Below are 141,645 nucleotides of genomic sequence, written 5' to 3'. Positions count from 1 at the left end.
GCACTGTGCCAAGGGCTTTGCAAACGTTATCCCATTAAATCCTCCCCACTTCCTGATATGATCGCTTCCAGTCACCCATTTAATCACTCAGCAACTACTTGTTGAGCACCTACTATGTGCCAGGTTCTACACTCAGTGGCAGAGATCCGACGGTGAGAAGAAGACAGACGTGAGGGTGCAGAACAGCTTGGTCTTCCACACGGCTGGTGGGGATGGAAAATGGTGTGGCCACTCTGGAAAACGGTCTGGAAGTTTCCATATAAAGTTAAACACACACTTACCGTGTGACCCAGCAATCCCACTCCTGGGCATTTAACTGAAGGAAATGAAAATCTCTGTTCATGCGAAAATCTGTACATGAAAGTTTAGAGCAGCTCAGTCATAATCACCCCAAACTGGAAGCAGCCCAGAGGTCCCTCACTGGGGAGTGAAAAAACAAACTGTGGTACATCCACCCAGTGGACTGAAACTGCAACAGAAAGGAGTAAACTATGGGTAGATGCAACAACAGGGATGAATCTCAAAAACAGTATGCTGAACAAAAGAAGCCAGTCTTAAAAGCCTCTCCACTCTATGACCCATTTCTATGACATTCTATAGAAGACAACACTTCCTGGGCACAGAGCAGATTGGTGGTTGTCAATGAGCCTCTGCAGTTTCCTTGGTCTTTTCCTCATGGTCACAAAATGATTGCTGCAGCTCCAGACCTTCTGACTACATTCAAAGATAGGATAGATAGAAATTTCTCCTGTCCTTATCCTATCACACAGGAAAATTTCTCCCAGAACCACCCAGGAGAAAGTCACTTATATCTTATTGGCCAGAACCAGGGCATATGCCCACCTATAAACAAATTGCTGGCAAAAGAGAATGACTCACACTATCACAATTGACCCCTTGGGGCCAGGGGTGGAGCATCCCTCCAGGGAGCACCTTGCCATTTGTTCTGCTGGAACAAGTGCTCACAGCCAGGAGGAAGGAAGGGCCGCTGTCAGGCAGACACACAGTCTGTCCACCACAGGCCGCAGCATGGGCTTTTACGCGTTATCTTCAGATGAGGTTATGCCCAAGTCACAGAGAAGTGCCACCAGCACTGGAGGCAGAAGAGATAGTAGAAAATCACTAAACTTGGGTCCCACTATCAGCCCATGGGCATTACTGTCTTTATATTTTGTGTGTGTATGTGTGCACACTAGAGGCATGTGTTTAAAAAAAAAATCTAACCTTGTCAGAGTGACTTCAATTTTGGTACCTTTTGGAGGGATTTTTTTCCCTTTTCTCTCTTTTTTCTTTCTGGTTTTTCACTATAGAAAGAACTAGTTCAGGCTTTTTTTTTTTTTTAATCTCTGGGAGTCCCTGGTTAATCCTAGCAGCAGCCCTGCACAGTGGGTTTTTATCCCTTTGGACAGATGGGGGTAGTGATCTGGGGTCGGTGGAGCGCTCCTCACCACCACCATCACCTGTGGGGGATGGAATCACCCTGCTTTCCACTAGGGAAACGCTCAGAAAAACGAGCCTGGTATTTCACTTAAAAAGTTGGTCGATTGGACCATGATGGACCCAAGATTTGTCCTTGTCATTCATAGAGGGCCCCGATCTTTTCCCCCTCTACTCCTGTACCCTCAAAAGTACAGCCTCAGAGGGCTGCTGCCTCGGAAAAAAACTTTATTAGATGCTTGGTGCGCCCTCGCGCGTCTCTATGGTGTAATAACACCTTGCGAGTTTCAAAACAATAAAGATAGTAACAATGATGAAAATAGAGACTGTTAACACTTATTGAGCGCTGATGTGTCAAGCAATGCATTAAGGAATCTAAACTTATCCAAGGTTTTCTTTGGAAAAAATTACATATGACTACGGTAAAAAGAAAAAGTGCACACGGCACACAAAGGACGACCTTGAGAAGTTACCTACCTCTCACCGACCTTCATGTGAAAGGTGCCTCCCAGGGCTGGGCAGAGCACAACCTGGCCAGCCCTGCGCTGCGGTCCTCATACCGGTCTGTGTGCAAATGGACCTGCATGACAGGTGCCTAGACGTACGTAGAACTGCATGTGTACACAACCCTTTCCAGGGGGCATCACTGCCACGTTCAGTCCTAGCACTGGCACCGTGGTAGCCATGGCAAACGTTTTCTCCACTATTTCTTTTACTCAATAAACTATGATTGAACACCTGCTAGACGCAAGGCATCGAGTCCCATGAGAGACTGCAGGATGACCGGGGTCCCTGAGCCACGTGGGTACGATTTGAAGGTTCTCTAGGAGGCAGAGAGGCTGCTGCCCACCCCTGTCCTGACAGACTTTGTCGCCCCCTGGGACTGGCACCCTTTGCCTGTGCCCTGCCACCCCAGGAGCTCGTCCCCGGAATGAGATCCGACAAGCAGCCAGGCACTGGCTGGTAAGGGCAGCTCAGAACAGCGGGTGCAGCCAATGGGAAACAAGCGCTTTGGAGTCAGACTTGGGGCACAGCTTTGACATCCAGTGTGTGTGACACCGGGCAGGTTTCGTGTCCTTGCAGACACCTGAATTTCCTTACTTATGAAGTCTACACAGTGACAGTTATTGCACAGGTGTCACAGAAACCAGAGTGCTTCAGAAATATTTACTGAATGAATGAATTGATGAAATTCTTGATGGGAGTTGTGCAAAGGAGACATGTAAGACCAGGCAGGTCTCAGATTTAATGCTTAATCATTTTTCCTCCTGAGCTACAATTCCTCCTCTTTCTGTGCCAGCCAGGTCTCTGGACTGCAAGTGAAAGAAAAAAAAACTGCACTGGCTTAAAAGAACAAAAGAAATGTATCGGTGTCTAAAATGTTCATGGATGGGTCTGACTTTGGACATGAGATGCTCAAACGCTGCCATGAGGAATCTATTTCTCTCCTTGTCTTCATTCTGCCTGCGGTCTCAGCCTCATCCTCAACCAGGCTCTCCTTACTCACATCCTAGTCCCTCGGCAATCAGTAAAAAACAAAACAAAACAAACAAACAACAACAACAAAAACCCAGCCTCTCTTAGGAGAGTTAAAAATAATTCCCAGGATCGGAAGCACTCTTGGCTCTGATTGGCTTAGCTTTGGTCACGCCCCCATTCTTGAACCAATCGCTGTAGCCAGGAAGGTAGGGTAGGAAATGCCCTCATCGGCCGGCCAAGAGATGGGGTAGGTCACCAAGGAGAGTCTCTTCAAGAACTATCATCACCCTGAGGGTGAAGTTCTAGATTATGGCCGCTCAGCCTTTGCGAGATGATGGATTACCCCCAGCAGCAACAGGAAGTGGCTCTAGAGTGGGTTAAGGGTGTGAATTTTCCGGGAACTGGTTCTGAATCCCACAGAAGCAGCTGGCCTGGGATCGCCTGAAATGCCCAGTAGGAGGACAAGGTGGAAATGTGAGGGTCTCTGGAGATGCTAAGGGTCTCTGGGCAAAACTGAAAGTGGCCAGGCAGAGGAGACCCATCGTCTGAGCCTGCTTGCGGAAGTTCATTCAGAGGTTCCCAGCGGGGGAATTGCCAAGAAACGGCCCCCCAAACGCATCCTAACAAGAGAAAAAAATAGGCTGCGAACACCCACTGAGTCTAGAAAACACGATGCCGATGCCACATCCTAATAGCACCATCCAAGTAAAGTCTGCATGCCCCTTACCTCTTTGGAGTTAGGGTGTTGGGGGTGGGGGAGGAGAAGAAGTATAGGGGGGAGGAGAAAGGTGTAACATGAATGAAGTTTGGAATTACGACTTCACATTGTAACTACTGAACATAGACTGTTGTTACACTTGGAGGTGACTGGAAGGCATTTGGTTGTTCTCACCATCAAACTGTCCTTCACCATTATCTAAGAGTGATCAGAAAAGCTGTGGGAATTTTCCAATAGCTCACGTGGAGCCAGATAAAGAACTATCCCACAGGTGTGTCTGCCTGCCTGGGCGGTTGGAGGGAAAAGAGAGTTGAGGCCTGCCCCTCTGACTTCCAGCCTCTCAGTGTCCGGCCCACACGCAAACTCAAAAACACAGCGACGGCAGGTGGGTGGTCATTCTCGGTTTCCCACGTCAAGGCATCAGATCGGGTGGTAGGAAGGGTGAGCCTGGGACTCCGGAAATATCAGGTGCTAACACAAGGGTCACATTGGGACCATCTCAAAAAAGTCACCCCACGGTGGAGGCAGAGAAGCCAGTGTGGCCACTGGTGTGAACAGAGAGAGCTTTCACTGATATTCAGTCTGAAGTTGGTGGTCAAAAGCAATGAAGAGCTTATCTGGAGCTAAAATCTTAGCATTCCCGCCAAGACCTACCTGATCTGGTTGCCTAACAGTTGGAAGACTGTCAAGGAGACTGTGGAAAGTTATTTTGTGCCCAGCACGGTGCAGATAAACCTCAGGGAGAAGGCAGCAACCCCTGGCATCAGATGCAGTGTGGCTGCCGACTCCCATCTCCTGACTCGACCTCTAATTGACAGACGGCCTCAGAGAGCGCCTTTTGGATTACATCTCAGTAACCACCGGCCCGCCTGTCAAACCCAGAGATGTAGGGTGGCATTGGAGCCCAGATCTGGAAGAACTTAGCGACTTCGCAGTTGCCAAACGAAGGGGTGTGGGCATGGGAAATATGCACACAGAGAAACCAGAAAAGCATAGAGTGACGGAGAGAAAGAAAGAAAATGAAAACACTCGGTTTCCACTGGTGGAGTCAGTCTTTGCCAGGAAAACGAATGTTGACTTGGTAAGCACATAATTCAATTTACTACACACTCAGAAGTGAAGAAAAGCCAGACACTGGGAGAAATTGCTGATATGGTTCTTAACATTGGCAAAGATGATGCGTATATGAACTTAGCTTCATGTAAAATGCTTGATAATATAAAATGGTGGAGGTCTCCACCTTTTACATACTATGGTCTCGATGATGTGAATACATCAGTCTCTCCAAATACCTCTCTTCATTTCTAACTAGCCTGATTTATATTCATAGATAAAAGACTAGATGAATATATACCAAATTGTTTTTTGGTAACTAGTAGGGCATGAGGCGTTTTTATTTTTGATCTTCACGTTTTTCAGTGCTTAAAAATTTTTCTAAAGGAAAAGGTGTATTCTTAAATAATTTTTTCACCTAGCTGGTCCTTTCGTTATTGGAACAAGGCATATGTACCTGAACTCACATGAACACACACACAGAGCAAAAGGTTCTGAATGGGGAATTACTCTCCTCTTTGTTCTTTGCAACACTTCCAGACCCCACTGCCTTGACGTACCTACTGTTAGAATTATTTGTATCTATTTTTTTAGGTTGTTACCATTAAATATTTACACCAAGAATGAAAAGTTTAGCAACAAACCAGGGGGTTCAAGCCACATGTAACAGGATGAGCCTCTGCTCTGCGCCACCTGGTGTCTGGATTTGAGAATTGCAGGCCCAACTCGAGGGCAGGAGGCGGGGGGCGGGGGGGCGTCTTTTTCAAGAGAAGGCAGAAATATCCCAAATTTCAAAAGTTAGCAACTAATGAATGATTGTCTAACCACTCTGCTGTGTACATAATGATATTGAAAGTAATCTGTAACTGGAAAATGTTGCAACTAACTAAAAAAATCTTATAAGTAATATCTGGACCAAATAGAACACACCTGAGGAACAGTTTCCATAGCTTTGGGGCCTCTGCCTTAAGAACGAATCATAGAGTGTTTGTTCTTAAGTGGCCAACCTTAAACAATGCATGGTGACGAGAGATGAGGAATTTTGTTCACATACGTTCCCTCCACTGCCTCTTCTTCCTTTCGCCTCCTCGCTTTTATTAGTTATCTCCCTGGTGGGTCTCCCAGTGGCCTTTGTGACTTTATATATTTACGCTCCATTTAAAATTGTTTATCAACTTTCAACAGCATCTATAGTGTAAGAGGAAGAGAGCATCCTTTAAAAAACCTCTTTAGGGCTCAGGATTACCCTTTATTCTGTCTCTGCAACATTCTGGCCACGTTACGTGCACTCACTCAATTCAACAGATATTTGTTGGGTGTCTAATTACGTGCCAGGTGCGGTTCTAAGTGTGGGAAAATACAGTGGCAACCAAAACAGGCTACAGACTCTGCCGTTGTGGAACTTACATTGTAGCAGGGGCCGTGGATAATGAGTTACCGGTCAGTGAGACAGAGAGTGGGTTAGAGAGTGGCCAGGCCAAGATGGGGCAAGGAAGCAGTGTGTGAGCACATGTACATGTGCCGTGCACTTATGTGTGTGTATGTGTGCATGTGTACCTGTGTGCATGCACGTGTGAGCATGAACGTTTCGCTATGGTGCCAGGGAAGGTCTCCCTGAATAACAGGAAGATGAAAAGGAGTGGGCCATATGAGTATCTGCCGAGTGCACAGCCCCACCCCCGGGTGCAGAAAGAGCTGAGGGAGGGCGGCGAAGTGTGTTGGAGGTGCTGGGAGGGAGAAGGGATGAGGCCAGAGAGGTGAGCAGGGAGGGCCTGAGAAGTGGCGACCGAGGCTCCCCGAGTAAGGCGGGAACCTCGGGGAGCTCAGTGCAGAAGAGTGACATGGGCTGAGTTAGGTTTTTAAAGGGCCCCCTGGCTGCTGTGTGGAGAACAGGCGAGGGGCAAGGAGAGAAGTAAGGAGACCGTTACATAATCTAATGTTGCCATAATCTAATCTGGGTGAGAGATGGTGGTCCTGGCAGTGATGGTGAGGGACGAGGTGATGAGAAAGGTCAAGTCCAGCTGAGCCTGGAGAATCTGCTGACAGACTGGATGTGGGCGAGGGAGAACAAGGAGTCGGGCATGGCTCCAAGGCTTTGATCCAGCTTGTGTCATCTGTCATCGGAGATAAGAGGTTGGTAGACATTCATCAAGCGGTTGTTGGTGATTACGTTTCAGTGATAAGGTTTGGGTGGTTTTTATTTTCACCTGTCTCTAACTGTTAACTATTTTAAAAGCAAAAACGGTATTATTGTTGTTGTTATTTTAGGGTTTTCAGGCATGGCAAGGGTGTACTGGGTAGGCAGTAAAAACACTTTCTACTTGATTAAATTTTATATTAGTCAGAACTGGCCCCATCACAAGCAAACCCATCATCTTTTTTGTTAACCCCATAATCTTTTTTTAAATTTTTTAAAATTTATTTATCTTTAGAGATGAAGGGAAGGAGAGAAGGAGAGAAACATCAATGCATGGTTGCCTCCCATGAGTCCCCTGCTGGGAACTGGCCTGCAACCCAGACATGTGCCCTGACTGGGAATTGAACCTCAATCCTTTGGTTCGAAGGCCCGTGCTCAATCCACTGAGCTACACCAGCCAGGGCTTAACCCCATAATCTTCAATTAGCATCTTTCTCACATTTAGGTGTGTGAGCTACCCAGTACAGCTGTGCACCTGGCTGAGGTCAGGTTCAGGTGTGGAACAAGTTTGCCATTCTAGAGTCCTGGTTAGAAGGGCCAAGGCCTGCCCTTACGGTAGATGTTGGACGTTCCCCAAGGAGTGAGAGGAAACACCGAACGCCTCTTAATCTCTAGGCTGGGAACCGGCACCTTGTTGCTTCAGCCCATGTCCTATTGGCCAAAGCAAGTCGTGTGGACAAGCACAGCCCCAGTGGGGCCACAGAGAACTCTCTGCCGAGAGTGGGGAGGGAGGAAATAGTTACTGAACAATCATCTAATGTACCACAGCTTCACTTTGATCTTTATTGCTTGCAACAATTTTACTCAGGTTTTTAAAACTTTTGTTACACATTTTGTGTTTATTGTTGAAATGTTTGACAATCCAGAGAAACATCAATGACCAAAATAAAATTCCTTCTTATTCTACTACTTAGGGATAAACGCTGGCAATATTTGGTTGAGTAACCATTCAGGGTAGAAAATCCACGGACATCCCAGATGGGCGTGGGCCACATCATTGAAACGACCACGGCCATTTAGCACCAGGTTTAGCGTTGGCTTCTGGAAAGTCAGAGACAGTCACGCAGCTGTGTGTCCCCAAAGGTTCTGTCATCAGAGCGGTTTCTAGCCCTCTAGTCAATGAAACACACACGGTGCGTCATTCACCTTCTACATCTCACTTGGAGGTTTAGAAAAATCTCTTTCTTGCTTTAGATATTGAAACTGTATTGAGCAGCTTGACAGAAATGCAATATTTATTATTGCAAGAATAACATGCTACAGAGAGAGTTTTCGGGGTGGCAGCTCAGGAAGCAGCAACCCAGACTGTCCCATTGGAAGAAGTGGGGTTGCCCCAGACCCCGAATCTGGAAGGCGTTAGCAACGCTGTAGTGCCACACCCAGTGGGGACACACACCCAGGCTGTGAAAGCCACCGGCCGTGTGTGCAAGAACACTCACTAGAGTCTCAAATATTGTCCCAGAGAAGAAAGAATTCAAATGAACGGTAAGAGAGGCTGTATGAAGTAGATACATGCTTTAGGGAGACCTGACTCCGAGTCAACAAATGTTTTAATACAATCTTAATACAAAGCAGAGCTAAAGAGACTATAAAATAAAAATCCTGAAAATTGTGTCATATTTTGGTGGGCTGCCATTCACCTCTTTAAATAAAATGGTTTTTTTAAGAACGAAATTCGATTTCGTTATTCCATTTCATTTTGAATACGAAGCTTTCAACATAACCACCTACTTGGGAACTTTTTGCATCTTGTGAGGATCAATTAAAAGCAGAATGTCAGCTTTTCCACTTCAGATTTCACAAGGAGAAACTCCAAACCCATGTACCAAACCACCATGAAAAGTCTTGTCTACCCTGGACAGGACCCAGCGTGTGGGGGTCTGGAAACACTTTCAGAGCAGGGCGCTGGGAAAATTTTGTGCCTCCTGTCAAAATGCCGCCCTCCTCCTATGCCACAGATGAAAAAATATTTGCTCTGGAAAGCAAAAGGAGCAAAAATGGAAACTGAGTCTGGCCCTGAGTCAGAACAGGGTCTGGGGCAGCCCTTGGGCAAAGGAGCCCTGCCCACGTCTGGGGGGAAGTTTCAGGGGATCCCCCTCTCTGTGGGTGCATTACCTTTTACAGCTTGAAAAGTGATTTCCCATCTGGTACCTCGATCAGTTGTTCTCAAACTTTTGAGGTAGGGCCTACTAGTACCCCCATTTTGCAGATGAGGAAACTGAGGCTCAGAGAGGTGAAACTAGCAAGTAGCCAAGGCAGAGCTCAAACCTGATGTCCTGGCTGCTTATGTACACTTCTGAGCCCTCCCTTTGGGCCGAGTCACCTCCTTTCTATGTAGCCCATTGCCCCCTGTGGCCTCAGATCATCTTTGTGCCAGGGAACCCCACAATCCTCAACCACATTGGAACCAAGATGTAAGTAAACCCTACGGTGAACACCAGGGCGGATCACCCACCTGCACGACAGGTTGGAAGGCAAATCACTTTAAGGAAAAGTTTTCAGTAAGTAATCTGTGTCCTGCACTGTGGCAAACAACAGGCAGGTGCCGAGTGCTGGGCATGTTTGAAAGGGCTAAGCAGGGCCAGGAACTAAAGTGATTCTGGGTTATCGGGGAGAAGAATTTCCCAGCATCCACCCCGCAGATCAGTGAACAGACCACATCTCTTTCCTGGTCATCCCTAAAGACCTCTGGGTACGTAGTAGGTACCCCAAAGTAAAGATAACTTTTGGTGCCCCCCTTTCTGAACTGCCACCTGGCCCTTGCCCTCATTATCCTCACCATCATTTTGAGTACCTACTATGAGCTCTGCCTTGGACTAGCTGTGGACACAGAGCATCTCTAAACAGTAAGTATAACGGGGAGAATCCGCCCAAAGGCTACAAAAGCATGTCTCCTAAACTGACGGGAAAGGAGAATTGAGAGAGTTAGGGAGCCCCTGGGGAGGGAATTGGATTCGAAGGGGCCCCAGGACAGATTTTAGAGGTGATGTGCTGGTGTTGAACACCAGGGGAAAAAGTGTGTGTGTGTGTGTGTGTGTAAATTTTCCTGGGATGAAGAATGTGTTTGTTGCACAAACCCGACAAATTTACAAATAATAAAAACACTTTACTGAAAATACTCTTTATTATAAATTCCGTACCACCAATTAATTCTCATAGAATGTTTATTCATTTATTTTTTTTGCCAAACTCCTGTCCGCACGAACAGCTGTGACTGCCAGGGAGCCTTGAGCCAACAAAAGTAGACTAAGGGTAACAGCCGATAACAAGCCGACCTCCCGACTCAGCAGGAAGTCGCTCCCAGCTGTGGTTCCCACGCGGACGCTGGTGCAGTTTCTGCTCACGCCAGCGAGTCAGACGAGAGGGAAACAGTGAAGGTGGAAGCTGGAGCTCCTTCATCTCTGACGTGAGCAATGTGCTGGCTGGACTGGGTAACAGCCCACGTCCTAGAGCTGAGTTTCCTTAATTTTTGGTGCCACTCCCAAGGTACTGGCATTAGACACAGGGACACAGTTGTAATGGGTACTGGTAACATTGTAGCCATCATGTTCTTAGGACTGTAAAACCAACACAATAAACCAAGCCTGGATTTGCAATGTTCCCCGATCTCCATGGTGCGAATGCCAAACTCCCCATGGCCAGTTTCAAGGGACCTATGGGATGTCATTGAAGGTGGGACCAGGAAGGAAAGCTCTGTCTTTCCCCTATGTCCCTCCGACGATACAAAAGATACAAATAACCTTGAGAGCACAGGTAACAGTAAAATGTGGTAAAAGAAGGAAGGAAGTGATAAGTTTTTTAGTAGTTATCTCCTTTGTTTTTAATACAATTTACTTAATTATAACTTTAAGAAACTTGATTTCTTTCAATGGCTATGTTTAACAACTAGCTTGCAAAGATCCTGGAAATTTAACAGTCAGCTCTCACAGGCCAGGACAAGCCGGCTCCGGCACAGCACTTCATCTAAGGGAACTACAGGCGCCCCGACTTAAAATGGTCCAACTTGGGATTTTCTGACCTCACGATGGTGTGAAAGCAATACGCAGCTGTGCTTTGAATCCCGACCTGTTCCCAGGCCAGAGATCTGCAGTATGATACCCTGGCATGATGCTGGACCCCCGCAGTGAGCCTCAGTCCCCAGTCCGCCACTCCATCGTGCAGGTAAACAGCCGATACTCCACGGTGTATTCGTTTTGTGAGATGACTGTGTCCAACGGGAGGCTAATTAATGTAAGTGTTCCCAGCACAGTTAAGGCAGGCTGGGCTACACTATGGTGTTTAGTCAGTAAGGTGCATTAAATGCACTTTTGGCGTGACGATGGGTTCACGGGGACGTAACCATGTCCTAAGTCAAGGAGCATCTTGTTTCCAGAGCCAGAAAGGAGAGGAGAGGGACTCAGGGGCCAGAGTGCTGGGGGGGCTGCGTCAGCACCTGGCGGGCAGGCACGGTGATGAGGCCTCGTCCAATGCCAGCACCCAGCCTACTCCAGCTCCTCATTCTCAGCATCCAGGAACTCCGTGCCAGGCCCTTCCTTTGCCAGTGACCTCTGGCCTGAGCTACCTGTTCAATCTCTATCTGACTCACCTGTTGGGGAACAACCCTTTATAATGTCCCAAAGGCAGGGGCCTGGGTACTGAGGTGAACAGATGCCCCCGCCCCCCACTCCCTGACTAGCTAAATGGGACCAGCTGAAGACCTTCGCATAGGAAGACAGGGTGACATACACCCCTGGGAGCACAGTCACCCCCAGACTGAAGAGGCAGACACTGGAGCTCAGGGGAGCGGTCACTCACCCAAGGTCCACAGCGGCCAAGAGGCGCAGACAGCGCTGACAATCAGGTTTGTCGGCCTCCAAAGCAGCTTTCTGCACGAAGAGGCAACCAGCATTATCCTGGCCTCGGCTCCGGCAGCTCGTTCCGTGCTCTCAGATTTTAGCGCACACGGCTCTGGACTGCCACTGGCCTCTCCACTGATAAAACGTCCCTCCCCCAGAGAGGTGATGCATGACCTGAGACCATGGCCTGTGTTGAGTATTTGTTGCATTACCAGCATTCAGAATCGCAACTCATGGGTGTTAGAAAAGATCTTAAGAACAACCTGGTCCAGGGGACCCACTGTACATATGGGGGAAACTGAGGCCCACGGTCACACAGCAACGTCACCAGCAGAATCGGGACTAGAACTCAAGCCTCCGGTCAACCAGTCTGGGCTGCTGGTGAATGGCAAATATTCTGGGTGAGAGAATAAGAGGGGTGAACAAAGCTGACCTCTGAAAGCCAAGCAAAGGGGCTTCCACCTCACCAAAGAGTCCCAGCCAGATGAGAAAAGGGAGCAGAAAATATGGTATCCTCAGCTGGATTTAGGGGCGATACCAGGAGAGACCTCCTGCCAAGACTGATACCCCAGAGATTCTCTGAGAAGGCCCAGGGAACAGCAGAGACTCCATGGGATGTTCTCATTATAAGTCCCGCAGAGATGGGCAAAGTCAGTGGGGAAGCTGAGGCAAGGAGGCAGCTAGCTCCTCAGAAACCCTCAGAGCCCGAGACTGAACATGAAGACCTCTGGGTTCTCAGACTTTCGTCCTTTCCACTCTCGCACAAAAGACCTCCTCCGGAGCAGGGGTCAGTAACAAAGGACCACCTAGAGCTTGTTCTCTGGGGCCCAGGCAAGCAGGGAGCTGGAGACAGGCTGCTAAAACCATGGTCCTGGCATTCTCCAAGCAGATGGACTCACTCCTCAGGAGGCCACAGAGACCCTCATGCGCCTGTACTGGACACCAAATGTGCTCTGCCTGTGGCCAAAGCTCGGGGCAAACCTGTCAAGCAGAGGTGAGTAGTCAGGGGGTGGCAGGGCCTGGGAGACTTCCTGGAGGAGGCAGCAATGGACCATCCCCTGGGACCCCTCATCCCATCCCTGCCATGCTCCTACCTGTCCCCTCCTACTTCCTGCCTCAATATGCATGTCCACCTTCTGAATTTCCCAACTATGCCTCTGGGTCTCCCTGTGCCTGTCCTTGCTTATTTTGTTGGCTTGCCTATTTTCTGTCCCTCTCCCACTAGAATGGAAGCTTTGTGAGGACAAGGGCCTTCTCCATCCTATTCTCAGCCATGTAGCCTATGGCTCAGGACACTGCCTGGCACATAGTAGGGGATTAATAAATAACCACTTGCCCTGGCTGGTGTGGCTCAGTGGATTGTGTGCCAGCCTGTGAATCAAAGGGTGGCTGGTTTGATTCCCAGTCTAGGGCACATGCCTGGGTTCCGCGCCAGGTTCCCAGCAGGGGACATGTGAGAGGCAACCACACATTAATGTTTCTCCCCCTTTCTTTCTCCCTCCCTTCCCCTCTCTAAAAAAATAATAAAATCTTTTTAAATAAATAAATAAATGCCCACTGAATAAGTGGATTAAGCCCACAGTTCTTTGCAGGAGGTTTTAAAAGGCCACAATCATAATGTTTGGTTTCGCCAAGCTTCCACGACTCGAAGATTCTCCGGTTTCAGAGATTCTACTCTCCCAACGTCCGGGGACTCCACAATTGCACGATCTAAAGGTTTAAGCTGGGCTTATAGTCAAAGAAAACTCTGCTGTAGGAAGACACAAAGGCAACTCAAGGACACATAAAGACGGGAAAAACGCACAGTGTCTGGGCAGTACGACAGGCAAGTGGAAGAGAGACAGCTCTCTTGCAGAAGCCAGCTGAAGTCCTGCAGCGGAGGGCTCGGGTTCTATGGGACTCTCCCCCCCAACCCCCCCACCCCCGAGCCTGCCCTGTCCCCCTTACCGTCGCCTCTGGAATTGCTGGTCTATCTCTGCCAACGACTGGCCTTTTGTTTCAGGGACAAATAAGTAGATGAAGCCCAGACCAAGGACAGCGGTCAGCCCATACAGCAGGAAGGTCCAGGACAAGCCAATAGTGCCTGGGAACAGTGGGGAGGGAGTGTAGGCATTGAGGGGCCGACTGGCTGGTTCCAGGTCGTGCAGGGAAAATCGGTTCACCTACAGAGGGTTCTCCAGACAGTGGATTTACAGAAAGACCAACAACTGTCAGATAAGGACCTTCAAGCAGGAGTAGACTGGTTGTCCCAGAGGTGGGCAAAGGGTCACGGCTCTGACCACAAACCCTGACAAGGGCATTTTGCCTTTTCTGGGGAAGCCCGCTCACCCACACTGAAAACTCTACCAATGGGGTGCACTCGGGATCTGAAAACATGAATGGAGGGAAAATAACACTCCTCTCAGCAGCAAACCAGCTGCAGGACGCAGTCTTGGCAAAGCCCAGCTGCAAAAAGAATCCTCTCCCTTTATCTGACATCAGTTTTCCTTTGGGGAATGACTCTAGCCAGCTTCGGGCCCACTGGTCCATGAGGCAGTCTCCATCGCCCTCCCCCCAACCCCAGGGTGGGTTATGACCCAGGCCTGGAGCTTAGGGTACGGAGACAGCCCTTCAGCCACAGTGATTGGTTCAGGGGTGGGCATGTGACCTTGCTAAGCCAATGAGAAGCAGCTCCAGGCCTTGGGGAGGAGCCACTGGCAAAGAAATAAAGAAATGCTCTCTTTCCAAGGGGCTGCCATCCGAGATCTGCTGGCGGTCATCTTTGCCACCCGGAAGTGTCTGCCTGAGAGTGGAGCCCATGGTTCAGGACGCAAGCAGAATGGAGAGAGATGAAAGATGGCCACAGTTGTACTGGAGCTGCTGGATCAGCCACGCTTGAAGCTGACGGCCCTCCTCACAAAAATATTCCCTTTGGTTCCTAAACTGGCTTGCATCAGGTTTTCTGTCATTTGTGCCCGGACCTACAAGGAAGCCCTGGCTCTGTCGTGGTGGGGGGACATTCTTCCTGCATCTAGAAGGAACTGGACCAAGGAATTAGGTCAGGAGGACTCACCGATGAGGTCCAGGAAGGAGAGGCTGATGAAGAGGTTGGCGGCCCAGTTGAAGCTGTTACAGAAGGCGAAGGCCCTCCCTCGGATCTCCGCGGGGTAGATCTCGCTGAGGACAAGCCAGGTCACTAGGGCAGGAGGGCAGGGAGGGCTCCTAGGCTGGGGCCGGGGTGGGCTGAGGCCTGCACCCACGGTCCAGCTGGCAGCCTCCCACCGGCGTGATTCACATGGAGTCAGGCTCCTGACACCACATTCTCCCCGCTGCTTCCCAACCTGGCTGTAAGAATCCCTTTAGTATGACCAACAGTCGTGGTTTTTCCAGGACGGACGAGGGTCCCTGGGACACAGGAGTTTCAGTGTCTTGGGCAAACCGGGATGGCTGGTCACCCTATGTATTACATTCCCTTCAAGTAAAATTTTTTGAGTGAGCTAGCTACCCAGAAGCTAATTCAGGTGTTATGAAGCCTGAAGCTTAAACGATTTGGGGGCTTTTTTTTTTAAGTAAAAAATATAAAATCAGGCCCCTGCCCTCAGAAGGAGTGTCTGCAAATAAGCGAGGGGCCCTGAAGCTAAAGCTTCAGTGGCTTTACAGTCGAGGCCCCTGGAGTGTCCTTCTGAGACCCGGAGGGATACCGTCCCCAAGCTGCCCCCTGGGAAGGGTGGAAGGCTGAGTGACCGGCACGAAACTCCCGCCTACCTGGTCCAAATCCAAAGGAGAAGGCGCTCACAAAGAGCATCATGCAGACCAGGGCGGTCCAGTGCAGCAGAGCTGGCCCTGGGGCAGGAGAAGGCGGGGCCTGGGAGGCGGTGCTTAGGGCCGGCCCAGGACGGGTTGTGGGGTCCCCAGCTCTGGGGTGGCGCCTGGTTTTCTCAGAGGTTGATGAGACTGGCTCCCCTTGGTTCTTGCTGGTTGTTGGCGGTGGATGTGAAGACACTCCCATTGGCTGGTCCAAGTTTCCAGGGAGGTTTGCTAGCCTGGTGGCATTGGGCATGGCCAGGCAGCTTGGGCCTGAGTCCATGGGCACAGCAAAGCTGACGAGGCCTATGCCACTGACTGACAGGGCCATAAGGGCACAGCCAGCTAGTAATAGGGCCCTGCGGCCCGCTCGGTCCACCAGCCCCATGGCAGTCAGGGTAGCTGCCACCTTTACAGCGCCAAGGCCCACTGAGGCCAGCACAGCAGAGGATCCCCCATGGAAGCCAACCGAGTGAAAGATGGTGGAGGCGTAGCACAGCACATTGGGCTGCCCTGTTAGCTGCTGGAAAAGCACCAGCCCCAGCCCCACAGTGGTCCGGCCTCGCATGTTGTCCCGTTCCCTGAAGAGGTCCAGAAAGGAGTATGTTGGCCTCGCCAGGCACAGCCTGGTGGCCTTACCTCCCTGGAGAGGGATGAGGTCCCTGTGAGCTGCGGCCTCATCTGTATCACCAGGGAGAATGAGGAGGCTGAGGGACTGCAGGACAGCAGGTGCAGCAGCCCAGCCGAACATATGCCTCCATCCCCCGGGGACACTGGCCAGTGCGTAGTTGAGTGCATAGGACAGCAGGATGCCTACAGTAATGCCTGCCTCGTAGAGGGACACCAGCACTCCCCGCTGCCGTGGTCCCACCAGCTCTGACACGTAGATACAGCAGGCCATGGAGGAGAGGGAGATGGCAAAGCCAGCCACTGAGCGGCCCAGGACCAGCCAGGCCAGGGAGCCAGCCAGGCCCAGGCTCAGGCTGCCTGCCAACAGCACTAAGTTGCTCCCGAGGATGGCACGCTTCCTGCCGTAGCGATCGATGAGGAAGCCCCCTACCAGGGAGGCGAGGAGAGCCCCCAGGAGCAGGCTGCCCACCAGGAACTCCTGCTCCAAGCAGCTTAGCCCGAAGTCAAGTTGCAGCGGCAGCAGCGCACCCGATATGACTGCCAGTTCGTAACCAAAGGTCAAGCCACCCAGCAAAGACACAGAGGCACACAGGGGCAGGAGGGGTGGTGAGTGGCCTGGAAAACAAAAGTGACAGGGACCGGAGTCGGAACGGTTCCTTGCCCAGAGCCTCTACCCATCCAACTCCTCTCCATCTATCAATTCCTCCCTCTATTCATCCAGCTACTCCATCCATCATCCATCAAGCCATCTACTCCTTCAACCGTCCATCCACTCCTTCCTTTTTCCACCCACCTCTTCATCAATCTACTCCACCCATTCATTTCTCTACCCACTCGCTGATCCATCTCTCCACCCATCCATCCTTCATCTGCCCATTCATTCCTTCCTTCATCCCTTCACACATCTGTTTACGGATCAATCTACCCATCCCTTGTCACACACTCCTCCATTTATCTATCTACTCCGCCCATCACAGGTTCATCCACTGACTTGTGCATTCACATGGCCCTTCATTCACCCAAACATCGACCCATTTATTGATCCATCTCTCTGCAAATACGTCCACCCATCCCTCCATCTTTGTATTCTATCCCTTATGTACCCATACATGCAAGCACCCACCCATCCATCCAACCATTCATTTGAAAACTTATTTATCTGGTATCTGCAATATACCGGACCATATTCTCGGGGCTGGCAATACATGGTGTTATTAAGGATCTGATGTTCTCATAGAAAAAGGCAGATGATGAGCAAATATATATGTATATATATATGCTATAACTTACACACCAGGGAAAGGGGACTGAGAGGGGTGGAGGGTTCTATTTTAAATAGGGTAGTCAGCTAAGGCCTGTCTGAAGAGGGAAAACTCAAGCAGAGGGCAATTAATGAAGTGAGGGTAAAAGTCCTACAAAATAGGGAAGAAAAAAACATTCTAGACAGAGGGAGCCGCGAGAACCGAGGCCCTGAAGCAGGACGGCTTTTGGTATGTTTGAATAATAACTATTAATATGAATAGCTAGTGCTTAGATGGCACTCACTAAGTACCAGACCCTGTTTTAGGAGCTTCGCATGTACGTACCCACTCAATTCCTCATTTACAACAACCCTCTTCCACGTGATTATTGGTGTTATCCTCCAAGACACGGAGAAGTTAAGACAGTCCCTCAGGGTCACACAGCAAGGATGTGGTGGCGCTGATGTAGCTAGAGAGTGCAGGCTTTTAACCACCCTGCTGTTCAGCAGGGAGGCCAGAGTGGCTGCGACACGGCGAGGGAGAGTGAGAGGAGATGGGGAGGCAGGAGAGGTAAGCAGGGGCCAGAGGAGGTGGAGCGGTGAAGGGCATGAGGACCACAATGAGTTTGAGTTTCGCTGCTGGGGGTGGAAGCGTTTGAAGGCTTGAGCTGGGGAGAGAGGTGATCTACAATAGTCCCGGGCACCTGTGGATACTGAGCGCTTAAAATGCGGCGAATGTGATTAGGGAGTGGAATTTTCATTGTATTTCATTTTAATTAATTTAAATGTAAAAACAGCCACCGGTGGCTAGAGGCTACCATATCAGCAGTTCAGTTATACAGTTTACTTTGATTTTTTTAAAAAGATGGATTTATTTGTTTATTTTTTAGAGAGAGGGGAAGGGAGGGAGAAGGAGAGGGAGAGAAACATCAATGTGAGAGAGAAACGTCAATCAGTTGCCTCTTGTACAGGCCCCCACCGGGGACGGGCCACCACCCAGGCGTGGGCCCTGACCAGAAATGGAACTGGCGACCTTTTGCCTTGCGGGACACCGCCCAACCAGCTGAGCCACACAGGTCTCCGCTACTTTGAATTTTTAATTCACATATTTAAACTTAAATATTTCTGGAAGTATCTAGAATAATCTGGCAGTTTCCATCTCACCCCGTGCCCTTCAGGAGCCGGCCCAGCCGAGCCACCCAGACCTGACTGCAGCATCCGTAACACCAAACCAGACCTACTGAGTGTCTTCTCCAGCCCAAACGAGGTGCTGCACTCAATGCGCTGCTCTGAGAGCTTTAGGAGCAATAACTCATTTGCTTTTCCCCACAACTTTTTGACCTGAGGTCTGTATTATCTATGAATGAATAAACAATCCGAGAGGTGAAGTGACTTGCCCAAGGTCAAAAGTAGTGAGTAGCTGTGCCTACATTCAAAGGCAGGACAACTGGCTCCACGGCCCGTTTTCGTGACCACTCCATTAGAAAACCTTGGTGTGATATGGTTTCAGTCTGTTGTCTCTCGTGTCTGCCTCTCCTCATCTCTGTTAGGCAATATTTGCACAGTGGGGAGGAGTTTTAGGTGGAAAAATGCCCCCCTTTCTGCTCAGCCTTCTCCCCATCACTTCTGCCCCCGAGGCAAATAACCTCCTGCGTTCACTGGCTGGCCTCGTCCCTCTCAGGACCATCAGCAAACACCGTGGGGAGATTATGCTGCCCAGGCGCTGGCCCCAAGTCACCTCCTTTGGCTCCACCTTTTACAGCCAGAAAGGAAGGTCCTTCCAGTCCACATGAGGCAATCAAGGGAAAGCACAGAATCTGTTTGCCATAACCTGGGTTCCTCTTGAGGTGAAAGGGAACCAAGCCAACGGGTTCAGAGGCAAAGTTGACTGTCTCCAGGTTTTGCTGGAAAATGCACTGGAGCAAACTCTAGTCACAGTGGTAAGAGCGCAGCAAACATACACATGAAATGGAACAGTCGTCATAAATCGTCACTTACTGAGCATCCCCTCTATGCAACTTTAGGCGCCTTCTTCAATTCATCTCCGTAACAACGCTAGGTGGTGCAGCTCCAGCCAACCCCACTTTGCAGATGAGGGACCTGAGGGTCAGAGTGCTCCACAGCCGAGAAGCAACAGGATCGGGGCTGAAACACGGACCCATCTGACTCCCAGACCTACATACTTAAGAGCTTTGCTAAACTGACTTAAAGCAAGAAGGGCTAATCAGGGGTGGGTGGGATGTGGGAGAGAGCAGGGACACAGCAGGTTGAAGGGGAAGGGAGGTGAAGCTCTCAGGAAAACGCCATGTCACAAAACACAGGGAAATGATACTGTCCCAGGGGCCACGAAGGGCGGTCTCAGAGGAGTCAGGGCCATTAGACACCATTCCCACAAGTCTTCCTCAACTTTCCAAGCCGCATTTTTCACTTCCAACCAACTCTGCATTCTCCATTTGCGTACACCATAGTGCGGGTTCATTGATGTGTCCTCCTTATTACATTGGACAGGACAGGACACAGACACTGTCTCTGTGTCTCCAGGGGCTGGGGAAGGGGGAGCCCAGCTTCGTCCTGACACCCAAGAGGGGCTCAATGGGGTTTTTTCCTGAAAGAACCGATGACTGAGTTGGGGACCAGGGTGGGACCACCACGTGGCATTGCAAGGGCTGTGTCAGGGACATAGGAACCTATTCTAATGCTACTCAGCAACCACAGGGATCCTGTGACAGCCTAAGTCAGATGGTGTCATTCTGCTCAGAGCCCTCCAAGGCTCCCCTTCTCTCTGAAAATAGTCAACGTCCTTACAGTGACCTTCAAGGTCCCGCAGCATCTGCTTCCTCTCCCTCTGCTCCTCTGGCCACACCAGGCCCCTTGCTGTTCCTCCTCACTCCAAGCACATGTCCACTCGAGGCTTTTTTCCAGCTCCCACCTCTGATGGGGAGGCCTTCCCCTCCATGCCAAGAGCTCCTTCCTTCTGCTCTCGATCAAACATCACCTTCTCCTGAGCCCTCCCCTGGTCCTCTACTTACGATTGCAACCTCCCCATAGCACCCAGCACTTTGTATCCCCTTTTCCTGCATGTTTTTCCTCCATGATACTCATCACCACTTGAAATAACTATATATTTTACATATTTGTTGTTCTCCTCTACCAGAATGTCAGCCCCAAACAAACAGGAATTGTTTGTTCAGCTGCCTCCCTGATGCTGAGAACAGTACATGGCATATAGTAGGTGCTCAATAAATACTCGTTGAATAAAGGGATGACTGAATGAATGACCTCTGAGGATGCAGGGAGTCCAGAGAGAAAGGATCTTGGTTCTTCAGCATCTGGCAAGGTCCAGGGCCTGGAAGGAGCCATGGGCAGGGGTAGAGCAAATCCTGGCTCCCAAATTAGGGCTCTGAAACTAGAATTGGTGGACAGCTATGCGGTTACCCTGGGCACGAGAGGCTGGGTGGTACAGCGGTCAAGAATGCAGACAGGAGCCAGAGTGCTGGGGTTCTATCCCAGCTTCTCTTCTTTGTAACCATGACCCTGTGCAGCTCACCTAACCTCTCTGAGCCTTCCCATCTATACAGGAGGAAGCTAGTACAACCTGCCTTATATGCCTGCCTCGCTTATAGCCAGTGTGACCTAGTATGATTCTCCACAGAACAACACAGTTTTTAAAACACAATTCAGGTCATGTCCCACTCAAGGTTAAAACCCATCTCTCCCTTCTTATGTCATTTGGAATAAAAGCCACGCTTCTCACTATAAACTACAAAGTCCTGCATAATCCAGCCCTTGCCCATCTCCCTGACTCTCCCTTTGCCCACTGTGCTCCAGCCACACTGCCCTGGACCACACAAGCTTACTCCTACCTCAGGGCCCTTGCACTTGCTGTTCCTTTAATCTGGAAGCCCTTCTCTCAGATTTTAGCAAGCCCTCTTCTTTTGAGTCTCAGGTTTGTGCTGTCTGTCACCACCCAGCCAAAAAGCAGACACAGGGACTGGATTATAATCACGCTTGTATTAGTCTCAGAGCCCAGCACTCTGAGAAGGTGGCAGGTAAAAACCCAAACACCCACTTTACCTTGAGCTTTCTGAGGCAAGTTTATACAGGGGAAACGTGGGAATTTGGGAGGGGGAAACTCCAAGGAGAAGCAGGGACGTGCTGTTTCTCTGGAGATTAAGGGGAGGGGAGCTGAAAGGGGAACCTGCAGCTTCTTCCGGGGCTGGCTCCTTTGGTCCCGTGTTATCTCTCCTTTAGCGTCAGCCTTTCCCTCTTCCCGGACACCTGTGGTTTATGGCCAGGGAGGTTACACATTATCTAGTTAGGGAGGAAAGGTTTAAACCATTTGCCCTCAAGTGTCCTTGGTTAGGGGAGGCCAGCTGGCTGTAAATTGCTCAAACTGATGGGCCTCGTTTCATTTTCTTGCCTCAGTTCCCCCATTCCATTTCCCCAGGAATTTTCCTGGCGTCTTCCTATCTGTCTCGATACCTCAGTTCCAAAACCTCCTGGTCCCCGAGGCCCTCCCTTCCTGCTCCCCTCACCGCTGTCACGCCACCTCATTCCAAGTGTTCCTCTGAGTCCCCAGTGTCTGCCGCAGGGTAGGTGAATGAATGACAGAGTGACCTCTTGAGGCTCTGAATCCAGAGAAAGATGTAAAAACCTTGGTCCCTGTAGCAACAAGGAAATTCCCGGAACCCGCACACAGTGCTGCATTCTGATCCCCTCTGTCTCCCTTCCGTTGGATTATTTCCAGAGCAGGGGTTTTGTCTGTTCTGTTCACCGCAGCATCCTCAGCCCCGGTGAGCGGAGGTGTTCGGGGGAATCGATTAATGGACTTTGCTCCTTGTGGAGCCTCTGTTTCTTCATCTGCAGAATAGAACGCTCTCACTCGCCTGGGTTTGCTGTAAGGTTGGAAGCGGGTAAGAGAGGGCCCGGCCCAAGTGAGCGCTCAGTACTGAGGAAGGAGCTCTCTCAAGTCACTTTCGTCTGGGCAGAAAGGAGTTTGGAAGGAAGTTCGTCCAGGTCCCTTCCCAGGCCCCAGGCAAGGCCTGGTGTGCGGGGGCCCGCCCGCCGCCCGAGTGGGCGGTATCTGGTCAGGGGGTGCAGCAAGGGGAGGAGGGGCGCGCACTGATAGGGTCTCGGGGACTCCCTGGCGGGAAGCGCCCGGTTGTGACTTACCCATAGCGAGCAGGACACCCAGGCGTGCTGCGGGCGCTGAGGGGCCAAGAGCGCATCCCCGAACCGGAGTCCCCACAGTGGCCGCCGACAAACTTTCTGGCCGGCCCGCCTCCGTCCCTCCCTTTCTGCCTGCCCGCCCCCAGCGCCGCTGCCACGTAGGCCGGGCCTGGCCCCCTGTGTCTGGAGGCGTGAGAGAGGGGCGCCCGAGCTGGGCTGGGGCCCCCACTCGCTGTTCTCCCGGGGAGGGATGCCTCCCACCATCTTCCCCCAGGCTGCTGCCCACTGTCACCCCTGTTGGGGGCGCACACAGGCGTTCCCTCTCCAACCACCCACCTCCCTCCTCAGGAAAGAGACTTCCCAATTACCTCAGTTCACATGGGTCTGGTCTCCAACGTGTACAGAGACACACTCATGTCTCTATGGTAATGGGGGCACACACATATTCACTTCAGCTGCTCACTCTTCCAGGGATTCATCCTTGATCCATTGGACACAGGTTTGGACACCTCCCAAATGACCACAGGCACCATGCCATCCCCTTGGGGATGGGCTAGGAAAACAACAGATTTGTTTGTTCTTGTGCAATTTGCTTTCTAGTGGGGGAAGAAGAGAGTTAAATAACAAGCCAGGGAAGTACCAGCTAAGGTAAAGGCTGGGCAGGCACAGACGGCTGCTTCAGCCTAGGGGTCTGGGAAGGCTGCTCTGAGGGGAACTGAGTTCTCAGGTTCCGGGAAGAAGGAAGAGCAAAGGAACAGCCCTGCAGTGGAAGGAGCTTGTGGAGTATTAAAAAAAAAAAAAAAACAAGAACAACAGAAATAAAGCTAGAGTGTCTGGGGCACAGCAGGTGACAGGGGGAGTCTAATCAAGCATTTCAGTAGCATCTTCAAAAATGGCTTCCCTTGAGGGTGTGCAGGACCTAGTGACTCATTTCTAACAAATAGAATACAGCAAAAGTGACTGTGTCATTTTGAAGATTAGGTTGTAAAAGACTTCATCTCGCTCATCCTCTCCTGACCTCTCACTCGTTCATGCTGATGAAGCCTCCTGCCATGCCATGAGCTGCCCAATGGAGAGGCCCACGTGGCAAGAAGTGAGAGGGACTTCCAGGCAATAGCCAGCAAGGAACCAAGGCCCATGGCCCATGAAAGTATAAATCCTGTCACCAATCAAATACCGACACCAACAAACAGAAAACACAGTCTGTGACAATGCAAAAGAGAAGAGGCTCAAAGGGACACCAAGCTTATTAAAGTTGGGTTTTCTCTCTTCTGAGAAGCCAGGAGGGCTTCCCTGAGGAAGTGATATTTGAGCTGAGAAGGATAGGCTGTCTAGATGGGCCTAGGAAACAAACGGAGGGAAGAGCAGTGGGATCTAGCAGGTGCAAAGGCTCTGTGGCAAGAGGGAGCCCTGCGAGAATGAGAGAAGGCAATTGTGTTGGAAGATTCAAGGGCAAAGGGGGTTTGGTGGGAGATCAGTCTGGCAAACAGGACACGGTGGTTCCGTGCAGGACCCCACGGGTCTTTAAGTACAGTGGGGAGCGTTGAAAAGTTTTAAACTAGGTTACCTGCCATAGAAGCCAGAACCAGTCTGACCATAGCAAGCCTGAGACCTGTAAATATGTTTGCACAGTGCATTTTCCAAAGGCGGGGTGCAGGCAGATTTGGTAACTATAGAACTAGAAGGCTGTGTGGACACTAACAATGAGTGATAATGCAGCCACACACTTGGGAGGCTGGGCGTTACAAATCAAGTTGGTTTGGGATGAACTTGGAGAAGTCCGGGCTGATGGAAGTTTTAGGAAACCACAGTATGCCACCACGGAGGGTCTGAAGTTTGAATAAGTGACCTGCGCTGTGATGAATGGAGCTGCAGAGCTGAGAGTTGGCGTCACGGCTACTCTAGGACCAACGGGCCTTTTTTCTCAGGTATTTCAAACAGAGTCCCAATGATAGACAGGCGAAGGAAAATGACTACAGGAGGAGTGTACGCAATCCAACAGACACCCTCACGGGCAACATCTTCATTTTAATACGCAATGATCAAAGTAAAACTTATTATCTTCATGGTGAAAATGATGACATTGAAACTCGAAGAAATGATGTTTCTTGCTGCCTTACACAGTGTGCCAGACACTGTGGTTATCTCCTTAATAGCAACGCCCGGCCCAAGGAAAGAACTGAGATTCTAGAAACAGTTTTTCGTGACCGGTGCGTCGTTATCCGGAGAAAGCCGAAGAGCTGGGAGGTGGGGCCACAAAAGTCTTCTCGAGGAGCTTCGGCAAGAGCCGGAAGGTTGGGAGGTGGAACCACTCGCGCAGGGCGGAAGTGCCGGCGTCCGATTGGCCGGAGAGAGACGAGGGTTTCCGGAGAGAGACGAGGGTTTCCGGAGCGAGCCGAAGCTTCTCCGACAGCCGACGAGAAGAGCCGAGGGGCGCGGAGGCACAGTCATGGCGGCGGCCGGTGCTGCAGCTGGTGAGACGGGCGAGGAACCGGCGGCGGAGGCCATGGCGTTGGCCGCGGCGCGGGAGCGGAACAGCCGCTTCTTGAGCAGACTGGAGCTGGTGAAGCAGGGCGCCGAGGCGCGCGTGTTTCGTGGCCGCTTCCAGGGCCGCGCGGCCGTGGTGAAGCATCGCTTCCCCAAGGGCTACCGGCACCCGGTGCTGGAGGCGCGGCTCAGCCGGCGGCGGACCGTGCAGGAGGCCCGGGCGCTGCTCCGCTGCCGCCGCGCAGGTGAGACGGCCTGGCTCGGGGGCGGGGCGGAGGCCCGAGGCTCCGGGGCCCGGGCGACTCGGGGGCGGGACTCCCCTGCGCCGCGTACTTTCTGCGTGGCCTTGGTGTTTAAAAAATGCCATCCTTTCCTACCTCTCTTGTTTCGTTAATTCTTAAGGAGCCTCTTGGCCTTGCAGCGACGAACCTTTGTCCTGGAGCCATTGAGCCTGGTTCGGTTCCCGGCTCTGCCACTGTTGCTCGACGTTGAGCACATTATTTAACCGCCCTCAGTCTCGGTTTCCTCTTTTGTGCAGTCTCCGTGTTTGATCATTGTCTCTTCATTTCTCTTACAAACCAGGTGTAAGTACAAGTACTTAGCCTGGAGCCAAGCCCTCTGGGTGCAAGTGTCCACACTACTGTCCTTTCAACACGTTATTTAACCTCTCATCCTGTTCCCTCACCTGTAGAGGGAACTCACAGTTGCAGTAATAATCTCCTAGGGATATTGGGACCATTAGATGGGTGTGTATGCCACCTGTTACACTTGGCTGTATGACTGGCACATAGCGCTGGATAAAGTTAGCTGTCATTAAATAGCTTTTTTTTTGTTTTCATTACAACACCATGTGCACCGTCACCACTGAGTCTCAGAGAGGGGAAGTAACTTGCCCAAAGTTAGTGACTCAGCTAGTTCGTGACCCAGCCAGGTACTCAGCTCACATCTCTGACTCGGAAAAAAACGGACTTTTCACTTTTACACTCCCTATCCTTCTTACATTGGTATTTTTTAGACACGTGTGTACACCTCGACACTGTTAGGTGCTGGGAGATCGGGAGAAAATTCAGTAGTGAACTAGCAGGCATCTCTTCCTTGGATTTAATGAAGTTATTTGTGTGTTCGTACTTTCTTTTTGCATCCTCTCTAGGATGTAAGTTTCATTAAGCAGGGATTGTGGTGGTGGTATTTTCTGCTGTATTTTCCCCCGCCCCCCATATATTCCCATGCATGATTGACATTCAATAAAAATTCATTAAATCTTTGGAAGTCTTGTTCTCATGTTACAGAAATGGAGGTGTAGAGAAATTGATGTGACGTTAAGGTTCTACAAATGTTCGACAAAGTGTAAATGAAGTTTTATTCAAGGGTCTTAGAATTTGCAAATCAGAAACACTACCCAGTACCACCCAGAGTGTTCTGAAGGAAAGAGACAAGTTGAGAGTTCTAGTAACAAATTCATTCTTGAGAAGAATCAGACCTGTATCTTAGCCTCTGTGTTGGTCTGAGATGGTAACCCTCCAGGTGAGTGGCAGCCTGTGTAATGGTGTCAGGTGGTCTGGATCCATGAATATTATTTCCGAAGTTCTTCAGGGGCTTGTCTGTGGTATTGATGTATCTTCCCAGGTATGGATACACAACTGAACAGTTTAAGTTCTCAGGCTAATTCAAGTGAAGTAAAATCTCATGCTTCTGCCCACATGGTCTGCATCACTTTGGTCAGCTTGGCTGTGCAGACTCCATTGTGAGTCGGCTTAGCTGGCTGATTGTGTCTTGTTTGCTTCGCTCCTTCGTCACAACTAATAAGGAAGGGAGATGGGATTGGATTCGTCCTTTCTGACTTTGGACTTAAATCTCTAAGCCAGTACATGGCTTGGCCTCCTGCTTGTGTCCTCGTCAGATAGATAGTTCTTTACTTGGGCTGCTCTTACCCTTCTGGTTTGCTTGTTTTTTGAAAAAAGCAGGAACAAGTCCAATCACACAGAGTGGAAAGCGGGAGGGAGCTCTGGCACCGCTGAACTTTGCTGTGGGGCGGTATGGGGCACAGTCGTGCCGACCGTGAGCAGGGGCAGCTTTCAGATTGGTTAAGTTAGACGGTTCTAGAGCGTTCCGTTGTTTTCCTGAGATTAGCAGTTATACACTGTAAAAAACTGGATCAGTCTTGGAAATTTAAGCTTACCACTAGGGAAAAAAAGTATCTAATTCGGTAACTGGCTATGTCTTGATTGCAGGGATATCTGCCCCCGTCGTCTTTTTTGTGGATTATGCTTCCAACTGCTTGTTCATGGAAGAAATCGAAGGCTCGGTGACTGTTCGAGATTACATTCAGTCCATCATGGAGACTGACAAAACTCCCGAAAGCCTCCTTGGCTTAGCCCAGACCATCGGGCAGGTTTTGGCTCGCATGCACGACGAGGACCTCGTTCACGGCGACCTCACCACCTCGAACATGCTCCTGAGGCCGCCCCCGGAGCAGCTGCACATCGTGCTCATAGACTTTGGGCTGAGTTTCATCTCTGCGCTTCCAGAAGATAAGGGGGTTGACCTGTACGTGCTGGAGAAGGCCTTCCTCAGCACCCACCCCAACACCGAGAGTGTGTTCGAGGCCTGTCTGAAGAGCTACTCCGCCTCCTCCAAAAAGGCCAAGCCCGTGCTCAAAAAACTCGATGAAGTGCGCCTGAGAGGAAGGAAGAGGTCCATGGTCGGGTAGGAGCCTGCGTGTGACAGCCACAGACAGTGAGGCCGTTTGCTTCGAGTGCATTTGAAGGAACGCCACGAGCATGGATTAGGCCTGAAAAAGTCGGGCCATTTCTGTGTGCTGCCTGTGGTCAGGTTTCTTATGCCATTATTCCCTGTGGTCGGCCGTTCCTCCTGTGTCCATCCATCCCGTGTTCTGGGTGGGACTGAGTGCCCAGTGAACCTGGGACGGGCGTCTGCCGTGGGTACATGGGCACGACATTCAAGCACATTGAACCACGTGATGAGATGATTCTCTTGATTCCTGGTGAGATCAGAACAGTCTCCGTGACAGTGTGTCTTTGCCAGCCCTTGAACCCCACGTTGGTTTCTCTGCCGTGTTCATGACACTCTTCTCGAAAGCACTGTAGAGGGATGCACCCGTGTTTTTAAAACGACATAGGGTCAGAGACTAGGAGGTGCTACACGTGCCTTACGTGTGGTGTGGTGGACACTGTTTTGTGAGACTTTGTATGTATGTAAATACAGACACGGGTGTGTACTGGCTTTAAAGGAAAATGTAGTTTTGAGGGTCATGGTGGGAAAAGAGGATGAAAATACTTGACTAATTTCTCTTAAAAATCTTTTATATGACATTTTCTAATATTTGCAGATTTGTAATTTTATGGTTAACTTCTGATTAAGACAAGTGACTGCACACAGCTCCTTTTAGTTTATATAGGTAAAAGAATGAATCGATTTGTATCACCGGCAGTAAGCAGATAGAGCAAAATTGGTGAAGTGGTTGGGAATGACCCAGTTTGACGAAGCCTGCTTTAGGGGAAGGTAGAGGAAAACTGAATCAAGGTGCCAAGTGTCACTAATCAGCTCACACTTAACCTAACCTTGCCCGGCCTTGGTTGCTTGCCCCAGAGGAGGTGTGCGTGGAAGGTGTAGTGAAACCCCTTTCCTCCTCGTCCGCTCCACTTCACAAGTGAGTGTTCCGAGAGCCGCTGTGTGCCTGGCGCTGGGGTGGGCACTTGGTGCAGTGGGAGCAAGGTGGACATGGCGCCTGCCCGCGTGGAGGGAACGTTCGGGTGGACCGAGTCCAACCTGTGTCTGTTTCCTTCAGCACGGCTGGCACCCTTCCTGGGCAGTGGTGACCCATAGAGAGAACTAGCGCCATCACCTGGTCACTACGAGCCAGGCATTTTCATCCCAGATCTGAAACAGCTCTGCACTAGGTGTCCCCCCATTTCATAGATGGAGAAACGAGCTCAAACTGCCATCAGCTTGTCCATGACGGCATGGGGAGCAAGGGGTACTTTTACCTGCCTTCAAAGCCCATGCTCTTTCCACTGACCTTTTAAGAAGCGACATGCTGGATACGACAGGCCTGTCTTAGGGAATGCATTGCTGTGCAGAACATTTCCCAAGATCTCCAAGGGTTACAGGGGCTGGCAGTTCTTTTTCAATGAGTGTTCTCCACATGGCAGAGGGCTTATTCCATGGGCTCCTCATATGTACTGTGCGGTGGATTGAGGCTAACGGGGACCTGGCTGGGGAATGACTGGTTGACCCACGTGTGCGGGAGGTAAGCAGCAGATCCCTGGCACTCACTGCATGCCGGGTACTGGAGAAGCACAGGGAACACAAAGGCTGACCTTACTCTCCAGGGAAGTGTAATCTAAGCACCCACGACACAGGTGCTGTAGAGGATGCTGAGATCCTGGGTGAGCTCAGGGGCAGGGGGAAGGGGTGGTCAGGGAAACCCTCTGGTGAAGTGCCCAGGGGGCTAGGACGTGCAGGAGAATCGGGAGACAGGATGTGTGTCCAGGCAGAAGGGCGTCATGTGCGGAGTTGGTGAGGGAGGAACGTCGTCACGGACGGGGCCAGTGTGGCTGCTTTGCAATGAGCCGAGAGTGGGAACAGGAATGAGATCAGAGCGGTGGCCAAGGGCCTTGTCACAAGCTTGGGTTTTATTCTTCATGGGCCATGGGGGGTTTTAAACAGGGAGACCTGTTTTGAAAGGATTCCACTGGTACAGAAAGGACTAAAGGAGGCCAGAGTGGAAGCAGGAAGGTGGTGAGAAGGTTACGCAGCCGACTGGGCCAGTGATGATGGTCGCCTGGGGGGTGGAGGTGTGGGCGACCATGCTGTGAACTGACACCCCCTGGTGTGAGTGATGCGGCTGCCAGCAGCCGTGGGGAAGCGGAACTGATCCCTGCAGGCACTGAGGGAGAGGGTGCTGCTGACTGGAGAAACTTCACAAGTGATCCCAGGAGTGCTGTTTGTACTTGGCCCATGGCCCCAACCGGCCGAAGCAAGCAGCGGACCCCTTCGGCAGAGACGCCCTCGGTGTGAATTCCCACCTGAAACCCCCCAGGCAGCAGTGGCAGTCCCCACGTAATGGATGAGGAAACACTGAGCGATGCAGAATGCCATGTCCTAATGTCACAGTACGTGGCGGAAGTGGGATGCAAGCTCACGTTTTTAACAGTTCGCTGAGAAGTTGGAAGGAAGTACTTTATGTGCATTAACCCATTTCACAGAGGAGGCGACTGAGGCAGAAATTAAATCTTGCCCAAGGTCACCCAACTAGTGGGCAACATAGGCAGGGACATGTGATACGACGCTGAGATGTGCCCAACACTGAGAAGGACATGGCCCACATCTCCTAGAATATTTAAAAGAGCCTCGTGGGCAGTCCATGGGCCCCAGGGCAGACTCAGCGAAGCCTGGCATAGTGAGTGCCCATGGAGACGTGTTCCAGTTACATTAGATGTGCCGCGCACAGTAGCATCGCGTGCTGCCTGAGAGGCTCTGGGAACCACCTACAGTAATGAAGCTTATGAGGTACAATCTGCTGTAACTAAGAAAGTCAGCCCTAATCCTGGTCCTGTTCCAATGACATTTTAATTACAAAAACAGGCAGCTGGCTTGTGGGCCACCACTTGCCAATTTGATTTTTTAAAATACTACATTAAAACATTCATCTCGATTCCCGAGTGTTTAGGTGCCCCCTTAAGTTGTGCCCTAATAAGAGCCTCACTCGCCTGGTCCCAGTCAGCTGGCTGTCGTCGACCGCGACCATGTGCTTTCAAGGGACTGTCCTAAACCTCTTTTTGGGGACCTGGGGGTCTCCTCTCTGGTCCAGAATTCAGGGCACTGCAACTCCAAAGCCCCGAGTTCCCCTTTCCCAAGCCCAGAGGAGTGGCGCTCTCTTGCCACCAGAGGTCGCAAGTTACCGTCATTCCGGTGCAAAGCTATAAACCAGAATCTTCCCTCCCATTCCTCCTCCACCACTTCCTTCTCTTCCTCCATCCCTCCTCTTTCTTCCTTTCTCCTCCCTCCCTCTTTTCTTCCCATTTCCCTCTCTTGAACTTGTTCATTTATTCCCTCCGCACTTTAGCTGAGCATCCACGTGTGGCGAGCGAGCACCATGCTAATCACTCAGGATGCAGGGAGCAAGCCGGATGTGGGGATGCCTGCTCCCATCCCGTCTTACTTTGCTCACCACTCACTCCTTTACTCATTCACTCACTAGACGCAGTTTTCCACGTAGCCAGGCACCTCCCTCGGTGGATCAAAAGGTCTGGGGCTGGGCTGAGAATGCATTTCTAACAAGCTCCCAGGTGATGCTGAGGCTGCCTTTCTGAGAACCACTGCCCTAAGGAAACTCAGGGTGGCTCAGGAGACGAACTACACCCATGTTACGGAAGAGGAAGCTGGGGCTCAGAGATGCTGAGAAACTTGTCCAGAGTCATCGTGCCAGACGTCATTGCCTATCAAAAGCTCCACCCTCCCCACCATTCCTTTTGGACAGGACCTCACTTGTTCAGGTATTTTTTAGTGGAAAACAACTTTATCTCAGGGAATCTCAGATTGGTCGCTGATACACAGGGGTGGTCACGTGACTTTTATCTGACCAATAAGACACAAGAGGGAATCTGCACAGTTGTTTTGGGGAAGATACTGCTTCTTGTAGAAGACGAAAGGGGTGTGAGAATTTTCTCCATGCCCAGACTCCCACACCTGCCCCTCAACGTTTCCTGCCTTTAAATGCAGTGGTGATAATTGGGGATTCAGCAGCCATCTTGAGACCATGAGGCCACTCCTGCAGGTAAAGGGTCAATGAGAAGAGGATCATGGAGTAGAGAAATGGACAGAGTATGACTCCATCCCTAGTGACATCAGACCTCCAACCTCTTCTTGACTTACTGCATGCATAAGCAAACGTCTTTAAAGCAGCTGCTGCTGCTGCTTTAATCGGGTTTGCTATCGTTTGAAGCCAAGAGTTCATAATCAAAAGAGATACAGATTCCAGTCCTCGAAGCCCTGTTTGTTCCATGACATCTGTGCCTTCCTGGGCCAGGTCGGGCCAGGTTGGGCAGCAAGGGCGTCTGGATCAGAGGGAACCAGCAGTGGCAGGAGGACGCCAGAACCTGCTCCCCAGGAGCCCTGAAGCGAGAACACGGGACGAAGTTCAGGCTACTCAAGGCCTGGCCCGTCTCTGCCACCTACTTCCTCTTTGGGAAAAACTCCAGACTTCCTGGGCCTCAGTTCCCCCACCTGTAAGATAAAGGGCTTGATCTAGATCAGACAAGTGGCCATACCCTCAGCCATGCAGCCGTTCCCAGCCAGCCCTCTGGCCGAGGCCACACGATCAGGATTCTCTGAAGATCATGCCATCCCTCTCTTCCAAACACTCCAGTGTTTCTACCTCAGTCAAGGTCAGTAGGCCCTCCTGCCCTGCCCCAGCCCTTTCTGACCCCTGCTGGTCATTCTGAGTCAGCCACAGTTCTTCCAAGTCTTGCTCCCGTCCTAGGGCTTTTGTGTTTGCTGTTCCCATTGCCTGCAGCACTGTTCCCGCAGGTCTTTGTGTGGCTGCCTCCCTCACTTCCTGCTGCTCCAGCAAACACCACTTTGTCTTCCCGGAGCACGCTGTGTGAAAGGTGACACCCCGCCCCCAGCCCTCCCGATCTGCCTCCCCAGCTTTAGCTCCGTACCCACTCACAAGCACCTGCTGTCCTCTGTGTTTCTGTGCCTAGTTGCTTCCATCTGCTCCAGGGGCAGGGGGCCTCGCTGGTGCCACTGCCCCTGCCCTAATTTCCGTAGTTAGGTGCCTGGAAAGAAGTGGGTAGTGGTAGGTATTAGTGGGTGCTCTGTAAACATGTACGGGATTGCAGTGAATTCTCTTATATAAACCCAACCTGGTTGTTGGGAAGAAAACCAAGGAGCCACGTGAGCCTTCCCCCGGCTACCACAAACACGTGTGTGTGCGCGCACACACACACACATACACACCTCCACCTACCCTCCGTCTTCCCTGCTGGAGTTCAAAGCTGAGTTGGTCCTGACCTGCAGCTTGGAACAAAAAAACAGTCAGAACCCTGGGAGTCTGGCTCTGATCAAAGGCCTCCTCATGTTTGTAAACCTTCACTCTGTGCCTGGAACAGAGGGGGTGAGAGGATGGCCGGGAACCCAGAGTGAGTCACAGTACCAGGCCAGGGGAGTCCAGGGCCTGCCTGCCTCTCCGCCAGAGCGAGGGAAGACCCTGCAGGGTCACACTGCTGCGTGACCACCCCCAAGGCATTGCAAGGGGGGACTTACCCCGAATGCTGCCTGAGGTCCACCAGTGGGGACTCGCTTCAGTGGCAATATTGCTCTTGGAACTGCAGAGGCCTTCACCAACTGTCACATGGAAGGACGCTGGCCGAGGTACAGGGCTTGGTGAGTACAGTGTGTGTGTGTGTGTGTGTATGTGTGTGTGGTGGGGGATGCAGGCACTGAGAACCCCTCCTGGGAAGGGAAAGGAAAAAACTGGTGCCAGCTCTCCCCTCGTGCTCCCTCCCCCTGCTTCATTTTTCTTCATAGCACCAACCGCCGTGTGGAACGCTAGAGGCTTCACTAAAAGGAAGTGTCTGTAGGAGCAGAGGCTTTTGCCTTATTGGATCGCTGCGGTAGGCCAGCATTCCAGATGGTGCCTGATACACAGTAGCTGCTCAATTAATTTGTGTTGAATGAGTGATACCCAGAATCCTAATGGATGTTCCTGATAACAAAATACGATGATTTAAAGCAGGTTTAATTACTCAATATTTCTTGAACCTCTACTGTGTCCCAGGCTCTGTTCCAGGCACTGGGGATGTGGCCAGAAACAATTTGGACTCTGTTCTCATAGGGTTTAATCCAGCAGGGCATAATTGGAAACGATAAACCATGTTGCAGAGGAAATAGGTCAGGAGGATTTTGTACAGAGCAAGTGAGGGAGGCCGTGTTTCATCAGATTAGGTGATCGTGGAGGCCCCTCTGAGGAGGTGACGCTTGAGCTGAGACCTGAGTGAGTAGGAATCAGCCAGATAGGAAGGTGGGAGAAAGTGAGACCCAGGCAGAGGGAGCAGCTGATGCAAAGAACTTGGCATATTCAGCCCTGGCTGGTGTGGCCCAGTAGTTGAGCGCCAGCCTGAGAAGCAGGTGGCCAGTCTCTGGTTCAACTCCCAGTCATAACATGTGCCTGGGTTGCGTGCCAGTGGGGGTCACTCCAGAGGCAACCACACAGTGATGTTTCTCTCCCTCTCTTTTCCCTCCCTTCTCCTCTAAAAATAAATAAATAATAAATAAAATCTTTTTTTTTTAAGCCCTGGCTGGTATAGCTCAGTGAATTGAGCATGGGCCTGTCAAGCAAAGGGTCGCCGGTTCAATTCTGTTAGGGCATATACCTGGGTTGCAGGACAGGTCCCCAGTGGGGGACACATGAGAGGCAACCACACACTGATGTTTCTCTCCCACTCTTTCTCCTTCCCTTCCCCTCTCTCTAAAAATAAATAAATAAAATGTGTTTTTTTTAAAAAAGAACTTGGCATATTCAAAGAGCAGAGAAAAGGTCACAGAGAGGGTAGTGCACAGTCATTGAGAGGGTGGCAGGCAGCACCTGGTCACTTATGTAAGTGCCCAGCACAGTGCTGGTCACATAGTGAGCCCTCAGGAACTGGGCCGATGACTGCAATCGATACATAATGCATAGTGTACATAGATTGTTATTCACTTATTAAAAATGGACTGTGGTGGAGTAGCAGTGTTTATCGCTGGAATTTCAGCTCTACCATGCACTAGCTGTGTGACCTTGGACAGTTGTCTCAATCTCTCTGAGCCTAAATTGCCCCATCTGTCCAATGGGCATACCTACTAGGGAAAGAAAATAAATGGTAATCAAATCGTCCACTGACTGTGGAAGTTCTTTAAGAATTCCCTCCCAATTCTACTTCCTCTTCAGTGGAAAGGGCGGAGAGACGAAGGAAGTTAGAGGGCCCAGTTTGGGCCCCCTTCCCTCCCGCAGTGCTCTAGGCCATCCCGCTGGCGGGCTCCTGTCTTGCGGACTCTCCTTCCTCTAAGAAGCTCTTCTCCAGGTGAGAACAGTAGTTAACTATTGCTGTGTAACAAATTGCTCTGGATTTAGTGGCACAAAACAACTACTTTTTATGCTCACAGATCATGTGGATCAGAAATCTGGGTGGGCGGTACAGGGTTGTCTTATCTCTGATTGGATAGGGCATCAGCTGAAGAACTCAAAGGTGGGTGTGGCCTGGGGTGGGGACTGGAGTCATCTGAAGGCTGAATCACTCCTCCAGTTCACCATCACTAGCTGCTTGTCAGGACCCTTGGTTTCTCTTTGGTTGGTCTTTCTTCCTGGTTTAGTTTGAATGCCAAATATGGTGGCTGGTTCAAGGGCAAAGGACTCAAGGCTGAGGGAACTGGGCAGAAGCTGCGCCCTCTGTAGCTCAGCCTTGGCAATCTCTAGCATCCATCTACCAGGTTCTGTTCATTGGCTCATCGTAAGCCCCCACCCACTGTCGAGAGGTGAGACAGACCCCACCCCCACCCTGAGTGGTCCAGAACCCCCAGAGTGGGCAGAGTGTGAGTCCGAGGAGCACACCATGCACATCCAGGGTGGAACACTCACTGGTGTCTCCTTGGAAAGTGCCATCTGTAGCCAGCAGAACACTAACTATTGTCACTCATTGAGCACCGACTGTGGGCAGGTACTGTGCTACATGCTTGCCTGTGAATTCTCCAAACATCTCTGTTACTTCCATTCTATTCTCATTCCCATTTCAGAAATGGAAACTGAGGCCCATTGGCATCAAACTTCTTGCCTTGGGCTGTGCAACAAGCAAGTGGTGCAGCCAGAACTTCAGTGTAGCTTCATCTCATGCAGGTGGCTGTTGGAAGGGTTAAAAGAGATTATCCATGGGAAGCACTAGAAACCATGCCTGGCATGTGGTCCATGCAGTGTATGTTCTTGTTATTGCTAACAATATTATTATTACTTTTGAGCCACCGGATCGAAACCTGTGCTCTAATACCAAGTATTATACTCTTAATCTCTTAACTGGTTCCAGAACAAGGAGCCAGGCCAGAGGTGTCCACTCAGGGAATGGACCAGAGTTTCTGTGATGCTAACTGGTCCAAACCCCCCGGGAATAGTTTTTCCAGTTTGGGGTACCCCATCCTCCCACTCCCAGGCTTCGAATGTCCAAAGTACTCTCCCCAGGGCCTTTTCCTCCATCCACTGTTGTCTGATGTGAACCTGGCTGAAACCTTTGATGAAGCTGGCTATTGGGCTAGTTCACAGTCAGGTCCCTAGTCTGAAAGGACATGGGAGAAAGTTTTGGCACAGCCTACAGGGTCCATTGGAAATAACTTACCCAGGGTTCCAGGAATCATGGAAACATGACCCAGCTAGGAAGTGCGCACCCCATCCCTTTCTGGGGCTTTCTCTCACCACCTCTTATCTTCCCGAGTTTCAGACCTTCGCATCCAGGTTTTGGGATTTTGCTATGACATGCACTCTGCCTCAGGGGTTACTTGATATTTTCCTTGGAGGGGCTTCACATTGTAAACTTCAGTGGGTTTAATTTAAAATAAAGATGTTAAAAAATAAATCATGGGCTTTAATAAACAACAAAATTCACTTGCTCTAAGTCAAAAGTAATGATAAGAATAAATAAAATAAAAATCAATCATTACTGTCCGATGTTGTCCAAAGCCTCTGGCTCTCGAGCCTTCTCGGGCTGTTACCAGAGCTGCCCCAGTGCTGAGGTGTTAAAGGGATACAAACACCCAACCGAGACCCTCTTCATGGTGTAATAAAGTTACAGGGAACTGACACAGGGAAAACTTTTCACTCTGTGGGATGAAATGTCATTATTTCAACGCTGTGTGGCACAACAGGAAACAGTCTGTGTTTCTTCACTGGTATGCTTCTCACTGTGAGAAAGATTCCACTATCTCTCTACATCATAGCCCCGGCTTCTCTCTCTCCTGGCCTCATCAGACTGTCAGCAAGGCCTTCCTGCCCTCCTGCCAAAATACATCAAGAATTGGATCATTTCTTACCAAATCTGCCACTGCTACTCCAGTTTCAACCAATTATCATCTCAGCCCAAAGGATGTTTAAATAAAAAGCGTATCCACTAGGAAACTCATCCTAAGGAGCATGTACCAAACACAGCTGATGCTATGGTTAGGGGCAGAAGACCGAATGCTTTCTTCATGAGATTGTGAACCACACAAGTGTCTGTTCTCACACTCTTATTCAGCCATAATGCTTGAGGTGCTAGAAAGTGCAATAAGGCAAGAAAAGTAAATAAAGGGCATACAGATCAAAAAGGAAGAAATAAAACTGTCCTTATTGTAGATGACATGGTTGTCTGGGTAGAATGTCCCAAGAATTTGACCAAAAAAAACCCAAAACAAAAAACTCTCCTAGAAGTAATAAATAAATTGATACAAGATAAACACACAAAATTCAGTTCTGTTTTTGTATACTAGCAGTGAACATGAATGCACTGAAAAATGTAACACATGTAACTCCAACAAAATATGTAGGAATTTTAGCCTAAAAATGCAAAAATGCTGATCAAAGAAATTAAAGAATTCTAAATAAATTGAGAGGCATACCATGCTCATGGATTAGAAGAGTCAACAGAAAAGCTGTAAATTCTCTCCAAATTGATACACAAATTTAATGTAATTCTACCAAGATCCCAACAAGAATTTTTTGTAGATATAGATAGACAGGATTATTCTAAAGATTTACATGAAAGTTCAAAGGAAATACAATAGCTAAAATAATTATATTTAAAGAATAAAACAGGAGGAATCAGTCTCCCCAATTTAAAGACGTCATATACACTGACAGAAATCAAGACTGCGTGGTCTTGCCGGCCTGCGAACCAGAGGATTGCGGTTCGATTCCCAGTCAGGGCACATGCCTGGGTTGCATGCCGGTTCCCTGCAGGCCAACTCCCAGCAGGGGATGAACAAAAGGCAACCATACATTGATGTTTCTCTCTCTCTCCTTCCCCTCTAAAGATAAATAAATAAATAAAATCTTAAAAAAAAAAAAGACTGCGTAGTCTATTGGAGGAGGGAAAGACAATTAGATCAATGGAACAGAATAAAGAATCCATAAATAGATCTATCACACATGTCTGATTGACTTTTGACAAAAGTGCAAAAGCAATTCAATGGGAGAAAAAACCAAAAAACCTTTTTGAACAAATATGCTGCAGCCACTGGTCAATAACAGGAAAAAAGAGAAATAAGGAAAAAAAACCCTCACTCTAAGTCTCTCACCTTATGTAAAAATTAACATATGAACTTAAATATAAAACAAAATGATAAATTGTCAAATTTCTTTTTTAAAAAAAGGTGAGAAAATCTTCAGGATCCAGGGCTATGCAAAGAGTATTATACCAAAAGCATGATTCAAAAAAAAAAAAAAAGAGAGAGAAAGAAAAGAGAAAAAGAAAAAATGGATAAACTTCATTTCACTGAAATTACAAATGTTTGCTTTGCGAAAGGCTGTTAAGAGGAGGAAAAGACTGGGAGAAAATATTTGCAAACGACACATCTGCCAGAGGACCACTACCCAGAATGTATGAAATACAAAGTACCACTGAAAAGGCAACAGCCGAAGACGAATGGCCCAGTTAGAAAATGGCCAAGGACAGGAAGAAATAATTCACCCAGGGGGATATGCAGATGGCCAAGAGGGGCACCGAAAGACCTTAAACATCATTTGCCCGTAGGAAAATACAGATTAAAGCCACAATGCAGCCTGTACACCCCTCTCAAAATGCCTAAAATAAAACCGGCGACAACACCAAACGCTGGCAAGGATGTGGAGAAACTGCATCACTGATAGAAACACACAGCGGGGCGCACTTTGGAAACTCCCGTACAACCCAGCAGTTGGAGTCCCCGCGTTTATCCGAGAGGAAGGGAAGGACTCCTTCAAGTTCGCACCTGCAGGTGCCTCACCCACCCTGGGAGGAAATAAAATTATGATAATGATATTGATACTCGGTCTTTATTATCATTATTATCTTTATTATCATTATTATCAATAATTATATTGATACACGATCTTTCCCACCGAGGGCTTGTTCAGTGCCCAGCACTGTGCTACGGCACTTAAGCACATTATCTCGGTTACACTGTCCCACAGACCTGTCCTCAGTCGGGGACCGACATGATCGTCACTCTCACTCTGGGGGGGGGGGTAAACTGAGGCTCCGAGACCCGTTGCTCAAGCCCACGCAGCTACCCCGTGGCAGACTGAGCCAGGATTTGAATCCTGTTAATATTCTTGAGTGCCTTGGTCCTCAGGCCATCACTATCACACATTTCACGAGCTAATAAACAGCGACGAGGAAAGATTAAGCCAGTTGCCCCAGGTCACAGAACTGGAAAATCGTCGAGGCTTCCACCCGAGGCCAAAGTGCCTTCAGGGCTGGAGTCCGGTGCCTAGTTATGGTGCCTAACTCTTAACTTTTCTGGCCTCTTTCACCCAGTCGCGGGACTGGGCGTGCGGAGGGCGAGCGCCACCCTTTTTCTCCGAGGGTAGTAGGGAGAGATGGCTGGTCCCCAAGCGCAGTCCCCTCCCCGGCCCGCCCCCCGGCTTTATTAAAGGGGCCCGTGGTACGGGATCCTGCAGTACAGGCCGGCCTGCTCCCCCGCAACTGCACAGATGGCGGCGCTGGCGGCGGTGGCCAAGAAGCTGTGGAGCCGGCGGCGGCTGCTGGTGCTGCTGGTCACGCCGTTGGCGCTGCTGCCGGTGGTCTTCACCCTCCCGGTCAAGGTAACGCCTCCTCCGCCGGTGAGCCCCAGTCCCGCCTCCGGGGCAGCGCCGCCGGTGGGACCCTCTCTTCCCAAGCCTCCGCGAGCTGAGAGTGGAGACCAATGAGGTCCTAGTCCAGGCAGGTTTCACCAGTTCCCCCTCTACCCTCTCCTACCTGATGCTCTGAACGCCCCCACCGCTCCTACCCTCTCCAGGCTGCTCCTTGGAGCCGGAATCCCACCCAGCTTTCTGGATGTTCTCGCCTTTCCGGGGAGGATTTCTCTTTTGGAGCTCAACTATAGGCTTGGCTGCTGTTTGTGGCCCATTTCCTCGGTGATCACAATGAACACTTAGTGAAGGCCAAGCTGTGTGACCTGGGGCAAGTCACTTAACCTCTCTGGGGGAAATGATAGTGCCAACCCTTAAGGTTGTAGTGAGTATTAAATGAGGCTATGGTCATGTGCCAGGAAAGCATAACGAGGTGCTATTTTTATTGTTGACATTATCACATATGTCCTCATTTTCCCCCTTTGCCCACCTCTGCCCAGCCCCTGACCCGCCTTCCTTCTTTCTGTGTCTGTGGGTCATGCATACTGGTCCTTTGGCTAATCCCTTCATCATCTTTCATCCAGTGCCCCCTCCCTGCTCCCTTCTGACAGCTGTCAATCCGCTCCATGCTGAGTGAAACAAGCCAGTCAGAAAAAGACAAATACCATATGATCTCACTTAGGTGTGGAATCTAATGGGCAAAATAAACTGAGCAACTACACAGAAGCATAACGATGTTTCAGTGGTGTATACAATGGTGGTCCCCTGAGATTACGATGGAGCTGAAAATTCCTGTTGCCCAAGTGACATGTGGCCACCCTGGTGCAATGACACCCGGGCCAAGTTCAATACACATTTACTAGGAGCAAGGTCAGACGAGCACCAGATTTATTGGGGTGATTACTTCATAAGTCTAATCACCGGCTGGTACACCTGAAACAAATATAATATTGAATGTCAACTGTAATGGGAAAATAAAGACATTTTAAGAAAAGGAAGGATGGAATGAGATGAAGCGTGTAAGGCAAAGCTTAGCCCTGCGCCTCGCTCCTACTAAGTGTTTGCTGAACTTGGCTGCCCCCATCAGGCAAGGCACCTGGATTACGACCCACCATTATTAGGCACTTACTGTATGCCAGGCCATGTAGCGCTGAGCTTTGCCTTACAGGCTTCATCTCATTTAACCTTTTCATTAAAATGTTTTTATTTTTCAGTTACAGTTGACAGGCAATGTTATGTGAGTTTCAGGTGTACAACCCGGTGGGCGATAAGACATTGATGTAACTTATGAAGTGATCACCCCGATGAACCTGGTGCCCATCCTCACGCGTTTGTGGAGATGCGGGGGTAAACAAGCCCGCCGCACTGCCTGTCCCATGAAAGCACAGAACGTGCAGTTACGTGCAGTGTGCGATGCTCGACAGTGCATGACTAGGGTGCTGGCTGACGCTTTGCTGTTGTCAACGTACGAAACGTCCAAACCCGGGGAGAATTTCTGTGGGTTCGTTCGGGCCGAACTGATGACAACGGCAGGGAAGCAAGATCTCAGTGGACTGAGAAAAGGCTGGAGGGTGGCAGTTTCCCAGTTTGTTTTATAGATTAGGATCAAAGGAGGGGGCAAGGCAGGGGCCAGGGGGTGACTGGTGGTGGATTAAGGCGGTGGGAGGGAGCAAAGCAGGGGCGTCTCTGAGATCGGATAAGGATGGGAGACTGCACCTCTACCGGGTGGGTCAGGACAGTGAACCACGCACGTTTCCAGCACGTAGCGATGGTGTGTGAGGAACAGGATATCAGGAGGGGTCCTGGGGTCCCCTGCTCTGGCGGGATATTGTGCCCTGAGGAGTCTGGGTAAAAAGGGACCACTCCAACATCCCAATGGCCTGTTATTGTAGATGCAAAAAAGACAACAGTCAAGGACCCCGGGCCCAGGACAAGTCCACCTGCCCTGACTCACATCTGGTTAGGAAGTTTTACGTTCAGACCATCCCATGAGATTACTTTCGGTCTCTGAGTTTGTCAGGCCCACTATGCAGGCCTCCCCTGAGCTCGTCAGGTGCGGGATGTGGCCCCCTTTCCCTCCACACTCTACTGTACTTTTCATTGTTATTTTTATTGTTATTTCTACTTACAAAAGCAAAGTTTGCTGTAAGCGGTAAGCCCTGTTATCCCGGCAGCAGCTTCCCACATCACATGCGTACAATCTTTTGATTGTATAACATCCTCACGTGCTTCATTTAATCTCCCCCAGCTTGGTACACTACCCTGCTCCACAGGTTTGTAGCCCAGGAGCAGTAGGTTAGACCATGCAGCCTGGGTGTGTTTTGTGGACAATATTTCCACGGATTGGGGTGGTAGGGGTTGGTTTCAGGTGATTCAAGAGCATTCCATTCAAGCTCACTTTCTGTTGTGCGGCCAAGTTCCTGACATGCATGGACCGATACTGGTCTGCGGCTGAAGTTGGGACGCTTGGGCTAGACCATCTCGGTTTGTGTAAATGCACTTGGTGGTGTCCGCGGGGTGATGAGATTGCCTGAAGATGTATTTTCTCCCATGGTTAGGTGGCACATGACTGTATATGTAAATCTCTTAGCACTGAGCCTGGTATGCAGTAACTGCCTAATAAGGCACTGGTGGGTCTTAATCCAGGTGCCTTGTGCAATGGGGGCAGCCAAATTTAACAAACACTTACTAGGAGCCAGGCACAGGGCTAAGCTTTACCTTATGTGTTTCATCTCATTCCATCCTTTCTTTTATTAAAAGACGTTTTTATTTTTCGATTACAGTTGACATAGAATATTATACTAGTTTCAGGTGTACAACCCGGTGTTAGACATTCATATAACTTATGGAGTGATCATCCTGTTGAATCTAATACCCATCAGACACCATACAAGGTACATATTTATTACAATATTACTGACTATATTCCCTGTGCCCCATCCCCATGACTATTCTGTAACGTCCAGTTCGTACTTCTTAATCCCTTCACTTTTTAGTCCCTTTACTTTTCCAGTGCCCCTTCCAGCGAGAGGATTATTTACCTCATTTTTCAGAGAAGAAGAGCGAGGCTCAGAGAGGTGCAGTGACTTGCCCAGAATCGCACAGCCAGCAGAGTGGAAGGTTTGGTCCCTAGCTTGTCAGAATGCAGAGCCTGACACACTGAGCTATTTCCAGACTCTCAAAAGAAAAGTCTTGAAGATCAAAGGCTGCAGGATGATGCTGAGAGTGTCGAACGAAAATCACTACCTACGGGGGCCGGAAGGAGATGCTACAGCAGGTCTCTGTGGCAGGCCCCTCACTTGTGCCCATTCCCTCTGAGGCACCCTGGGAAGACCCTGGGCTCATAAGACAAGGCTTCTACTTCCAGGAAGTTGCTTCCCCATCCCCCAGTGAGATATTAAATGTTCATAAAAGTAAAAGTAATGAGAGGGTGTCATTTAGTGCACTACCCAGCACCTGCCAGCACAGGGACAGGTGTTCAGAGAGAAGTGCCTGGAGGAAGGGACCCTCCTGGGGCTTCGGGAGTGAGGAGGTGATACCAGGTGGTGCCCAGGAGACTCAGAGCTGCTACACAGCGAGTCCTTTAGTGCGGAATTGTCCAACTAGACTTTGCAACTAGACTTTCTGGACCGGGAACAGAAGAACAATGAATGCGAATAGAATTAGGTCACTTTTTCAAAAAGCACTCCGTCCTAGCCACTCGCTGGTCTCAGGATCTTGGACCGACCTCCTTTCTTTTAAGGCTCTCACTCTCCTTGCCTGTAAAGTGGGGCGATCCCCGTCCCTGGTGCGAGGATGGATGGGTCTGCAGAGCTCCAGGGAAGAAATGATAAAACACGCACAAGGTCTCTCTCTGCAGCAAAGGGTTCTGGAAACTTTTTTCTCTGCTTTGCCCTCTAGCAAGATCTTTGAACTCGGGAGCAGATCCAGGAGTTACAGGGCCTGAAGTCCAAAGTATTCGAGGGGCTCTGTTTAAGAACAGGCACGCAGATTTACAAATGCACGGTTGAGTGTGGAGTTTGGGAAAGGAGTGTGAAGCTCCGTTAGCTGCGCAGTGGATCCGCGTCCCTGTGAACCCCCGGCGTGCAGGGGTAGCAGGAGTGCCTGTAACCCCCTGCGATGGCGGTAGCTTGATGAGCAAGGTGTTTCATGGAATGCTTCACTCTTACTGCTTCCAGGCACTATGCTAAGAGCTTCACAGGCGTTGTGCTATGTAACGTCCACATAGCCAGAAGGGCAGCTGCCATTAGCTTTCCTATTGAAAATGGAAGCTCAGCAAGGTTGGGTGACTTGCCCAAGGTCACACAGCCTGTACGAGGCCAGATGCAGGGTCTGTGCTTCTAATCATTGCACTTTCTACTCTTCCCTTCGTCATAAATGAATGGGAACCTCTCCTGGTCCCCTGGTGGGGACCTTCTGGTGGCCCTAGATGTCACTGCCTCTTTACATGGCTGGCTGACAAACAGATAAGGAGGGAAGTCAGGCTTCTTGGGAGATCTTGGCCCCTGTCCATCAGCATCTTTGAAGCCCCTCCTCCATATATATATATTTTAGATATTAACAACTGACCTGTTTCTCAACCTAATGCACGCTGTGAATAAAAACATCCCGAGAGAGCATTGAACAGAGAACACAGCTGTTTTTATTGATCCGTGACATACATTTGAAACAAACAGAGTGGGTTGTTTAGGCAAACACAGCTTCAGAACAATCTGTGTGATCTTACTCACTTTCAACCCTGCGATAACTCTTCCAAAGCCTATTGGTTTGACAATATGCTGACTGTGCAAATGGAGCTTCAAGGCCAGGGTCCTCAGTGCCCACCCCCACCCCCAACATCAGATCGCCACTTCTAAGCCTCGCACACCTAGAGATTCTGGAAGCACCAATGCAAGTCATATTGCACATATGGGTTCCCCAAAACTTATGCAAAATTGGGGGAACTGCAGATATCAGGTCAGGAAAGAGGTTTGAGATGTTTGGGCGTTTGCCCTTGACCCCTGTTTGGGTCCTGGTTTTCCACGCCACTGTGGCTCTGGGGTCCTAGGAGTCTGATCAGTTGAATGGGTTGGTTCTCATGTACCTGGCCCATGGCAACAGGTGAGCTGGTCTCTGGGAAGGCTGGGGTTAATCTGAAGGGCAGATGGGTGGGGGGAGGAACAATCTCACATTTGTCCTCCTGGCTGGAAACGCTGTCAGCGGGGATGAGAAGGAGTGGGGTGCGCTTCTGGAATGCAGCGGTTGCAATTTCCAGCGCCACTGGGGATCGGGCTTTTGCTATGAAGAATGCTGGAGACTTGGGAAGTCGGGATGTTGCTGGGGGGACTGGCCTTGGGCAGCTAGTGGGGACAGACGAGACTACCAAAGCAGGCTGGCGAATAAGTGCCAGCCCCGTGTGTTTGCAGAGAAGGCTTGCCACCTTGGCCGCCTTCCACCCACCGAAAGCAGATTTAGCCGGACTGACCCTCTGGCGAGTTCTGACCGTGGGTGCCCCCCGGTCATTCTTTCTAAGGATGTTCTGAGGAGGAGGAGTTTGGGGGTGCTCCAGGCAGGCCTGCTACAGAGTGTTGTGCAGCCTGTGTGTGGCACAGGGGCCTGGAGGAGGCAAAATGAATAACTCCACCTCAAGCCAAACCTCCACAAGCAAAACCACGCATCCCAGTGCCAGGCTGGATCCACCCGAGGGAGAGCCCCCTTTCCCAGTTGGTACAAAGGCAGCAGCAGACTTGTTCTAGGGGGGTCTTTTTAGGGAGTGGTAGTGCACCTGTAAGATCAGAGACCCGCTTCTTTGCATTTGCCTGATTCTTGGGTGGGGGCATTTGGGAAGGGTGACCAGGAGAATGGTCATTTCGTTCTCAGTTTTGAGTGTTTGGGATCAGAGCCCGAATTCTCATTCCACATACTTGTTCTGTGACCTTGGGCAAGTCGTTTTACTTCTCTGGGCCTCAGTTTCTTCATCTATAACATGGTCATAATATTAGCTTCCTCCTTGCTTATTATTTGGGCCCAGCGAAGTCGTACATTATGCCTGCACCGTAACTTTTTGCATTTTTATTCAATGCTCAATGTAAGTTCTGACTCTCCCATTCTGCAGATGAGGAAACTGAGACTCCGAGAAGTTAGTGTGGATTTGATTTGGAAAGACTCGGGTTTGAGTTGTGGCTCTGAAACTACGAGGCAAGGGAGCCTGACTTGGCGACCTCACACTTGTGAGCCTCGGCTTCCTCATTTGTGAAATGGGGAGGGTTTACACCCCCCAAAGAACTACTCAGAGAAGCTACAGAAATTGTCCGGTGCAGTGCCAAACATTAGTGGGAGTTTTTAGTAATAATAACCCCTCATTTCTCCCATTTATCTTATGTTATTTTAGATGCCTTTCACATTTTAGGTCATTTACCTTTCACCTACGCCATAAGAAGCAGGAATAATAATTACCCTCATTTTTCCAGATGACAAAAGTGAAGCACAGAGAAGTTAGGTAGTGTTCCTGAGGTCACACAGCTACTAAATATTAGTTTGATATCTTCTCTTCTCTTGGTCCTGGGTTTTAGCAGACAGGCTGGCTAGGGTTCTGAGAGCCCTGTGAGTCTTCCCCTAATATGGGTGTCCTCCCATCCCCCCAAAATGATAAGCCCAGCCTTGTGAATCAAACATCTTCTCTGCCCAGACACTGCCTAGTGCTTTTAACCTGTGTCATTTCCTTGAACCCCAGAGAACTGGGACAGGGGTGTTGTCCACATGCACCCCCCAAATAGCGTGGACTCTGATTTTGTTTTCATCATCCAAATACCACCCACAACATTCTGGCCAGATCCTCTTACTACTTAATTACATGCACCTTCCTATGGTTTACTCATGTTTTATGTTAATTCCTTACTGCCCCTGCTTCTTAAAAATACATAAATACGATGACTTGGAAAAAAGTTTATGTCCATACCGTGTAAGGAAGACCAGGATCACGAACAACTAATAGAAGAAAACTAGCAATACGGAAATAAATATCCTGTGCTGGTTAATTCTGGCTACATACGGCTACCTACAGCCTGCTTGGGGCTGGGGGCCAGAGACCTGCCCCTTTTTTTGTTACAAAGGGAAGGATGTGATCAAGAGAGGTGTTAAAGATAAGCCAGTACCAAACTGAGACCGTGTTTTGGAGGGAAATTGAAGAAGGAAGCAGAAAGGGAGTAACGTCCACGGTCTTGACTATCCTTGACTGTCCAAGCCTCCCACAGCTGGCCCCCCTTCACTGCAAGAAATACTGGACTCGTGGCCCGCCTCTGTCCAGCAGGGTCCAGCAGAAGGAAGGCCTGCTGAGTGTAGTTGGTAGGGCAATAATATGGGTGTAATAAGTCATAGTTTTAATTTGCACATTTCACCTAAAACGTCACAGGGTGTGCTTGTGCTATTGTAATAAAAAGGGGGCACTATTTGTGCTGCATCCTGTATCTCTGTATCCTGTTTGGAGATGTGTGGGGTTGGCCCTCTGCCTCGTTTCTTGATTTCCTTGTCTGTGAAACAAGAGGGACACCTAGGTGACCTACTTTCCACCATGCCCCTTGGTGTCTGACAAGTGAAGGCAATCTCTTGGCCTGGGATTGTCCAAACAGCGGCCCACCAAAGATGCCCGTGTCCTACGGGATGGGTGGATGTCACCTGACATGGAAAAAGGGACCTTGTACATGTGATCGAGGGAAGGAACCTCAGACGCAGAGATGATTCTGACCATCTGGGTGGACCAACATAATCACATGGTCTGTACAAATGTGAGGCATGAAGGTCAAAGTCAGAAGGGAATGTGAGGTGGGCCCACAGCCAAGGAATGCAGGCGGCTTCTAGAAGCTGCAAGGCAAGGAAAGATTCTCTCCCAGAGCCTCCAGAAGGAGCCAACCCTGAGGACACCCTGACTTTCACCTGGAGAGAATGATTTCAGACTTCTCTGGCCTGTAAAACTGTAAGAGAATAACGTTGAGTTCTTTTGGTTCTTCTGACGTGCGGAGCTGGTTCCTGCCTCGGGCCTTTGCACTTGCTCTCTGCCTGAGTGTTACCTCTGATCTTCTGCGGCTGGACCCTCTGGTCATCCCTAAGAACACTTGCTCTCCCCGTCCCACAAAACGCTCTTTAAAACAGCCTCCTGTTTTTATTTCCTTTGTGGCATTCACCCCAAACTGAAATGATCACTATTTGTCCATCATCTGCCTCCCCCCATAGGGCTGGGGGCGCCTTAAGGGCAGGGCCCATGTCTGTCGTGTTCCCTACACCTAGTACCTAGGTGCAGCCCTGGTACCTAGGTGCAGCCCTGGTACCTAGGTGCAGCCCTAGTACCTAGGACAGCGTGTGACACAGAGAAGGTATTCAGTAAGTAGGTGAATGAACGAATTTGAACTTGAACCCAGGTAGCTCTGATTTCAGATGACATGTACTTTCTAGAAGCCCAGACTGTGGCCAATTCATGAAAGATTTGAGCTGGGACCGGTGTTGCCGGCCCTCTTATCTCTCAGCTGGGAAGACGGAGGCCCAGGGCGGATGCAGAGGGACTTCCGCAGCCTCCTGCAGCCAGGTGGTCCCAGAACCCTCCCCGGTGCCCCCACCATGCTCTCTCTCCCCACCGGGTTTGACCTGTTGCCCCGTTGGTTTCGGAATGGCTCCTCTGAGGCCCCGCCAACTTTCCGCTGTCTCAGAGCTCCTGCCAGGTGTGTAAACAGGCCAGCGTGCGTGATTCCCGTGATGCAGCAGGAACCAGGATTGTGTGTCCTAACCCGACACAACAGGACAGTGCCCTCTGGACTGATGAGTAGCATTTTTTGACACCCCCCCAGACACTGAAGACACAAAGTCAGCACCCTAGACAGGCTCGACCTGGCCGGGGCCTGGAACGAGTCACACACGTGTGCCCGAATGGCTCGCTCCAGCTGAGACCCATCAGGGAAGAGACACACAAGGCCACGCAACCTCCTGGCAAGTCACTGCCCTCCCCAAGCTTTGATTTCCTCATCTGCAAAGTGGACCTAATGAAACCTACCAGCTGGGAAGACTTGAAAGTGCCTGGTGCAAAGTAGGTGCGCAATAAAAACCCTGCAGCGGTGCTTTCATCTGCAAAATAGGGGTACCAGGCTCCTGGCTCTATTTGTCCCTGAAATTCACAGGGGGAAGGGCAGCCAGTTCACCTGTGCCAGAGGGGTTGGGGGTACTGATGCTCAGAACAGTGGTCCCAGCTGGTTAAGGACATTGGAAAAGGGCTGGGGAAGCCAGCATGCCCCTGCCAGCCAGCCCACCGCTCCCCCTGCCCAGTCCCTTTTCCTCAGTTCTCCCAACAGTTATCATTGGCATTAGCCCATCCTCATCAGCAGTCTGGGCTAAAAAAGGAATTTGATTTCAACAGTATTAAGCTCTCCTGCAGGAATGCATTGGTCCCTGGGAGGCTGCAGGAAGTGAATTCAAGTTCATTGATGTCCCGGGCCGCGTGCCTTATCCATGCCCTCTCCTCTGTCCCCCAAGAGGCCTCCTCAGAGCCAGTCGACGCCTCTCTAGCACTTAGTGAGTGTCAGGCATGGTTCAACACACCTGAGATTGGCTTGCTAGGTGTGCGCCCCACACATTCACAGATGAGGAGCCTCAGGCTCAGACTGGTTTAGTGAGGTGCCCAAGCTCCCAACCCTAAAAGTGGCAGGGCTGGGATTCAAAGGCTGGCATTCTAGCTCCAGAGTTTGCGCCGTCTACCATTCTGAGCAACGCAAGGGGGATAGACCCATTTTTGCAGGTGAGGAGGCTGAGACTCAAAGAGGTGAAGCCGCCTGCCTTGCCCCTCACAGCCGTTGAATGGGTAGTGGGGCTGCCGTTCAAGCCCACGTCTGCCTCCACAGTCCACGGTTCAGTGGAGGCTGGATGGGGTGGGGACAGCCAGGAACGCTTCTCAGGGGAGAGACATGTTGTTCTGACACTGTTTGGAAGTCTCAGAGCTCACTGAAGATAGGATCTAACGTGGGTGGTTAAGCATGGTGGAGGGGAGCTTGGGTTTGGCTGCTTCGGTGATTCAAATCCTGGCTTTCTAATATGCTGTGTGACCTTGGGCCAATCTCTTAACCTCCCTGTGCATCAGTTTCCTCATCTGTAAATGGGTATGATATAATTGATGATGCTTGTAAAGGGCTGAACCAATGTGGGCTGCCTTCCTCCACGGACAAATCACCTACTGTGGGAAATGCTGGAAATCAGTGGTTCTGAAGCATTTTGCTCCTTGGGGGGCGTCTGCCAAAGTCTGGAGACATTTTTGCTTGTCACAATTGGCAGGGGGAGGTTCTACTGGTGTCTGGTGGGCAGAGGCCAAGTGTGATGCTAAACACCCTACAACACACAGGGTGGCCCCACAGAGAATCCTCAGGCCCCGATGTCAGTGCGACCGAATGTGAGAAGCCCTGTCCTGAGTGCGTTCGTTCTGTTGGTCCCCCAATGAGGCTCTGGGCCAGGCCTCTTCTGTCAAGGAGACTGAGGCCCAGGGAGGGGTGAGCTTCCTGTGGGCACACAGCCTGGCAGAAGGCCCCACAGAGCGGACACAAGTTGGAAATGGAGGGAGCTCCAGGCAAGACAAGCCACCACCCCTGGCCTCCTAGCTTGACTCAGAGGCCGACTTCGGGCTCCACTGGCCAGAGCTGACCGTCCTCTCTGCCCTCTGGACTCACAGTGGGAGGGAACAGTGCCTGTCCCTTGCTTGGGTGAAGAAACAAGAGAAGCCCTTGTTCACTGCCACCCACAGCCCCGATTGTCCCCTCGCTTTCATGAGCTTGCTAACACCTTTCTCTCATGACAAGCTGGCTCTGGAGGTCTGGGGGTGAGGGAGAGGGGGCAGGAACATTCTTCCTGCTCCTCGTAACCACTTCCCGCCCCTTTCGTTGCCCCCTGGGAGTTCTCTGGAACGGGCTGGGAAAGGGACCAAGTTTACAGCAGGCTTCCCGAAAATGAAGTGCAGGCAGTTTACTGAGAAGTAAGTGTTGGGAGTGTGGTCTGCTCAGAGCAGGGGGTGTCCGGGCCTGAGGGAGCCTGGCAGGGGGCTGACGCTGTGCCCTGCCCGTAGCCCAGTTCCCACCTCTTGTTTGGGTGGCGGGGAGAATTAAGGAAGTCCGAGACCTGTTCTGAGAGGACCGTCTCATCCCCGCTAAACTGGTGGGTGCTAAGATCTGGCTTCGTTTTCTGCTTCTGACCTTGTTCTGTGGGAGTCCAGGAAGGGGGGGTCTGCCCCAAACAACCTGAGGAGGGGCAGCAGCATTATGAGTGGGTGAGCTCTAGGACCAGGCTTCCTGGACTCCAGTCTTGCTCTTCCACCTCCTGGCTGTGTGACCTTGGGCAAGTTACTTAACCCCTCTGTGCCTCAGTTTCCTCCTCTATAATATGAGAACATTGACAGGACCCACCTCATAGGAGTGGGGTGAAGAACTCCAAGGGTCAGGCCTCAGCAGCAGGGGCCCACTCCCTGTCACTCACCAGCCTTGTCAGCTCCCAGGGCCCGCTGGGACAGGGTTGGGGAGTGAGGAACAATGGTAAACAGCAGAGAATTGAAAATGCTGGGCAGGGCAGACCCCCAGTGCCTGAGAGAAGTGAGATGGAGCGGCGGGCACTCAGGATGTGGCCTCAGCTGGCCCAGGACGGATCCTGGCTTGGCCAAGCACTTGCCCTGTGAGGGGGAGCAAGGCACTTCCTCGCCAGCCTCGGTTTCCTCATCTGTCTCACCGGCCTGCCCACCTCGTCCTCGTGGGTCTGTGGCGAGGGGCCAGGGAAGCCGAGCGCTCTGTGGACAGCCAAGTGCCCTTCAAGCAGGAAAGACATAGGAACCTTGCCCGTCGTGTTCATCACTGAACTCCCAGCACCCGGCCCCAAGCACATGCCTAAGAAATATTCCCAGAATGAACACAGAATCGAAACAGATATTTCTTCGGTGTTCACGCTGGGCACTGACCACAAGTGGTTAATACAGTCAGTCCAAAAGTATTCATTGAGCACCTATGACACTCCATGTACTGTGATTCTTGGGAGACGTGGCCGTGAACCCAGTAGTCACAAGTCCTTGTACTTATGGAGCTGACCTTCCAGGGGGAGACATTAAAAACAAGTGCACAGATGAATGAGACCTGGTGGTGTGTCCGATGGCGGTGAGTGCCATGGAGAGTAAAACCAGAGAAGGGGGAGGCGAGTCAGGGATGGGGTGGTGCCATTGCAGAGTCAGGAAGGTTTCATGGGAAGGGGACCTTTGAACGAATAGTTCAAATAGATGACATTTCACCTGCACAGCTCACAGAGGGAGCCCTGAGCATGCGCAAAGGAAGAGCACTTTACAAGTGCAAAGGCCCTGAGGTAGGAGTGGGCAGGTGTTCAAGAAACGTCCAACTTATTCCTGAGCTCTCATCAGAGCCCCTCCGGGAGCTTGGGGCTCGCCTCTGGCCCTCTGATCACAGGGCAGAGAAGTTCGAGAGCCTAGATGGGATTCAAAGGCGGACCCCACCCTGATGCCTTGAGGCTGGATTCCGCTTCCACCAGAGAAAGGCCCCCACGGGTGTGGGAGAGGCTCTCAGGAGCAGGGGAGGTGGAAAAGCCCTGAGCGGGGCTGTAAACACACTGCTGGGAACCGAGGCCCAGAGATGGGAAGGAGCACCCCAAGGTTGCACAGCAAGGGGCCTCTTTTTCAGAACAACGTGTTCTATCTGCCTGGGGCTGAGCCAGGCTGCTGGGGGCTCCCACCCCCTGCCACCCACTGACCTGGCTCAGGAATGATTAGGGAGGCCTGGGCAGCTGCAGCATGTGATCCACCCCAGGAACACTTTTAATGAATGGCTCCGAGAACCTGAAGTTGCACTTGAACTTGTACATCCTCTGCTGATGAGTCCAGGGGACTAACACACTCTAGTCCAGAGGTGGGGGGTGGGGTGGGGGGAGGACAGGGGAGCTGGCCTCAGAGGTCTCCTGGGGCAAGTCGCCCTCTTTACTTTCTCCTCTTTACCCCCTTGAGTCTCGGGCCCAAAGGCAGACAGGTGGCCTCTAACTGCTTTCTCAGAGAGTTTCAAGGGTAGCGGGAGCCCTGGCTGGAATTCAGACCAGATTTCTGGGTGGCCTCAGTTATTTTCCTCTGGGTCACCCTGTGCTCGTTTCTGGCTTACCCCTCCAACCCCCAGTCTCCTCCTCCGGAGCGGGCACCGTAAAGTTGGCTCTGCTGATCTTCAGGACCCAGAGGGGATGTGGAAGGGCCTGTGAAGTGCTTTTCTGTGGAGTGTCTGTCCTTTCATTGTCTTTGATAGAACCTACCAGGGAGTGCGAGGAGCAAGAGTCACACTGTGTGTCGAGGGCTGAGCCCGGCGCCTGCGCACAGGAAGTGCTCAGTAAATGCTGGCTGTTCCCATCACTGGTATCCTCATCCCTGAGCTGCGCACTAGGGCCCACGACTGGGACTAGGGCCCTGGGCTTAGACCACATGGTGGGAACCACAGCTTCATCTCCGGCTAGAAGCGCATGCGGATAAAAGAGCTGCCGAACCTCGCCGTGCCTCAGTTCCTCCTTTCTAAACAGGGTCATATGAGGAGTAGGTGAGCTGGTGCATGTCGAAGGCGCGGCTGGGCGCCCGGCCAGTGTACGCCCTCAATAAATGGTAGCTTCTTTATTCTCAGCTACCATTCGTATCGGAGCTGCCTCGCGGGGCTGCGGGTGGGGTTTTAACAAGGGAATCCACAGGAGCCATGCCTGGTGCATAGTGAGCATTCAATGCCTGCAGCCGTCTCCACTGGTGGCGCTGCTCTGGGGCAAGGAGGGAGCCTGGCCTCAGAGAGTGGGGTGGGGGGGACAGTGCTCCCAGAATCACAGGGTTCTCAAAGAAGGGCCATGCTCCCTGTGATTACCCTCCCAGTTCCCTCGGGTGGCGCAGTGTGCATCCTAATTTAGGGATGAGGGCACCTGTCAGTCCAAAGCTCGCAGCTTGTGTGTGAGTGGTCGACAGGATTGTGCCCTTTCTCAGGCTCCCAGTGGCCTGAGCCTCAGCCGGCCTCATTGAACTCCCTTTGTTCAGGTGGAGGCCTTGGGCCGAGTTGCCAGGTGGCCTCTGCAGAGACGGGGGTTCTCTGCAGTTGTCTCCTCTCACCAGGCCGGGTCCTTCCCCTGGGTCTTCAGTGTGTGTGCCCCGGACTCTTGTTACTTTGGGGTCCGTGTTTGTGTGCCACTGCACTCATTGCCGTCATCCCACGTGGCCGGCCTGAATGCCCTACGGATCGTGGGGGTGAAAGTTCTCATTCAGAGGGGGCAAGATGTGCTCCGAGTGCCAGAGCCCGGCGGCTGTACGTGACGGTTATCTCATCCCCGTGCTCACAGATAATCGGGGATGTGATGGTTAAAGTGTACACCGCTTACGCCACTGTGCACCGCTCCCAGCACTTCACCTGCACTGACTTATTTCATCCTCGCAACAGCTCTATGGGGTTGGAATTCTTAGCATCACCCCATTTTTCAGATGAAGAAACTGAGGCGCAGAATGAAGTCACTTGCTCTGGGAAGCGAGGGAGGCAGGGTTCGAACGCAGGCACTCTGGTGCTGCCTGCCAGGCGCACTGACTCATAGGCACCTCTGCTTCGTGGTATCGGGTCCGGATTTCAGCCCCCACCTCCTGGCCCTCTGGCCACTGGTCACAACAGCTCCTGCTTCTCCAGCACTGGCCATCTTCCTGGGGGCTGTACCACCGTGGTGACTCTGTGATGCCGTCATTCCCCGATTACCTGTGAGCACGCTGAGGCTCTGAGCAGGGAAGCCGTCTGCCCAAGGTCCTGACCCCAGGAAAGGGTGGCCTCGCCACGATGCTTCAAGCCCGGGTGACTCCAGGAGCTGTGATACTGTCCCTGGGTGGGGGGCGGTCAGGGGGTATGAGGAAGTTTAAGCCATGGCTTCTGCCTTGCTAGAGTTCAAAGTTCAGGGTTTCCCACTGCCTGGGCCCTGGACACTACTGGGGAACAGGCCTCTAGTGGCAGCTGGACCCAGTCCTGCTCCCCAAAAGGCCTGGCACAGAGTCACTGGTGCCTGCCACAAGCCTGGGCACAGCCCAGTGCCCTGACAGAAATGCCAGGGAGCTGGGGGGAGGGAGGACCCGGCGAGGGGTGGGGGAAGATGGTGAGTAAAGTTTCCCCATCAGGACTCAGAGAACAGACTGGTGCCCTCTCTGTCCCGAGTGAGCCAGCAGGGCAAGCTTGGGGCAATGGGGGAAAAAGCCGCCTTGTGTCTGCCTGGAAGTCATCCCCCAGCTCAAAAATTAACCACCTGACCTGGCATTCCCTTTCCCCCCCTCGCCTCCTGTGTTTCTCGCCTGCAGACTTTAATCCCTGTGGTAATGGACTGGCTAAACCCGAGAGCTGAGCTTTCTTTGGTAGGGGTGATCGGGGTGGGGATTATAAGCCTTCCTGTAAGAAATGCCTGTGTTGGGTTGGCAGGAATAGGGCTGCTCAGGACTGTGGGGAACCTCCCTCTCTTGCTCCCAACCAGGGCCAGGACTAGGGTAAGCCAGGTGAGGCACCCGGGGAGCAAAGTTCAAGTTGGGCTCACCGCCTGGGTTGTGCACCAGCCTCACCCCAGTCTCAGCCCTGATAAAGCCCGTAGTCTTTCACGGAAATAAGGTAAAACAAGTCCTTACCTCTGACTTGCTGTGTGACCTCAGGCAAGCCACTTTCCTTCTCTGGGTGACCACTGTATTAAGAAGGGTTAGATTAGACCGGGATTTCTCAGTGTTGGCACTATTGACATTGACATTCCTGGGAATGAATAAATCTCCGTTGTAGGGCTGTCCTGGGCCCTGCAGGGAGTTCAGTAACACATAACCACTCCCTGCTGAGAATGTTTAAGTGATTTCACATCCATTCTGGCTGTCATATTTTAAGACTTTATTTTAAGTTTTAAGAAAAGTATTTTTGAAGCCCAACTTTAAGAAATTGAGCTTGAATTATTAATAATAAAGTCCCATTAACATGTGGTTATTACTAACGTATCCAACACACCAAGAGTCATCTTTACTGAGCATTCCCGTGTGGCCATCCCTAGGTCAGTGGTTCTCTTATGTTGAACAGATCACTCTCTGAGGTAGGCACCATTACCGTGTGCCCACAGCAAGTAGGGAAACCGAGGCCAAGCACATGAAGTAACCGGTTCAGGATCACACAGCCAGAGTGTGGAAGGCTTGGCTGGTTCCAGAGCCCAGGCTCTTTCTACTGTGCACGGTTATCACATAAAGGTTAGAAAATGCAGACAAATGAAAGGAACTACGGCACTTCCGAGGACAAAACTACGAGGTGGAAGAACTTCTGGTTTAAGTTGGTGGAAACCACCCACCTTTCTGGGAACAGCCACCCAAAGTAACCACAGGAGAAGAGAATGTTGTCTTTGCAGAGACGGGCAGACCACAGCCCCGCCCCTGGTGTGTGAAAGGGGGCGACAGTGATGATGGGATTTGAACCAAAGGGCAGAAGAGCCAGCCGTGCGGGCCTCTAGCTCCCAGGCAGGAAGCAAACTTCTTCGGACGCGTTCTTCAGCCCTGGGAGCTCTTCCTAGTCCTGGCAAAGCCTGGAGAACACTCAGGGGGAAGGGACAGTCGCTGAGACACAAGTGATGGGATGGAGTTCAGAAGAGGGGGCTGGAAGGCCCTTGGTGAGAGGCAGAGGGTATTGGAAGTCAGGTGGGAGACAGGGGATGGGTAATGATCAGCAACATTGCTGTAATTGTCCTAATTCTCTCTCTCTCTGTCAGTCAAAGAGACATGAAAGCTGAAAGAGACGCCAAAGATCTGCGACATTCTTGGGTCCTCACACCGAGTCTCCACAGCTTGCCTAATTCTTAGAGCAGAGACACATTTCAGGGTAGCGATGGCGACCCACGACTCCTTGACCACCCACAGTGCGGTTGCTCAGACACCTGCCGGCCCAGCCCCCTCCCGGCCCCTTCTCCACACTTGCCTGTGACAAAGACCTGACCTGAGAGAATGGCCTCAACCCTGTGCTGAATGGTCAGCGTGGGAACCACAACAAGGGGACCACAACAAGACAGTGTGAGACAGAAGAAGAAAGGGGACAACAAATAAAAAAGTAAAGAATAAATACTGAATAGTTGTGTTATGATGTTGGAGCAACTGCTGAGCAGATATTTCTCCAGGAAATATCAGAAAAGTTAGAGAAAGGATTTCAGTGGGATCCCCTGTGATGTACATACCCCCCAGACTATTACCCCCGATTTGCGGATGAACTAATGCAGGCTTAGACGGTTCAGCGACTTGCCACAGAAATTCAGCAGCCAAAACATTAAGCCCAGGCTCCCAGGCCCTGTGGTCCGGATTCTCCCGAGCAGCTCTCTCCGACAGAACTTTCGGTGATGATGGACGTGCCGTATACCCTCTCCCCAGAACGGTAGACACGAGTCTCCTGTGGCTACTGAGCTCTTGGACGGTGGCTCGTGTGACTGAGAAACCGGAATCCTCAATTTCATTAGACTGGAGTGAGTTTAAACTTACATGGCCCCCTGTGGCCTGAGCTGCTACGTGTGGACAGCTCGGCTCTAGGAATTTCGTGGGCACTCTTTCTCTTCCATTTCAGCCATCCCTGAACCCCACCCACATAGGGCTCTACCCGGATCTGGCATCTGAGGTCAGGCTTTAAAATGAGGACTGGGCTCAGCTGGTGGGAGGGTCGTCCCGTAAACCAAAGGGGCACATGCCCAGATTGTGGGTTTGGTCCTTGGTCGGGGCACATCTGAGAGGCAACTGATCCATAGTTCTCTCTCATATTGATGTGTCTCTTCCTCTCTCTCTCCCTCCCACCCCCCCTCTCTAAGATCAATAAGCATGTCCTCAGGGGAGGACAAACAAATAGAATAAAAATAAAATAAAATTAGGACGAGGGTTCTTGCTTTTCTGGCTCCTGTCTTCTCGGGTACAGTCTCCTTCACCCTCCTCTGCCCCTGGAGGTTTCCACTGAGTCACGCTAGCTTCTCCTGGCCAAGGAGACCATCGGGGGGGCATTGGGAGATGTCTCACCTGCAGCCAGGACTCCACCTACCCCGGGCCACCTTCTTGCAGCCGAACCTCTGGACAGAGCAAAGTGGCCAGGAGGCCAAGTGCTGACTCTGAGGTGACCGAGAAAGGGAGCCTGTCCAGTCAGACACCTCCCCAACCTTCGATCTCCAGAAGTTAAAATTCAAAGGAACAAGGTCTGGAGACCTTGGGACTCTGCCTTCTGCCCTCATCTGCTTTCTGTCTCTCTGAGGTCTGAATACTCTGGGCGCCTCAAGGAGTGTGCGATCGTCATCTTTCTGTGACTGGCTTATTTCACTGTCTTCAAGGTTCATCCCTGTTGTCCCATGTGTCAGAACGTCCCTCCTTTTTAAGGCTGAATAATATTCCACGGTGTGTGTGTGTCCCATTTTTTTCCTGTCTATCTGTCAGTGGACACCGGGTTGCTTCCATGTTTTATTGTTTGTGCACAAGGCTGCCATGACCAGGGGGGTGTTCAAATCCTCTTTGACATCCTGCTTTCAGTTCTCTGGGCCAGATCCCGAGCAGTGGAAATGTTGGGCCACGCGGTGATTCTATTTACATTTTTGAGAAGCCGCCATACTGTTTTCCATAGCAGCCATACCATTTTTCTTCCCACCAGCCAGGCACAGCAAAGTACTCATCACTATTACTGCTATTTATAGAGTATGCACCAAGGGTCGGGCCTCGCGCTGTGTGTCGGGCTTGGATGTGGCCGTTCCTCCTGGTGCTCCCTCCACATCCCCACGGGCACTCACCGCTCCGCACACGCCAGGAGCTGCTTACGGCCGCTGAGATGCTCAGCTTGGGGTCCTCTGGCTGCACACAGGGGACGCTGGAAGGGCAGGGCAGCGAGTGGTCCCGGGAGCAGCCCGAACTAGTGATGGCCAGGGAATCGGCAGATAAATAGCTCAGCTTCTGAGGCATTATCTACACCGTCTCCCAGGGTCTCCATCAGGAGTGACCCCAGCGACCAACAGTTTTGCTTCCCCACTGCCCTTCTAGAACTTTCTGGGATCCCCTACTAAGTAAACTGTTTTCACTCTCACGCTTGTCTCAGGGTCTCCTCCTAAGGCAATTGGGTATTTCATATCCTCCTGAAATAGTCTTGTACACCAGACAGGTAGAACTTCCCTATTTTATAGTCCGGCAACATGAGGCTCAGCCAGGTGATGCCACCTGCTTGAGGCCAAAGCTGTGGGCCCTTTGCCTGTCTCCTGCCTCCCCGTGTGCCTTTCTGGGTCCTGCTCCGGGACCTCCTCTCCCTTTGCTGCCCTGTGCTCTGCCGACCGTCCTGAGCCCGCGTCTCCCCTCCTGCAGGAAGGCCGCTGTCTGTTTGTCATTCTGCTCATGGCGGTGTACTGGTGCACGGAGGCCCTGCCACTCTCGGTGACGGCCCTGCTGCCCATCACCCTCTTCCCCCTCCTGGGCATCCTGCAGTCCAGCGTGGTCTGCCCCCAGTACTTTCTGGACACCAACTTCCTCTTCCTCAGCGGTCTGATCATGGCCACCGCCATCGAGGAATGGAACCTGCACCGGAGAATCGCCCTCAAGATCCTGATGATCGTTGGGGTCCAGCCGGCCTGGTAAGGCCAGGTAACGGGTCCAGCCCCAAGGTCGGGGGGCAGAGGGGTCCCATCTCTTGGAACCCAAATTCACTCTGGCTTGGAACTCACCCAGGCTGACAAACTCATTGTGTCCCGCCTCCACGCACTTCATTATTCCTCACGTATGTAATGAGCCCCCTCTGTGCACCAGACACAGTACTAGGCTCTTGGGGTGGGGGTCTCTAGAGTGTGTAAGAATCACTGGGACATTGGTGGAAATGCTGATTCTCAGCCCCCACCCTCAGGGATGTGTGTCCAGTCGTTTCAGAAGCGGCCATGTAATAGTATGACTGCTCGGGACTTGGATTCCTCCTTCCCTGTCCTGGGAAATGACTTCCTGTAAAATGGCAATATGATAGCCTACACCTGCATGGCAAATGCCGGCCGCCCCTATCACCCAGGTTTGCCGTTTCCCAGCTGAGTAACAGGGTGGGTGGGGAGTGAATAGAAATGGCCTTAGAGAGACCGAAGGTGCGGTCTATTCCCGCAGGGCCTCAGGCCCCAGGCTAGGATTTGAACTTTTATTATAAGAGGAATGAATGGCCTCTTAAATAGGATTGTTGTTGAACTTTCCATGTTTTTTCTTTTCTTTCTTTTTCATTTTTCTTCAGTTTGGTGAATCTTAAGGATTCCTTCCTGGAGTGGTTCCCCACCCCCCCTTTTATTGATTCCAGAGAAAGGGGAAGGGAGGGAGAAAGAGAGGGAGAAAAACATCAATGTGAGAGAGAAACATTGATCACGCACTCCAATTAGGGACTGAACCTGCAGCCCAGGCATGTGCCCTGACAGGGAATCAAACCTGCAACCTTTTGGTTTGCTGGACAATGCCCGTCCAACTGAGCTGCCCTGGCCAGGGCCTGGAATAGTGTTTTTAAATCATAAAGCGCAGCACATGGACTTTAAAACAACAGCCACGATAATTACAGCAAGTGCAGTCATCCAAATAACTTTTTAAAACACACAAATCCATGGCGTATCACTACACATGCCCCTCTCCAGTAAATGATAAGATCTAGCAACTGGCCTCGAAACATCTGCAGTTCTGAGATGGATTTGAGGGTCAGTGGTATGCCAAGATGTCCGCACCTATGACACACAAGGCAATTTGAAAGTATCTGTGATCTTTCAATAATTGGTGACCAGGTCCCTGGCACTTCTGATGCCTCTGAACTTGATGGACTGTGTTTATCACAGAAGGAAGTCATTTCTATCAGATGTTAGTAAAATAAAGATGTATTTCCCTCCTCCCTTTCCATCCTGAAAGATATCCGTGATCGTGCCCTGGGTGTGAAACTCTGTTCCCAGGAGTTCTAAACTGGGGGGTGACATGAGGAGATCTGCATTTTTTAAAGATTCCTCTTGGCTGCCACGTGGAGAGCAGAAGAGCAGAGAGATGCTGGGTGCAGCCCAGTCAGGGGACTGTGCTGGGTGTCCAGACCAGAGGTGCTAACAGCTAGGACGAGGGTGGTGGCAGGGAAGGTGGACAGAATTTGAGAGCTTTTTTATGATGGGGATTAGGGTGGGGTGAGGGCAGGGATGAGGGAGAAGGAGGTTGTGGATAACTTGTAGGTTTTTAGCATCTGCTCTGGGCCAAGCACTCTGCTAGGCTGGGAAGCTGTGTTTGCTCGTGGAGGAACCGGAAGTCTGGGGAGAGATTCCATCTGCAGCCTTGATACCCAAAGGACACACCTGCCATAGGAGCCCACGTGAGAGGCAGGGGTGACGTCCTGGAGACGCCTTACATTTGACCTTGAGGAACCAATGGGGCCGCTGGCAAACATGTTTCAAATTTGCATGATGAAAACACCATGGCGCTAGTTCGGAAATAGATGGAAAGCACTGAATAAATAAGCTAGAAGGGACCTGAATCAGTGGGGAAGGGAAGGACGTTTCAGTAAAAGGTGAGAGTTGAAGTAATTACCTGAGCCTTTGAAAAAAGATCCACTTTGAGCTGACTTTCGACTACAAATTAAACAAATGGCCGGGAGGTTAAAAGTTGAATGTAAAGAACAAAGGTCAAACTCTAGTTCCGGGTAGTGGGCGGGGCTGAACAAAGGGAGGGTGCCGGGGGATGAATGAGGGCTCTGATACCAGTGGGAGGGGGAGGGGAAGAGGGGGCTGGGAGGGCCCTTTGGGGGGAGGTGGTGGAGCGTCTGGGTATCACGCCACAGCAACCGTACCCTGCTGTGGAGGCCGTCTGTAAAAATGAGTGGGCTGTATGCTTCACGGGAGGCAAACTCAGACCAGAGGACCCCCTGGGCCCCAGTTCCAGAGCCGCCTCTCACTCCCTCCGTTCCCAGGCTCATCCTTGGAATGATGGTGACCACCTCCTTCTTGTCCATGTGGCTGAGCAACACGGCCTCCACGACCATGATGCTGCCCATCGCCATCGCCATCCTGAAGAATCTCTTTGGCCAGAAGGAGACTCAGAAGGACCTCAACTGGGAGACTGAAGAGAACGCAGGTGAGGCTGGGGAACCGGACTGGGGACCAACCCCAGCAAGGTGGAGGGCTAGGGGTGCAGACGTCCAAAGGCTGTCAGGGAAGGTAAAGAGAATACACTTATTGAGCACCTACTATGTGCCAAGTGTTTTAATAGTCATAATAATAACTGAAAATTAACTAAGTCAAACCATAGTACTTTAAAAACTGCATTTATCGAGGATTTGCTATGTATTATACATAGTTAAATACTTTCCATACATTGTCTCCACCTCAAAACAGTCTTATGTAATAGGTACTAGAATTGAACCTTGCTTTAAAGCACTTGAAGGGATGCTCAAAATCACGAATGCCCAGAGAAATGCAAATCGAAACAACAATAAGAAACGATGAGAAAGCTGGACAAAGCCAAGTGTTGGCAGGAATGGGGGCTGTTGAAACTCTGCGCACTGTTAGAGAGAGGGGAACCTGAGTCCGTGTTTATTAAGGGTGTCCTGCAAATATTTGATCAGATTCGATGTGCACATCCCCTGTAACTCAGCGGTTTTCACCTGAATGCACATGCCACAGGGATTCTGGCACAGGGCCGTGAGGGGACACAGGCAACGACGCTCGCTGCAGCATTCTCCGTGGTGGCAGGTTGGTAGCCACACGGAGGTGATCACTAGTGAAGGGGAAGGTGAGGTGGGGTGGGCATGCACCGTGGAGCCCGGTGCTGCTTTTAGGAGCAAATAGAGTTGTAGAAATGAATCTCATAAAACAGTTGTGATTTTTTTAAAGCCAGAAGGAGAGCTAGACTATATCTCCATTATGTAAATTAAAATACACATGATGACAAAACATTTTGCAAGAACGTGAGCAAATGAAGAGCTACACAGTATAAACACATCAGAGTGGTCGTGCTGGGAAGGACGGGAATGAGAAATGGAGATAAAGGGGCTAAATAAATAGATACAACAGAAGAGGAGCCTTGTGCAACAAATAGGGAGAACTGAGGGGGTTGGATTCACTCTGAAACTGTGTTCTAAATAAAACAAAACACAAGTAGAGGCCATGTTTTTAGATGGTTAACCAAACGCTCAGAGAGGGAAAGTGACTTCCCCAGGTCACACAGTAGGCACAAGACTGAGCCCGACTTTGCACCCAGCAGTCTGGCTCCAGGCCCACATTCTTACCCATGAAACCAGTTGCAATCAGTGAGAATTCTTTTGGCTGCAGGTAAAAGAATACCTGTCTGCAAGTGGCTTAAAGGATTTAGTTTCCTCAAATATCAAGAAGTCAGAGAAAGGCAGTTCCAGGATCAATTCAGAGGCGCAAAGACATCAGGACTGTTCATTGACATCTCTGTGATTCCCTTGGTCTTTCCAACACAGTTGCAAAATGGCTGCCACATCCTGTCTGCTTTTAAAACATCTTGTTTTATTTACATAAGTATCTTTCAGCAGGAAGCTTGTACACTGGTACATATGTGTGCGTAGATTGTAAATTTATACCCAGCATTGATTCTTCCTTTGTTCTTTTAGTAAAAGAACCCCCACCTGGGCATATAGCCGGGCAGAGAAAATGCTGAATTTCCCAGCCTCCCTTGCAATTAGATGTGGTCATGTGACTAAGTTTAGCCAATGGGAACGTGATGTTGGGGCGAGAGATGCTCCAGCACCCAAAGATGTAAGTCACTTGTTGAGAGAGGGATGGCAGATCCATCCCAGAACCTCCGGATTGTCGCCCTAGCTAGCACAACAACCGGTATCCACGACACTGTGAGTTTTGTGTGCTGGTTATGTTCTTTTTGAATATGCACGATAATAAATATATATCTGTTGAGAATATGAATATTGATCCGTGTCCCATCTACATTAATCTCATGTACTGTGGTGAGGTTATTTCCCCATCATGCAATGAGGGGTGTTGCTTGTTTTATTCCCGCAGCAGCCCTGAAATCTAGAAATGATTATAAGCACTTTATAGATGAGGTCAGGGAGGTGACGTGGTGTGTCCAGAATCAATCACATTGTGGGTAAAGTAGCAGAGGCAGGATCTAGGCAAGGTCAAAGGCTTCCACGTGGAAGGGAAGAGGTGCTCTAGGGCCAGGGTGGGCCAACATTTTCTGCAAATGACCAGATAGTTGCTTTAGGCTTTGCCAGCGCCCCCGTCACCACCAATCACCTCTACCCTTGCAGACAGAAAGCATCCCCACACAATGCATAAAGGAATGTGCGTGGCTGTGTTGCAATAAAACTTTATTCATCTAGTTGTATTAAAGATGAAATAAATGAAGGGCAACTTTAATTTCTAGTTGAAATTAAAGTTGTATACCATTTTCACATCATGCGATATTCTTCTACCAATTTTTTTCCAGCCACTTCAAAATGTTACCATGATTCTCAGCCGGCAGGCTGTGGGCCGATGCAGCCCAAGGGCCATAGTTTGTGGATCCTACTTTGTAGTATCTGCTTCGTTGGTTCTCAAACTGTTTCCCCCGAGTTTTTAGGCTCCAAGAGAGCGGCCTGGCAAACAGTGAAGACTTCACTCCTTCCCCCATTTCAACTCCAGCTGCCGCCACTTTATCTGTTTTACCCACTGGGCGTCCAAGTAACAGACAGACGTGTGCCGAGCGCTTATTTTACGCAAAGACCTTTCTTAGGGTCTCACTTCCGAGTGAGATGCAGCTCCCATTGACCCCGGTCAGAGGGTGGAAACTGAGTCTCATCTCTCTCTCCCTCCCCTTCTCTCTCTCTACAATCAGTAAAAGAGGATAAAGCAGCCCCAAGGTTTGAAGCCACAGGGACTGACTTCAGAACCTGCGCTCTTACCCTCTGTTATTCCACCTCCAACACAAGGTCTTTTCTGAGTCTAGAGTCCCCCCTGCCAAAAAAAGTTTGAAAGCCAAGTCCCTTATTATAAAGAAAAAAGTCTGACATCCAGGAAGGGTTGCCCAAGGTCACACATGAGGCACAGAGCATGGTTCAGTCTTCTCTCCTGTGCTGCAGGGTATCAGGAGGTAGGAGACCCTGGGAGGTTGGGGCAGCCCCCTGCCTCCTGGGCAGTGGAATCAGACAGCCAAGATTGGTTAATGATCGGCCCTGAGACCTAAACAAAGCTAATTCCAAAGCAAAGAGAGATGCTCCCTTTCACCCAGTTCCTGTGCTCTGTGGGGTGAGGTGAGGACAGGGGTGGAGGGAGTGGAGGCGCTGTTAGTGAGCCAAGTCTGGGGTGAGGGGGCTCCGGGGCTTTAAGTCCACTGGGGACAGTCACAGCGACAACCACAGTGATAATGCACTTTCAGTTTTCTAAAGACACTGTGCTAAATTTTTCATTCTCATTAGCTCATTTAATCCTCCTAACGATCCCCATCTTCCAGATGAGGAGACTGAGGCTCAGAGGCAGAATGGTTTGCCCAGTGTAACATGGTACATTAGCTACTGAGCTCTGCCTGAACCTGGAGCCTGTGCTCCTGGGCACCGAGCCCAAGCCCGAGCAAGACAGAGCCTGGGGCAGGGTGGGGCTCTCTGGGCAAGTCCCCAGGGGTCCTCAGCGTGGGAGGGCAACCTGCTGCTTCTCTGCAGCTTCTTTACCCAGCCTTGCTCCTAGCACTGCCTTGGGGACTGAAGGGTCCGGGGGGTGGGGGGAGTGGCTTCTTCAGCGTCCTTCTACCTGCGTGTTCTCATTCAATCCCCCACTACCCTGCAGCGGTGGCCCTCTCCTCGCGCCCATTTGGCAGAAGAGGAAACTGCTACTCAGAGTGGTGAAGCATTTACTCAATGTCCCTCAGCCTGTAAGGGGCCCATCTGGCTTTTGAACCCAAACTCTACCCTCTTTTCTTGCCACCCATGACTTTCCTTCAGGAATGTCCAAGGGGCTCACATTCAGAAAGCCAGCGTGAGTCTGGGTTAAGCATTGCCCCCCCCCCCCGCCTTTGCCCTTCACCTATGCGGCCAGGAATGGGGGCTCTCCCCTCAACCGTACAATGAGGACGACCCCTCCCATTTCACACAGATTGTGAAACTTACATGAGACATGAAAGCCGGGAACATGGGAAGGGGTCAGTTCGCGTGTGGCTGTTGTGTAAAAACCATGCAGGATAAGGCTTCCACGAATTGAGAGAAGCCAGTAACAAACCCCACCCTGTGATTCGCCCTTGAAGTTTCCTACGCCACCTGCTTGAGGGGGATTTGTTTCTCTGTCTCCTTGTAGACTCCAGGCTACAGAGGGGTTTGTGTCTATCTCTGTCATCGCTGTGGTCTCATCCCCCTAGCACACCGACTGGCACATAGTAGGTGTTCAGTAAATGTGTGGAATTAAGGATTGGATAGACCAGTTCCTTCACTATCGGTCACATGTTCACAGTGCCTCAGCTCAGATGCTGGCGACAACCGGGGTGCATGGATGAGTGACGGGCCAGCGGGGACTGAGGTCCACTGGGGAACACACGCGCCCTCGGAGGGTGTGGGCAGCCTTGGGGGCCTCAGTTTCCCAACCTGTACCTTCAGGGGAGCGGTTCTCATCCCAGAGCTTTTCAAGAGAATCACCTGCAGGGCTTTTTGACAACACTGAGGCCCCAGAGCCTCTAAACCAGAACTCGTAGGGTGGGGACCTGGGCATGCTCAGGAAACGCTCCCGTTTACCCAGGGCTGTGGGGGGAAGGGACGCAGTGAACTAGCAATGGGTAGGGGCTGAGCGGGGGTCACTGGGTCAGAGTTCCTCCTGTCTGGTCGTCCCCTGGGGAGCGACCTTTGCCTCTAACGTTGGTGTCCTATTAATGCCTCCCGCTTCAGTGCCCTGGCCTCTGGCTGTGTGCATTGCACGTGGACGTGTACTCCCACCATGGGCTCCCTTAGGCCTGCGTCCCCTTGGCCCCGGGTGAACTGGCCTGCGTTTAGCCTTCAGACCCTGGCTGGTGGTCAGCAGGGCCAGCCTCGGGCACAGTCAACCTAATGCAGACAGCCAGCAAGAAATCCCGCTCCCTCGTGATACAAATAGGAAAGGGGCAGCCCAGAGTGGAGAGCAGAGGCTGACTTCCCCAGGTACCTGGGTGCAGCAGGGAGAGAGTGGGGGCTGGAGCCTAGCCCCTCCTTCCCAGTCCACGAAGCCGAGGATCCCAGAAACACGTCTGCAGTTCGCCAGAGTGAGGAAGAGCGCGCACGCCGGGGCAAGCTCGCTCACCTGAGGAAGAGGGTGTGAGAAAGGACCTTTCCTAGGACTCGGGCTCTTGTTGGGTCGCGTGGAGGGGGATCTGAGGAAGAAGGGATGGCAGTAGATCGGGCGCTGTCAGAAATCGGGCAAGGAAGTAGCGGCCATTCATTTCGCAAGCATGGGGATGCTCAGTATTTTCTGGGAGGCGAGTGGCTTTGTGCTGGGACAACTCTAGCGTCCTCGCCTTGGTCCCTCGGTCTCAGAGTGACTTTGTCTGAGGTCAGTGATGTGTAAGATCATGTTGGTCCAGCGGGAACAACACAGCGTGTTTGAGGCAGACCACTTCCAGGCATCAGGGGCCATCCCGATAGCCTCTCTCAAGAGTAACCCACACGAACCAAATCCTTGAGGGCGCTCAGATTCCTGTGAAATGCTGTGAATCACAACCACGGCCTGGCAGACTTCGGCCCACCAAATCTAGCCCAGCAGCTGTTTGGTGTGAGTTAAGGATAATTTATATATTTTTAAATGGTTGAAATAAATCAGAAGAAGAAGAATGTTTTGAGACATGGGAAAATTATATGAAGTTCAAATTGCAGTGCCCCAAAATAAAGGTGTAGCCACACTTGTTTACATATTGTCTTTAGCTGCTTCCACCATATCATGGTGGAGTTGGATAATTAACCACAGAGACCGTAAGGCCTCTAAAACTTAAAAGATTTACTCTCTGGCCTGTTACAGAAGAAGTTTGCCCATCCCTGCTTTAAATGGTATGTTAGTCCATTAAATTGCTGTAACAAAGATCCCATAGGCCAGGTTTTTATTTCTCACAGTTCTAGAGGTTGGAAGGCCAAGGTCAAGGAGCCAGCAAGTTTGGTGTCAACTGAGATCCCACTTCCTGGTTCACAGATGGCTGTCTTCCTGCTGTGTCCTCACACAGCTGAGGGGCAAGAGGGCTCTGTGGGGTCTCTTTCATAAGGACGCTCCCCATTCACGAGGGCTCCACCCTTATGACCTGATCACCTTCCAAAGCCCCACTGCCTAATACCATCCCATTAGGGATGCGGTTTCATCACACCCACTTTTGAGGGGGTGCAAACATTCAATCTAGAGCAAATGGGTCAACTCCTTAACCCCCTTGACAATCCTAGGAAAATTATTACTCCCATTTCGTGCATTAAAGAATCGAAGTACGGAAGGATTAACAGATTTATCTAAACCAGGGTTTCTCTAAACTATTGACATGCTTGGCTGGATAATTCTTTTTGCAGGGGGGGTTGTCTTGTGCACTGTAGGATATTTAGCAGCACCCCTGGCCTCCACCCACGACATGACAGCGGCACACTCTGAGTCCCCGTTGTGACAGCCCAAAATGTGCCCTGATGTCACCCAAAGCCCATGGGAGGGAGAATGGGCTGTAGTTGGGAGCCACTGAGGTCTGAGGTCACGTGGTCAACGATGGAGCTGTGATTTGAACCGAGAACCCACACGTCCAGCTGCCAGTCACATACCCAATGCCCAGGGATGGGTTCTTTTGCCCTTGGTGACGATTCCAGTGCAGGAACTTTTAATTCCTTCAATTGGTCTTGTCTTCGAAACGCTGTCATAGGCTCCCAGGGAGGCTGACCTATCAAGCAAGGGATGCTTTTAAAAATCATGTCAGATCCTATCCTGACTTGTCCACTCAACCACTCCCCTGCCTTTGCTCTCACCTGACACAGAGGAGAGGCCAAAGGTTTTGCTATAATCCCCAAGGCCCCCCCCCACCCCTGTGATCCAGCCCACTTCCTGCCACCCCCGCCCCTGCTGCTTCTCTCATCTTAGTTCCTGCTCCTCTTTTTCTCCCTCAGGCTCTCCAGTCCCACTCATCTCCCTTCTGCCTCTAGCCACACCATCACCCTCTCACCTCAGGGCCTTTGCACCTGCTCTCTGTTTCCTCGGAGCTTTGCATGGCTCACCCTTTCACCCTCTTCAGGTCTCTGTTCGATGTTTCCTTCTCAGTCAGACTTTTCTTGACCATCCTTTGAAAAAGTAGTCCCATCCCAGCCTACTGGTCTGCTTTCCTGCTTAATTCTTCTCCGTGACACTCATTGCCATCTGACATACGGTATATTATTTGTTTCGGGTCTGTCTACCTAACCAGAAGGTAAGTTCCACAAGGACATGGATTTTCATGTCATGTCACTCAGTGACATTATTGATGGAGTGCCCAGCCAGAGTTTGTACAACTATATTCCGGCCCTGGGCTGCGGGTTGCACCAAGCTCTGGTCTCAGAAGAACTGACACACAGTCACAGCTTAGTCGCTCTCAGCGTCTCTATGGCCTCTGGCCCCGTGCAGTCATCCTCATCTTATCTGAAAAACACAACAGATTTGCAACAGGTTTCTCAGCTTCCATTTTTGCCCCGCTATGGCCCGTTCTCCCTACCAGACCCAGAAATGTTTGCAAAATGTCAACCACACAATGTCCATCTTGGGCTCTAAATCCTGTGAGGGTTCGTCATCCTCGAGTTACCTTCTGGCTTCTGTTGACCTCTGCCTATACCACCCCTGCGCCCTGTCTACCCTAGGCCTTCCCTACTCACTGCCCTCCTGGCACACTGGCCTTCTCATGGTTCCTCAATTCTGCTAAGCTTCTTACCCCAGGGCCTTTGCGCTTGCTGTTCCTGTTGCCTGGAACTCTCTTCTCAAGGCTGTTCATGTGACTAGTTCTTTATGCTTGAGGCCTCAGATCAGATGCCATCAGCGCATGGTGTCTTTCTGTTGACCTGATGACAGCGAGCCACCTGCTCCCCTCCCCACTCTGCAGTTATTTTCCGTCACATGGCCCAGTTTTGTGTCCTCCATCACTTTCATCACTACCTGAATTTTTCTTCATGTGTTTATCGTCTGTCTCCCTTTCTAGAACATAAACTGCATGGGGACAGGGACCTTGTTGTATTTGTGTACTGCGCACCTCAATTTCATAGTCAATGGCACATAGTAGGTGCTCAATAAATGCTTTTTAAATGAGTGAATGGGAGATGGGGGTCACCCATCTCATCGCTGATCCATTGTCACTCATAGCTAGTCCTTCCTCACATCTCTTTGGCAGTGGCTGCTTGGGTAAGCCTAGGCTTGAGTTATGAACTGTCAAGCAGTCTTGCAGCTAATTCCCTGCCCACAGCCCTGGGTCAACTCCAAACAGAGATGGGTGGGACAGGAAGATGGAGTGTTGGGTGGCGTATTTATTTATTTGATTGAATGAATAGTAGGGGACCCTTGGCAGAGCACGGAGCCTGAAGAAGCCCTCTGGGCTGCCCACAGAAGAGTGGGCACACTCCTGCTCCATTCACATGACACTAAAGCCACCATGCTTTCTTCTCCCAGCTGCTGCACTGGCCAGAGGCCTGCCAACGGTGCCCACGGAGATGCAGTTTTTTGCCAGCACAGAAGAGTGAGTTCCTGGTGAAAGTCATAGAGGAGCCAGTGCTTGGTCCGAGGGGATGATGAACAAGAACCCAGTGCTGCAAGCTACCTCCCTCCTGTCTCTGAAATTCTCTCCAAGTGACCTAATCGCCCAAGTTTCCAACCTCTGGCTGAGGCATAGACCTCCACAGACTCCTTAAAAGGGCAAAATGTGGTCAGGGCAGCGGGTACATTAAACCCCTGGAGTTCCGGTACGGGGAGGATCTCCAGGGCAGGCCCCGAAGAGCCGCAGAGCACAGGCCATATGCTGGTCAGGGGGGAGAGGGGTGAGGACCAGGTTGAGGGGCTCTGTAGGAAAAACTGTTCTACGAGGCAGTAATGATCCTTCACACTCACGTGAGTCAGGGAGCACCTTCGCACCCACGGCACGTTCGGTCTTTGGTGCCCTTTGTGTATGACAACGTGGCTAAGCTCTTGGGGTTTGGGGCCCCACAGGCCTGACTTGGAGCCCTGGCTCTGCCACTTAGCTGCTTGTTGTTCAGACAAGTCACTTAACCTTCCTGAGCCTCAGTGAGGTTCACCTACCAAGTGGACATGGTATTGGGGCCCACCTACAGCGTTGTTTTGAGATTAAACGGGATAATGCCGACAAAGCAGTTGCAAGGTCCTACGTGCACAATGGTAGCACTTGGGACCAAAGGCCTCAGTATCTTCATTTAATGGCGATGACACAGTGGGAAATAGAGTGACTTGCTCTCAGCTTCGCTGGGCATTGATCAGGTCTGTTTCATTCATTCAGTGATAGTTACTGAGAGCTTAGGATGAGCCTGGCACTACGGGGACGCAACCACACAGAGGCAAAATCTTTCAGACCTGTGGCATTTACGTCCCATTGGCAAGGAAGACACACATGAGTGAAATCCATCATATGCTGGGTGGTTGTGAGTGTTATGCAGGAGAACAAAGCAGAAAAGAGGGCTAGGGAGGGGGCCTGGACATGGCCAGAGGCAGCTTTAAAATGGGTGACCAGGGAAGTCCTCTCTAAGGTTCTGCTTGAGCAGACAGACACCTGTAAAAGGTGGGGGGTCATAGGAGACCTGTAGAATGTTCTCAGCAGAGGGACCAGCGCAGATTGGAAACCTGTGCACTTCCTGTGTGGTCCGTGTTGGGTGAATGGGTGGCAGGAAGTAGAGCCAGAGAGATGGTCTGTATGGAGAGAGGGACAGAGTACATGGGACCTCATAGGCCTTTGATGCAGCTTTGACTTTGAATGAGGTGGGAGCTGATGGAGAGATAGCAGAGAAGGAACCTGATCTTACATCTGATCGTCTTATCCCATGCCCCAAGTTCCTTCCCAGCCCCCTTTGGCAGCTTCGAGTCCAGCTTTGAGTTTCGGGTTCTGTGATGGCCCAGCACTCACTACCACACAACCTGGGCATCAGTTTTAACCATCTGCCTACGCTGGGCTTATGTTGAGTTTACTGGAAAGACCTGACACCACTCTCTGGAACTCCACGTCCATGAGATGAAAGCCCTGTCCACTGGACAGGGACTCAGCATCCATTGGATGCAAACTGAGTCCCCTCTCTGGACTGAGTTTTCCATCAGAACAAAGAAAGGGTCACACTGGATGAGTCCCAGAGCCCTCTGCTCCCTCATTCTCACTGTGAGGCTCAGCCTGGTCGGGTTCCCAGATCTGAGAGAGGCCACCCTTCCTGACAGGGCACTCACCCTGAGAGGCCACGTGGGACCAAGGTCTCCGGCTGCTTCCTTCCGTTCCTTTCAGATTCCAAATCATGGCCCCACTGCCCACTGGAGAAGGGGCCCCTCATGTAGCAATTAAGGCCAGAAGGTATTTGCAGGATCTTTTATTCTTTAAACATTTTTGATTGGTTGTACAGGAACCATTCTTAATTTCACTCGCTTATGAACATTTTATAATTGCACAAGTCAAAACCTCCTAAACAAAAATATATATTCAGCATTAAAACAGTTAAGCGAATACCATTCTAGATTATTTCTTGCTACCTCTCTGTGTACATAAATACATTTTCTTAAATAAAAATATCGATAATGCTACCTAGGCTATTATCACTTAATGGACTGTACTGAACATCTTCCACCTCACTGCATTTGTGTCAACAGCATTATCTTTTAATTACATAATTAACAATTCTTGATTTCATGCTTTCCCAAAGCTCTTTGTGCAAGGAAAGCAACCCAGAAAATACAAATAGAGAAAAAAATCCATAGCTCCAGGCCTGAGAAAGGCACCTAAACAGCTTTGCCTATTACTATTTTGGACTTTTCTTCATACTCAGAGATTCATGAAATATGGGAATATTTTCAAATGAAAAACTAGTGCTATTCCCTGTCTTTTCACTTTGTATAACGAACGCCTCTCATCTTAAAACACTCATCTGAACCATCGTTTTTAATGGCTGCGTTGGCGTTCCACCCAGAAAGAGGACTGTCTTTGTGTAGCCGACCCCCTTTTTATGGAGATTTCCGTTGTTCTCAGTTTAACTTTCCGTATTTCACGTCATGTGAATGCTTGTACCCACACCTGAGGCTTTTACCCAATTATTTCTTCAGGATAAATTCTTAGAGTAAAACACCTGAGCTGAAGGGCTACCTGTTTTTAGAGGTTTTGAAGGCTGGTGCCAAATTGCCTTCTTGAAAGACCGCCAGTTGCCCCCACCCAAGCACAGTGCGAGCTGTTCCCGGGAGGCCAGAATGCTGAGTGTGTTCTGAGAGGGTTCTCTCCGGGTTTGTTTAAAGCAAAAACGGCCACGAGGAGGCGGAGGCGCCGTTGGATCTTCCAGCTGGCTCCACAAAGGAGGAGGAACATCGCAAAAACATCTGGAAGGGCTTCCTCATCTCCATCCCCTACTCAGCCAGCATCGGGGGCACTGCCACTATCACGGGGACTCCCCCCAACCTCATCCTGCTTGGTGGACTCAAGAGGTAAAAGCGAGTGTCCCCTATCTGGCCCTGGAGTTGCCTTCTCTTCCTCCCTCCCCCTTCATTTAACATCCAGGGAAGTTGTGTCTTGAGTGCCTTCTCTTGGCTAGGCTCTCAGGACCCTGCAAGGCCCCAAACCCAGCAAAGTCTCTGCTCTAAGGGACTTCTATTTTGGTGGGGAGACAAGCAGTAAAAGAGAAAGCAAATGAATATGGGATATGTTGGTGTAATAAGCTGTGAAATAAAACAGAGCAGGAGAAGGGGGTAGAGGGACAGGAGTGGGTGCCATTTTATATTGGCTGGTCATGGATGTGTGACATTTCTAATTAGGTGACATTTGAGCAAAAGTGAGGGGGTGAACTATGTGGACACAGGAGGGAATGGCCTATGCAAACGTGAATGGCAAAAAGACCAGCAAGGTGAGAGTGCAGCAGGTGGAGGGCGTTGTGGGAGGAGGTGAGGAGGGAAGAGGCCAGACTAAGGCATCTGTTGTTAAGGCCCCAGTGGGGAGTCAGTGGACAGTTGACAGCAGAAGAGTGACGTGATGCGGCATCCGCTTTAAAAACGCCCCAGAGGGAGGCGCTGGTCCATGGCTGTCCCATCCAGTAAGAAGCTTTGCACCCGTGAACTGGGGCCAGCAGTGCAGAGGGGTCTGCCAGAAGGACAAATGTCCCGATCGCGGAAACCGTTCAAACAGAGGAAGGCATGAGAATAAGAAAATTCTGGGACGGCAGGACACATTGAGTCCATCCTCCCAAGCCTCTTAGCGCAAAGATTTTTAAAATTTCTGTATTTCAAGATCCTAAGATTTTCAGATTTTGGAATTCTGAGAGGCAGGGTTTCTAAGACCCCTGTGCCATGGTGATTGCCAGAGGTTTATTTAATCCACATGAAGGCAAAGGTAAGCATTCGGCAAACAAATAAGAGTAAGAACTCTTTGATACTCAACATGGCCCCTCATGCTGGCCAGTTTCTTTACCTGCTACTCAACCGAAGAATCGAGGACCTGTGAGGAGAGTGGCGATCTAGCCGAGATTTACGGTGTTCATAAATCAGTACTACACTTGTGGGTAATCGAAATGACTTTCATGAGAAATGTTAAGCACACTCCTGTTTGGCCCCATGAACTGATTTGAACACCTTAAACCTCTGCTGTATTCTCAGGTTCTTAAATTCCTTGATTTGTACAATGTGATGGTAGAAACAGGTGGTTCTCAGCTAATGGGTGCTTATCAGAGCCCCCGAGGGACAGGAAAAAATACATCTGGGTCTCTGGTGGGGTGCAGAGATTCTGATTCAGGGGGAGTGGGAGGGGGCCCAGGCATCAGTATCTTTCATATCGATTCCCAGTGCTGACCTTTGGTGTCTTTTCATCTCTGTTCTTTGAGCAAGATCTGGCCAGGCCTCAGGTTTGTTGGTTGGCAACTAGAACACCGGAAGCCAAGACGGCCGCCCTGTTTTGGATGCGGGGACAGTCTGTGCTGGCTCTGTGGTCTCCTCAATCAGGAGGGGCTGGACAGGAAGGATGTGGGTCTCGGGGCCTTGGAGGCAGGGCCTGAGTTGGGGCTGGGTTCATGGATGAGGTGGCAATTGCTTTCAGAAAGTTTTCAGGCTGTCTGCCCACCCTGGTATGAGCAGAACTTTGCCCCAACTTGAAAAGAAATCAGGGAGGGAAATGTGGAGCTGTGAGTAAAAATATCAAACATGAAGGATCTGGAGTAAATCGCATGCAAATTGCATGCAAATAATATGCAACATTGAATTGCACAGGCTTGTCCCTTCTGGGGTGGGAGGAGGGGATTTAGAAAGAATGCTAAGTGACAACATGGGGTTCTGATTCTGCAGTGGGGAACCTGGGGAGACAGGGAAACAGTGGTCCTGAGTGTTCTTCTCGGGCTTTGCTCCCTAAGTACATTGATTAGTTTATTCTGATTATGGATGAAATAGGCACGTTGTAGAGCTCTCAGAAAACACAGAAAAAATTAAAATTTTGAAATACTTTTCATCCCACTCTTAATATTTAACACACTCCTCTTAGTTTTTCTATGCGTGTGTACAGGCTCCCCCCAGCCCCCCAAGGCTGACCTTGGCTGGCTCTCACCACCCTCTTTCCTCCAGTTACTTCCCAGAGTGCGAGGTGGTAAATTTCGGCTCCTGGTTCATCTTCGCCTTCCCGCTCATGGTGCTGTTCCTGCTGCTGGGCTGGCTCTGGATCTCCTTCCTGTACTTGGGAATGACCTTGAGGTACCCCTCCTATTCCGCTTGAGCTTTGAGCCAGACTGAGTCTCAGGCTTCTACGTCAGCTGAGGGTTGTGCTTGTAGCTTCCTGTCACCTTCTTACGTGGTGACTGGAGCGGACGTCACTTCCCAGGGCTGTGAGGATTATGGGTGGTGTGCCCAGCCTGCTATGCCCAGACTGTCAGTTAATTCACCCGTCATCAATACACTAACAGAAACATGTTTTTATTTTAATAAACATTGTCAAGTCATTCTCCATAAGAATTGTGCTAATTGTACCATTTGCCATGTATGAGAATTTCTGTTTCCATATAGAAAAGTGAATTTTTGCCAATCTGATGAGAAGAATAATCTGCATTTATTTTATTGAGAGTAATTTTGAGCAAAATTTAATGTTAAGGGGCAATACGAAAAGTTTGGATATATTCATGGGGCTCATTGGTTATTTCCTTTTCTGTAACTCATTAAACTGGGTTAGTGTCATTTGTACATTTTTCAGATGGACTGTTGGTGTTGGTCTTGTTGATTTCTAGTTCTCTTTATATATTGAAATATTAGTGGTTATGCTGCAACAAGGCTTGCAAATATTTTTTCTTCAGTATTTTCTTTCATGTAGAATTTTTGAGAAAATTTTATACAGATGAATTTATCAATCTTTTCTCATATAGCTTCTCAATTTTCCATTATAAATAAAAGGGCCTTCCCATTAAAGGAAGTATTAAAGTAATCACATATCTTCTTTTGATATTTTAACTTTTTTACATTTAATTTTTTAAAGTCTATTTGGAATTTATCCTCAGGGTGCTGTGTGAGGTTTGAATCCAATTTTATTTTCTGTTCCAGGTGACCAGTCAGTGGTCCCAACACCATTTGTTGACACACACAAGTCTTTAATTTTGATGAAGTCCAATTTATCTATCTTTGATTGCTTGAGCTTTTGATGTTGTATGTCTAAGAGACAGTTGAGTAGCCCGAGGCCATGAAACTGTACCCCTATGTTTTCTTCTAAAGTTGTCTAGGTTCAGCTGTTACACTGAGGTCTAGGATCCAGTCGGAGTTAAATTCCGTACATGGCGTGAGGTAGGGACCCACGCTCCCTCCTTTGCACGTGGCTCTCAGTTGTCCTGGCTCCATTTGTTGAAAGACGGTTTTTGCCCCATTGAACGGTTTTGGCATCCTTGTCAAAAATCGAGGGAGTATAGGTGTACAGGCTTACTTCCAGACTCTCCACGCAGTCTCACTGGCTCACGTGTCTGACACCATTGGCTGAACAGCCCATCTTTGGCACATCAACCTGTGAAATCAGGTTTATCGCAGACTAAATCCCCGTTTAGGTGTGGGTGCATTTCTGGGCTTTCTGTTTTATTCCGTTGATTTGCCTGTTTGTTCACGTTGATGTTTAATCCCCTGAAGGGTGGCTCCCTGGGAGCTGTATGATCAGATTCACATTTTTAAAAGGCCGTCCAGGCGACAGGTGGGGAGAACAGACGTGAAAAGGGAGGACAGAGGCAGGCCACTCAGAGGCCACTGCAGTCTGCAGAACGGAGATAATGAGGCCTGGCCAGGCGGTAGTGGGCTGGGGGAAGTTAGTCACCTTTGCAGTGGCCACTCCTAACCTCCCCACTTTCTGTTTCAGGGGCTGGAGGAAGAAGAAATCGGAGGTCAGAGCTGGTACAGAAGACAGGGCTCAGGCTATGATTCAACAGGAATTCCAGAATCTGGGACCCATGAAGTGCGTGGCCCATGGTCCTTGGGGGTGAGGGGTGGGGGAGAGCTGGGCGTTGGACTTTCAATACAGTCCTCCTGTTCTGACCCCTGGGTCCCTGGGGGCTGAGTCCCAGGGGAATATCGGGACCAATGGCCTGAGATGGGATCCTGGAGATGGAGGGGAGGGAGGTGGCTTAACAGTCAGCCTCTTGCCCTGGTGTTGGGGTAGACACTCTGAGGACCAGAAAGCCCCCCAGGGTGTACTTGGGGTGGGGACCTGCCTCCCTCCTGCCTAATGCACCCTTTCCCTCCTGGTGCATGGGGTCCTTGGCATCGCCTTGGGTGACTGCCAGGACCTTGTTTAATGTATGTGTCTCATGTGGTTAAAATAACTAGGAGTCAGCAGGCTTGCCTCCAAGGGCTGACTCTGCCACTAACTTCCTGTGTGACTTGGGCAAGGCACTAACCCTCTCTGGGCCCTGTCCCCAGTCTCTGCAAGGGGCACATTGGGTAGATATTTACCCCAACATCTGAGGCTTCTCTCTTTCCACCTCTGCGTACCCCTCTCTCTTCACGTCTGTCCCTTTCTGTGTTTGTCCCACTCTGCGTTTGTTTATCTGCCTGCCTCCGTGAGTGGCTCTCCCTCTCTTTGCCCGCCTCTGTCTGTTTCTTTTCTCTCTGCTTTTCTGACTCTGTCTCTGGTTCACTCTTTCTCTCTCTGTCTCTGGATTCTCCTTAGGACTCTGGGAAATTCCCAGTAGGAATGATATAAATCGTTTGGGGACAGGGGGTGCTCGATGCTTCGGAAGGATCCTGGCTGAGTGTGGCAGGCCCAGGCAGGAACCCCTCACATCACGGGCACCCCTCCCCTCCGGAGACTGCCTGAGGGGTGAATTACTTCCTTCTGTTTCTCAGAGGCAGGGTCTGGGCCCCATTGCACCGTGGGCACCTGCCCGAGGCGTCCTCGCCCTGCGGTCTGCTGGGGCCCACGGTCACCATGTGCCTTCATGTTTGTGCCACAGGTTTGGTGAACAGGCCGTTTTCATCCTTTTCTGCATGTTCGCCATCCTCCTCTTCTTCCGGGACCCGAAGTTCATCCCTGGCTGGGCCAGTCTCTTCCCTGCTGGGTGAGCCTCTGGGGACCCAGGGAACAGAGTCCCACAGGGAAGATTCTGGGATGGGCCACGTGCAGCTGGAGAGGCACCGCAGCGACGGGGACCTGGGATAGGTTCATACCCCTCGTCCCTGGTGATTATCAGCAGCTCCTTCTTTTGCTCTCAGAAGAGTTTAAGTTTGGATGATAAGACGTTTGGGTTCTCATGTATTGAGAGCTTTGCCTTTGAAATCAGACAAAATTGGGTTCCAGCGACAGCTCTGCCACTTACAAATTGTGAGACCCTGAGCATGTCGTTCATTCATTCATTCATTCATTCATTTTTGCATTCACTCATTCATTTTTGCATTCACTCAGTCAACATTTATTGAGAGCTTAATATGAGCTAAGCATTTTGCTGGGTGGGTTCACAGACCGAAACAAGTAGTTAGGCAGCAAAATAGCTTATTGTAACGAGTGCAGTGAAAGAAAGAGAGCGTGATGAAAGAGTGGAGTGAGGGCCTTGACTTTGGAGAGTTCTGGGGAGAACCAAAGGCTAGGAAGAGTGGAGGTAAAACCTGGAGACACCTGGGTATGCCCGCTGAGAGCCTGCAGGAGGGACCAGCTTAGGACTTGTGAAGAACTGACAGGAGCCTTGTGTGACTGAGGCCCGGTGGGAAGGGAGGAGAGTGGGCAAGATGTGGCCGGAAGGGAGGGCGGGAGCCAGATTGTGGGGGTCTTGCTGGACATGTTAAGCATTTTGGTCTTTTTGAATGAGAGCAGTAGAAACTATGGGAGGAATCAGGGCACATGCCTGGGTTGCAGGACAGTTCCCTGCAGGCCAACTCCCAGCAGGGGACGCGCGAAAGGCAACCATACATTGATGTCTCTCTCCCTCTCTCCCTCTCTCCTTCCCCTCTAAAGATAAATAAAAAATAATAATAATAATAAAAGAAACTATGGGAGGGTTTTAGGTGACTCAACCCCTGTGCACCTCGGTGTCCTCATCTGAAAAATGGTTCTGTGATGGTACACTTCTCATTGGAGTGCTCTGGGCATAAATGGGTTAGCGTGGGTCACGTGATTAGAGTTGCTTGGAGGAAGAACTCCAAAAAACAGTAATTGTATCTACTAGGGAATGGGCAGCGGGGGCAAAAATACAGGTGGACAGAGCAATCAGGAGCTATGGGACCACCTCAATGACCGCCGTCCTCTAAGGGGTGGGAAGACTAAGGGCGCATGGGAAGACATCTGGCCCACGCCTTGTGTTTGAGTGGCTTTTACGTTTTTAAACGGCTGGAGAAAATCAAAAGACAGTACCAGGTGGAGAAAAAGTAGGTTTAGAAGTTGTGACTACTCAACACCTAAGAGTTTATTCTTATATTATTACTTATCAATTATTGTATTCTTTTCCGCATGAACAACTGTACCTATTAGACTTGATGAATGGCACACGAAAGTGACATGCAGCTCAAGTGTCAGTGTGCACAAACGCAGCTCCATTGGACCACGGCCCCGCCCACCCACCCCTGTGCCGTCTCCGGCTGCTCCCAGGCTACGGTGTCCTGACGGAGACGGCACGGCCTGCAAATCCAAAAATATGTATTGTGCAGCCCTTGACAGAAGTTGACTGATGCCAGTCTAGGCGATGGCTTCCGTGACTTGAATGACAGTGGTAGCAATGGAGACAGAACAGTTAGGATACATTTCAAAGTTAGAAATGACAGGCCTGGCTATGGTCGAGTTTGGGGGCCTGTGGGGAGGAAGGCCCCGCACTGGCAGTGCTTCATTAGAGAAGAACGTTCTTTAGAGAGACTGGGGTGTCTTGTCAACAATTCTATTTTGAACTCGGTGCAGACGCATCCAGTCTAATATGCCTTCTCGGATGCCGCCATGGGTATTTGGATATGCAAGCCTCAGCGGTGTCAGGTTGCAGGTATAAATCTGGGAGTCATTGTACAATTTTGGAATTTAAATCCGAAGGAATCGACGGGCTCAGCGAGGGAAAGAGTGTGGGGAGAGTATAGCAGACTTTGAGGAACCCAACATTTAGGAGCTGGGTAGAGAATGATCCCATAAGAGAAGTGGGGAAGAAACAGTCGGTGAGGTAGTCACAAAACCAGGAGCCACGGACTGGCAAAGGCCAGATGAGTGAAGGTTTTGAGAGAGTGAGCGGGCAATGGTGTCAAATCCCAGCGTGAGTTCCAACGCAATTAGATGGCAGGTGTGTCCCCTGTATTCGGTGAGGTGTGTCCCCTGGATTCGGTGAGCTCTGACGGTCTCCATCGGCACCGTCCAGTAGAAGAGTAATGTGAGACACAGACGTCACTTAAAATGTTTAAATAGCCACATTGAAAAGTCAAAAGAGATGAAAATGACTGTGGCAATCTGTTTTTTATAACCCAGTATATTATTTCAACATGTAATCCATATAAAAGTATTTTTGAGAGATTTACTTTTCTCATACTAAATCTTCAAAACGTGGCGTTCATGGAAGGGAATTTTATGCAGCCGCACATTTCCATTTGGTCTTACCGCGTTTCAAGCGCCCACGAACCACACGGGGCTGCTGGCCCCCACACTGGAGGGAGCACCTCACCACGGGGCCTCGGCCTGCCCTCCACTGACACGGCGATACCAGTTCTGATCTCGTGAAGGTTGTTATGAGGAAGAAAAAATATAGTTTCGCAGAACCAAGAGAGGTGGCTCTGATTACCATTCTTCTATTTTTCCAAAATGTAGGAACTTAGTTATTTTTTTTTCAGCTGAAAAGTGGGAGTTATAAGTACTCTGACGACACAAAGAAAGCAAACACCGCCTAGAACCCCCGTCTCCAGATCTGATGTACACGCCCTCCGACTTGAAAAGTCGCCTATCTGGGTGCTGTCCCACACCTCAATCGTGTCAGTCATTACAAGACCACACTAGTCAAAACTCACTTAACCGTGTCCTTAAAGGGGGTGCCTTTTATTCCATGTTAATTATAGATTTCAGTAAAACTGATTTTAAAAATGCGTGCAAGCTACCTAAAAAGAAACCTATTTAGACAAAAGATTTTTTTTTGACAGAAATGTGACAACAGTGAACATACTGTGATATGCTTTTTTCTGGTTTGTTTCCTGATAAAAAATTTATACAATGCTGAATTAAAAAAGTAAAATTTAGTTGCCTTTCATCTCCCCCATCCCACTCCCTAACAGCATTCATGATTAAAGTCTAGTGTGTAATGTGTCAGGCACATGCACACATGTTCACACATACAAACACACATTCATACATACACATGTCCACACACATTCGTTCATAGACATGTACATGTATTCATGTATGTGTATTTCTACAATGCACATGTGTTTGTTCATATGCACACATTCATATGTGCATGCATTCATGCATTTATTCATGCACACAGGCATGTAATGAAAAATTGGAAAATGTAATAATACGATCATGGACAACTTGCTATTTCATTCTTTTTCAACACTGCATAGTATTCTACAGAATAGGAGTATTTTTGTTTATTTTATCAATTCCTTTTGGATTGTGTCCCATACTGGAAATAAAAACTTTTTTCTAATATAAAAGGTTGTATGTCTATGTCTATGTCAATAATATCTGTCTTTATACCTAAAGATAGATATTATTTTATATATTTAAAGAAACAGATGCAGGGTGTCTTTTTACATCTATGTTATTAAACACAGTTTATGTAAACATTTTTTCACTCTCATCAATAGTGGACATCCCTGCATGTAATCTGTGTACAAGAGCCCAGTTATTTCTGAGGATAAATTCCTAGAAGCACAATTCCTGGATCAAGGGCTATTCTCATGTAAAGTGTTGGAACACGTTGCCAGCTGCCATCTAGAAGGTTAAATGTTTATTTTCCTGTCAGCTGTATGTTTCCCAACATCTTCACTCAGTATCACCGCCCTTTTCAAGTGTGACTGTCTGTTCACAGAGGTAGAAACGGAACAGTGCTCTATTAGTGTTTAGATTTATATTCCTCTAATAGAGTGACCTTGACTATCTTTTTCAGTTTCTCAGCCATTTGAATAATCTTCTTCCCAAATGTGTGGGCTAAAAAGGCTTTTGTTAGTAGTTGACTCTGAGCTTCATTGAACTTGGAGCTGTAAAAATCTGGTTTCAATGCCCATCTCCCCCATGGACCATGATCTGGCCTTGAGTGAGTTGCGTCTGCTCTCTGACCCATGGACTCCTCATTGCAAACAGAAGCTGCCACCCCAGGCTTCTGTGAGCTTGAGTCCCCACAGGGCACCTCGTGGGTCCTTGAAAGGTGGAGGTTAGGCTTTGAGGGGCTATGAGGCTGGCTCCATCTGGGCTCTGCTGATGGTAATGAATTCTATATCCATGTAGTAAGCTGCCTGTCCCAGGAGGAATGCAAAGAGAAGTGGAACAGACACAGGGCTGTTGCAGGAAGCCTGGTTTGGGAGATCCACAGGGTTCCCACAGACCCTAGGATTCTCTAGTTCTCAGATTGTTTCCTCTGTGATCATGCCCCCTTCCCAAGGGTCCTTGGATTGGGAAGAAAAGTATTTGTTTGGCTCCAGCAGGCTCTAAAAGCCCCAGGGAGCTGTGGGTGAAGGGCTTTTGCCCCCATGGGCGGTGGCATCCGTGCTGAGTTTGGTGCAGCAGAGAATCCAGAGGCACCTGACCAGGCCCCATCACAGCGGCCCTACCCCCCTCCCACGGGTGCTCATTTGTAAATCTTCCCAACCTTGGCCTGCGGAGATGCCCAGGGTCACGTGCTTTGGGGGCCTTGTCTGTCATTGTAGGTTTATTTCTGACGCTGTCACTGGCATGGCCGTTGTCACCATCTTGTTCTTCTTCCCGTCCCAAAGACCCTCTCTCAAGTGGTGGTTTGACTTGAAAGGTAAGGCGGTCAGGGCTGGGGTCTCTGGGAGCTCAGGGAGCTCTGTGGCCTGGAGTTGGGGCCCTCGCCTGGGACCTGCCCCCCTGCCTCTTCCCTGTTCCCCACCTGAACAGTTACCTTGTCTGGGCGCGTGGGGCTGCCAGGGGTGACTGCCCAGGGCAGAGTTACCCAATGCGGCCCACGGGCCAAATGCAGCTGGCTGCCCGTGTTCACACAGCCCGTGAGCTCAGAATGGCTTTCTCATTTTTAAATGGTTGAAAAAATGAGGAGAAAAGTATGCATGATACATGGACACGACATGAAATTCGAATTTCAGTCACCAGAAACAGTTTTTAATGCCTTCCATAAGAAACTTGTAGGCTGATATTTTCTTTAGTTATTTAAGTGCCTACGCAATGGCCTCAATGTTGCCTCCTGGCCCACAGAGCCCAGAATATTTACTTTCTGGTCCTGTTTACAAAGACTTTGCTGTCCTTGGACTTGCAACTCAGTTGCCCAAGGGGCCAAACGTGAAAACCTCGGGCTAGGTTTCAATGAATAGAAAGTAGTGGCGGGTGAGGCAAAAGTGCCCCAAAAGCATGCCAGTTCAGCCTCAAACAATCACTGAGCCCTCCCGAACCATCCTTGGCCTTCAGAGCACCAACTCGTGACCCTCCTGGACTTGCAGCAGGTGTCTGCCAAGCCCCTGTGTGCCTGGCCCATCTCTGTCTGGGGGGGCGCCCATCTCCGTCTGGGGGGAGCCCGTCTCCATCTGGGAGGTGCACTGAGCTCCGGGCAGGAGTGAGGCACTAGGGGTCCCAATTGAAGAAGTTTCTGTTGCTGAAGAAAATGGAGTATTCAAAGGAGAGTTTCAGTTGTGGAGGGTGGGGGTTGGAGTGTGGAGAATAAATACAGCAGATGGATCCGGTGGAGAGGGTTTGCCGGGGTCCCGCCAGTGGTTGCTGAGGCAGAGCTAGCCATCCGGGAGGCTGGTGCTGGGTCCGAGGAGCGCGGGCCGTGGGCTTTGGGCTCTGCCAAGCCGAGCGGGGTGCCCTGGGCCCCGCCATCTCTGCGTCACCGTTCCCAGACTGCTCTCTGCACCCTCTGCTCCACATGCCCTTTCTTGGTCTCTTCATAGTTTCTCCTGTTTCTTAGCTTTTGTGTCTTTCTGGTGCCTGCTTCCTTATAGCTCTTGCGTTTATATCACTTCTGTTCCCCTGTAGTGTCTCCTCCCTGCTAGTGCCCACTCACTCCCAGGACTTCTGCCGCTTCCTGTCCCCTCGGTGCCTGTCCCCTCCTAGCTTCTGGTCCTGCAGTGCCGGCTCCTTTGAGTCCGTCTGCTTCCTCGGAGCCTCGGCTTCCTCCTAGTACCTGTTTTCTCATCATTTCTGCTTTCTCACAGTTTCCACTTCCTGGTGGTCTCTATTCCCTCCTAGTTTCTATTTCCCCCAGGGAACCTCAGTTGCTAATGCCCCTCCTATGTTGGACAACCTCTCTGTCTATTCTTCCACCTTTTATTATCACTTCTTTTTGCCCAGTTATCTCTCTATTTCTCACAGATACTTCTGAGAGTAAGAATCTGGTTGGTCTGGCTTATTCTTTATCTATACATATATGACAGCTGTGTCGAGATAAAATTTCCATGCTGTATAAATCACCCATTCAATGGTTTTCAGTCTATTCACAGAGTTGTACAGTCACAAACACAACCAACGTTAGCACATTTTCATCACCCCATGAAGAAACCCTGGTTCGTGAGCAGTCCCTCCTGCCCCTCCCGCAAGCCCTACATGACCACCAGTCTACTTTCTTTATAGATTTTTCTAGTCTAGATAAGTATTTTTAAATAAATGTAACCATAGTTATATATGTGGCCCTTTGCGACTGGCTGCTTTCAATGAACATATTTTTAAGGTTGAGCCATGTTCTAACATGAATCAGTACTTCTTTTTCTTATAGATTCCCCCCCCCCCCCCGCAACGGGTCCTCCTAGCCTCATTGATTCCTGTCCAGCCTGTGGCCTGGCTGCTCTGGGTCAGGCTCCGTCCATGGTTCTGCCACCTGGGGGTGGGCTCACAGGCCCAGAGCTCCCTCTCGGCTGGGGCAGCCTGCCCTGGATGTCTGCTACCCCAGCTCTGTTACTGTTTGCTAGGTGACCTTGAACGAGGGCCTATATTCTCTGGGCCTTGCTTTCCCACTCAGAAATCAGCAAGTCCCCCTTAGACACGCCAAACCTCTGGCCTTCCTGGTTCTGCCGAATGGAGGTGGCGAACTCAAGTACCTACAGGGAAGAGACACTCTCGTAGGCAGCAGACGGGGCGGCGCAGGACAGTCTGTTTCAGGCAACGTGGCCCTCCCTGCCCATCGTTCCTTTCACATTTTTGAAACAAAGAATGGTTTCTGTCTTACGAGAAAATAGCGCCTGGGGCTGATAGGAAGTGGGAAGACCCGGTGGGAAGTAGGATTTCGTGGGATGCCCATCCGTGTATGTTTTGTCCACGGCTGTTTCATGCCACCGTGGCAGCCTCGTTGCAACCCAGGCCGCAAAGCCTAAAGGTCCCACCCACTCCCTAGCCCCCTGCAGAGAAGTGCGCTGACCCCCGTGTAACCACTGCGCACGCTGCCGCTTTGGAAAACATAAAAATCATCCCATAATTCCACAGGCCGACGGTTCCCGTAGTCTTTTTCTCTGGAATATCCTTCCTTTTTCTTTCTTCTATATACAGCCAGTGCCAAAGAGAGCCTTTTGTTCTGTATGAAGATGAAAGTAACGCTTCCCCGGAAGGGCTGCTGAGGGACTTTGGGGGGTCCTGGGTGTGGAGTGCCAAGTCCCAGGAGATCCTCAAAGTGCAGGGAGCCACGAAAACTATTTCGTTCTGAGTAGAGCACATACCCCACCATGATGCTGTGGGTTTGCTCCCTAACACTCCAGAATCAGATGCTGGAGCCAGGCTGTGGCTTCCTCCCCCCATGATGCTCTGGGTTTCCTCCATAAAGCTCCAGAATCAGATGCTGGAGCCAGGCTGTGGCTTCCTCCCCCCCATGATGCTCTGGGTTTCCTCCATAAAGCTCCAGAATCAGATGCTGGAGCCAGGCTGTGGCTCCCTGCAGAGCCCTGAATGTCCCCACAAAGACAGGGCTGCAGGGACTGGGGTTTGCCCCTCAGAATGAGTGTCTTCTCTTCGCCCAGCCCCCAACACAGAGACAAAGCCCCTGCTGACGTGGAAGAGGGCCCAGGACACCATCCCCTGGAGCATCATCCTTCTCCTGGGCGGGGGCTTCGCCATGGCCAAAGGCTGCGAGGTAAGAACAGCAGGTGGGGCTGCAGGCCCGGGGAGGTGTGGGCCGGCCCAGCCACAGCTGCAGGCTCAGCGTAAGTGCCAGGGATGCCAAGGGCCCAGCAGGCGCCACCTCATTTGCCAATTGGGATAGTCATAGTTCCCATCTCGGTGCCTGGGCTGGGAAGGAGGAGAGGGAAAGGTATGACTAGACCCTCAAGGAGCTCGCGATGAATGTAGTGCTGTTACTGGTACCAATAGCATCACGATTCTCAGCATTCTCTGAGCACAGAGGAACAACACCCCGCGTTCCGCTGGCCCATCCAACGTGCTTTACACACAGTAGCCGACTTACATTCTTCCAGCAAGCCTAGGTGGTCCATGCCATCCTAATCTCCGTTCTATAGATTAGGAAAGGAAGGCACAGAAAGGTAAAGTAACTTGCCCAAGGCCACACAGCTGTATACTCAGGATTGGACTCCAGGTAGTTTGGCTCTAGAATGTGTGCTGTTAGCCACTGTAATATAAATGTTAGATATTTTTACTATTAATTAAGTATTAATGTTATTCTAGAGGGTTCTGTGAGCTCAGAGGCAGGGCTGGGACTAGAGGGAGGTGAGGGAGGCCCCAAGGGTACAGGATTTCAGAAGATGCTCACTCTCAGGGGGTCATCAGCCCTGCTCAGAAGAGGAACAGCTTCAGTGTCCGGCACGTGGCATAATGTGTCATCTCACTGAGCCACACACAGTGAGGGTCCTCGTAATATTTTCAACTCCCACTTTACAAGTAGGAAAACCTAGGCATGGAAAAATTAAGCAACCCTCTTAAAATCACAAAATCACACTCTGCTAGGAGCGGGGGTTCGAACTCCTGTCGATGGAATTTCAGAGTCCGGGCTCCCGGTGACTGGGTCGGTCTCGAGAGCTTCCCAAGTGCCGGGCACTGCTGGAAGCCTTTTGCCGATATGGACCGTGTTGGTCCTCATAAACACCACCGAAGTAGATGCTGGTGCTGCCCCTTGAAAGATGAGGACCGGAGGCAACCGGAGGCTCAGTAGCTTGCCTACGTCCGTGCCGGCAGGGGATGGCAGGGCCAGGATTACAACCACAGCTGACGATGTGGGGCCCTGTCGCCCCGACATCGCGCCGTGTGAGCCCACCCATTCAAAACCCAACCAGCAAAAGAGCGATCTAAAATGAAGGTGGAGGACACCACATATACTTCTCAGATTGCTCTCTTTTTAAATTCAATTTAAAATTTCAGGTTCAAATAGTACTATACTGCAGGATACCTATGAAGGTCTATACCAGTCAGAAGCCTGGGCTTGGGGATCTGAGTACCTAGATTCGAACCCAAGCTCTGTAACCCCTCACTGGGGCACTTTGGACAAGTTCCTTCACCTCTCTGGGCACTAGTTTTTTTCACCTATGGCTTGAGGTTCTTACCCTACTGGGTGATTGGAAGCCATGAAAGAAGATGGTGCTGATGCAGGCCCTGACACACAGGGCGTGCTGTGCGTCCTCGTACCGTGGCTCGTGCAGGCTTTGCTTCCAGGAAGCAGACAGAGGGTGTATTAGGTTATTCGGTGGCTATGAGGTCATTTCCCGTGGCAGGGGTGAGGCAGACCCCCCATAACGCCTCCACCAAACCCCTGGAGAGCACCAAACTGAGAGAGCCCTTCAGAAACATCCCAGGTGGTCCAAGATGGCCAGGCCTTTCTATCCTGATTCGATTCCCTCCATCATCCATGGACTCGGGCCTCCCCAGGAGCAGGCGTGACCTTGGACAAGGGCACCCTTGAGTCTGGGGCTGACAGTGAAGGCTATCTGCTGTCGCTCTCCCTGTGCTGGGGCAACAAGGCCTTTACGGAAGGGAGCTGGGGGTGCACTTAGGTTCCCACCCAGCTACTCTTTTTTGTGAACTACATTTTTATTTCATTCATTTCTTTTTTCAATAAATAGCACACTTTCAAAATGAGCCAAAGGATAGATGAGCAAAAGTACTCTTGGTGTCTCCACTTTAAGAACCCCAAAGACCAGAGAGGTTAAGTGACGGATTCTAGGTAACACAGCTCATAGGTAGCAGAGCTGGGATTTGAACGGGGATCTGTCTGAGTCCTCTCACAACTGCCTCCTACTGGGGATGTATTAAGGAGGGCTTCCCAGAGGAAGTGACATGTTATCCAGGTCCTAAGAGGACCATGCAATGCAAAGGTAGAAAGCACAGGTGAGGCACCAAGCCACTGGGTTACAGTCACAGATCTTTTACCTCTTAGCTGTGTGCCTCAGTTTGCTTGTCTGCAAAATAGGAATACTAATGCATCCCCTCTCATAGCGTCATTACAATTATTAAATACATCCATAGGTGTGCAGAACGTAGAACATGGCCTACAGAGCTGGTTATTATGGCTGGATATTGGGGGGAAAGAGGGAATTTAGGGTCGAGGATGACACAGTGGTTTTTGCCCTGAGCAACTCTGTGGAAATGGTGCTGTTTATGGAGACGCCACTTGCCTGGCCTGAGGCAGAAGGTGGAGAGGTGACCCCACACCCCAGAGGCTTCTCTGAGCTAGAGCGAGGTAGGCAAAGCCTGCCTCTCAGTGGAGGCTGGGCTGCAGGGCCGCTGAGCATGCTGGGAGGCCAGGCTGGCTCCTGGCCCAGCCCCAGGAGCAGGCTGGGATTCCTGTTCAAGGGGAGCTTTGTGTAGCAGCTGCCGCCTTCCCCCGGGCCCTGCCGGTGCCAGCCCCTCCGCAGGCAGCGCAGCCTACCCTGGAGGGACCAGAGTGCTCTTGGGGCATCCTGCTTCCTAGCCCCTGCCCGGTGCCCTTGCCAGGCCTCAGTGGCCTCCTGTGGCTTAGGGGTCCTCAGCTGGGGCAGGGGTGCGTCTGGGCATGTGGACTCCCACGTGCTGGTTCTGCAGGGCTGGAATCAGATCCCAGGGCTTACTCTGAGCTCGGGCAACTCGCTGACACCCGCTTCGTGTTCTCACCAGTTTTCTCCTGCCTCCCCACGGCCCGGCCCCCCCGTTGTTTAGAGTCTAGCCTGAAAGCTTCCTCCGGCCCCGACAGAGACCCGGTCAGCCCCTGTGTCACTCCTCCTCCCGGCCCTCCACCGCAATCCCACCGGCCCCTTAGCGCTGCTCGGCCGCACTGGTCATCTGCTGCTCCGCAAAGGTCCCAAGCAAGACCTTTGCGTTGCTTTCCCTCTGCCGCATGCTGTTCCCTGAGATCCCTAGGTCCTCAGCCTTCCCCTCTCAGCTCCGAGGTCACCAACGCGGAAGGGACCTCCTGGCCAACACCTGTGAAGTAGCCCCCCCACCTACACGGTCACTCTCCGTTTACCGCTCTGCTCGTCCTGTCTACCCCTCCCGGGCCCCTGTTCATTCTGGGTCTGTTTACTGGTGTCTCTCTTACCAGAACAGAAGGTCTGCGAGGGCAAGAATCCTATCTGTCTTATCTGCCGTGTGCCGTGCCTTCTGAACGAGCAATATCAGTGGGCCCGCCCTGTAAGATGGGCTGTAAGATCAATGACTTGATGGGGGTGTGGACGGCACCCAGCAGGGGGCTGGTGTGTACCCGACGCGGAAACTGGGGTCTCCCGCAGCCTCACTACTCTCGTTATTGTTAGAATTTTACCATCTCATGGATAAAAAGCCGGCCTTGTTAGGGCACCGTCACGCACATGTCATTTAAGCTCCAGCGCAGCAAACCGGTCTACAAATCTGAGGTCACTGAAGGTCAGTGTTAAATCAGAGTGGAGCCAGTGGGAACGAGGGTCTTCTTCCCAGTCCCTCATTTCCTGCCGGAGATCTGAGTTGTATTATCGTGGTGGTGGTTGTTGTTATTATTATTTTAATTGGAAAAGTAGCCCAATGAGATGGTTAAAAGCTACGCAGTGAGCTGGCTGCAAGTTCCGATTACGGGGCAAGTCATCTCACTTATGTGGGCCAACCACAACCCCTTGGTGCCCCAGTTACTTTAACCACAAAATGCAGAGAATTCTAGTACTTTCCTCACGGGGTCGCCATGAAAATTAGATAGGTTAATAGTAGCAAAATACCTATGAGAGCGCCCAGTTTATTTAATCGTTCAGTGAAATAACAGTAAATCATGTTCAGTACAGGAACTGTTTTCACATGTACTCATTTCACCCTTACCACAACCCCTTGGAGAAATCAAGGAACAGAGATGTTCATTAATTTGCCCAAGATCACACAGCATGTAGGCAGTACCCTGGTTTGAATGCTCACCTCACGTAGGCAGCCTTCTCTCTTTTCTTTCCTTTAATCGAATTCATGGGCGCTGTACCTAAGAATTAGGGTACAGAGTTGCCCACACACAGTGGAGCCTACTGTGGTTTATGAGTCTTGCAAAGGATAGCCAAGGGTGTTTTCTATTGAGAGTTCAACTTCAAGCGTTTAACTTATACCATTATACCCTCCTTGCAAGACTCGATCCTGCCGTTATCAAAGAGATCTGGAAAAGGACTTGGCTGAAGTGGGAGAGGAGGGGGCAGAGGAGGAGAGCACTGTCCTGCCAGCTCGCCTCCCTCCTATTCCTCCATGTGACCTCAGGCACCTCTTGGCATCCTCGAGGGTCATAGGGAGCCTGATTTCACGGCCACGGCACTGGGTGATTTCGGAGGAGTTTTCTGACACCTGTGACATGTCACCACTTGATGCTACTGATGACAGCTGACATGTACTGGGCACCCACCGGGTGCCCAAGCAGTTTACTAAAATGCTTTACAGATCAGTTCCTTCTCTCCCAATAATAACCGTCTGAGACGGGTACTGTGCTATCCCCACGCACAGAGAAGGAAAGTGAGGCACAGAGGGGTTAAGCTACTTGACCAGGACGTCGCAGCTGGAAGGGGTGAAGGTGGGGAGCATCGTGAGTCTGACTCCTCACCCTCTGGCCACACCACCTCTGACTGTGTCTGTCGCTGATCCCAGAGTTCTGGGCACATGGGGGTGCTGTGTGTTTCCAAGGAAACAGAGCTTCTGATGCCTAAGGGAAGGGGAGTGGCAGGTGCAGCCCTCTGAAGTCCCCAAGAGAACCCCAGACACTTGGGGGTTTCCCTCCCGCATGAAGCTGCCAGACCTCACTCTGGCTGTGGAAACCAAGCCAAGGGCCCGAGTGGCCGCTGGTTGTTGGCTGGAAGCCCATCACCCAGAGGTCTGGCTATGGGGCAGTTCTTGGCTTCTCCTTCATACGAGTCATTAACATTCCCTCTCTCCAGCCTCTCTCCATTTAACTGCACACACTGCTATCGGTCCCTTTGCCAAAGCTGTGGCCTCGGGGAAAACCAGTGGCCTCGTTTTCCCCTTGAAAGTTTCCCTGGGCCCAGAAGGGGCTGGGGTCCTGACTCGGCCATGCGCCGTCATTTCTAGGCTCTCAGACAAACGGTGAAGACGTCAAAGAAACTGTAATTTTACAAGGCCTCTTCTAGGGAAAAATATTTTTAAGCGTGTTTGTTCATTGAAGGTAATTTTCAAGTCAGATTGCAGGAACAAATGTGTGCGTTTATTCATTGAAAAGCAGTATGCCATGTTCTAGAAGCCCTTAAGAAGTTTTAGGTTCTGAATAAGCAGTGCATTTGCTATTAATCGTAGAAGAAATGTATGAAGTTCCTTTGGTAGATCAAAATGTATTGGTACCAGATGACACTGGGTTGATAAAGGGCTGTGGTGACACACACTTGATTGTAAATATTAGGGGACTAACCCAACTCTTCCTTTTGTCAACATCTGTGGCTTTGTTCTCTTTGTTAAAAAAAAAACAAAACAAAAACACATACACAAAAAACTGAACCTGCAGGACACCACTTGGTAGGTTTTTAAGATATTGCTGCACGGCACCACCAGGTGGCAGAATAGAGCAAAATTTTACACCTTCAGCTTAGCTGCTTTGGGATGGTAATGAAAGTGTGTCAGGACTCTTGGTATTTAAGGATACTGTCTCCCAGGTACTCCCTCAGGCAGGACGTCTGGCAGTATACATATTGGATACTTGCAAACAGAGGAACTCTCTGAGAATTCAGTGGAGAGAGCTTGGAGATAATTCTGCAGTTTGACGGCAGAGTAGAGTCTGGGGCCAGCGAGGGGACGGACAGTCTAACAGGTCCTTCCTCTATCCTGCTGTGCTCAGGGCAGCTCTGGACATTGCTCTTCATAAGAAGAGGGGCAGTGACAGACTGTGTGTCCAAACGAGGGCACCTGGGGGACAGGGAGTTTTGCTGGAACACGTTAGCTTACAGAAGCGTGTGGTCCTAAGTGTGAAAGGCATCTCGGTCATTACTTTTGGGTACTGTGGGCATCATAGAAGCTTTCCCAGGGTCAGATCGCTCCTCCATAACACAGGGACAAATGTCTACCTTATAGGGTGGCAGGGAGGACTCGGGGTGCATGCAGGTACCTGGCATCCTGTAAAGCCACAGTCATACTGATGGTTGTGATAATGAATAATAATACAATAACATTCATATTTGTGTTATCATGTAATAAACTTCCTTATTATTGGTCACAAATATCTTTATAATCATATGATAGTGTTATATTTAATATATATTTGATACATATATATGATATATAGTATATCTGATATATTATACATTTGATGCATATTAATATATAATAATTAAAAGACTAAGGTTTTGTATAACATTTGTGTTCATATCATTTAAATTAATAACCGTCATTGGAGTAATGTGGAGATTTACCCCGGAGAATCCGATTCCCCTCTCCCATTCCAGTTAGAACTTACTGGTGCTAGACCCAAGTAGATTGTTTGGAGAACCAGCTGGATTGCTTGAGGGTCCAAGGCTTTGGGCCCCATATAGAATAGAGAAGAGTTCAAGAAGCAGAGATGATTCAAGTCCAGGCTCGAATGTGTGACCTTGAACTTGTCACTTAGCCCCTCTGAACCTCAGACTCCGCATCTAGGAAGGAGCACTGTTGACGTCACTGTGATTGGCTCCAGCCGTCTCACCTGGGCCCCGCCCTCCGGGGTGGCAGCCCAGGTGGGCCGGGGTGTGAAGAGACGCCTCTTGCCTCCCCTCGCAGCAGTCCGGGCTGTCCATGTGGATCAGCGACCAGCTGCACCCGCTGGAGAACGTGCCGCCCATGCTGGCCGTCCTGATCATCACCTCGGTCATCATCTTCTTCACGGAGTTTGCCAGTAACACGGCCACCATCATCATCTTCCTACCCGTCCTGGCGGAGCTGGTGAGGGTCCTTCTGGGGAAGGGGGGGAGGTGGGGAGCACTCTCGGGGCCTCCGACAACACAGGTCAGACAGCTCCCCCTGCTGGCGGGAGCTCCACCAGGGAGCTCCCCGGTCACCGTTCTCTTCCGAAATGCACCGAAGTGTCAGAACCCTGATTTAAAAAACATACATACTCTTTTTGTTTTCCTTTTCAAAAATGCATAAACAGACTCGATGTCCTCAAAGTGACCAAATACCCTCCTTTGGAAAGCTTTCTAGGAAAATATAAACGACCAAATTTGGGTTAAGCGGAAGTGGAACATCTGAGTCGTCAGAGAAGCATGGGAGAAATTCTGATGAAGGCAAAGTGGTGGCCTCCCTGGGGAGCCAGGCTTCTTGGCACCGCTGACACCTTGGGTCAGTGCTGGGGACTGTCCTGTGCACTTTAGGACATTCAGTGCCCCGCCTCTCCCCCACCCCAACCCTGGGCCTCTACCCACTGGAAACCGGTAGCACTCCCTCTGATTCAGGGCCATCAAAACTGTGTTCAGACATTGCCTAATGTCCCCTGGAAGGACGAGCTCATCCCCAGAGGAGAGGCGCTGCTCTGAAGGTCTCCAGTCCTGGAGAGCTGGCTGGGAGAGAGCTGAAACCTTTGAGAAACCAACAGTGCTCAACTCACCCGAGGTTCCAGGGTGCAGAAAGGCAGAGAAAGCCACTGGATCCCGGCAGAAGGCTAGCCAAACCCCAACACCAGAAGCGAACAAGGGGAGACAAGGAGGACACTGTAACAACTCCACCTCACGTGTAGAAAAAGTTGCAAATGGCAAAATGAATCCAGGGCCATAGGCAAAGGACAACATACCAAGATAGTGATGAGGAAGGGATTCTATGAGGGATTTAAACACTGATTAACAGTTTTAGGTTTGAATGGATTAAAGAAGACCAAACCATTTTGTTACCTCAATACAATCCAAAACCAGCCGAATTAAATCAATGTTGCGAGTATAGGCTTTGTATACAAACAGTGACATACCAGGCGTGCTTGTCTGCACCAATTTATTTTTATTTACTTATGCATCGATTATAACAGAGATCACACTGTACTCGCTGTATCTGCATACACAGAGATACATCTGGTTCTTTGTCAGTGGCTGGAGACTAGTCCACTGTGAATCGATAGTTGTCAATTCATTCAGGCCATCTGTCTCCAGCCTTTGCTGCGATCCAGCAACTGCCCCAGACGTTCCCTGTCTGGGCGCCTTTGGTGGCACGTGGATATATGGGTAGAACGGACATCTCTGGATTAAAGAGCCTGTACCTTTATTACAGTTTTGTTAGGTATGGGTACACTGTCCCCCAAAGTGAGTGTGCCATTTTACTCTCTCACCTGCAATGCAGGGTGGGGGCTCCCCTCCTCTTGCTAAGTATGATGGGATTTAATCTCACCTTTCCTCAGGATCTGAGGGACCCAGCAACTGAGAGAGCTGGAGGGGCTACCGTATGGCAGCATAGAGGCGGGGAGCATAGAGCAAGCCAGGTCTGCAGGGGCTGCTCTTACTGGAGGAGACACTAGCAAACAACACACTCTTCCAAATGCTGGTCATCATCAAAATCAGAACGTTTCACACACAAGGGGGTGATTCCCCTAGAGAGGCCCAAGCTCTCCTATCTGCAAATAAAGTGCTGGAGAAGCCATCGGCAGGAATTATAGGTGACTGTGTCATTGGAGAGAAGTGACGCACTGGTGGCCCCCTGGCTGAGGCCAAGTCACAGGCCAGGTGGATCCACAGTCAGAAACCTGGAGATGCTTGCCCACAGGTGTCATCCTGAGCTCTCCTTATCCCTGAGGCCCAGTGAGGCCCCTAGAGAAGGTGCCCAGAGCCTGGCTGCGGGGACTATTTGGTTAAGGGAAGGACCAGGCGGGAGGCGTGTGTTGTTTTCAAGCCTCTGCATCACCTGGGGACTTGTTGGAAATGCGGATTCTTCCAGTCGCTGTGGACTCGCTGAATCAGCCACCTGAGTTCTAACGAGCCTCCCGGTGATTCCCACCCACACGAGAGTCGGGGAAGGAGCGTCCCAGCTACATCTCCCCAGCTCATCCTTCCCAGCAGCCCTGCAGTGCAGCCCTGGACCGTCACTAACCTTGACAATGTTCTCCCCGTCTCGCCCTTGGTCTGGTTCTCTTCTTTTCTACCTGTCGATTTCCATGCACCGCCTCTCTCTTGCCTGTGCATTCCTATTTCTGGTTGCATTTCTCGTTGTCTCTAAATTGTCTTCTCCTGTGTTTCTGTTGCTCGCTCTCACTCTGACTTTCTCTGTCCCTGTGTCTTTGCCTCTCTTTCTGTCTCTGTGTCTGTTTCCAAGTCCCTCCCCTTCCAACTGTCTCTACCTCTTGTGGTTTCTGTCTGGTTCTTTATGTCTTGGGCTTGCCACCCTCTCCGGGGCCCAGGCCATCCGTCTGAGAGTGCACCCCCTGTACCTGATGATCCCTGCCACGGTGGGCTGCTCCTACGCCTTCATGCTCCCGGTCTCGACGCCCCCCAACTCAATCGCCTTCTCCTCCGGACACTTGCTGGTCAAAGATATGGTGAGTCTGGGCATTTTCTGGGGGAGCCCGGAGAGGTGGGTGGACACCGAGTAGTGGGGAGGACTTCTGCTACCCCCAACTCCACCCTGCTCCAATTTCTGCCTAGGTCAAGGTCATTCTGAGCAGGACCAGGAAGATACATTAGCAATGACTCGTTGCTTAGACAATTTCAGGAAGCGCTACCTAAGAGACTATTTGCCAAAGTTTGCTTCAGGGATTAGGGACTTGCCCCTCGCTGTGGGCTCTTCTCTCTCTTCTTGCTTGTCTGGCTGAGGGCTCTGTGCCCAGAATCTTTAGGACAGAGGATCAGCAGGCCACACCCTGGGACTTAGGGGTAGATCTCACTCCCCAGCCGGCTGGAGAGTGAGATGGAAGTCCAGGGTTGCGGCACTGAGGGGGAACCCCAGCTTTCATCAGGGCTCTGCATTGGGCAGTGTGTTCCCTCTCCCCCAGGCTCCTTGCCGAGTCCGCCCCTCCCTCTCTCCTCCAGCCTCCAGCTGCCTCTTCCCCTCCACCCCTGCCTGGAGTGCTTGTACACTGGACACTCAGAATGCAAATAACCTTCCTAAGCTGGTGCAACCAAGAGAGTGATCTGTTTCACCAGTTCCTGACTCGGGCTTCCGGCGTCAGGGACCCGCGGGATAAATGGCCAGACAGCAAGAGGGAGAAAGAGATCCCAGAGCAAACAGTGTAACTTAAGGCTGTTAAGTGACTAAGTGACTTAGTGACTAATAAGGTGGAACCGAGCAGGCATTTTGAGTCAGGCTCCCGAGGGCCTGGCAAAGGAAGAGCCAGACTTCTCCCAGTTCCTCTGAAGCGTGGGCCAGGCTCCTTCCAGGCCCCCAGCTCAGAGGCAGCACCAGGCAGTGCCCTCCTTCCTCCATGGTGGACAATACCCTTCCCATGAGCCCCTGGGGTAATATTCTTTTCACAGTTTTGCTAACCCAACTTGCATTAAAAAAAAAACTTCAAGAAGAATATTTAAAAAGAAACGTTAGCAATGCACATGTAAATGGAAAACCAGTACCACATGTCATTGAAGGCAAGTCTAAAAATAAATGCAAAGAGGGGAAAAAGGCAAAATAATGACATTCTCTCTGATAACAAACAGTCGCCCAGAGAAGGTTCTGGACCCCTGCTTGTTCAAGAGAGCAGTTGGAGAGGAGGAGGGAAGCACCCAGGGCACAGGAGCACCTCAGGGAGGCTCGCTCTTTGAGGACAGGGTTCAAAAAGTCATCGAAAAGGGAGTCACTCTCTCACTGTGAGGTCCACAGCTGGAAAGCTAGGGTGGACCAATCAGAAAAGCCCGCTGGGAACAGGGTGTTTAGCCCACGTTCGGATGATATAGTACATGAGGTCAGCCTGGGCAGGGGGCAGGTGGGCAGGTCTTTCCAGCTACTTAAGAGGTAAACATTTCCAGAGGTCAAAGCCTTCCCAGGCCACTAGTGCAGCCTTCACTGGACACACTGTGTGGCGGAAGGGGGGGTGTCAGGGGGTCCCGTCAGATTGCTTCCGAGTTGTGTGGCTTTGGATAACCCAGCTTCTCTCCTGTAAAATGGGAACAGCAGCAATAACAGCCCTTGTGGGGGCGCTCTCAGGTTTAAGTGGCCCTGTGACAGCCACAAGGCACAGCAGTACCTGGCACCTAGAAACCACTCACTGAATGGTGACGTTTGCAGCTCTTTGAGCGACAGCCTGGGGTAGTATGGAGGTGGAAGGGTCTTGGGTGTCCCCCGAGCTGGGTTCGGGGAAAGACTCTGGGGGCTTTCCACCCATACGTTGGGTCTCGAGTCTGTGCTCTGTTTCAGGTGCGGACCGGCTTCCTGATGAACCTGATGGGCGTCCTGCTGCTCAACGTGGCCATCAACACCTGGGCACAGACCATCTTCCAGCTGGGCACCTTCCCAGACTGGGCCCACGACCACTTAGCTAATGTCACGGCACTGCCCACCACATCTGTGGCCAACCACACACTGGGGACCGTCTGAGTCCTCCCTGGAGAGTCTCTTTGGCCCGGGCCCTCCCAGAAGGCTCTGCCGTCACCTGCTGTTAGGATCAGACAGGACGGTCCAGCAGCACTCTGTGATCCAGTAAGCAGCAAGGAAAGGTGACCTCCAGTGCCCCGCTTGGGTCAACAGGTTCTTTATCTAGGACTCCTCCTCCTCTGTTGTGCAGTTCTGGGCCCAGATATTTCACAAACCTGCTTCCTGAGAAACAAGCTCCTTTATCTCTGAGCCAGCACGTGGCTGGGGTGCAAGAGAGCCCGACTTCAGCAACAATAAGCAACTCCAGGACGGCATTTGTCCCGAACAGTTGGTACGGGAAGCTGTCCATCCCCGGGGCCCAGCTAACATTCCCCACTGGCTTCTGTAGGTTGCACTCTGCTGGGCAGGGAGGAGGGGGGTGGGGCATCCAGCCTTCCGGGGTCACCTTCCCCAGAGAGGCTTTTGGCCGGCCGGCAGCGTTCCTTCCGGTCCACTCATTCCAACTGCTCCCTCCAATGTCTGTTCTGTTCACCTCGTGCCCATTCTGCGCTGATTGTTTGACCGTTTGCCTGCTGACATCTGGCGGGCAGGGGAATTTTCAATCTATGGAGACACGGGGAGGGGCAGATGACTTCCTGAGGACATAGAGACTGTGCAAAGCCTCCTTGCTGTCTCTCTGGGTTCCCAAGTGCATCAGGGGAGTTCTAGAAACCCCCACTGACATCTCTATTCAAGCTTTTAGGATTCTGCTGTTTAATCTGATTCAGTTTGTCCATGATTCTGGGGTTGGGCCCCTCCAGCCAGGCCCCTGCTGCGTGTGACCCACACGGCCTTCGTGGCTGATGCCTGCTTATCAGCTGGTCATGACCTCCCCAAGCTGCCCCGAGTGGTGAGCATGTTTGGTTAGCAAAGGCCACATTTTTCAGGAGTGAGAGAAAAGTCAAAAGGTAAGCCGGGGTCTTGAAAAGAGCTGGTACAATGTCTCAGGCAGGCAAATCCCACAATTCCCCTCTACAGAGGGGCACCCTGGGCCTTTCCGTGAGCCAGCTGCTGGCCGGGGCTCTCCCAGAAGGTCTGATCACTCCTGGTTTCCAGTGGAAACCTCTGGGCATCTCCAGTGAACCAGGCCCGGCGGACGCTCCGGCCGTGTCTGTGGAATGAATGAGTGGCCCAGCATCAGCACCACCCCCACGCCTCGCCTCTCCACACCCCACACCTGTGAGGAAGGAGGCTCCCTGAGCAGCTGCCTGGGCTGGGGAAGCAGTTCCCAGACACCGAGGCCATCCTCTGTTCAGCGGGAGTGAGTCATGGATGTTTCCCTGGAAGCGGAGGGGAGGCCAGAGGAGAGGCCCCTGAGCTGGAGAATGAGTGCACCCCCCTTCCCACAGGAATAGACCTTCAGTACTTAGTCACAGTCACAGCCTCTGGGGGGACGGGGGAGGCGCACTTCCGTGTGACAGGGGCGGGGAGGCATTCATTCGCAGAGAAACCCATGGTACTCGTAACCAGATGAAGCACGATTTCAAATACTGCTGATCGAAAATGCTATAAAGTAAAGAATGTGAATCAACACGGGTGCTGGAGAGTTTTTATCTCTCGGGACGTCAAAGAGCTTCAAAGCCCCAAGTTCCTGAGCTGCGTCAGGAATCCACAGAACAGGCCTCCCTGACATCACCTTCTCACTGCCCGCCCCCCCTCTGCTCTCCTCGGGCCAGGTAAACTCTTCTGCATCAGGGCCTTTGCACATGCTGTTCCCGCTGCCCAGAGCACTTTGCCCCTGCCCATAAACTTGCTTCCTGCTTTTATGCAGGTCTCTGCCCAAATGACACCTCCCCAGAGACGCTCCTCCTCTGACCATCTGGTCTAAAATACCATCCTCATTACTCTCCATCTTGTTATACTGCTATATTTTTCTTTGCATTTAGTCAGGACATTGTAGTATTTATTTTCTTATTTGCTAAATGCCTCTCTAAAATATAAACTTGTGAGAATATAAACTTTATTTCGTTCAGTGCTGTAACTCCAGTGCCAAGGACAGTTTCTGACACATAATAGGTGAAGACTAAATATTTGGTAAATGAACCTCTACCAGAATTAATGGGAAAGCAATCACCCCCTCTGATCTGGGGTCTGTTTGGTTCATTTCTGGGCTCCCGCTTCTTCTGTTTGTTCATTGGACAATGTTTATTTCTCACGTGCTCATTCGCTGTCCCTGACCACATGGCATTTGCATCCTAGGGGAGGAGTCAGGCAGATAAATAAGTCAACAAAGTGTTTCCAGGTCATGATGTGTGCTAAGCAGAAAGTGAAACTGGCCACTGTGACAAACTGGTTCAGAGACGACTTCATACTTCAGCCAGAGCAGTTAGGGAGGACTTCTCTGAGGAGGCGGCACTGGGCTGAGGCCGAAAGTAGTCAGCCTGGTGCTCGTGGGGGATGGGGGATGGCAAGGGTGGTGCAGGGTCATTGGAAACATACCAGGGACTCACATCTGGAATATAAGAGGACGTAGGGAGAGACAAAACCCAAACAAAATACCTGTTTCGGTCACCTGCGTTTACATTACAAATCACCTTTATAATCAGGGCCTTAAAAGGCAACAATTTATTGGCTCAGGTGTCTGCCTTTGGAGAGAGTTCTGCAGGGATGGTTTCGTCTCCACTCCACATGCCGTGGTCAGGGCCACTCAGCTGGGAGTGTGGCTGGAGCTGGAATGTCAGCAATGGCTGTGTGCCCCCCAGGGTAATGTGGCTTTTCCAGGAGTCTAGCCTGGACCTCTATATGACCACAGGCACCCAGGAAGGCACAAGCAGAAGCTACAAGGCTCCTTCGGGTCTGGACTCGGGAGTCCAAGGATATCCATTCTTCCATATTCAGTTGGTCGGAGCAGATCACAAGTTGTCCTGGTCCAAGGGCAGGAAATAGACTCCACCCTTTAGACTGTATGTGGGAGGGGTGGCATCCGTGTACAGGGCCCAAGAGGGTTAGCATCATCTTTGGAAGCCTTCAGCCATAACACCCAAGAGAAAATCGAGTGAAAGATATAAATCTGCAGTTCTGAAAAGGAACATCTAGGTAGCCAGCAGGTTAACAAAGAAATGCCCAAACCCACTGGTAGTCAGGCAAATGCATGTTCATCCAATCAGACTGGCCGACACTGGAACAGCGGGCGATAGGCCGGGTGAGATGGGAGGAAACGGAAACCCTCGTGTCCTGCTGGGGAGACGCCGAACTGCCCCTGTGAGTCCAGCGAGCAGCCGGGGGCTTGTTGTCGGCATTCCCTGTGCCCCGTTACCCTGCTCCTGGGTTTAGGGCCCAGCAGAACGGTCCCTACGGAGATCCGGGGGTGTCCAACCCACAGCCTGCAGGCCGGATGCAGCCCGGGTTGGCTACGAACGCGGCCCAGCACAAAATCGTACATTTACTTAAAACCTTTTTTTCCTCACTCAACAGTTTTCATTAGTGTTTGTGTATTTAACGTGTGGCCCAAGGCAACTCTTCCAGTGTGGCCCAGAGGCGCCAACAGGTTGAATGCCCCCATAAGGGGACATTTGTGCCACTGTTGTTTGAGGAGCCAATGAGCTGGAGGCGACCTGGGTGACCATTCCTGGTGGCACTATTTAAATGAAATGTAGAGGCGGCACACGGGGAGAAATACGGCTTCCAGGAGCGATGAAGAGCAGGCACAGGGAGGGGTCAGACGGACATGTATTCCGGTGCACACAGAGTGGGGCAAAAGTAGGTTGACAGCAGTTCGCATGGAAAATGACAACCATTAACACAGGCGAGTGCGAGAATAAACTCTGTGTTTCGCACACTCACAACTGCCGACCTACTTTTGCCCGCTATCAAAAAACTTTGTCTAGAGTCAGTGGGCAGCGCAATGGAAGCGCTGATGGTAAATGAGAAAAATGGGTATCAAAGTCACTGAATGGTGACGTCAGGGGGCTGGGTCGCACTAGGCTCCACCCCCGACATGCTTAGGACCCTTTACGGTTTCACACTGGTTTCTGCCTCCTCCGAGAGGTAAAAACGCGTAGTCAGGGTCTCAAAGGGAGCTAATAAGCACATGAACCAGCTGATTTGAGGACAGTTTATCAAAAGGTCTGGTTACAAGGTGTGGGCAGAGGACTGAGAAACCACAAGGGAAGGCGTGGGCCCGGGAGGTGGGAGGGAGGGAACTGTACAGGAAAGTACAGTAACTGTACTTCCCTGAGTTTCCTGAGTACCAACTGTATTAGTCAGAGTTCTCCAGAGAAACACAACCAGGGGGATGTGTGTGAATGTATGAATACCCAGGAAATTGTCCAAAAGCAGCCTGCTGGCAGAATTCTCTCTTGCTCAGGGGAAGGCAGTCTGTTGCTCTATTCAGGCCTTCGACTGATTACACTAGGCCCACCACATTTTGGTGAAGCGCAGTCTGCTTCACCTAAACTCCATTGGTTGAAATTTAAATCTCATCCAAATACACTCTCATAGGAACATCCAGAATCATGTTTGACTACATGCCTGGGCCTGGCCAAGATGATACATAAAATGAACCATCACACCAGCAGAAGCTAAAATGCGAGAAAACCCTTCGCTGCAGCCCATCTAGGTCCACCTCTGGCAACACCAGGCAGGGAAGAGCGAGGGATGGCTGTGTCTGGAGGGGCAAGCTGAGAAAGCCTGGCACAGAAGCTCGAGACCATATCAGAGCTTTCAGAGTAGTGGTCCCCAGAATCACCTCCAGCCCTCCCCCGTCTTCCATGAGTTTTAAACTATTTGTTTATTGCTAATATTTTAAGTTCAGGAGATTTCACATTAAAACGTGAATTTATGTTTCTCTTGGAAAAGAAAATACCAAAAGATCTGGCAATATGCAATCTCATTGCTGTCTGACAGTTGTTTGGAGGAAGAACCTCCTGTTTGCCACAATCCCCACCACTCCTTAATGTCTTAACTGGCTCTCTTCATTTGACTCTGTCACCTCCCTGGCTTCTGAAGGCCTTGACTCTCTGACTCCTAAGCAACATGATCCAGAAGGTCCATTTCGGCTTTAGTGGTCACAGGTTCTAATGCCCTGGGGCAGCAGTCACGGCAGAACTTCCTGTGGTGACGAAAATCATCTGCATCTGCCTTGTACAATACAGTAGCCACTTGCAACTGCAATGCACCTAGCTGGAATTCACAGGGGCCACAAGTATAAAACATACACCAGACTTTAATAACAGTCCCAAAAAAGTGAATGTAAGCTACCCCATTAATAATTTCTCTATTGATTGCATGTTTGAAGGATGCTATTTTGCATATGAGGTTGAGCAAAATCTGTTATTAAAATTAATTTCACTTTTTAGGTGGCTGCTAGAAAAAATTAAATTACATATGTGGCTCCCATTCTGTCTCTATTGGACAGCACTGTCTCTTTGGGAAGATAACAGCCACGGCTCCATATTGCCAAACCAACTTCGGGGCAGCGACATCCTGCACCCACAGGCTGTAAACTTTGGTGACTCTCATACTATATATACCTCTGATTCTGATTTGAGATCTGAGGGTTTACCACTTCCTCTTCCGGTCCTGTCTTATGGCTCTGAATCCTCTACCCAGAAACCTCCCCTCCCAACAAAGCTGATTCTGTTCTGGTGATTCAGAAGCCCCTTCCGGGTGTTATGGGCCTTGGAGCCGAGTTAGCCTTATATAGGCAGAAGTGACCGCCTACGTGTGCTGAGAAAAGTCAAAAATAGCTTCCACCCCTTTCCTCCCTGTGTCTCCATCTCTTCCCAACCTCACACGCCCACCAGAGGCCATCAGGAAAGGACCCACGTAGGCCTTCCCCAGTCAGCTGCCTGGTGCCAGAGCAGAAACTGGGCAGTGTTGGTGTCTCCCAGGACTGCTCCTCTCTGACCAGCACAGTGCCCTGAAGTTTCCTGTGTGGGCGGAGCCTGGCCAGGGTGTCCCAGAGGCCTGTACACTTAGGTCTGAGCTGCCCAGGACACGCTCAGGCACAGCCATTAGCCAGGTGAGAGGGGGCAAGCAGGAGCATTTATCTATTGTTTACTGGACACTCTGCATACCATATTTCATGGAACCCTCAAGCAACCCCGAGAAGCAGGTGCTGGTATTCTCATTATAGCAGAGTCCATGCAAGTTCAGAGAGGGATGGTGTGTCACCCAAGATCACACAGCACACACGGTGTGTGGAAAATCTGGTAATGCTGGGCCTTATTTTCAAGGGGCTCCCCACCTTGGTGGGAGCAGATTAGAAGCTGTCCTTTGTGAAGGCGTCTGCACATGGCTGGGCACAGCCATTTCCACCTGGGCCGCTGTGCTCCTGACCTTGGCTAGCCATCCCCATGGGCACACACAGTTACCGCTCTTGGTGCACTAGGTGCCCAGTTCTCTGCCTGCCCTTGGTGCCTGGCTCACCTTCCTGGAGCGGCTTGCAACCTGGGGAGGGTGGCAGGCTCTCTGAGGGCCACAAGTGTCTCATTCAACTGTGTCACTTCTCCTGTCTGGGTCACAGGACATCCTCCTCCAGGCCTGAGCAAGTGACCCAGGCAATGCATCCTTATAAGGGAAGAATGCCACTGAAGGGTCAACCCTGACAGGCCCCCTCCTGCAGGGTGGGGACCTCCTAAGGAAGCTGTCCTACAGAGGTAGGGCCAGGGCACAGAGGTGCTGGGAGAGGACAGCTGCAAGTGTACCTGCAAGGCAATGACTGCAGCCGACTGCATATAGGAAATACACATTTATTGAGCACCTATTGTTTGCAGTACCAGAAAGCACTACAAGGTCATCATGAGTCCTGGGACTCACCTCCACCCAGCAGAGCCCAGGGGCTGACCAGCTGGCTGCGGGGCAGGACTGCTGGATGTAAATCACAGCTCTGCCTCGCACTAGCTCAATGGCTTGGTGAGGGGACTTAACTCTCTGGGTCTCCATTTTTTTGCAACAAAGAATGGCAATCACAACAGTCCCTACCACAAAGGGTTGTTGGATGTGAGGACTCAATGAATTTGAATAGAAACATGTCTGGTGCAAAGCAAGTGCTCTGTAAAGGTTAACTGTTATCATCATAATCTTTTAAGAGGTGGAAGGTGAGACTGAGAGAGATGAGGTGGCCTGCTCAAGGCCACACAGCCTGGGAGGGATGCCGCTGTGCTTTGAATCCAGGTCCCCATTGGGCTGAAGACAGGAAGGGAGCTGGAGCGAAGGACCAGAGCCACTGATGGTTGGAGAAGAGCCTTGGCGCAAGTCCAGGGGTCTCCTGTGGGTCCCCACCCCCTAAGAGTTAGGGTACGTAACTACGGACAGGGAGGGAAAGAGGAAGCTGAGCAGATTTCGAGTCCCAGCACTACCCTACCACCAGGGAGCCAAATGGCTTCCCCGAGCCTCAGTTTCCTCCTCTGTGAAATGGGGCTAATGCCACCTTCCCGTCATCAGGACTAGAGCTGTCCCTTGGAAAAGGCTGTTTCTCTCCTCCCACACCTCCCACCCACGCCTGCCTGACTGAAGAGGAGGAGGCAGCCTGCCCAGCCCCCTGGGAGGTGGGCCCCACGGGGCGGGACAAGGAGACCAGGAGGACTTAATCAAGGGCAGGAAAGCAGAAGTGACAGGGTTTCCCTGAGTGCTCGAGGACTCAGTTCCTCCCACTTCCTCTCCACCTGTCGTCGCTGCCTGAGGCCGCCTGGCTGGCTCCTCTCCTATTCAGGAGGCATGAGGACTCTCTGGGGGACAGCTGAGCACCTCGTCAGGACCGGGTAGGCCTGGGGACCTTGGGCACGGGGGCCACAGACAAGAGAACAGTCAGGCCTCTGGGAATGGTCTAGGTCTCAGCTCGGCCATTCCCTGGCAGCAGGACTGGGTAGATCCTCACCTCCTTGAGCCTCGGTTTCCCCGTCTGGGAAATGCAGTGAGAACATGGTCTACCAGGCTGGTGTGGGAACTGAAGGAGAAAAGCCACACAGAGGGCTTGCTGCTGTAGGTGGCTCGGAGGGAGTGCTCAGTAAAGGCAGCTGCAAGCCTCGTGGCCAACCCTTAACACGGGCCTTGGCACCTGTTAGGACTTAGAACTGGCTTTCCTTCCCCATAGTGTTTACAGAGGCTAGTATTTCACAGCTGCCAGGTTTCCAACACTAATGATGGCGTAGGAGGGGTGTCTAGCCCCAAATTGAAATGACTTCGGGGCCCGGGAAGGCCCTAATTCATGATCTCTAGCCTCAGGGGAGTGCCTCTTGCCATCCACGTGTATATCATTTCCCTAATTCATTTCCTTTCCCACTCTCCTGGACACCTACGTTGTATCTCCTCCTTTAACTTCAGGCTGCCATCAACTCCTCCAGCATCCCCACCATCAGTGCTGGCCTCGCTTCCCACTCCCCTGAGCAAACAGAAGCAAACACGCCACAGCCACAACTATTCATGAAGCGCCCACTACACACCAGACACTGTTCTGGGCACTTGGGACATGTCAGTGATCAGAGACCAAGTCCCTGCCTGGTGGCTGCTTTAGTAACAGATCATAGCTGACATGACGCGGTTTTCCAGACACAAAATGACCCTAGGAGATACTACTTTCGTTGCACCATTTTACAGATGAGAAAACTGAGGCACAGAGAGGTTATGAAACCCAGCCGAGCTCACACTGACGGTGAGTGGTAAAGAGGGGATTTGAACCCAGGCAGTCTGGAGTCGCGCCTTTAACCACTGCTGTGTTCCGTGTATATCAGATGATATGATCTATAATTGCCCAATTTGCCTGTCCACTCACCGTCGTCTGTACCCATTTCCTCCGCCTTCCCACCTGTTAAGAGTGAACGGCCCCTGCTGCTTTCTAAGAGCAACCCCAGGTTTTGTGCTCTTGGTCTGACCTTTGCCACCCACAAGGAGGTCACTGCAGGGAGCCTCCCCTTCATCAGTGTGCCCCCTCTTGGTTGGATCTCCCATCTACAAACCGGCCAGAACTGTTCCCTCTTCAATGAACTCTCTTGGTTACAGTTCGTCCACCAGCTACTGCATTTTCCTGACCCATTAGCAGCCTTTGACGGAGTTGGTCACTTCTTTCTTCTTGAAACATTGTATTTATGAGGCTGTTCAAACACCCCATGGCTGGTTTCTCGGTCTCCTTCGCTCGTCCCTTCTCATATCCCAAACTCCTAGCCCTGGAGCGCGAAGGCTCAGTCCTTGGATCTCTCTCCTCCTCGCCAACAAACGTCTTGAGGAATCTCATCCTGCCCCTGACTTTAGATACCATCAGTAAACCAGCGACACCCAACATTGTATCTCTAGCCTGCTCTCTCCTCTGAGTCCCCGACTCGTGATTCCAACCACATACTCAACATCTCCGTTGAATGGCTGAACTGGCAACTCAAATTCAAGCCTTTTACCTGCATTCCTCCTCTCCCCACTCCACTCAAACCTGCTTTAACCACAGATTTTTCTGCCTCAGGAAACGACCCCCCCCTCCATGCTTCCAGTTGCTCAGGCCACCAAATCTCCTGGCCATGTTTGTCTCACACCCACAGCCAATCAGTCTGTCGGCCTTTTGTCTCTTCCAGGAACATGTGTCCAGAATCCAACCTCTTCTTCCCATTCGTCTGCTGTCCTGAGTATACGTTCTAGAAGGCGAGGATTCTTGTCTGTTCACTCATTCCAGTTTCTCCAGTGGCCGGCACATAGTAGTTGCTTAATAAATATTGACGGAATAAATAACTATAAGGAAAATAAAGTAGAAAAGTTTCTCAGAGGTAAACTAATCCACTCTCCCCTTCTCTTCGCCCTCCCTTCCAAATTGTAGAGGAGACATTTAAGTCCACACTTAAGGAATGCTCAGTGCTATACAGAGTGAACAGTGAAACAGTGTCTTTAGTTCTCTCTTTCATCTGTGCTTCTCTCTTCATGACTCTTTCATCCCCTTGAGCCAGTTGGCCTCACGAAATTGGAATTATGGACACAGACAGCTCCAACATTCATTCTCACATCTTCGTGAGAACTGTGTGGAAACTGGGCTCTTCCCTGACAACTCCAGTGAGAATAATCCTGGGGAAGGCTCTGATTGGTTCAGCTCAGGTCATGTGGGTTTGAGATGGATTACTCTGATTGGCCCACCCAGGAAGAGTGCCCACTCCTGTGGCTAATGGGGTGGAACCTGCTAGCAGGTGAAGGGTTTGTGGGGCAGGGACAATGGGCAGACACCAAACTCCCAACCCTCCTGATAGAGGTTCCCTAATTTTTGTGTGTGCAGGTGCAGATTTTGGCACTCGGGACTCTCCAAGGTCCTTGTCCCACTTCAGGCTGCCTGGGTTGCCTTCTCTCAGCCTGTCCCAACCAGCTGTGGCCAGCTGTTGACCCAGCTCCTCCTATGTGGTTCCCTGGCTGCTGTGGCTGCAGGTCTGGCCCACCAATGGCTAGTGTCCTCACTGCTTTATCCTCTGGGACCCTCAGCCATGGTGTCCACTGTCGGTGGCCTCCTGGTCTTCCTGGGGCTGGGCCTGGTGCCTCCGGCTCGCTGCCTGTTTGCCCTCAGTGTGCCCACCCTGGGCACAGAGCAGGGACGCCGTCTGCTCCTGTCCTGGAGCACCGCCACCCTGGCTGTCACCGTGGTGCCCAACGTCTTGGCCAATGTGGGCGCAGCTGGACAGGTGCTGAGGTGTGTCACTGAGGGCTCCCTGGAGAGTCTGCTCAACACCACACACCAGCTGCACGCAGTGTCCAGGACTCTGGGTCCCACTGGCCAAGGCCTGACACTCCAGGCCCAGGGCAATGGCTCTGTCTTCCGGCTTCATATGCTTCAGGTCACTCAGCAGGTCCTGGAGGACTTCTCTGGTGTGGAGTCCCTGGCCCGGGCAGCAGCACTGGGGACCCAGCGGGTGGTCACAGGGCTCTTCATGCTTGGCCTCCTAGTGGACTCAGCCTGGTATCTCCACTGCTACCTGACCGACCTGCAGTTTGATAATATCTATGCTACGTGGCAGCTGGCCCGGCAGCTGGAAGAGGCCCGGGCCACACACCTGCTGGCGTCTCCACCAGCCTGGCTGCTCCGGGCAGCTTGGCCAAGGCTGTCCCAGGGGGAGCTGCTGAGCTGTCTACTGAGGCTGGGGCCACTCACCCTGCTCCTGATGGCCACAGCTGTGACGGTGGCCACCGACCACGTGACCTTCCTCCTGGCACAGGCCGCCGTGGACTGGGCTCAGAAGCTGCCTGCTGTGCCCGTTACACTCATGGTCAAGTATGATGTAAGTGTGGTGATGCGAAGGCAGGTATAGAGTCATTTCCTTGCGGGAAGGGGCAGAATTCGTCAAATCCTTGGCCTGCGATTGAATTTTACTTACCTTCGAGTCACAGCCCTGGGAAGGGCTGAGACCCTGGGGCACCCTCAGATGAACTTAATTCCCACTCCGGCCCGACACAGGGCGCTCTGCTTTGACCCCTACTGCAGGTGACAGTACCGATACCCGGGGATGTGGCAGCATGTCCTAGCCCCCGTTTCTCACTCATGCAGACTGGACCCATCCTCCTTTCCCTATATGGGAGCTTGCAATGTGATCGTCCCTGGAAGTACCTAGGAAGCACCATGACCCGCAGGAGATGTTTAATAATTATTGGCCATTATTAATAGCTCACATCTGTGAACATCAGACTGTGCATTCCAGGGCTCAGGAGGGGCCAAGATCAGGAGCCCACCAGCTATGGCCCACAGGCCAAATCTTGCCAGCTTCCTATTTGGTAAATTAACTTTTACTGGAACACAGTTCTCCAAAGGCAAATTTGAGCTGTAGCAACAGAGACTGAAAGGTCAGCAGAGCCGAAATTACTTACTATTTTAAAAGTTATACGTAAAATATTTACTATCGAGTTACTCTTAGATATTTACTATCTCATCAAGAGTTGTGGTTTTTCAGTCTCTTCTTCGGCCACTTTCCTGATGAAGACACGGAGGCTCAGAGATGTTGGGGTACTGGCCCACACTCATCCAGCCCCACTGTGAGTGGCAGGGCTGGGCAGGTTCACGTTCATGAACTCCTGCCGCCATAAGATCCTCGTGTTTTATTTTTATGGTGAGATCCCACACAAAGGTCCATCGCATGCCACATACCAAAGTGTCAGACTCTGAGCTAGTGATATTATAGCTAACATTTATTGAGTACTTATTTAATGCAAGAAAGTGTTCTTCAAAGTGCATGAAATGAATGTAATCAATGTAGGGGTCATGGTCATCACTTTTTAATGAAATAGAATGGACTAGGAATGTATGAGAGGACATTCTAGGTCCTAAGGGTATGTACTGCCTTACAAAGTTTTTCTTCCACCACAATACAATTTAAGCTTGGAAGATACTATGAAACGCTGCAGGTTACCATAAGGAAATGCCAGGCAACGCCCTCAGTGTGCGGTCTGATGCGCTGCATTTCCCCGTGTCCACGAGGCCATTAATTACAAGCCACACCATCATTTCAGGTGCCATTGGGACAGAAAATGCTTCCAGTGAAGCCATTGCCCGATGCCTTCTCACCATTCAGAATTTCAGTTGTATTCACGTAAACTCGTTCACTTATTTTTAACATAGCTTTATTTCATCATACTTTTTGATGTAGAGAAAGCAAGAAAAACAGTGAAGTCATTTTGGTTGTTTTCCTAAAACGCCCTCCCACTCAAGCCTGACTTTTCTGAATGAGGGGCTGAGCTGCGGGCTTCCGCCACCCCTCACGCCACGATGTTCACTGTGCCCTCACGCGCACTGCTGAGGCTCCACCCTCGTTTCCAGCATTTTCTTCCAAGCTGCGGACGCCAACGCTGCCGCTGGATGCTGGCACCCCGACCCTCTTAGAGAGCAGGGACGGGCATGAGCGCTGAAAGTAGTTATGAGTCCTTTTGATTGGAAGATACTTCTTGATTTCAAAGTCCAAACGTGGGGGTAAAAAAATGTGAACCCGGAACTGATGAAATAAGATAGCTCATTTCATTGTCCCTGTGACTCTGCCAGAGAGAAACTGCGAGCATCACTACTTTACCGAGGAAGACATCGAGGCTCAGGGAAGTTAGGAATCTTGCCCACAGTCACCCAGCCCGTAAGCGGTGGAACCAGGGCTGCGCTGGGACTTCTGTGTGGCCTCGGCACATCCGCTTGCTTGCATGAGCTCCTTCCCCCATTAAAAATAGCAATGACGTCACTGGGATGAACGCAAATGTGTATTAATAGTATACAGTGAAACATGTTCTTCCACTGAAAAGTTAATTTTAAATTCTAATTTTAAAAGAAAATGAAATATTTTTATAGGCCCCTGAAAGTACTGCGGGGACCAGCACAGAGCCCAATAGGGAAATGGGCTCTGGGTCAAGCCAGGATCCAACCCGGGAAGTCTGACTCCCAAGTTCAAAGGGTTAACCTCTGACCTCCCTGTTGTAAGCACCATTCTTCCTCACTCCATCCTAACTCATGGAAAGTGTAGAACCGGATGTTTATGAGAGGATGTTAGGACCCGCCCTGGCTGGGGCTGTCCCCTGGGACATGCACCCACTGCATGAGCTTAGGGTCCCATCTTTAAAACGAGGCTTAGGCTGGGCTGGACCTCAGAGGCGGGTGTGAATTTGACGGCAAAGACATTGGGAGTGTTCAGCCACTGCGGGCTCAACAGAGATTTCACGCCCCAGAAGCATGAATTTGTTTTTTTCTACATGGGAGCAATAATAAAAACTATTCTTTGAAGAGTGAATTATTTGAAGAGAAAGATAAACTATTAGTCTTCAAAAAGAGTCATAATAAAAATAGCATTTGCAAAAAAATAGCGTTTGCATGGTGTTTCTCCTTTGGCAAAAAGCCTGTCTTCAGACTCCCGATCCCCTATGATCCTCCTTGAACCCCAGAAGGCAAGCATGACTTCCGTGTCCCTGCTGCAGATGAGGGCAGGGAAGGTTGCCCAGCCCGGCAAGGGAAGTGGCGGGGGCCAGGGAATGGCTGGGGAGCGTGTGGCTTGACTTGGCCTTTTTGTCCTTTGTGAAGGCTGCATACACCGTCCTGGACTTCATCCCCTTCCTCTTCAACCAGCCGCCTCAGCAGAGCCCCTTCCTCTCAGCCCACAACTCCTTCCAGTGGGAGCTCCGCTTCACCTCCCGCAGCTGCCCTCTGCTGCCCGCCCAGCGCCCCCACACTGCCGCCCCGCTGGCCGCGGGGGTCCTGCAACTCATGGCTTGGTCCACGGTCCTGCTGGAGACCTACGCCCGTAGGTTGCGGCACGCCATCGCGGCTTCCTTCTTCAGGGCGCAGGAGGAAAGGAGGGTCCGCCACCTTTATGTCCGGCTCCAGCGGAGCTACGACCGGAACCGAGACCAGCACCCAGCATGGGCACACAGGCCTACTGCATAGTGGACACGTGGAAAAACAGACAAGCTTGCAGAAGAGAGGGAAGATCTTTGGAGTTGCACAAACCTCAGTTGTAACCTTGGCCCTTTTGCTTCCTCCCTGTGTGACCTTGGGTGGATTGCTGCACCTCTCTGAGCCTGTTTCTGCAGTTGCATAATGACGATGATGTCAGCTACTTTCCACACGGGAATGGAGTAAGGACAGAATGAAATGTGGGCCATGAAAGGCCTCCACCAACAGAGAAGGACTATGCCAAGGGGAAGGCAAGGAAGTGCAGAGACGGGTTGGGGTCCCGTCAGGACCCCAACCAGGGTTGGGTCCCCCTGGCCAGGTTGGGGTCGGTCCAGGCTCTCACCTGCATCAACCGCTTTACCTGGACGGAGGCGGCTTCACCTTATGAATGTGTCTAAATGCTCCTGGAACATATTTATATGCCCTCGAATCATCTGAACTTATTGATAATAATCTAAAGTGGTCTTGATTTTGTAAATAAATGTATTTATTAAATCCTAAATTAGAACCAGGTTACCCCTTTGCTTTAAATTCCTTTAGGGGTTTCCCATGCTGACCTGTCAGGTGTAGCCAAGGACAATACAGGCCTCCAGGTTCAGTGTGGATTTTAGATAAACAGCACACATGGGGTTAGTGTCCTTGGGACATATTGTCCTTACACTAAACGTACTTAGACTGCGCCCATAGTGGTTGTCTACCTGAAATTCAGATTGACCTGGTTAACTGTGCTTTAACTGGCAACTCTCTGCCCGTCAAAGTGATAATAAATCGCAATTCCGTGCTCTGCGGGCTTGACACTTCCCGTTTCCCCTCCAGATAATTCTCCACCCTTCTTTTACCCGCTGTCCTTCACAGGGGGCTGACCGCCGTGAGTCTGAGCCCTAACACCTTGGTTCCTTTGCCCTCTGACCGCTGGCTGGGTGCGGTCAACGGGGGCACTAACAAGGCTGTCCAAAGTGGGGAGGAAGAGGTCAAGATACTTGTTCCTGCAGCCCTCGTGGGCAGACGTCCCCTTCCATTGGCAGGAATGAATGGGCTGTCGCTTCACAGCACCCGTGTCAGGAAGAATCTGTTCCACCCAGGCCAGGAGTAGGATGGGCAACTTACTGGACCATCATCCAGTGGCTGACACTGGCAGTTGTGTAGGTTGGGTTCTGTTCAGTTGCAGGACAGTCAAGTTCATCCCCCGGGGTGTTAATACTGCCACCTATTGGCCACAGTGGAAACTGCATGATCCAGTATTGGCTTTCCTCTTTGCTAGCCTCCCTTGCCCCACCCAGCATTTTTTCCTCTCTTCTCCCCTCCCCTTCTCTTCTCCCTCCCCCAGCCCCACTTCTTCCCCTCCTCTAGACTATCCTAATTCATCATATTGGGGACCAGTCCCTGTGTTCTGTGCTGGCCTGTATTGAGCCCTGGAAGTGGGGACCTGCAAAGCTATAGAACTCAGAGCCCACCCCCCTCTGCCACTTTCCCTGTTTTCCTGCTCATTCTTGCAGTATTCTCCCCTCCTTTTTTATCCTCGCCCACCCGAACGTGCTTATTGATTTTAGAGAGAGGGAAAGGGAGGGAGAGAGAGAGGGAGAGAAACATTGGTGTGAGAGAGAAATATCAATCAGTTGCCTCTCATTCGTGCCCCGACTGGACCAAACTCACAACCTAGGTCTGTGCCCTGACTGTGAATTGAACCTGTGACCTTTTGGTTTACAGACAACGAACTCATTGATGTTTTTTTCTCAAATCAATGTTTCTCTCCCCCTCTCTCTCCCTCCCTCTCTCCTTCCCTTCCTCTCTCTAAAATCAATAAACATATTCTTGGGTAAGGATAAAAATAAAATAAAATAAAATTTACCTATAAATCTGTACCTATAAGTTGTATTTAATATATTTTATTTCGGCCTTTTCTTCAGTGTTTACCTCAGTGAGGATCTCTGGGTGTGTATCTTAATCTCTCTCTTTGCAGATTCACATTTGAAATTCAATTAATGGATGTGGGATGCCTTTATAGTCCTCTTTCATTTTGTATATCTTTCATACGCAAATTGGAAAACCATACATTTTCCTTCTTTATAAAAAAATCATTTAGGTGCACACGTGGCGGTCCCTCTTCCTCCTAAATACTTTGTGAGCACACACTTCTAAATTTTACCGAAGTGTATATAGCCACAGGTGTTTAAATGAACATACCTTTATCTAATCATGTGTATGTAAAAGATAGAATGATTGCTTTATTAATTGTTGGCCTTTCATTTTATTTCATTTAGGATTAGATCATGGGTGTTTTTTATGACATAAGTAACTTTATTCATACTTAGCACTAGCACAGCATTCCATCGTGAGTATACACCATCATTCACCTAGCTGTTCCTGACCAAGGTACATTTAGGTTGTTTCTTTTTTCTGTTATAACCATGTGTCTCCATGAACATCCTTAGAAAAAGCATGTATGTAAACGTCCCTGGTATGCTGAAAAGCACATCGTGAGAAATACTGTCCTCTTCCTCTGCTCTTGAAATGCCTTTCGAAGGAAGCTCTCACTGAATAAAAAAAATCTCAGCAGAATCTATGGGTTTTGGAAATGAAAATACTCTTAGGTGATAAGCGGAACGCCAATCAATTACCACAATCTGTTTAGTAATTAGAATGCAAAGACCTAGGTATTCACGCTACATTCTTCCTTCAAAGCAAATGAGTGACGATAAATGTCTGTTCTATAATCTCCTCTTCAGATCTTTAGCCTCTTCCCTTTCTGGCTGAGAAAAAAAAAGTGCCAAGATGAGAAGGCAGGGCGCAATATACCGTGGCATCCTATCGTGTTATGCAGAAATGCACTAAGTTCCTGGGTTATAGAACATTTGTGCTGTGCACACGTATTTCTATAAATAAACATTTTGCCTAAAAACAGAGCTGGCACCAGGATTAGGGTGCAGGTAGTTTATGTGGGAGGCGATTTCGGGAAGTAGGAGTGAAGAAGCGCAGAGAATGAGATAAAGGAGGAAAGTTAGCCTCAGGGGGTGTCATTAATGCCACGGATATAAATGACAAAGATGTGATTGTGCCAGGACCTCTGAAAAGCATGTTCCCAGAATTGTTCTCCTATGGGGGCTGCAGGCCAGGACATTTGTTGATCGCTGTGTTTCCTGGTGGAGAACCTACAGGATCCATGATCTCTATCTTAACAGAATCTATGGCTGTGGAAAAGTATAGCACAAATTCTGTAAATGGGGGTGCCAGTGAGAGAGGGCACCCCTTCTGTCCTATCTTCGTTGGCTCCATACTGGGTAAAAGCATATGCCACATCCTGGTGGACGGCACCCAAAATTCTCAGGGAATTTTTCCAAAGGTCCTGCCTTAGCTGAGCCTTTGATAATGTATACCATGGTTCTATCAGGCTGGCTGGTTCAGGCGTATGTCATGTAGGGTAGGGTCGTGGATCTCTGGGTCGTGTGCCCATCATCACACCTCCTGTGCTATAAAATGGGTGCCTTGGTCGGAGGTAATACCATGCAGAGTCCTGTGTCAGGAAATGAGGTGTTTTGTCAGCCCTCCAAGAGAGGCATGGGTGCCTTGTGGTCAACAGAGGAAACCCACCTCCAAAGTCCACGTCGGTTTCGGCAAGGGGCCTGCAGTGGTCAACTTTCCACCAAGAAGCCGGCTGTTCTTCTCTAGAATGGCACCTTATCAAGGGCTCCGTGTTAATATCTGGGGCAACAAGTCAGACATTTAGTAGCAGCAGCAGCAGCAGCAGTGAGACCAGCCGTGACAAGAAGCAACACCGTGCTGTGGGCTCATGTATAACCTCTACCCCGGTGGTAACGGCTACTTCATGAATGAGTGTATTGTACACGCACTGATGTGGACAAAGACATCCACAAACTACTAGTTTTGTCCACATGGTTGATGTTTGGGGATGAGCCCTGTAATGAAACATGGAGGGAGGCAGACTGCTAAGGTGGCCCTTCAAGAGTCCCTGCCCCTGTTACACACACCTACGCTGCTTACGAAACGAATACTAACCTAGGTACTGCTGTGAAGGGATTCTGCAGGTGTAACGAAGGCCCCAAAAGAGGTGACTTTAAACTAGGAGGATTATCCAGATGGCTCTGACCTGATCCTGTCAGTCCTTTAAAAGCAGAGTCTTCACAAAAGAAGAAATTAGACATGGTCTTCGTGTCCTGGGAGAAAATAATGCCCGTGTGATAGAAGACCCGTAGGGCCACGTGATAAGGAGCTCAGAGTGCTGTCTGGTTGACACGGAAGCAGGACAATGGCCACCCCAGTCCTCCAACCACTGAATTGAATTCTGCCAACCACCAGTGAGCTTGGAGGAGAACTCCAACCACCAGGGAAGCCGCAGCCCCAAAACACCTTGATTTCAACCCAGAGCAGAGAATTCAGCCACGCCATGCCGACTCCTAATCTACAGAAGTGACAAGATAATAGAGTTGCCTAGTTTTAAGCCACAAAGCTTGCAGCAATTTCTTACACAGTCATAGAAAACTAATATAAACACAACCATCTTCACCATGTGTGCTGATCCCATGGTTCTGCCACATTTCTTTTGCCTCCGTCGTCTTCCCTCCACCCAACCCTCCAGTCCTGCTCCTTCCAAGCTGCCGATGAGCCAGGCAAGCCACCCAGACTCCCCACGGATAGATTTCCTTTCACCACGAATTCTTGGGTAGTTAATGTTTGAATCTTACAACACTTTCATACATTCAAAAATATCTAGATGCATTTACCAAAACCGGCGATGGCTTCACTGTAGTATTGATTACATTCTTCTGATTGCTCCTCTATGAGAGCTCACATTTAGAATGTTCCTAGGGGTTATTCCCCAGCGTGTTTTTCTGATGCTGAGTGGGAAAAGCAGCAGCAAGAAATATATGTAAGATATACAGCTTTGGTGTTCACAAGCTAGGCTTTGGAGAAATGCAAAGATTTGGGGATCGTTAGCATTTTGGTGGACATTTAACCGTCTGTAAACTTTGCTTCTCATCTATAGTATTTGGTGAAAATCATTGGCAATTTTTCTTTTTTATTTTTTTAAAATATATGTGATTCCACTTTTTAAAAAAGATTTTATTTATTTATCTTTAGAGGGGAAGGGAAGGAGAGAGGGGGAGAAATATCAAGGTATGGTTGCCTCTAGTGCGTCCCCTGCTGGGACCTGGCCTGCAACCCAGGCATGTGCCCTGACTGGGAATCGAACCGCCATCTTTTGTTTCACAGGCCCGCACTCAGTCCACTGAGCTACACCAGCCAGGGCCAATTTTTCTTTTTTTAGTAATGGTTCATAGCAATCAAGCCACCAAGCCCCATAATTAAAGCTAAAGTTTTTCAAAGAATCTCTCACCTAGGGGCTCCACCGAGGAGCCTTATGGGAAACGTAGTTGGCGAAAGGCATCCAGCCCCCGTGCGGGGTACCTTGGGAAGAGTACCTGGAAGCCTCTTCTGCGCATGTGCTTTTCGGTGCTCATGATGCGTATTCCTGCTAATTCTCCAGGCTTTTATAGGGGATCAGGTGATGTATTGCAGCCTCGGAATCCTCCCATTTCCGTCAGCTGGCCTGGTGCAAACGGGAACCAAAGTAGGTACATCCACCGGTTAGAGCAAGGGCTTGCTTGTGGGGGAACTCCGAGTCCTTGGGGACCAGAGGGAAGGGTGGGGCTGGGCGGAGCTTAACCCTGATGGGAACCTTGGTGGGAAGTGTTGATACACTTGAAAGATGTAAAATAGTTCCTTTTAAATTTTACCCTAACCAACCCTGGCTGGTGTGGTTCAGGGGATTGAATGCCGGCCTGCAAACCAAAGGGTCGCCTGCTTGACTCCCCGTTTGGGATACATGGCTGGGTTGTGGGCCAGGTCCCCAGTAGGGGGCGCATGAGACGCAACCCCCACATTAATGTTCTCCCTTCCCCTCTTTGAAAATAAAATCTTTAAAAAAAGATTTTATTTATTTTTAGAGAGAGGGGAAGGGAAGGAGAAAAAGAGTGGGAAAGAAACATCAATGTGTGGTTGCCTGTCGTGTGTCCCCTTACTAGGGACCTGGCCTGCAACCCAGACATGTCCCCTGACTGGGAATCGAACTGGTGACCTTTCACTTCACAGGCCCATGCTCAGTCCACTGAGCTACACCAGCGAGGGCTAAAAATAAAATCTTTTTGAAAAATAAAATTCACCCTAACCAGTACTTTAAGGACCAAAATTAGGAGTAAGAGATTTATCTAGGGTACACTTTTTTTCTTTATCCCAATAACCATTTCAATTTCCATGGTTGGATTGGTATTTTCGTACTCGTTTTAAAACTTATTTCAGTTGCATTTTCAACTTATAATTTGAGACCTATTATGTGTCTGATATTTACAAAAAGTGAGCCATATACACAGCTTTCCTTAAAGATGAAAGCAGACCAGAGGGGCGGCGTCTGGGGATTACGCACCAGTTTGGCTCTGGGGCAGCCACTGTTAATGTCTGGGAAAGCAGCAGGCGCAGAGAGATGTGAGAATGACCCCCAGAGAAGAAATGGAATATCGTCTTCTATCATGTTCTATGGATTGAGTCCAGCCCAAAAGAAATTTGTAACACTATGCCCACCCTGCTTGGCTGAACAGGGCTAAGTTGCCATCAGTGATGATGGGAAAAGATTCAGGAAAGTGTAATTAGATTTCTGACCCAAGGCCTGAATGTATTTAACAGTACACACACCAGCGGTAGCATGGACTAGAAAACTTGGCATTTATTAAAACAAACAGGAAATCAACGTATTACAAATAAGACCACACTACACATAACAGAGTCTCCGTGTCCTGAATCTAAGTCCTAGACCTGTTGTTATTTCTCCAAGTCCTCCTGGTTCTCTAGATACATCTAAGAATCGTGTTAGATACATCTTAGATACATCTAAGATACATCTTAGATACATCTAAGAATCGTGCTCTCTGGGCGGGCTGGGTGTCTCAGAGTCACATCCACCTAGACAAGGCAGCAGAGACCCCCTTATTACCCACCAACCCATGACCTTCAGATTTCCTGGCTCCACCCTCTTAACTCGTTATACTTTAGTTTTTTGCCTCTTGATTGTCTTTGTTTTTCATTATTCACCAGCAAAGATTCTTCTTTCCCGGTGGTTCTAATTCCTAATTCCAAAGAGGCAGCTTTTGTTTTCCTGACTTAATGCTTAGATTAGGGTTGCATTGTCCCCCTACAAAAATTTACAGCTTTAGGGGCTGGAGTCAAAAAAAAAGTTTACAGCTTTAGAGAGCTGCCTCTGTTAAAGGAATGATTTTATTCATCAGGTAAAAATAGATTATGAACAGACAGCAAAATGACTATGTTCTTTTCACTACACCCTTCCAACTCCCTCTTAACCAACTTCTCACAATAGGAACTGCCTTATCCAATTTCAAGTTTTGGTTGAATGTGTTTAGCCATTTTTGCTCAAAGAATCAAGTTAATGCAATGAAGGAAGTATATTTCTGATCACATATCCCTGTTTCTTCAACATATATGTAGTTATATTTCTAAAATGGGCCATATAGGATGAATTCATGCAGGAGAATTGGGCTTTGAGTAAGAACCTTTCCACATTGATCTCTTTGGTTTAATTTCCAATTTCTGGAAAAAAGTAACTGATTTATAAACGCCTTTTTGCATCTTCTCTATATTTTTAGGATTTCTTTTTATCATGAATTTTCTTATGTCGAGTAAGTTTCGAGTTCAGGCTAAAAGCTTTTCCACATTGACTACATACAAAGGGTTTCTCTCCAGTATGGATTTTCATGTGTGTATTGAGATTTGAACGATCGTTAAAACTCTTTTGACATTGGTCACACTTATAGGGCTTCTCTTTCGTATGAATTTTTTTATGCTGATTCAGCTCTGAACAAAACCTAAAGGCCTTTTCACATTCCTCACATTTATAGGGCTTCTCGCCGTAATGAAGTTTTCGATGTTTAATAAGGTTCGAGTGATGTCTAAAGGCCTTTTCACAAATAGTACACGCGTAGTGTCTCTCTCCTGTGTGAGTTCTTTGGTGGCGAGTTAGATCTGAGAAACGGACGAAGGTCTTTTTACAGCTAGTACATAGATACTGTTTCTCTCTAGTGTGGACTTGTTGATGGCGTTGGAGATCTGTGAGCTGCTGGAAGGCCTTTTTACATTCACTGCATGAGAAGGGCATCTCTCGTGTGTGGATTTTTTTATGTTTATTAAGATTTGAGGTGCTTTTAAAGGATTTTCCACAGTCATTACATGGGTAGGGTCTGTCCTCAGTGTGAACTCTTTGATGGATGATGAATTTCGTGTACGGATTGAAGTCCTTTTTGCAGTAACTACATGTATAGTATTTCTTTTTAATGTGAACTCTCTGGTGTTGATTTCTTTCTGAGAAAGTGGGAGAGTCCCTCGCACAAACTTTGCGGGCAAAGACACTCTTTTGCTGGTGAGTTTCCTGGTGCTGAATCAGGTTGGGTTTCTTGCCAACATGGAATTGCTGATGTGTATGAAAGGCCGAGAGAAACCTAAAGGTCCTCTGGCACACATCACATAGGTACGGTTTCGGTCCACGGTGCATACTCTGATGCTGAATAAACTTCGAAGCTCTGTCAAAGGTTCGGCCGCACTGGTTACATTCAAAGCGTTGATCTCGAACATGTGTTCTTTGGGGTGTTGTGAATGATGAGCGATGCCTAAAGGCCTTTGCATTTTCGCCCCAGCTGTGGGCTTTCGCTACCTTGTGAATTCTCTGATGTCCCATAAGGTGGGTGATGTGGCTGAAAGCTATGCGGCAGTCCTCGCAGTCGTAACGCTGGACGGAAGTGCCAAGTTTTGGATCCCTCACAGGGGGAGAGCTTTGTTGGAAGGTATTCACAGGTTCGTTAAGGGCGGGGTCATTCACCAGCACTGGTTGACACGCTAGGAGGCAAACAATTTGAGAGAAAAATAAAGTGAAATCTGGACATTGCAACAAACATTGAGATAATTAGTGAGTGGGGTGAGGGGAGAGAAGGGGGAGACCGGGAGCTCTAGAGGAACACCGTGAGAAGCAGGAGTTTGTGGGGGCGAGGAATGAGAGACAGGCAGTCTCCGAACAGTGTATAAGGATACGTGATCAACACGTAGCCGAGGAAAACTTTTCTTTAAACTTGAAAGACTTTTGTATTTGTGACTGTAAAAAAAAACGGACTCGTTGAAACTTTAACCATCAGAACGGAAGAGCTTACAGAATCTAAAGAATCACATGAAAGTCTCCAGCACGGACTAAAGTTTTATTTTCGTTAAGATCCTTTAAAACATCTCTGTATAAAGACAGTAAGTTGTGAAAGTGACTATATACTTTTTTAAAGAGTACTTTATTTATGTATTTTTAGAGAGAAAAGAAGAGAGGGAGAGAGGGAGAGAAACATCAATGTGTGGTTGCCTCCCACGCGGCCCCCACTGGGGGTCTTGGCCTGCAACCCAGGCATGTGCCTTGACTGGGAATCGAACTGGCGACCCTTTGGTTCACAGCCTGAGCTCAGTCCACTGAGCTACACCAGCCAGGGCAAAGTGATTATACTTTAACTATTTTTTTTAAAACAGCAAAGTTGGGGAAATTTGTATTAGTAGGTATAAATCTGTTTTAGCAATTTTACTGATACTTAATATTTTGATATATGACAGGGTCACTGTTGATTGGGCCAGTGATCTATTTGGGTATTTGAATTATATTTGTTTTTGTTATAGCTGAGAACATAAGAATAATCATACACATATCTTTGCTAATTTGTAGAAATATATTCTAGTCATAGATTCTTAGAAATATGATAGGGGAGTCCCCAAGTATACACATAGCACATGTGAGTAAATTCTCGTATTGTCTGAATACTTGATTATTTTTTAGTATCTTGATAACCCCAGATTCTATCAAACTCATGACCTCATAGTTTGACCAAAAGATAAGTTCTGGCTTTTTTTTTTGTAATAAAGAAATATAAATAAAAATTGGCTAATTGCTAGGAAAAATTATTTTTTTAATATTTTCATAGAATATAAAATATTATAGATACATTTTTTGTATGTATTAACCTACCATTCATAAAATGGAGGACTAGGATCAGTTTCTGTTACCTTCATCATTCTGGACCTTGAAATGCTACTGAAATGACTGAAAAATATATGAGTGCAGAGAAATGGTTTAAAATATACACGAATATTTTCTAAAAGATAAATAGGGCACTACAACATCCAAAAAAAATCAAATGGTAATAAAAAAAAGAGCAAAGAGGAAATAACAAGTTTAAAGATATATTTAAAGGAACTTAAACAGTTCACATTTATAGCAAAATTATAGAGCCAAAGACAAGATAGTAACATGGAAAACCTGTTTGGAGAACTCGAAGATAAAGGGACTAGAGAAATGGAACATATAATTCAGAAGTTAGAACAGTCAGAGGGTTAAAAGTATCGGCATCTGCTAAATCGAAATTCTATAAAGAAAAAAAGTTAGAAGATTCACCAACTTCAGGTGGCTTGTGGGCAATGGGAATCTCCGGAAGGGAATAAACGGAGGAGGGACCACAAAAAATATTTAAAGAAATAACAAGGCAAAATTTTCCAAACACAATGAAAACTGTGAAGTCACACTCAGACACCCAACAAACTCCAAGCATAAGGAACATGGAGGGAATCACACCGAGACACATCATAATCAAATTGCTTGTAATTGGTGGCGAAGAGGAAGCTGTAAGATCAATCAGAGGAAGAAAAGACGTTGCATACATGAACCAAAGTGAGGATGACGTCAGATTCCTCACTTTACACTGCAAGCAAAACACACACACACACACAAACACCTTTAATGTTCTAAAAAAAAAAAACCAACAAAGCAACAACCAAAACCTGTCCACCAGAATTCTATGCCCAGCAAAACTCTTAAAAAAAAATGGAGGGCCAGGGAGACAGTTTAAGACAGAAAAGCTGAAAGAATTCATTACCAGCGGACTCACTACAAGTAGTTTTTTTTTAAGATTTTATTTATTTATCTTTAGAGGGGAAGGGAAGGAGAGAGGGAGAGAAATATCAAGGTATGGTTGCCTCTAGTGCGTCCCCTGCTGGGAACTGGCCTGCAACCCAGGCATGTGCCATGACTGGGAATCGAACCGCGATCATGTGATTCGCAGGCCTGTGCTCAATCCACTGACCGCGATCATGTGATTCGCAGGCCTGTGCTCAATCCACTGAGCTACACCAGCCAAGGCTTCACTACAAGTAGTTTTAAAAGAAGTCCCTTGAGGCAGAAGGTCAAAGGTACCAGATGAAATCTGGATCTACACAAAGTAAGAAAGAACATCCGATATTACAACTACGCAGTGAATATGAAAGGCTTTTAAAAATTGTTTTCTCTTTGGAAGAGTACTGGATGATTAAACACAAACAACAACGACGTACTGTGGGGCTTAGAACATGTAAAACACAAGACAACGGTAGCACGAGGCTGGGTGGGGACAAGGGAAGTGTCACAACTGCAGCATTCAAGATGCGTGCCGTAACCCTAGCGCAGCCACCAAAATAAAGAACAGAATTATAGCTAATAGGCCCCAGGAGACAAAACGGAATCCTAAAAAAAAATATGCTTAGTCAGAGAGAGGGCAGTAAAGAGGGAAAGAGAGAACAAAGAATGGATAAGACCAATGAAGTAAGAAGACAGATTTAGGTCTAACTGTACGAATATAATCACGTTAAATGTAAGTGACGTAAACGAAGGTTTCTCGGTCTGGGCATTCTTGACACTTTGCATCTTGGATAGTTTCTGTGTTGTGGTCGGGTGTATCCAGCATGTTTAAGAGCATCCTGGCCTCTGTCCCCTAGAGGCCAGTAGCACATTCCCACTCCCAGTTGTGACCACCAAAAATGTCACCCGTCATTGGCCGATGCCCCAAGGGGCAAAATCTTTCTCTCCACCCATTAAGAACCACTAGTACAAACACCCCAATGAAAAGGTAGAGTTTATCAGGATTGGATAAGGAAGCAAAACGAAATCATATATTCTCTACAAGAAACTCAGTTTAAATGTGAAGGCACAAATTGGTTAAAAGTAAAAGGGTGCAAAGCCATGATGCAAGCCAAAAGAAAGCTAAAATGGCTATACTGATATCAGACAAAATAGATCTCAGAGCAATAAATATTTCTAGGAATAAAGTTTATTTCATAATATTAAAGAGGTCAGTCCCTGGCTGGTGTAGCTCAGTGGATTGAGCATGGGCCTGCGAACCAGGGGGTCGAGGTTCGATTCCCAGCCAGGCCACATGCCTGGGTTGCAGGCCAGTTCCCTGCAGGCCAACTCCCACCAGGGGACACACAAAAGGCAACCATACATTGATGTTTCTCTCCCTCTCTCCTTCCCCTCTAAAGGTAAATAAATAAAGAAAGAAATCTTTTTTTAAAAAAAAAGAGGTCAATTAATAAGAGGATAGCAACGTTCAAAGGGTGTGTACCTTCAGAGCTTCAAAACACGTGACACCAGCCCTGGCCGGGTGTCTCAGTGGGTTGGAGCTGCACAGAACACTGAGGGTTTGACTCCTGGTCAGGGCACATACCTAGGTTGTGGGTTTTTATTTCTTGTTGGGACATGGGTGGAGGCAACAGATCCACATGTCTGTCTGTCTCTCTCCCTGTCTTACGATCAATAAACATATCCTTGGGTGATGATTTTAAACAAATACATGGCACAAAAGAGTATGAAGGAAAGTAGAGAAATTCATAATTGGGGTTAGAAATTTTAATGTCCCCCTCTCAGTAATCAGTGAAAGTCGAGGGCAGAATATCAGCAAATGTATGATAGGTTTGCACAGCCCTGTCAGCCAAGGAGCTCTAACTGCTATTTATAGAACGCCCCGCTCAGCGACAGCATACACATTCTTCTCAAGTGCACACGGGCTATGTCCCAAGGTGGACCACAGTCTCGGCGTAGAACAACGACCTTGAAAGAATTCAAGTCACACAGAGTATGTTCCCTTCCCAAATAATATACTTTTAACTAATCAGATCAAACAAGAAGTGAGGGAAATCAGGAAGTATTTGAATGGAATGAAAATGAAAATATATAAGAATTTATGGAATGTACTTGGGGAAAACTGAGAGCACTAAAGGCCTATAATGTAAAGAAGAAAGGTCTCAAATCAATGACCTCAGCTTTTACCTTAAGATTTAAAGAAAAGAGCAGATTGCCATAGATTGCCATATATAATGTGCACCCATGTTTTTGACCCAAACTTTCAGGAAAAAAATCTTTTGTTTTAATTTTTAATTCAATTATTTATTTACTTATTTATAATTAAAATTTTTGTATTATAAAGGAATTTTAGCATTTATTTTTTAACATATTATAGTACAAGAAATTTGATGTAACAAGTCATTATAAAATACAAGAACAGATACAAGGTATTTCAGATACTACCCAGGTACAATGTGCATCCTTGTTTTTCCCTCAAAAATTTGGGCAAAAAAGTGTACATTATACATGACAAAATACAGTAAATGAAAGTCAGCAAAAGAAAGGAAATAATAAAAATGAAAAAATTATAAAATAGAAAACAAGAAATCAATAAAGAAAAAACCCCAATAAAACAAAAAGCTAGTTCTTTACAAAGATCCATAAAATTGATAAGTTTTGCCAGACTGATGGGGGGAAAAGCAAGACATAAATTACCACTGTTAGGGAGGTGCAAAGGCAATGGGAGTGTCTTGTGAAACAACTTAAATACTGTGTCCTGTGACCCAGAGAAATTATTACACAGATTCTCAAGGGAACACGTGAGAATTTGGTCAGAGTTTCAGAGACTTAGCCCTTGTTCAGGGAAGTTTCCAAAGTTAGATGTGGTGGACACACTATGGAATACCATATTGCACTAAAAAGTAAGATGAGCTTATATGTTGCAATACAGAAACACTTCAGAACTGGAGGTAAATGGAAAGACAAGAAATGAGATTCTTATGGCATGCCATTTAAGTTAAAATGCATTCATATGTATAAAACTGTGTATTTGATAACTGATATGTGCCTATTTAGTGGCACAGAAAAGATACTAGATGGGTTATCCAGGGGTGGGGCGGGGTGGCCCCCGAGGAAGGAGCCTCAGAGCCTCGACTAGAACAGCTTCGGTAGTTCGCTGCGGCTGCCTTCCAGCTCACTCGCCAGCACGTGCCAGCGCTGAGCAGTCTGATTTGTTGTCTTCAAACAGGTGTATCTTTATGCACGAAACACAAAATCAGAGAGCAGACAAGACTGGTTTCCTAAAACCACAAGGCGCAGGAGAGAGTAGGAAAATGCTATAGGATATATACAAGTGATTAGAACTTGATAGAAAAATGTGCCCAAAGAATGGAAAGGATAAGGAAGAGACACGAATACATTAACAGAATAAAAGAGAAGACGCAAAAGACGACTCGTGTGTATAGACAGATGAACTGGCTTCAGGGTGGAGGAGGAGTTTGGGCCAGGTTATTAAGTTTTTAAAGAATTGGAGGGCTCCAGTTTACTTGGAATTCTTGTGAACAATTCTTACAAAACCTTTGAATTTCTCCCGGGATCCCAGGACCACTTTCCAAAATGCCTACAACGTTTTATTCCGCTCTTCAGATCTAATCATGTCGCAAACTGAAATCATTATCTTTTCATCCTTTGACTTTCAGGTGTCTTTTAATGAGCTGCCTTCTTTCTGTATTGGGCACTGAGACTTAAACTTGTTGAAGTTTCTGTGAAATTCCTACATGATCACTGCAGTTTTCACTTCCTGTTAATGATGGGGCGTATCGTCCCTCTCCAATTAGCCAGTAAATTTCTCTGCTTTTCTGGTTTGTTATTCTATGCCTAATGAACCTGTTATCTAATCTCAAGGGGGGAAATCCCTCTCCATAACTGGTTTTCTTTTTTTAAAAGAAGACTTTTCATGATCCTTTTGAGCTAACCAACTCACTTATTCTAGTCACTGGTAAATTATTTGACCCGTTCGGCGATTCATCCTTCTGTCCCTTCAGGTGGTGACATGAATTTCAGAAGTTTGCCAGCACGTTAGTTAGTGCCCCGAGACTGGAGGCATAACCAGAGGGGTGCAAGGAGAGCGATGCATGTGGGGTAAGAATAAGATTCCTTTGGAGGCCTAGGATGGGGCTGCTCCCCTGTCACCTCAGGGGTGAGTTTTCTCTGACCAGCCCGGGTGTGAGCTGTGATGGCCTCCACCTGCCTGTTGCTTGTCAGTTACCTGGACACGGGGCACTGGTCACCTCCCCCTCCAGCAAGCTGGGCGATTTCCCTTGCTTCAAAGAGGCTATCACGTCTGCCTTGTAAGTCCAGTGTCCTAAGGAAAAACAAGTGACCTTGACCATGCTGTGGCTATTACAGAACTTAGACCCACCCTTTTGAGGATGATGAATCTCACCTCAGAATCTCTCAGGAACCTCCATAACCCTGTTTTTGTTTAAAAGAGAAAAGAAAAGAGCCTCTGCATTCTAACAGTTCTGCAGCTGTTGCCCGGGCACGCAGTGGCCGGTCTAGTATGGTTTAGGGGGAAGGAGTGGTAGTTTGGGAGGCAGGGGAGGGGGTAAAACCGGAGTCCTCCCAAAGCAAAAATGCCCTTCCTCACATCCCACAGCTGCAGCGCTGCTCCGAGGAATGCTGAGTCGAAAACTCAGTCAGGCACTTGAAGGACTCTGCAGAGAAGTCGCAATGAAGGAAAAACCCCACCACGGGCGGTTTTAAACTAGTAAGGGAAGACCTTCTCACCCAGAGACACGAGGTAATCACAGTTATCCAGCATCACGTCCTTATACAGTTGTCTCTCTTCGGGGCTCAGATGAGCCCACTGGTCCGGAGAAAAGACCACAGCCACGTCTCTGAATTTCACTGACTCCTGAAATGACAACTGAGACTTCACATGTGCACACGCTTCCGGGGGGCCCTCAGTAGGTATCTTTCAAGTTGGGCAGAATCGGGAGGGAAACAGAATGTAAGGATATGTTAGAATATGTGGCCAATGCCCTGGCTAGTATAGCTCAGTGGACTGAGCGCGGGCCTGCAAACTGAAGGGTAGGGGTTCGATTCCCAGTCAGGGCCCATGCCTGGGTTGCAGGCCAGTTCCCAGCAGGGGAGGCACAAGAGGCAAGCATACATTGATATTTCTCTCCCTTTCTCCTTCCCTTCCCCTCTAAAGATAAATAAATAAAATCTTAAAAAACAAACAAAAAAAGAACGTGTGGCCAAAAGCACCGATGGAAAGTGGAAACTAAAAACTGGACTGTGTCCTTGTAGAGTCCAGAGAGTCCAGGAATGGAATATTTCCTGTCCTCATTCTTTGTTTAAACGTAACAGGTAATGAAACATGCATTTGGTGTATGTGCCCAGCTGGGGAGTCAATGGGGTGAAGCTGCCGTCGGTGGGACTACGACCAAAGGCCTGGAAGTTGGATTCCCACCCAGGAGGAATGCTTGGGGTCCTCCTCCTGCCTGGCTGCTCTAAATGAAAACATCTCTTGCTTGGAGTCTCAAGCCTGCCAGACTTGGACTAGAACTTACACCACCGACTCTCAGGCTCGGACAAGAGCTGCACCATCATGTCTCCTGGGTCGACTACAGATCTTGGGATTTCTCAGCCTCCATAACGAAGTGAGTCCATTCCTCACACTAAATCGTGCGTGTGCACACGTTGTTGGGGTTCTGTTGCCATGGAGACCCCCGACGAGCACAGTCGCTTGCTGACTTCCATACAGTGCAGATGGATAAAGGCTGCAACTCTACAGGCGGAGGCATCGCGGGATGCCTCACAAATGAAGTCCGCTTGAACTGGACCACTTTGGGTTCCAGTGGTAATGGAGTAGTCGCTCTGCTTGGGACGTGGAGCCCAAGCAGAGAGCAGTGGTCTTGCTGGACAGAGGGAGAGGATGTCGGAGCTTGGAGCTTCCTCCCCACACAGCTGGGGTTCGGAGGGCAGGGCGCTAGGAAAGGGCCCCAAACCCCTGTGTGAAAATTTCCGAGGGTCCTTGGCTGACTTTGAAACTGTGTCTGCATAGGGCCTGACTTGGGAGGACACTGTTGGGATGCTGAGTCAAACAGAAGTTTTGGAGGTCACACAGGGCTGGTAAGAAAGCAGGACCCCAGCCTGGCCAGAGGGGAGAACAGGGTGACTGGGCATGTCTAGGCTATGCACCTAGAGTTCTATACCCAGTGCAGACATTCTTCAAAAACAAAGGCAGCCCTGGTCGGTGTAGCCCAGTGGATTGAGCACAGGCTGAGAACCAGAGGGTCGCCGGTTCCATTCCCAGTCAGGGCACACGGGCCAGGTCCCCAGTGGGGCCATGTGAGAGGCAACCACACACCGATGGTTCTCTCCCTCTCTTTTTCCCTCCATTCCTCTCTCTCTAAAAATAAATAAATACAATCTTAAAAAAAATAAAAACAAAGGCAAAGATACACATCAATCTAGACTTGAAAAAAAAACTGAGAGACGTCTTCCTTCCAGAAGAATTAACTAGTTTTGATACATTGGTATTGGTCTGTATGGACTCATGACAGTCCCCCCCAGAAAAGGTCCAGTGAAGTCCTAACTCCCCATACCTCAGAATGGACCCTACCTGAAAACAGGGGTAAGAGTTTTGTTTTGTCTTTTTTTTTTTTTTTACAGAAGTAACCAAGTTGAAGTGAGATGATCAGGGTGGCCCTCACCGGCTGTGACCTATAAAGGGGAAATTTGGACACAGAGGCTGATCTGTGTGGAGGAACAACTCCGTGGAGAGAAGTAGGAAAGGCCATGTGGAGATGAAGCGGAGGGGAGGGTGATGCCCCCGCAAGCCAAGGAACGCCAAAGCCCCCCAGCAGACCGCCACTGGAAGCTGGGACGGAGGCCGGGAGCAGATTCTCCCTCAACAACCCAAAAGAGAAAAGACATTTTTAGGCCCTGTAAATTGGAATTTTAGGAAGAAAATCATAAGTAGGCAATTCACCTGCGATATTACCCTTAGAAATGAAAGAGCCATTTTCTCCTCGGGCTTCTGTTCTCTGAAGAAAGCAGACTTCCGAGAAATCACGCCCTAGAAGCCAAGACAGAAGTATGCGAGACCAAGCGCCTCAACCTCCCACCCCCACCCCAAATCGCTACCGGCTCCAGCACACGCGCATGGGAGAAAGCAGGAAGACACAGCAGTCTCCCAGCCTTGACCTTCAGGTTTCCCTCTTCTCCCGAGTCCCCAAAGGAGCCCGCGGTGGCGCCGCGGCAGCAGCTAGGATTTCAGGTGTGTGGGGCCTCTCTCCAGTTCTGCCCTGAAAAACCTCCCGTCCGCTCCCCCGGGGATCAGAGCATGAACTCACCCTCTGACCGAGGTCGGCCCCGACCCGGCGGGCAAGCCAGCCTGTGGCTGAGCTTGCTTATGTGGAGCCCAGACCATCACACGCAGAACCTTCCTGTTTCCCAATCAAGGCCAGGCGCTGCCTGCAGGCTCTCAGCCCTTGGTCCTGGGTGTGGTAGGAACAGGAAGGATTAGGGGGTGCAGGGTCGTCTGGTCAAAGGGGTTGGGCTGAAAATTCCTGACTGCTCTTTATTCATGCCGACTGTATACATACCCCAGTCACCAGCTCATACACACACCCCATGGGGTTTCGGCGTATTTCCCACTTGAATCTTTGAAATGAGGGGTGGAAGTGTGTGGTAGGTAGAATAATGACTCCTCAAAAGGTCCCCATCCTAATTCCCAGAACCCGTGAATATTGACTTTGCATGACATAAGGGCTTTAGCAGGTGTAAATGAAGGATGCTGAGACGAGGGATTACCCTGAGCTGTCGGGGCGGGCCTGATACAATCACAGGGGCCCTTCTGAGCGGGCAGCAAGGACTTCGGGCAAGGAAAGGGCACCGAGAGTCAAGGAATGGAAGCTTAGCAAGGTGAGGAAACCGGCTCTCCTTAGACCCTCCAGAAAGCACACAGTCCTGCCATCGATTTCAGCCCTTTATATCCCATTTCCAAATCCTGACCTCCAGAACTGTCAGATAATGAATGGATTTGCGTTGTTTTAAGCTACTCAGTTCGTAGGGCCCTGTTGCAGCAGCCACAGGGACCTGTCACCCCAGAGGAGGTGGACACAGGGGGGATGTCTGAGCAGAGACGGGGAAGGAGAGCTGTTGGGTCCGCATGCGCACCATGCACAGAGGCCAGCTGGGGCGACCAGACGCTGCAGCAGGGGAAAACCCAGCAGGGAGCGATGCCCCAGGCAGGGCCCAGCCGGACAGAGCAGACAGCACTCAGGCCCGAGTCGTACTCCCCAGTTCCTTCACTTCTTGTTTAGCCTTCCTGAGGGCGACACTTAATTCCAAGGTGAAATAGGAGAAAAGGGAGGGAGCACTTGAGAGGAAAGAACGTGCCTGAGAGCACAGATAAAATTTGAAATCCAGGAATTTAATGTCTCAACTTCAGGAGCCTGTTTCAGACAAGCGTTGACTGAATTGGGTTGAATTGTCCTGGGAGTGATCAAATTGCATTTTTTTACAGTGGGTAAAATGACGGCATGTATCAGAAATTTTTTTTTAAAGATTTTATTTATTTATTTATATTTAGAGGGGAAGGAGAGAGGGAGAGAAACATCAATGTATGGTTGCCTTTCGTGCATCCCCTGCTGGTAGTTGGCCTGCAAGGAACCAGCCTGCAACCCAGGCATGTGCCCTGACTGGGAATCGAACCGTGATCCTCAGGCTCGCAGGCCTGTGCTCAATCCACTGAGCTACACCAGCCAGGGCCTGTATCAGAAATTTATAGGAAGTAAGTCCACGTTCCTCACCTCTGTATTTATTAGTAGGAGATTTTTACATATTCCAATAGAAAACAGGAGGAAAAGTCTTTCTGTGATGGAAGAGTTCAAGATAAAGAGACATTGAAGGTGGAGATGAGGTTGAAAATGGAGGGTCGAAGGTCAGATGGTGAGGGGTTGCCTGAGTGTATGATCTGAATTTCTGCGAAACACGAGGAAACATCACAGGTGAGCTTAGTGGGGGGACTGTGAGATCGGCCGTCACAGTTGCTAAGGAGAGTGGAAGGGGGAGCTGGGGAGACTAAAACAAAGGAAGTCCTCAGATCGAGTGTGAAGTCCGTGATTCTTACAAATGTGCAAGTCATAGACGAGAGGGCAGGGGTTGGGGTAGGGATGGGGATAATCAGACACATATCGTAAACTCTGACGTAAGAAGGCACAGTGCAGACCAGATGCTGGGGTTGGAGACCACCGAAGAGTCGAAGTGGATTCTCAGAGATCCGCCCGCCAACCTGGGGTTTTCCAGATCTCCTAGTGTGCTCTTCTTGGTCCTGTGGCTTGGAAGGAAGCGCAACTATGCCACGCGATACTACTTTCCGTGAGATGTTGGAGGGTATAGGTTAGGGGACGTGGCTTAGATCCCAGTTCCTCGTAATGAAACTGGAGTCTGGAACCCATCCTTCCAAAAGCTCAGGTCAACTTCTTCCATAAGAGCCATTTTGTTGGATAAGAGCTGAATAGCTCCTCAGAAAGGTGACCATGGATATCTAATATACAGGATTTAACAACAAAAAAATTGAAAGAAAACTGGGCATGTGTTTAATACTGTAATATTCAGATGTTCCAAGATAAATGGGAAAAATTCAACCTAAAATGATTTTACCTGGAGTTCTTTGATTAAGATATATTTGAACGACCGAAAATTCATATTGGATGTGTTTTTATTTCTTCTTAACATGTGAAGGGCAAAAGTGAATTCAGAGGCTGAAACTGGCTTACAGTAAGTGAGAGCCCCAAGTAAACAAGGAAATAAGTAGGGACAGAAGGAGAATATTAGCTTTGGCTTTTAGAAAAAAATAATAAGGGGCCTATTCTAACAAGTCTAGTGATGGCCCATTTGGAATGCCAGCTTTTCAGAGTAAGTTTCTTCACTCTTGTGTTTTTGGTTTTTGGGTTTTGTTTTTTGTTTTTTTCTTGTTTCATTTTATTTCCTGTCATTTGGATTCAAGTATGGGAGTGATGGCCTGATAAGGGTTACATGTGTGACATTTAATTTGCTTTAGCCCTGGATTTTAGGAGCCAGAGTAAGATGATGAAGGAGGTTTGATGCATGTGAGCCTTAAGTCTTCGCTCTGTCTCATTAACCTAGGAAGGTATGGGCTGCCTCAGGTCCGTCATGCGCCCCAGGTCCATTTCTGAGGTCTTGGCACACCGGCTGTCTGCACACGGCTCTTCTCCAGCGTGAGTTCTTTCAGTCTGGATAAGATCATAGTTACCACCAAGATCACATCCACACATGTGACAGTAAAAACTTTTGTCTCCAGTGTTAATTTTTCATGCCGTTTCAGGACTTCTTGGCTAAAGACCTTTCCACATGGATCACATTGGAAGGATTTCTCTTCAGCATGAGTTCTTGGAAGCTTATTACATTGGGAGTGCCATTTAAAACATTTTTCACACTTGTCACGTTTGGGTAATGTTGGGTCAGTATGTGTGTTGCAGGGTTCAGTAAGCTTTGCAGCATTGTCAAATTTCCCTGGAGTATGAATTCTGTTGAGGCATTTCAGGGCTGCCTGTTGGCTAAAGGCCTTTTCACACTCATCAGGTCTCTCTTGAGCATGAACTCTCTGATGTCTAATAAGGAGTTCGTAAAATTTAAAGGCCTTGTCACCTGTATCATAGCATTGATATAGTTTTGATCCTGTATCTTTTCTCTCTCTTTTAAAAATATTATTTATTTATTTATTTGTAGACAGAGAGGAAGGGAGAGAGAGAGAGAGAGAGAAACATCAGTGTGTGGTTGCCTCTCCCATGCCCCCCACTGGGGACCTGGCCTGCAACCCAGCATGTGCCCTGACTGGGAATCGAACCAGCAACCCTTTGGTTCACAGGCCGGCACTCAATCCACTGAGCTATACCAGCCAGGGCCCTGTATGCTTTTCAGATGTTGCATAAACTTTGAAGGTAAGAGCATTTTCACAATCATCACAGCCAAAGACTCGCTCCATCTCACGCAGGTTTGGTGGAGTAGTAGATGATGAAGGATGCCTGCAGGCCTTGGCACACCGACCATGTTTGTGTGGTTTCTCTGCTGGGTGAATTTTCTCGGGTCAAGGAAAATGTGAGATGTGACTGAATGCCATCCTGCAGCCATTGTGTGGCTCAGCATCACACTGTGGAGTCTGTGCTGTACATTCATTCCGCTGTGAGCCCTGTCTGCAGGCACACAGGAATTCGGTGAACAGTCAGGAGAAAAAAATCCAACGTTGGCATGTGAATGGGGAGACAGTAAGGGAGTAAAATAAAATTAGACTACCGTTCATGAATCACAGTGACTTACTATTTGTGTGTGTGGGTATGTGGATAGTATGAGGACACAATGGTTGTAGGCTGAGGAAGTGACAGGGTGTCATTGAGAAGTGGCAGTGTACGGGGCAAAGAGTGTGTAGTGCAGCTACGCATCTTAAAGGCATTTAAAAGCAACATCCATGCTTCTATAAATACTAAGAAGACACTGGCATAATTTTTTCTTTGAACTGAAAAGAATTTTTCTCTAAGAATTACCTATTAAGAATTTTATGCTCAGTCCTGGCTGGTGTAGCTCAGTGGGTTGAGTGCAGGCCTGCGAACCAAAGGATCAGGGTTCAGTTCCCAGGCAGGGCACATGCCTGGGTTGCAGGTTAGTTCCCGCCGGGGATGCACAAGAAGCAACCATACATTGATGTTTCTCTCCCTCTCTCCTTCCCTTCCCCTCTGAAGATAAGTAAATAAAATCTTTAAAAAATTTTTTGCATTCAAAACAATGTTGCACTCAATAGATAAAGTGTTCTTTGGTGGTTAATTTCAAGTTTTGAACCACAGATTTTAATGAGTCAACATGTGGTTAAATAAAAATATAGTACATTGGTTTCAACGCTACTTGAATAGTGACAAGGAGAGCGCCATACTAGACTCACCCATGGGCTTATTACATCACATGAGAGTCGTGTCCCTTTGTTAACGTGATGGGGGATTCACTCACCTGTGCGTAGGTGTTTGTGAATTTGATCGTTTGTGAATTTGATCGTCAATACAATATGTTTAAGGTCCTAAAATTAGGCTTTTTCAAAAGAGGTAGCAAAGTACATATTTGCCACAATTTAAAGCACAAAACTCAAGTAAGTTCTTACCAATTTGTATTCTAAACCTTATATGTACAAGGGTATATTATTGCTATCATAACTTCTACAACCCCTGGGTTCTACCAATGTTTTATATTGTTAATTTAATGCTAATTTTTATCATTGACCTATTTCCCCAAAAGATGTTTTAAAATTGAGTTTATTGGGATGGCACTGGTTAATACAGTTACACAAGTTTTGGGTGTACGGTTCTATAACACATCGTCTGTATATGGCATTGGGTGTTCACCCCCCCAATTAAGTCTCCTTCCATCACCATTTATCCCCTTCACCCTCTTCTCCCTTCCCCCACCCCCTTTCCCTCTGGTAATCACCATACTGTTGTCTGTGTCTCTGGGTTGTTTTTTTTTTCTTTGCTTAATCCCTTCACCTTTTTCACCCAGCCCCCAACCCCCTTCCCCTTTGACTCCACTTCTGGTAATATATCCAAAGAAACCTGAAGCACTAGAAAGAATATGTGTAGCCCTAACTTTATTGCAGCGTTATTTACAATAGCCAAGATTCGGTATCATTGATCCTTTTATTTACATTTATTCAGTTGCTGGAAGAATGTGTTTGGTTTTTGCTTCATAAAATAAAGCAAAGCAAAGTACAAAAAAAAAAGTGAATGTAAGACTCTGCCTCTAACACAGAAATGTAATTAGCCTAGTGTCCTGTTACGTGGCCCACACCCTGACAGTGCACGCATAATGGCTACTGTAGTCTCAGACTGATGGATGAGAAATTGCTACCATGAAACACGATCAGGGAGTACCTTGAAAAATAAAGTAGAACTGCTGAGTACAAATACTGTACATAGTATAAATAGGAGAATAAATAGGCAAAGACAAATAGTAAAACGGGAAGTCCACGAATAATTTAGAAACATTTGGATTGGATTTAAAAATATTAAAATTAAGACAAATCTGAAAGTACTGCTAAGCCTCAGAATAAAAGAAAAAATTAGATGCAGAGGAGAAAATGATCTAGAATGCCTGAACACTTCCCAGAAATAATATGGGAGTCTTGGAGGACAGGTTTTTTTTTTCCTTTTAGCACTTTAAAAGTATCACTTCATGGCTTCCAGGCTCTGTTGTCTTTGAAGAGTCAGGTGTAAATTATATTGTTGTTCTTGTACATGCAAGGCCATTTTTCTCCAGCTGATTTAAAGATTTTCTCTGTCTTTGGCTTTCAACATTTTGATAATGATAAATACAGTGGTGGAATTCTCTGTGTGTTGTTTTTTTTAAGGTGGAATTTGTTAAGCTTCTGGTATATGCAGGTTACTGTTTTTCCCCAAATTCTTTCTGGCCATTATTCCTTCAGAAGTTTTTCTTTTTTTTCTCTCCTCCCTGTCTAAGGCTTCTGTGGTGCATATATTTGTCTGCCTGATGGTTCTGCCAGGTCTTTGATGCCCTGCTCATTCTTCCCATCCTTTTCTTTCGATTCTTCAGAGCAGGTGACTTCTATCGGTATATCGTAACATTTGCTTTCTGCCAAGTTCTTTCTTCTGCCGCCTCAAATCTACTGTCAAGCTCTTCTAGAGAAATATTCCCTTCAGTGAAGGTGCTTTTCAACTTCAGAATTTTGAGTTTTCCCAACTTCTATTTCTATTGCTATTCTTTTTTTTTCTTTGGAGTGCCCCTGATAAGACCAGGATAATGATGATCCGTGCTTGTAGGGTTTATGGAAACAAACTTGCTTGGCTCCAAATCCCAGACCTGCCACCGAGATACAATCTTACCTTGAAGAAGTTATCTAATTCTCAGTTTGTAATTCTCAGTTTACTCTCAAAAAATGAAGGTGCCGTTATGAGGACTGAGCGGTACAAAAGAAGAGCTTTAGACCCTTGTTACTCGGAATGTGGTGGGGGACCAGCGGCGTGGGGACCATGTATCTAAACTACACACCGACTCTATTTTCTGCTTCTTCTTTCCAGATTCGTTAATTTATATATTATATGTTGTTCCGTCCCGCGGAACAGTCAACGGGGGTCCCGAGTCTACCTGAAACGGATGAATAGGGATGGGAGCAAGAGGCGCGTAGAAAGGCAGCAAGACAGGTTTCTGATCAAGCCGCAAATTTTATTTTGGGCAGGGCTGTTATTTATAGAGAGGAAGGGAAAAGGGGAGGTGGTCCCGATAGGTTGTCCTGTGCATGCTCACTGCATGCTCTTGGCGACGGTTGGTGGGTGGGCGCGTGATCAGCATCTTAATTGGTAGGTAGTACTCGTGATTAAGAGATGCCTACAAGGGTGGGGGCTACCTGGCTGGGCTGCAGCATCCTGTTTGGGGCTGCCTCAGCCAAGCCCTCCTGGTGCGATTTTCTTAATGGATTGCATTCACCGTCTTTAGGCCCCAACAATATGTATTGTGCATATACATGTATATATAACCATGCCTGACTGATATTTTTCCCTCAATTCTGGCCAAGGTAAAGAAAAGTTTTCATCTTACATATAGAATAACTGAAAGGTAATAATACTGGAGAGAACTTTGCAAGTTAACCTAAAACTTACTCCTTGCTTAAAATAGCAATAAAATTGGGGTAGAATGAGTAAATGACTTAACTGAGATCACATATATTGTTAATACTTGGTGCAAATTTTCCAAATACTACAAGTTCACTAACATTTCCAAAAAACGTAAGGAACCACGTACCTCACACCAGTAAAGAATCCCGGATGTGAACCGTGTTTGTGCCACTGAGGTCTGGCCGTGTCTCTTTAGCAGACGAGCTAAAATGCGCCCATTGAACACAGAAGCCCAGGACTGTGCCTGTTCTTGGTTAAGCACGCTGTCACTAAGGCTTTAGAATACTTTTGTCATTTTGGCAGTTACTTTAACATTCACTGTTATTTAATATATTTTAATTACGACACCAGTCTCATTCAAATATTCATTAATTGGAAGTGCTCTTAGGGGGCTTAAAAAATGTATGAAGACCAATTACTTTGAAGTGGAAATTGGATGTTATACTGCAAAGACACTTCAAGAAACCCCATCACGCAGTGCGCAGTGAATTTTGTGAAGAACGCTCAACGCAACGTCAGGTGGCACAGAGAAAATAAGAAATGTAGCGTTAGAGCAGATACACAGCAGATGTGAATGTGTGCTACCTAAGAATGCGCCTTTCCTACTTACATCTACTCCTATGCGGACATTAGTATTTGATGGTGCAGGTTTTGAATTCTTCCAGGTCTTCAGAAACAAAAGCTTTGCCTAGAATACTGTATCGTTATGCATGAGAGTACATTTTAAGTTTTTTGGTGCAAATTTGTTCTTGCATTTGGTTTTTACATTTGTTTTTATACCCTTATGAAACATGTATGATTTTTACAAAAAAAAACAATGAATGCCTCATATTCTTGTGTGAAGAGTGTTTTACTTGAATATATATTATCAAATCTCCACCATGTCAAATAAGGTAGTTCTGCATTATAGTTTTTTTTATTTTATTTATTTATCTTTAGAGGGGAAGGGAAGGAGAGAGAAGGAGAGAAACATCAATGTATGGTTGCCTCTCATGCGCCCCCTGCTGGGAACTGGCCTGCAACCCAGGCATGTGCCCTGACTGGGAATCGAACCTCGATCATGTGGTTCGCAGGCCCGCGCTCAATTCACTGAGCTACACCAGCCAGGGCTGCATTATAATTTTTAATGGTTACCTAATACTCCACCTTATAGACTCGTACAAGCTACTGTCTTTGCTTTTTTACTTTTTTACATTTATATTTTTGACAATATATTGCTATTAATATAAACTGTAAGAAATGTACTTAAACATGTAACTTTGGAAAATTATTTTCTTAGGTCATATTTCTACTAATAGAATTGTGACATTACAGTGCATGTTCCTTTTAAATCCTGGTCGAGTGGCCTCCAAATTGTTTTATAAGTTATATTCCAGATCGAAATTTATGAAAAGGAGTGCTTTCCAAACTTATGCCCACCCTGGATATCATTTTTCTTTATAATCTTTGCCAATGATATAGACCAAAACACATTTGCATTTTTTATTCATAGTTTATGGGTTGCTTTCACATATTTGTTCTTCATTTGCATTTTCTCTTTTATTACTTTCCCCTTCATATCCATAGATCATTTTTATGGTGGTGTGATCTTTTTATAAATGTGTAAGAGATAATTAAATGAAGTCAATAAAGCATTTCTTTCACATACTTAACAAATACATTTTCCAAGTGTTTTTTACTTGACTTTTTTTTTCTAAAAGTAAGGTTTTAAATTTTTCTAGAGTAAAATTTGGCAGTCATTTCTTTTAAGGTTTGACAGCTCACCATCCATACCCAGAGACTAAATGAGAAAATTATTTTATGTTTTCTCTAGGCACTTGGTGGTTTACTGTTAAAATGTTAAATCAAGAATCTATATACAACTTCCGCCAAGATGGAGGCATAGGTGGAAACACTGTGCCTTCTCCCACAACCAAGTTTGAATAAAACAAAAGTTTGGAGAAACAAAGACACAACCAAAGGACAGAAAATTGAATTATACGGAAGTCCGACTACATCTAACCGTTCAACGGGGACAGTAAGAGGGGCGGAGCCAGCAGCGAGCAGGGTCTGGCAGGACAGGGCCCCCGACCCAGGTGCGCAGGCAGACGGGAACCAGTTGGGGTGCGGGGCAGACCGCGGGCGCATATTCGCGCACAGTGAGACGGACCGCACAGGCCCCAGGGGGCGAGGGCTGACGGCGGTGGCACACTCGCGAGCAGTGGGACGAAACGCATGGGCCCGGTGACGGCAGCAACTGCGGCACCAGTGAGGGCCGTGGCGGCAGGCGGCGGACAGGACGCCATAGACCCTCTTTGACCCCGCCCCCACATACAACGTCACAACCTAGAGACTTAGTTGCCCTGTTCTAGTGAACATTTTAGGGCTCTGATCCTGCTATGGAACAGGCACGAACAACCCAAAAGATGGCACAAGAAGAATTCAAAGTCCAAGAGCCAATAACTCTAAGCGACCGAGAAATTGCCAGCCTCTCAGAAGCCCAATTCAGGACACTATTTATCAGGATGCTCACAGAACTGGTAGATTATAGTCACAAATTAGAGGAACAAAGTCACAAATTAGAGGAATATATGAAGGCTAAACTAATTGAAATGAAGGGAGATGCACAGGAAACCAATAGTGATGGAAAGGAAACGGGGACTCAAATCAATGGAATGGACCAGAAGGAAGAACAAAACATCCCACCAGAAAGGAATGAAGAAATGAGAATTCAAAAAAATGAGGAGAGGCTTAGGAACCTCCAGGACATCTTTAAACGTTCCAACATCCGGATTATAGGGGTACCAGAAGGGGGAAAGAAACAGCCACGAGTGGAAAACTTATTTGAACAAATAATAAAGGAGAACTTCCCCAGTCTGGCAAAGGAAATAGACTTCCAGGAAATCCAGGAAGCTCAGAGAGTCCCAAAGAAGTTGGACCCAAGAAGGAACACACCAAGGCACATCATAATTACATTAGCCAAGACTAAAATGAAGGAGAGAATCCTAGAAGCAGCAAGGGATAAGGGGACAGTCACCTACAAAGGAGTACCCATCAGACTGTCAGCGGATTTCTCAAAAGAGACCTTACAGGCAAGAAGGGGCTGGAAAGAAGTATTCCAAGTCATGAAATCCAAAGACCTACAGCCAAGATTGCTTTATCCAGCAAAGCTTTCATTTAGAATGGAAGGACAGATAAAGTGCTT

The 141,645-nt window shown here is 49.4% G+C and overlaps 4 protein-coding genes across 5 annotated transcripts; 3 read left to right on the top strand and 1 right to left on the bottom strand.

The window, feature by feature from the left end:
* Positions 1 to 9,984: 9,984 nt before the first annotated feature.
* SLC2A10 (solute carrier family 2 member 10) lies at positions 9,985 to 22,663 on the bottom strand. The gene is made up of 5 exons (XM_037044206.1): positions 22,545 to 22,663; positions 15,464 to 16,747; positions 14,772 to 14,894; positions 13,667 to 13,802; positions 9,985 to 12,700 (listed from the first exon to the last, which is right to left on the bottom strand). The coding sequence occupies exons 1-5, from the start codon at positions 22,546 to 22,548 to the stop codon at positions 12,622 to 12,624; spliced, it is 1,626 nt and encodes a 541-aa protein (XP_036900101.1). The 5' UTR covers positions 22,549 to 22,663; the 3' UTR covers positions 9,985 to 12,621.
* Positions 22,664 to 24,933: 2,270 nt separating this feature from the next.
* Positions 24,934 to 28,365, top strand: TP53RK (TP53 regulating kinase). The gene is made up of 2 exons (XM_037044205.1): positions 24,934 to 25,273; positions 27,260 to 28,365. The coding sequence occupies exons 1-2, from the start codon at positions 24,991 to 24,993 to the stop codon at positions 27,736 to 27,738; spliced, it is 762 nt and encodes a 253-aa protein (XP_036900100.1). The 5' UTR covers positions 24,934 to 24,990; the 3' UTR covers positions 27,739 to 28,365.
* An 11,329-nt stretch (positions 28,366 to 39,694) lies between these two features.
* SLC13A3 (solute carrier family 13 member 3) lies at positions 39,695 to 100,000 on the top strand. 2 transcript variants are annotated; one of them, XM_037044203.1, is made up of 13 exons: positions 39,695 to 39,852; positions 59,228 to 59,493; positions 61,815 to 61,978; positions 70,459 to 70,525; positions 73,279 to 73,464; positions 75,580 to 75,705; positions 77,336 to 77,431; positions 78,429 to 78,533; positions 83,296 to 83,393; positions 86,563 to 86,675; positions 93,713 to 93,874; positions 96,306 to 96,443; positions 98,252 to 100,000. In XM_037044203.1, exons 1-13 carry the CDS (start codon positions 39,742 to 39,744, stop codon positions 98,429 to 98,431), a joined length of 1,812 nt encoding a protein of 603 aa, XP_036900098.1. In that variant the 5' UTR covers positions 39,695 to 39,741; the 3' UTR covers positions 98,432 to 100,000. The 2 variants fall into 2 exon arrangements, with proteins under 2 accessions (XP_036900098.1, XP_036900099.1); XM_037044204.1 differs by lacking the exon at positions 39,695 to 39,852 and adding an exon at positions 47,766 to 47,830.
* A 6,092-nt stretch (positions 100,001 to 106,092) lies between these two features.
* On the top strand, positions 106,093 to 113,046 carry OCSTAMP (osteoclast stimulatory transmembrane protein). The gene is made up of 3 exons (XM_037044202.1): positions 106,093 to 106,170; positions 108,654 to 109,644; positions 112,410 to 113,046. The coding sequence occupies exons 1-3, from the start codon at positions 106,127 to 106,129 to the stop codon at positions 112,770 to 112,772; spliced, it is 1,398 nt and encodes a 465-aa protein (XP_036900097.1). The 5' UTR covers positions 106,093 to 106,126; the 3' UTR covers positions 112,773 to 113,046.
* The last annotated feature ends 28,599 nt before the right edge of the window (positions 113,047 to 141,645 follow it).

Source organism: Sturnira hondurensis, unplaced genomic scaffold, assembly GCF_014824575.4.
Source record: "Sturnira hondurensis isolate 20B ecotype Veracruz unplaced genomic scaffold, ASM1482457v3 Scaffold0004136, whole genome shotgun sequence".
Lineage (NCBI taxonomy): Eukaryota > Metazoa > Chordata > Mammalia > Chiroptera > Phyllostomidae > Sturnira > Sturnira hondurensis.
This window is presented reverse-complemented; position numbering and strand designations above follow the sequence as displayed.

What these genes read in the sequence shown, in the direction of transcription:
- SLC2A10 (XM_037044206.1), bottom strand. An exon ending in CTCCTTTGGATTTGGACCAG is followed by an intron (nt 14,895 to 15,463) that starts GTAGGCGGGAGT and finishes CTCCTGCCCTAG; the next exon opens with TGACCTGGCTTGTCCTCAGC. An exon ending in CAGCAATTCCAGAGGCGACG is followed by an intron (nt 12,701 to 13,666) that starts GTAAGGGGGACA and finishes TCTGCTTGACAG; the next exon opens with GTTTGCCCCGAGCTTTGGCC.
- TP53RK (XM_037044205.1), top strand. Translation starts at nt 24,991, where the DNA reads ATGGCGGCGGCCGGTGCTGCAGCTGGTGAGACGGGCGAGGAACCGGCG. An exon ending in GCTCCGCTGCCGCCGCGCAG is followed by an intron (nt 25,274 to 27,259) that starts GTGAGACGGCCT and finishes TCTTGATTGCAG; the next exon opens with GGATATCTGCCCCCGTCGTC.
- SLC13A3 (XM_037044203.1), top strand. Translation starts at nt 39,742, where the DNA reads ATGGCGGCGCTGGCGGCGGTGGCCAAGAAGCTGTGGAGCCGGCGGCGG. An exon ending in GTGGTGGTTTGACTTGAAAG is followed by an intron (nt 83,394 to 86,562) that starts GTAAGGCGGTCA and finishes CTCTTCGCCCAG; the next exon opens with CCCCCAACACAGAGACAAAG. An exon ending in TACCCGTCCTGGCGGAGCTG is followed by an intron (nt 93,875 to 96,305) that starts GTGAGGGTCCTT and finishes TCCGGGGCCCAG; the next exon opens with GCCATCCGTCTGAGAGTGCA.
- OCSTAMP (XM_037044202.1), top strand. Translation starts at nt 106,127, where the DNA reads ATGAGGACTCTCTGGGGGACAGCTGAGCACCTCGTCAGGACCGG. An exon ending in GAGCACCTCGTCAGGACCGG is followed by an intron (nt 106,171 to 108,653) that starts GTAGGCCTGGGG and finishes TTGTGTGTGCAG; the next exon opens with GTGCAGATTTTGGCACTCGG. An exon ending in CACTCATGGTCAAGTATGAT is followed by an intron (nt 109,645 to 112,409) that starts GTAAGTGTGGTG and finishes TCCTTTGTGAAG; the next exon opens with GCTGCATACACCGTCCTGGA.